Source organism: Stegastes partitus, unplaced genomic scaffold (genome assembly GCF_000690725.1).
Source record: "Stegastes partitus isolate 25-593 unplaced genomic scaffold, Stegastes_partitus-1.0.2 Scaffold555, whole genome shotgun sequence".
In the NCBI taxonomy this organism is placed as follows: domain Eukaryota; kingdom Metazoa; phylum Chordata; class Actinopteri; family Pomacentridae; genus Stegastes; species Stegastes partitus.
Window position 1 is genome coordinate 91,896 of NW_007578286.1, and position 141,639 is coordinate 233,534.

Consider the following 141,639-nt stretch of genomic DNA (forward strand, 5'->3'; position numbering starts at 1 on the left):
GATGATCCACCACATGAAGGTTGGATCCTCATGGCTGCTAATTGAAGCAGAATATGAGGTTTGCTCTTTGTTTCAGTTTGAGGTCCACGGGGACATCACAAATAAGCACCAGCACTTGGTAGCATACATGTTGCATTAGTAAACATGGTGGACGTTGAGCACCACGAACAGTCTCAGAACTTCTTGATCGCAGCACGATTTCCTGCTCATGCATCACAAGAAAAGCATTTTTTTAAAGACAGATGTAGTGATAAGACGACAGAAGCAAGATGTTTCCTCCAGATTTCAGGGTAGCAGTTCATCCAGTCGTCTCTTATTAAGCTCTTATCTTAGTTTTTTCCTACCATAGGCTAATTAGAAAACAACAATTTAGCAATTCCTCCAGAAATACACTGCTGTTATTTATTTGTTGTTATTTATCCCTAAACTGGCAGGATTTGAAAGTAAAAAAGCCTTGGAAAGTTTTGGCAGAGCTGCTGCCATAATGCAGGTGTTGGGGGGGATAAGAGGCTTTATGCCTTTGTGACTAAACACTCTTTTTGTCGGGCTCCAAAGAAAGTGTCCAATTACTCCCTCGGCTTGTTACTTGAGGATGCTTCAGTTTACAACGCCACCTATGCAATCTTAATCAGTTACACAAGTCCAATATTGTCTTGGGCTGCTGTAAAATCAGCAGCCGGATGATAAAACGTCTGCAAAGGCTGGCGGTGTCATGAATAAACAACAGCAAAGGAAAGTAGCCTGAGGGATTATTAAGATTAGATAAAGACAGGGTGTAGAGATGAGTCCGTTCTCTTTGAAATGTGAAGTTATTATCGCAGAAGTCAGAAGGCAGCATATGCTTGCGATCCCTGGCTGTGCTCCAACATGTGGAGAGCATGGTGGGAAACTACCAGATTTCCTGGACCACTTCACTGAGTCATGACTCTGCAGAAAGAGGCAGAAAAATGTAATTTCCCTGGTAACAAAGAGAAGCAGTGAACGGCACAGAAGAAGAAAAAAAAAAAAACAGCGATCAGGAAAAATTTCCCGTCGTTATTAGCTCTATTTACCAAATGAGCCAGGGATTTTCAGGGTGAATAGAAATGCTCAGTAAATGACAACAAAGGTGAGGTGCCTGCTCAAGCAGTGCAGTAACATCATTTTAGAGGGAAAGAGAAAGCAAGGCCTTGGAAATGAAGGATATTCTGGCTCTGCGGTGAAAGGGAGATTATCCCCAATTGTTCCTCTCAGCTCGCCTAAGCTGTCCTGATTTACCTTCAAATCAAATCATTCATTTTGCAGCCTCATCAGCGCACACCTATAGCAAGAGAAATGTTAGGGCAAGAGTGTGGATTTCTCAAGTTGCAGCATTAAAGGGCAGATAGAGTATTGTATGTGGCAGGCTGACTCAAGCCCTGCCTTTTAGCCTGGAGTATTCAGTAATAGAAGGCACAAAGCTCTGCCAGGCTCATTTATTACAGCTGTACTTCTAGTGGAATTATTGTAAATGAAATAGGTCATCAGTTTTCATGCTTGGTGAAGTCTTTTCATCTTTCGGGAGGGGGGGAAACAATAATAAAGGCTGTACAGTGCAGCAGAGGTGGCTGCCACTGGGCACCTTTATTAATAACTAAGGAAAAAATAAAATGCAGCCTTAATGAGTTTGAATGATGGACGGGAGCCTGGACTGAGTCAAATCTCAGGGCTCAGAGGGACAAACTGACCTAATCAATCTCCGGCAACCAATCCACACAGATTAGAGCAGCAACAGCCTGTTTTTTTTTACTCATTTTCGCCAGCTGAAAGCCTTTGCCTGATAGAAAAATCCCCCTTGGCGATGGTCTCTTTACACTTTTCAACATTCGATTTTTTTACGACTTATATATCCAACAGTTCAGCCTTGATTTATTTACTATATTTATGTAAATTAAGGATTTAAAAATGTGCAAGAAAAATACCAATCAATGTACAGTATGTGGCTAAGCAACAGGAAAAACATTCCTCTCCTTTGGAAGTCCATGAAAACAATCATGATTAAATATGTGTTTTAACACACAAATAATTCATTTTTCTACCCCTGAACAATACCACAAGAATCCTATTCTGGTTCTAGACACTTGGATTGCTGCCCAGATCGCTGAAGGTATTTAGAGAAGTCAGGTGTTGTGTTCATTGAAGGCCGGAAAAAACAATCATCCCATCAGAGCTGTGTGAGAGGGATTAAAGATCACTGTGTCACTGTGTTGTGCCAAGAAAAAAAGCTGCATCCGTGAAAACTGGCAACCAAACAGCTGTCATTCCAGGTTGGTTTACAGGATATTGTTAGTCAATGTACAGAGATGACTATTCAATTAATGTATTTCTTCAACATAAAGGGCATCGCATGTAGGTACAGCTTTCTAATCAACTTTGCAAAATAACATTCCCTCATGACGTCATAGAACGGTCGGCAAAGTGACCCAGAATGGCACTTCAGCTGGATGAAGTACCTCGTAGGGCACATTTAAGAACACTCTGACATTTGGGAAATATGCTGATTCACTTTTTCGCCGATTAGTCAGATACCGCTCTCGTTTCTGTGGAATAATGTGCAGATAGTGAAGCCGTTATCGTAGCACAGAGACAGGTGGAAATGGCTAACCTCGCTCCGTCCGAAGGTCACTAAAATAGTTTGGACCATAATCCCCCTTAACACTGGAACACACTAAGCGGATTTTATAACCTTTGGACAAAGTCAGACTTACTTTTCCCCTCTGCTCCCGCTATACTGGGATGTGCTAAGCTAATCACTTGCTAGAGCTGACCTCATGTGTAGCGAAAAGACGCTAATATTCAACTTGTAAAACAGGAAAATAGTGATTTACAGTATGCATGACCTTATCCTGTACATGTTTTTTAGATTTGTTAATTAAACAACTCTGCATAGATAATTGTGTGTTTTCTTTTTGACTCTCAGTGCACTTCTTAGCCTTGATGCTATATGTGCACGTCTTCTACAAAACATTAAATGACTTTCAAACCATTTGTGACAGCGTTAGGCTTTGAATTGCATCAGAACTGTGAAATTCTAAACTTTCCGAAGCAACTTAAATGTTGCATAACAACAATTAGGTCCAATATACAGTGTGTGTAATCCTGTAATGTGGCAACAGATCTGCTGGTTCATGGAGTTGGCTAAATATCATACTGTGCAATGAAAACACAGTATTTTGTTCACGATCCATGTGTGCAGCAATGCTGTTTGGATAAGATGCTGTGGAATATTGGTATTGATTATTGATTAGTTTGGTGCACGAGACAGAGGAAGAGAAAACGTGGCCTGACTGTATGTGAGCTAGCAGATGTTGTGTAATAATTTACTTTAAGTGCAACATCCTGATCCTTGTCTTGCATATTCTTTACATTTATCAACTAAACAAACTGGACAAACTGTTTTGTTTTTTCTTTTTGTCTCTCGGTGCACTTTGTAATGACTTTCCTGACAAACAAACTTACCTGAGCATCATTAGGAGAAGAATAACAGTGCAAGTGACAGTTGTTGCTTTTGCTGTACCTGCTTCTGCCGAAAAAAATAAATATTAATAGTGCTCATTACTTTCAAATTTAGTGATTGAGTGTGGTCATTATTTTCAAATCTTGACACACTGGGGCAAGCTGGATGATTAATGGGAATGCATTGTCGATCATGGCCATGAAAAACGTGTCTAATACGTATTAGAGAAGACAAGACATATTATTATGAGAGCTAAGTCTACCCTCTCATATATATGCTAATCAGACCAGGTAATGCAGCAGGCGTTACAGTCTTCTCGCTTTATTTGAAAAGAGCCATGAAATCAATCTCTGGTCACGGAGCCTGGCTACATGTGAAGTCATGTTCAAAACAATCGAAAGCCATTTGATGTTGATAGAGCCAACAGAGACACGGGGGAGACGCGCTTGCCTGTGAACATTATCACGGCGAGGGGTTCTGTTTAAACATGAGCGATCCTCCGACAGCGGGGAAGATAATACGGAACGCCTAATAATCACAGCAGAATACAGTAACCACGTTGTGGGATTGAAATGTCCCTCCAGAGGTGTCGTATTGGATCCACTAAAATGCTGCGTATATTGTTTACCGGGGCTGTTAATAATAGCAATTCCATTCAGCGCAGTGTTTCTTAAATTGGTTGCCTGTGTGGATTACCCGCAGAGATTCTGAATGGGCCTGGGTCATTCAGTTAAATACACGTCAGATAATAACAGCTAACTTCCTGCACCCGGCTGATGAAACTGCACATTTCACTCCTCGGACTTTTATGAGATTCTTTTCCTCATTGCGTTTTGTGTAAAGTCGAGCACTGCACGCATTAGAGCTGTCCTTATGCCAGATTAGTGACTTAGATACCACGTGAAAAACCTAAAACATCAGGAAAAGTAGTAGAATAATAGGCGACAGTACATGGAACTTCAGATGTGCTACAGTGTCAGTGCCAGAACAGGACAAACTGTCCACCTTCACGTCACACTGCCGCCTATAAAAGGTTAAATGCTTGCAGAGATCAGTGCAGCAGAACTTCAGTGCACTTTTTATTCACTCGCTCTCCCTGTTTCTGCAGGAATTCAAACGCCTATTTAGAGCTGTAAACGCTTGCAGAGTCAACATTACCAGAGTGAATGCTACGTTTGTGTATACAGATGTCTGCCAGAGTAGAAAGTTAGTGAAAAAGCGTTTGACTTATAATTGAGGGCATCATGTAATTATGTTATCTGTCGTGTTCGTTAACCTGTCGCTCTTTGGATCCTTTGTATGAGTCGGCTCGTCCATCCATCCTTCCATCATCTATACACCACTTAATCATCACCAGGGTCATGGGGGGCTGGAGTCTATCCCAGCTGACTCAGGGTGAAGGCAGGAGACACCCTGGACAGGTCACCAGTCTATCACAGGGCTACACTTAGAGACAGACAACCAAGCACACTCACATTCACACCTACAGACAATTTAGAATGACTAATTAACCTCAACATGTTTCTGGACTGTGTGGGAGGAAGCCGGAGAACCCGGAGAGAACCCACGCTGCACGGGGAGAACATGCAAACTCCACGCAGAAAGATCCCGGATGTCCTCACTGGGACACGAACCGGCGACCTTCTAGCTGTGAGGCAATGGTGCTAACCAAAATGAACTATAAAAATGGATATATGAGAAGTTTTTTTGGCAGTGAAGCGGCGGTTTTGCACTTAAAAAGAGGAACAAAACAAACATTTGTAGGTGAAACTGGTTGGGGGTTTAAGTCAGTGCACCTTCAGCCAATCAAATCTTGTCTTGAACAATTATATTATTATTTGACTTTATTTTCCTTTGACATTGATTTTCACTCACTGTTTGTCACTTCCATTTCCAGTCGGTATTTAGTTAAGGTTAGACACCAAAACTACTTGTATAGGTTTGGAAAAGGGTCATGGTTTGGGTTAAAATACACCCTGTTACTCCATTTAGCACATTACAAAACTTTATGTTGGCGATTTCTGGGGTGACGATTCCACCTGAGATTTCACACACACTTGTTCACACCATCGCCAGAGGTCACCTATGTTATTGGGATTACTTCCTGTTTAACACTGATTAGAATAGATGATGACGCACACTCTGGTCTACAAGAAGATGGAGGTCCCAACTGGCCTACACCTTTTAGAATGATATGAGATGATACCAGCCATTCAATGAGCTGATCAAGTCTGAATTGAGGGGGTGGAAACATGTACTTACCTATCATTTGGCTGAGATTTGGGGATTTGCTTAAGAATGATTTTGACGTAAACATAACTTGGGACTTAATTGACTTTAGTGGTACCATATGATGATAATATGATAATTTTATGTTGCTGTTTTTAAAATCCTGTTGCTTAGATTTAAAGATAAAGTCAGTGATTCTAGTCCAGTCTCATCCTAGTCCACTGTGTTGAGAACGTCCACTGAAAAATAATCTGTAAGTTCTGTAAATGCAAAACAAAGAACAACATGAGGAGACGTGGGGGAAAGGGTGCAGTTGGATACAGTGGGACAGTAAATATACCACATTCTGTTTGGTTAAATATCAACAGTCTTTCTTCATAATCACAGATTCCTCCTTTAATAAATCCAAGTGTGTTTTTGGTGTATAAAACTCATTAAACCGATTTCAGTCGTCTTCATGTGAGACTGTGTGTGTTTTCCCATCATCAAGGCTCCTGTTTGCGTTTTTATCTCCGGCTAGAAGAAAACAACTTGACACACTTCCTCTCTCCCTCGTGGTAACACAGTAGGTGTGGGTAGTGAAGTGGTCCTCACGTTGGCCCATAATGCTTCACTGCACTTCTGCAGAGCCAGGTAACTAGGCAACAGCCCTGCCGGTTGACGGAGGTGGGTTTGCAGAGGATGCTGCGGGGAGACTGTGACTTTTGAGATCCTCCTCTTACGTCACGCTTATAGTGTTCGCTGCTCACTGAGTGGGAGACTCGATGGAGGGGCTTTTTGGGTCAAAAAGCCGGGGATATTTTTAAGAATGTTTTTTGTGTGTGTGTGAAGAAGGAATCTCCTCTCTCCACAGTTGCATGTGAAATCTGCTGACAGGCTGAGGCTTGTTGTTTTCTCGGCTGTCCCAAACTCCCACTACACTCCCACGGAGTCGGGCTGCCTGCCATATGGTGTGGGACATGGTTGAAAAGAAGTGTACTGAGGGAGTTTCTGCTGAGAACTGGGTCACTAAGATTGCTGGCTTATGACTAGGGATGATAAACCCACCTGAACTTGCCTTCCACTTGTTTATACGTGTAAGTCCATCAGATTAAGAAGTATTAAACACGTGTTGTTTAATATGCAGATAGGGTTCTCTGAAGAAGCAGATCAATTCTTTTCTGAATAAATAATTGATTTTTATTCCCACTGGGGACGATTTAGCATATGATGATTGCAGAGTGGGCGTAGTTCATTCACCTTTATATCTACCTCTGCTGTGACATGCAGCTTGTGTTCTTTTCCCTCAGTGATGGGGACATCCATTTGTTTTGATTATGTGTTTGCTAGTTTTAATGAAACTTAAGGGAATGATTCATAACACTACTATGTTGTTTACTGATTAGCTCAAGGTCTGCGTCACAGCTACAGGTCAGAGTTATGAATTTTAATAAGCGCCCCCTCCCCCCACGCATTGCAATAACTTGATGCTGCACATTTGCCTTCTGGATCATCGATGTACTCCACGTCGTATCGAGTTTCTCACTGTTTCACTGAAGGCACTCCAAGCTTTTTTAGATCTTGCTCTGGTGGAGCCACGGGGGGGCTGCATCATCCGTGGCTGTGGTGGCAAGTTCGCTTTTTATATTTTTACTCCACAGTGACCTCTGTGCGGCTCAGTTTGTGTTGTTTGTGTTTCAGGAGGTGTGCGCTCAGAGTTCCTGGGATTGTCTCCATGTTTAATTCATGCAGCGGTTCATGTATAAACCAGACTGTCTTTGTCAGGTTGAGTCTTCCTCTTCCTCTTCCTCCGACTGCCCGGAGCTGAAGGCATGCCAGGAAATGCGGCCAGGCAGGTCATTTTGATCTCTGACTTGCCTCCAACCAAACAGTTTGAGAGGATGTAGGCCGGCCTACCTGCCAGTCACAGTCATGAAGCTTGACCTGATCTCTCCTCTGACTGGAAAACAGACAGCTCTTGACATATTTGTGCGGCTTCAGAAATGGAGTTTTACCTCAAAGTTGCTCTAACAACCAAACTTTGCACTTTAGTGGCCTTCAGGGATCACAAGGGAGCTGCTGCTTCAGGTTTTGCAGCAGTGATTGTACCAGGCACTAGAAATAGATCAGTGCAAATTCATGGCATCTGAAGTGGAGCCAATTATAATTTAGTCTGATTGGATGGGTGTGTGTCTGATTGAAAAAAATCACAACAGAGCGACTTTGTTTTGGCCCTTTGACCATTTCAGTCCTTTTTTAACTTAACTCTTGTATTTTGGTTTATATCATTTTGCCTTTTGATCTCTCTTATTAGCTCAAATAACTATATATTGCACTTTTTCAAACTGACATGAAAAAACAAATTCTAGATCCTTTCAATGCGTTTTTGTGGAACGTATGCAGGGTGAAATAAATTCTTATTTGAAATCTAAACACTTCAAAAGAAGTGCATGCGGTGAGGATGTTTTACACTTTAATGGTAACACATTTACACTTTAAGGTGCATTTCAATATGCTTTAGCTATTTCTCAGCCTTAGGCACTGGAAGATAGATTTTTTGTTGATTTATTTAAGATATTTTGTTTATTTTAATATGTTTTATTTATATGGTGGTTTCATTAGTATGCAGTGCTGAATGTTGTCCTGTTTGTCCAAATGTAAAACAACCATTCCAAGACAACTTCTGAGCAACTTTTTGCTAATTGTGCTACAGCTATTTTGATGTGTAAAAAACCAAATGTAGGATGTGAATTCTTAATGTGCCTTATACCAAAGCTCATTACAGAACCATCCAGCTTATCAGTGAAATTTGTTTAGTGCAAAAACAAACATTGACTCGACATTAAACTGAGGTCGCTTTGCTCAGCTTGACATCTTCAATGGAAAAAGTTTCTCAAACTCTCTCTATATTTAGTCCGTTCATATACAGGAGTACTAGCGGCTTTTTTTTTTTTTTTTTTTTTACAGTTAGCCCTTTAGGAGGGTGGGACTCGGGCTGCACAACTAATCAAATATTAATCAAGATCATGATTTTGACCTCCCACATTTACATGAACGTGACTGACAATTGTAATATTTACCTGAAAATGCTGCACTCATAGAAAGCACTGTTTATACCACGTGCATATACAATCACTTGATTTCAGCTTCAGTAATCTTACACCAGTATGGATTTTTTTCAATGTTTAGAAAGTCATTTTTGGTCACACACCTGTCTGAGTTACTGTGGTGCAATAACAAAGTGGAGACTAGAGGCTTCTCTGTGCACAGCTGCCTAGCTAGCTGTAGCTTGTATGTGAGGTGTTTAGGGAGCGACGATAAATTGTCGTATCTCCTGGAGACCAGTTGGCTTACGTTTGTACTCACCACTAAGAGATACAATGGTTCACATTTTGCATGCATCTGTGCATTACATGATAATCAGACTTTCAGCTGTTGAGGTGTTTTGGGCACAATCCTGTTATTTGTTGCCTCTAGAAGGTGCTCTGAAAGTTGATTTTGATGATGATTTGTACATTAGCACAAATGTCGTATAACATTCAGGTAAAAGCAGTGCTCTGTTCATTTAAAAATGAAAGCACAAAAGAAATATTTTGTCCCTAAAATTAATGAATAAACACGAAGAATAATAATAATCCCACGAGTGACTAAAATAAATCAGGATTTACATATTTGCGATAATTGTGTAGCCCTAGGTGGGACACAATCAAAACTAATAAACCGTTATTTTCTCCATTACTGGAGTTCTCATTTGGTTTGTAAAATGCCTGGTAAATATTGCATAAAGTCAACAAATGCTCACTGTTTAGGAACTGTGTGAAACGTTTGGCTTGAAAAATAACCTAACCGATTAAATGAGTCATTATATGGCTGCCAATGTATACGCTCTCCATTACCGACTCAACAATCGTTTCATTGCTCCGGCTTTACTCACATGTTGTTTCGATGGCCAGAACAACATACAGCCAAGCATGACTGATGAGTTTGTTCATAAGGAGCTACGTTATTAATGTGCTGATTAGCAGGGAGATCCGTCAGGTTTACATACAGACTCCACACATAGGGGTGCTGCTCTGTATCTCTTTAAATGACTGAATCAATGCATGCAAATATTACACTGAAACCACAATAGCACCTGTTTTGTCCATCTGTTTTTGCTTGTGTCCGCCGCAGCGAAGCTCCGTCGTCAGAAATCAACAGAAACAGAATCTAAATCTAGAGACAGATGAAGACAAATGAAGTCACGGTGCCCTTTTCTGATTGTTTTCTCTTTGTCAATTTAGAGATTCCACGGTTGACAGCCGACGCACCTGCTACTGTGCAGTCACGATCTGCCATTTTGGCACTGTAATTGTCTCATTTCGTAGTAATCCTGGCGAGCTAATCTGGGCTGAAAGCAACAGGACACTGACACGGAAAAAGCTTGTGCCGGTGGGTGAGTGGTGGCGGGGACGAGGGTGTGGATGATTTGAGTCTGTTGTCCCGTGGACACGTGCAACCGTCTCTTTATCTGGTAAACCTGTCACATCATTTGGTAAGATCATGTCAGATGTGGGTTGCAGAGGCAGCGAGGCCTCTTCCGTACCTGACACCTTCATTAAAAGGTGACAGCAGAGGTCAAAGGTGACAAGTCCGCTTTACTTCAGGCTGCAAAGACGCAGCTGACAGCGCGCCCTCTCACCCACAATCCTCTGGGCCTCACAGCGGTGACAGTAAGTGGCAGACGGAGATGGTGCCCTGATGTGACACCCGCTGGAGCTCTGACCCAGGTTCTTGGGTGGCCCCTGGCCTCTCTACGAGTCAGCAACACCCGTCAGCATCTGCTGTCAGCAGAGCGCCTGACAGGCCAATTGGCTGGTTGTTGCTCTCAGGCTCCTTGTGCCTTCAGAGTTACAGTAGGATGCTGCCATGTGGACAGCGGCTAGAAGAGCGTCCTCATGAAGGTGATGGAGCAGCGCTCACCAAACTCCTACATTTACGTGTGAAACCTGCTGCTCATTAAACAAAACTGGGGCTAGATAGTACAAATATAGCTGTCTACAGTATTACAGACTACAAATATGTAAAATCTGAAGTTTATTGGTGCAACCTTTCTTTTTATAATGAATAACATATCCTGTGAAGCCCCGTTTTATTTTTATCACAGCTGAGTGTGCTGTGTGTGTACATCTAAACCTCAGTATTTTAAAATGTTTAACTCCTCTGATAGCCAACAACAAGAAGGATGGAGCCATGAAAAATACATTAAAAGAGTTCTAAAATGAATATTTTAAAAGGTACGCAGTATAACAAACAATAAGAAAAAATTAAGAAAATGTACATTTAGATAATACATTTACATGGAGATAAATGTATGAAGTAATATCTGCTTCACATTTAATGGTACAAGTGTCTTCTTCAACTTAGGCATTTGATTAAGCTTTGTAAAGCTGGCATTGAAATGAACCCCCTCCACAGGAAAAAGCCAATATATGTAATGAATGGATGTACAGGTTTATAAAACCAGGCTGAAATAGGCCCAAGACATCAACTGCAGAAAGTTGCTCAAGGTTGTCTTTATTGTCTCCCATGTAGAAATTTGTTCTGCAGCACGAGTTCACATGTTGGAATAAATTATAAAGGACAACAATAGCGATAAATAGCAAACTAATTCAGGAAATGGAAATCCATACTAAATAGAAGTGCACACGTGTGCCAAGGTAAAGCAAAGCTGCAGCCAGAGTGTGAATTTTCATTAAGCATAACAATAGCATGAGGGATGAAAGACATATGGAGTATTTTTTCCTCAAAACAGCTGCCCTAGAACAGCATCGCAAAGACAATAGCGTAAACTCCTGATGCAGCTGATGGTCGTGGCTGTAAGCTACATGGACCAACCCACTGTTGTAAAGGACCACTATCTTTGCTGAGCTCTTCTAACAAGGGGTTCATTATTTTGTGATTCCTGGCATTTATTTTGCTGCTCTAGGCTGAGAACCAGTGTTTTAAAGGTATCTTTTGTCATTGAAAGGTATGTAATTATGTTAATTATTTGTTTTGTTTCAGAAAATAGAACATGATGTATGCTTAGATCATCCACTAAAGGCTTTTTATATATATGTGACTCATTAGAGGTACAAACAAGCTGTAAACACAACAGTAAGTGATTATGATGCTGTGTCTGTAGCTGCTGGATGCTCTACTATAGCAGGTTTACCAGCTAATCACTGACTTTGGCTACATCCACATTAAACATTTCCCTTTTAAACGGCATTTTAAAGGGAAAATATTCAGACAAGTGTTTTAGCTCCATCACCAAAATGATCTCTGTTCGTACTAACACATCTGAAAATGGACTTTATATACACTGGGCATGTAGGTGTCGATGTAAACATGTGATTGGTTGCTTAGTTGTAGAAAATGCTATGAAGAACAGCAATGGCAAAAAGTAAGACCAAAGATTTCCTTAACTGCACAACAGCTGCTAGCAGAGACAACAAGGTCAGCAAGGCCTGTAATTCATTATCCATGCTGAGTTAACCGCTGATAGCCAGGACTGATGTCTTTGTTTTTGATCCAGAAAACGGTCATGTAATGGGAGCATGATGAATCAGGGAACGATCGTAGTGACAGTTGGAGTCCAGTCACAAGACCACCTGGATGTCTGCATCGTTGTTTTCAAGTCTCAATTTCTGCTCATTCAGACTAAAACACAAAACTCAGCAGCGATTCCAAAGGTCCCCGTTTTATGGGTCCTAAAACTCCAGAAGAGTGTGGGAGTAAGACCTGAACATAGCAGAAGTTCTCCGGTTCAGATGGAAACACAATCGTGTGGATGTAGCCTATGTCTGTCCACGGTTTGCAGGAAACAACTGCTCCATGCTTCCTAGGACAGAGATGGTGAAATCACAATTTGAAAACCAAAACAATGAACTAAAACCTGCTAAAAATCTCCCTTTAGAGCTAGAACAAACTACAGAGTCTCTGGTAATTCCTATTCAGTTAATTGCTACTATCTAATTGCTACTACGATCTTTAAACGTAAAAGCATGTTGATTCGTAACCTAGAAAGTGAAATAAATAAATAACTACTATGAAACCCTTGAACTTAATGTAGTGAACTAATAATCTACTTTCCAAGAATGTAAGGTGAGAAGTTCTTTGTTGTTTTCCAGTACAGAAACCTGATAATGTTTCTGACAACACATCTGCTGAGAATCAGGCATCCAGGAGTCTTATTAGCCTTCAGGTGGGAGCAGACAGGCAGCCATTCGGTGACCATGTAACTCCACTCCTCCCGTCATGTTCATGAAGAGCCGATCCCCGGCTTCAAGGCTCCGTCAGAGCCCGACACTAAGCTCCTCATCTCTCCTTCCTCTGCCACCCATCAAGGATTTATCTCCTTTCAAACAGACCGCGAGCGGCGAGTCAGCACTGCAAAGTCACGCAAGGGCAGCTGTCAGAGGAGAAACAGGGAGCTGGTGCAGTCTGATTTCAGATTTCAAAGCACAATATTCATGCCAAATAATCTACCTCTCCGCCTCCTATGCTAATCTGACATGTGATACATGCAGGAGGCTTTTCTGTTTTTTTTCTTACTAAATTCCCAAATCTTCCTGGATGCCCTCCTTCCTTACCTCGCCAGGAAGAGCAAGCTCAGCTAGTTTACCTCCAAGGAGAGGTCGTAAGGAGCTGGACCCGCCACACTCCAGCCTTCCTGAGGTAAATTAACATCACCAGAACTCACCCTCCCTGACGGCTGGCTGTTCGGTGTGTCCAGTCTCACTTTCTCTTAGTTGGTTCCTGTTAAAGAGTTTGAAAACGGACCTGTGGTCGGGGGCAAGGATTACTACCTGATTCCTGCAACTGAAGAGCGATAAGCCAAAGTCACAGTGAAAACCAGATACACCAACTTATTGCTCTGCTTGACTTTAGCCTGCAGACATTCAACTATACAGCAAGAGTGTGGCTTCATATCTATAATAAACAGATCAATAAATAAGCAGCTCACAGTTGCTTTTGAAAATCAAGAGTCAATCTTGACCTCATCCAAGTGTTGAAGTAACCTAAACAACAACCTTGAACAGAAAGTGCGCACCATGACCTCGCTGAACTTTGTGTCTACCACAACCTCCTCTATGCAGCTTCTGTAAGGTAACAATACCTCTGCTTCCATGATGTATTTTTAGTTGCAATTCGATATACTGCATTCAAAAAAGTTCATTGAAATGGCAAAATTTGATATTTGCTCGCTCAAGGTTGTTTTTCACTCTTTCAAAAAGACTTTTGGCACATCGTGGGAGGTGGAAATAAGTTTTCCGAATCTATGTAGTGGATATGTAACTCACATGACTGATCAGTGGTTTCCACATCTGTCGTTATGTTTGTCTCTAGACAGCATGAAGCATGGCCAAGACCGGCTGACATGAAAAAATAATTACAATTTGACTGATTGAAAACATTTCCTGCAGACTTCTCTTCATTTTCTTGTTTTGTCATCTCTTCTTCTTCAAACTCTTTTAGTTATTGGCAAACAACTGGGCTGTGTACGACATTGCCCACTCACTCCCTACTTCCTCCTCACTATCTGGGGACCACTTTATAGTAAACTATGTAGGGAGCGCCTCGGCAAAAGTAACATTTCGGGCACTACTCTAGTCGGCGCTATCAGTTGGTGTAGTGCAAACACATGATATTCACAGTTTGTTACATGGCTAAGAAACAGGTAAAATCAGATTTAACAATTCTACCTAAATGGGAAATTACTTGCATTTGTATGACAAGTTGAGGCGCTCTTGTTTGGTGCAATATGGTGTGTATTGCTCGGTTAGTGACTATCAGCTGTACACTACTTTTCACGGTGCATTAGTTGTACCTTTTCATCTGGACAACACTACTACCCAATATAGTGCCCTGGTTTTGTTTCTGGCTTCTTCTACTCTTGTTATTCCAGCTTTGGTTGGCCTGTACTGCCACCATCTATGCAGCTTAGTAAAGGGAAACAAGCCTCATTTGCGTTTTCTTTAAAACCTTTTTTTTGGGTAACATTTTGTTTGGAAACACGGCTAATGTCATATAGCTGGAATTTAAAACTCCATCTATAGGAAATCATAAAAAAAGTTTTTGACTGTTTTGTTGAAATGTGAAATACCTTACTGATATTCCAATGAGGACAATGAGTATGTAGCGACAACAATCCCAACAAACCCATTATTCGATCAACAAATGCACAGGACTGTAATGGCAAATCATTGTACCCAGCAGAATTTCTCATTCTCACATACATTGTAACAGGTTTTGTCGTGCGTAGAGGAATTTTTGTTGATCCTCTCAAAGACGTTTTAGCCAACACCAAAGTGACAAAAACTAAGAACAAAGATAGCAATTTAGTTTTTGTTTCACAAATCAAACCAGCCCTCCAAAGCACCAAAACAAACCCCAACTGCCGCAGCATCTGGGGGCTCCAGTTGAGAATAATTGAACATAATTGAACCAGGAAAATGGAGCGCAGCGACTGTCTAAAACTTTTAGTAATATCGCTGTGTTCCTCACTGAGGGAAGTGAGGCGTAATAATGCGACCACACCTGAGTCCCTGAAGACGCATGAGCCGTAACGGTATAATGGGGAAGGAGGGTGCTGCTGTGGTTTTCATGATTTGTTACTGGAGACTCGCATGAAACCCACAGACAAGGGCGTTTCCCCTTTTAGCAGAACTTTGCAAACTTTCCAGTCAAACAAGTTATTTTGGCAAGAACCGAATCATAAAGTCAAGTCACATAACAGAGCGGCTGAAATCATTTTAATCTCTTTTGGGGAAAATGAAATTGTCTTTTTTTTTTTTTTTTTTATCAGACCTCATTATCTTGATCCAAGTTTTTAGATCTTTCGTACTGATGACAATGAAATCATTGTTCTTCATGACAGATTCTTTATTTTAAGGCCAACTGATCACCAAAAGATAAGCAGTTGTTAAAATCTGACACTCGATTTGGAACCAATTAATTATGAGGGGGCACATTTTTTTGCAATTCATAGCAGCATTACTGATGAGTTTCATATGCACCGATATGTAAAAGTCTGTCGGCATGATGCTATCACACATGTTGACTGATCATCTTTTTCCAACAGTCTTTGATACTGAATGGATTGAAATGGCAAAACGAACCATGCAAGACAGACTTGGCATTTTAGTCCTGGTTTCTTACTGAGCAGACACAGCCAGGTTTGTGTTATTAATCTAAATGATCATAGAAATTAATTACACTGCTGTGACAAAGGCTTTTTTTTTTTAAATTTAAATGAAAGCGCAAATGTACTGTCTTTGAACTTGATCTGATGGTTTATTTAATCTTTAACACAAAATTAAATTTCAAATGCAAAAAGTGCGACTGAGACGTTAATGCACTTGCTTTCGCTGCATGACTAATGATTGGGCCCACTGTGACGCTGATTGGTTTGCTTGCAGCGTGCATAACCAGTAACCAAGATGTAATTAATGAAGGCTAAATTATTTGTCAGATAGAGCAGCTGATTGTCTCTCAGATTAAAAGCGTTCCATCAGTCCACGCATTAGTATACCGTGCGTCACTCACTGCAGCGACTACCATAATAGCACCACTTACTACAACCCGTTCTAACGGATATTATTGATCCGTGTGCGACAACGAGTCCACGTTAGCATCCGTGTGCGTGTGACGGACATGATCAGACCTGCTGCCAGCCGCGAATCTTCCCTCCAAGGTGTCGGTGCCTCTTTGTGGTCTAAAGCAGTTCGAGTCACTGATACAGTAATTGCAGTAACTGCAGCCTGCTCATATTAATGTGCTCCGACATGCTTTGTCACGTTGCTCTGACATCCCCCCAAAAAATGCAGACTCCTCTCTGTGCCCCCTTTCTTTCTATCCAAACTCATTTTCCTGCGCCTGATGTCCATATTGCACATTTGAGCTGCTTGTTTTGCACTCAGCTGTTTGAGACAAATCTGTTTACCTCTTCTTTGTAATTCGTCCCTTTGTGCAGCATGTAGACTGCTGTGTTGGACCTCTGCCCACCTGTGATGACTTAATGTAATGACTGCTAAAGGGCTCTAACATTTATTACAGATGCAAAACAGTTACTGGAAGGAGGCAGCATTTCCCATATATTTTGGGGTGTGTTTATGCGGTTGAGCAAGCGTGAGTGCATTTGTGTGCACCGTCAAATTGATTACTTGGTTAATTATTTTTTCAGTGAGACATTTTGACATGTCACCGAGGGAAAAGCAATAAAATTATTAAAATTAACACAGCTGCTCTATTGAGCTGCTGCAATTTGAAGGTGTTGGTTCACATGACTGACTGAGACACCAGAGCAGCACTTGTCACTTGGAACATCAGTGCTTCTCCAACTAGAACATTTTAAAATGTCAGCTGTGAAAAAGGCCCATTTTTTAGTTTGTAAGATGTCAGAAAATGCCATATCATGAGTTCCAAAACTGTAAGATGTATGTTTTGTCCAGTAAACAAGCCTAAACGCACAAGTTAGAGTTGCAGCCACACAGAGAGACAGCAAAGGAGGACATTTTTTACACCAGAGTCAGAAAATATCTAATATTTTTGTTCACTAAAAAGCTCACTAAATTAACAAAAGTGTGATGTTAGGTGCTATTAATTTTCTGTCAATTATATAATCGGTTAATCTGCTAATTATTTCATCTCAGCTGCCTCTTAGTCAGAGCCTCAGTTACTAATTACCGAGTGCTTTGATCAAGCACTTAGCAACAAGTGTAAATAGAAATCTGCCTTTTAGCAGAAAGAAACCTCCGACAGAACCGGGTTCAGTCAGGGTGGCCGTCTGCCTCGACTGGTTTGAGTGAGGGGAAAGGTTAGAGAGAGCAGCATAGGAAACAGAAGAGAACAAAAAACATTCTGAAAGTCGGTGACGTCAGTAACTGCAGATCAGAACAATGCAGGTCTGGATCCACAGAAACCGACAGTCAGGAGTTGACTTTGTGATTATGTGGTATTTGTCTTAACTTCTAGGTTCCTGTGGAGCCCAGTACAGCATATTTTATCCAAATTTGTAGAAAAATGTTCCTGTCGGCCGCTTTTAAATCAAAACCGTATGGGTGGAAATATTACATTTGGATTATGCGTTCTCATCACTCCACGCAGAGCCGACATTTCCTCTCTGCCACAAATTTTCCTTTCTTCAGTGATGAATGAGTCACTTTCTTCTCCTACGTCATCTACATTTTTAACATATTTTTTCCACCGTTGTTATTTCAGCCTTTTTCTCACTCATTTAGGTTGTAGAGAAGCTCATGTTCTGCCTCCAGCAGCTGGTGTCAGTTCGCTTTCATCCGTATTTACATGCTGCATTATATTAACCGTCTGCCATTTTATTTTCTCCAACGATTCCACAATAAATAGAAGAAACATGTCCATAACATACACAACACTTTCCCTTAACAATCACACAACGCGACGAGCCGCACGTCGATGACTCATCATTTATCAGCTCTACAGCAGATGGTGTAGATTCAGTGATGATGACTAGTAAGCGTAAGAACTCCCAATTTACGGCTCACTGCTGAGTGAAGTATTGTTCTAAGGGTCTTTGAATTGGTTAGCCTGAACTGTGAAATGCTGTCTTAACCGAGAAGTGTTTATCCCGCTGCACAGCTGTACACTTAAATACAAAATGAGGGTCTAAGTTTTAGCATTTTTGGAAAAGAAGTTAAAGGAAGATGTTGTTTCTGATCCCAAATCTCATGTGTAAAAGTTTCAGAGACTTTCTGGAGCAGGTCGCCAGTCCATCACAGATCTACACAGAGAGACAGACGACCTTCCACACTTACACCTACAGCTAATGTAGAATCACTGACTGACCTTTTTCAGTGCAAATGCAGTTTCTGGTTGGACCGAGTTAAACACTTGTTGTATGTGTGTGTGCATTCAGACCGACTTTGCAAAATACGTTTTTTATAGATTTGTTTTCAGTGTGAAACTGATGACCAAAAGGAATAATTGCTTTAAAATATGAGAAGATGACCTCAGCAATAAAGTCCTTCAATAGGCAATAGAGTGATTTTCTCATTTACGTGTAACATCAACAAAGAAACCACTTTACCTTCATTTGGCAAAAGGATAACGAAACCATTGTTTTTAACAGTATTTCTCACTCATCTTTGTCAGCTCTCTGGGTTTCAAATGGGTGATTTTTTTTTTTTAATTGCTGAAATTGCACCATTTATCAGAGCTAGCAGGTGTAAAGACAGTAAGAATATTAGATTTACAGCTTCCCGACAGGCCATGAGCTACTTGTTTGGTTCGGTCAGAAAACTGAACCAACTCTAAGTTTAAAACTTGATATTTCATCAAAATTGCTACATGTCTCATTTAAAAATATGTCAAAAATAAACTCAGTGGGGCGCCCTGGTAACTCAATCAGATGAAACCCACAAACAAGGCCTATAGTCCCCGATGCTGCAGTCGTGGGATCGAGTCCCGACCACGGCCATTTGCTGCAGGTCTTTCCCCATTCTTTTTCCCTCTTTCCTGTCTCTCTCCACTGCTCTGATAAATAAAAGCAAAATAATTAAAGAAAATAAATTTGGTCACCGCTATAGCTCACCTGGTTGAGCTGGCGTCCCATGTACAGGAGCTGTAGTCCCTGACGTGGAGGTCATGAGTTTGAATCCTGCTCATGGCCCTTTCCTGCCGTTCCTCCTCCCATTCTTTTCCCGTCTCTCTCTCAACTGCACTATCAAATAAAGCCAAAAAGGCCAAAAATAAAATAGAAAAAACAAAATAAACTCAGTGCACTAACCAGATTCTGTAAAAAGCAGAAAATCCTGCACTCCTCTGCTCAACCAAGAAGACATTCGTGACTCAAATGTGACCAACAGTGACATAACAAAAATTCTGGGACTTTTTTTGGCTGAACTGTGCTGAACTGCAGGCTGTGTTTACACGGAGCAAACAGGAGACAAACAGAGAACCAAATGAAATATATCAGTAGTCTAACCCGTATAGTGTGTTGGGGTGAGGCCAGTGAGGAACTTATCGCTGCTTTCGTCACGGTTTTGGTTATTTACATGTTATTTGCACATAGTATCCGATGTTGTTGCTACAGATGCTCCGTCAGACAGACACATAACAAACACCAGAGGGGAACGAGAGCAAACAAACCCTTGCTTTCAGAAAGTGTGCACTTCTCGCCCCTGTCTGCTCTCGTGTTCCCAGCTCGCTGTATGTGGTGAGTGGACATATGGTGACCATCTGGGCAGACCCAGGGATGTCAGAACATTGCGACTGGGTGATATTCGGAGGGCCTGCAGGTTGCGTTAAACCCCTCAGCGGCGAACAGGGGAAGAGAGGACAGACGGCTGACTGTTAATATGAGCGAACGCCGGAGCAGCCGTCCTGGGAATGACAACGTGAAAAGAGCCGCAGTGTGGCTCGACACGCACAAACCCCGGCCGTCCTTCAGCTCCCTCGCAAACACCACACCATTAAACTTTGCACTTTCATTTCCAGGAATCATCCAGGTTTTATCAGAGAGCTGTCGGCAGCTTAGCATTATTGAAAGAATAAAAGTTCAGGAGCTTGACATTTCCGTGATGATAATTCGCGCTTGTTTATGAGAGCAGCATCTCACCGCAGGAGAGGGACATCATTGTCTCTCTGCTGTTGAATCAGTTAAGCTGGGAAAGCCTCTCATATCCTTGTTTTTTGACTTTGGGGGCGCTGGTTTAGCGTGCCCTCTGAAATGAACCCTTCACAATAAAACCTGCATTCTGCGTTATTTTTTTCTGCAATTTTGTGGAGGCGATGCAGGTCATCACCTTGTGGCTGATAGTAGCAGTTATCAAGCAGTTGCCTACACATAGAGCAGCATTAGCATTCATTTGCACTTGTGTTTCCAGCTAACTTCACAACCTCTGCTTTTGGTTTATTGAGGGGAATATCTGCCTCATTAGCTGCTAAATGCTCCATGATCTTTGTGTATTTATCAACACTTTTTTTGTGTGTCAAGCTGGAAACAGGGCTGATGAGTTGGAGTTGTGGCCAATAAAACCAAAACAATGAGCAGAAAGATGTTAGAAAATGAGAGGAGCTAGAGTCAGGTGATCATTCTCTGTGGGGTTTTTACACAGGGTGAAACTACTTCATAGTTAAAAGTGAGTTACATGAGATGTTGAGCATAAATATAGCATTAATTAAGCAGCAAACAACTATCTGCTTTGTAAAGATATAGTAGAGTAATGACACCCTGGACAGGTCACCAGTCTATCACAGGGCTACACTTAGAGACAGACAACCAAGCACACTCACATTCACACCTATGGACAATTTAGAATCAGCATATTTTTGAACTGGGCTGCACAGTAGCTCGGTGGTTAGCAATGTCACCTCGCAGCTAAAAGATTCCTGGTTCCCATCTCGGTTAGGACGCTTAGGATCTTTCTGTGTTTGCATGTTTTCCCTGTGCAGCGTGGGTTCTCGCTGCACTTCCGGCTTCCACAGTCCAAAAACATGCTGAGGTTAATTGGTGATTGTAAAACGCTTGAAGTGGGAACTGATGCAGGTACAAGGAGACCATGCAAGCTCCACAAAGAAAGACTCCAGACTGGGATTCACACCCAGGACTTTCTAGCTGTGAGGCGACAGTTCTAACCACTTCATCACCCCATCCGTCATGTGGACATTACTGGCATTAATTAATCACCAAATAAACTAAAAAAAAGACAGAAGTCTTACCAGGTGTTCAGACTGAAAACTGAAAATAGCATTTAATCAAGTGTTTTGCTTTAGGTACTTGTGTAACAGGGAAATACGGCTGCTTGGAGATGTAGAGCCGCAAGTTTGAAGGTTTATCAGATATGATTTTAAATAAAAAAACAACATCTTGACATTGCGTTTCTGTCAAAGTTGTGTGCTATTCAAACATTTTTGTCACGCAAGTCTTTGTTTTTTTGCTGTTGCCGGTCACTTTCCTTCAGGGCCAAGAATAAAGGATGAGTCCTCAGCAGGGCGATCACTGTGAAACTGAAAGATAAAAACATGACTTCCTGGCCCGCTGTCTCTTTCCTGTGCTCACATCTCCTCCTCTTCAATCTCCAAACATCAATCACTTGTACATTTCCCATTTTTTTCCCCCTCTCTTGCTGTACATGTCTGCCTCTCTGTGCATCCTTCAGCTTCATTGTAGTTCACAGTCTCTTGATCATCCGTGTCGCGCTCTTGCTCTTTCATGGTGGGATCAGAGCTCTTCAGCACTGCTGGGATGTGTGAAATCATTGGAGGCTGGCCCCTGGGCTTCAGCCAGTCACAGCTGTGTAACCTCAGCCACTTCTCAACCTTCCACGACTGGCCGCGATGCCCCGCAGCCCAGTGACCTGTGAGCATGCTGCGTGGTCACATCAGCCATGTCGCCAACTTTAACATCAAGACCAAGTCATATTGCCCCCAAATATAGAGCTGCCAGTCCAAATCTGCATGGATGTTTTGACTTGCGTCACAGCTATTGTCTCTGCTCAAAGTGGATTTTCATGCCTTGCCTTTTAAAAATGTAACCAGCAGAGAAGGAGCTGCTGTTGTTAATAGAAAATTATATGTTTTTACCGGCCAGTAGCACAAAATGACCATCTGTGGCAGAGATAAGGTTGTTCATCACGAGTTCATTATTACAAACTTTATTATCTAGAACTGCTTTCATAATTTTGCTGCTTCTCTATTTTATTCATGTCTTTGGAGTATAAAGGCAAAAAAATAAATGCATTCTGGATCCCATTTACCAACAGCTCTGTTCATTAAATGATGACTTGATTATAGTGGGAATTATATTTGACACCGTTACCAATTGTGTTAGCCGGTAAGGCTGATGTTTTATCACTTTCTTTCACAAAGCCACAAAATAATGAAACTCTCAGCTTATTGTGGCTGCGATTTTTACGACTGATTCCATCAAAACCAATGAAAAACTCTAAATATTGTGCAGGCTTCTTGTTTGAATTTTGTGTTGCAGAGAAAACCCTATTTTTGCAAGTTTAAGTTCATTATGTTTCTGTACATGTATCACTAGAGTGATGCCTTTAGAGGGAAATTACCCACCCACGCATGTTTTCAGTACTTGTTGGGTTGAAGTCACTGTAGGAGGAGCAATGCTGGGAGCTTACATAATGTCAACAAGCTCTGTGAGCAAAAAACAATGAATAATGGTGTAAATTCTCCCGCCTTATGGAGTGCAGCAGAACTAACAGGAGAGTGAGGGAGCTGTCTGTCAAGCACAGTGTGTAGATGCAAAAACTGCCCTGAGAGGAGGTCTAATGAGCCATCATAGCCATTTTCTGACTTGCAAGTAGTATTGATGTCAGCCTGTGAGTTATCGAGGGATGTGAGGTAGAGTGGGTTCATCCAGGAATCCCAGGCTTGGTGGTTTGTGTCCTGGCTCCTCCTGTCCTTGGGCTGAACTGTACATCACTGCTGATTGTCAGGACGGCACCTCACATCTCTCACAATGTCTCACTGCCAAGGAAGCGAAGGCTGTAAAGCACGTCAGAATGCCGTAAAATGCAGGCATTTACTATGTAATGTCATTTCTATGCCAAGTACATGATGTTTTTAATCTTATACCAGCAACTAAGTGAATTCTCCAGTAAATTTTGGCTTTATTTTCCAGCAGCATGGCTTCACTAAATGTACAAGGTGGGAGTGGAGTGGGCATCATCATGGCTCATCACAGCTCAGTGTGCATTTCAATTGATTTGGGTAGAATGTACATGAAACATCTTTTTGGCATAGGTGCCATGTGTACATAGGACGATGCAGGCGAATTCAGAAAGCTTATATTTAGACTAAATGTAAGACATAAAAATGAATAAATAAGGCATTAGTCTTGCATGAGATAATTTGTACACTTCAGTCAGATGTAGTCGTTGCAGGTACAGGACTCACAAATCGATCAAAGATATCAGATAACGTAGCTTCAAATCTTGATGAAGTCAACATTAAGTGTTCTTTAGGGATTATAGGGAAACTTTTTTTGTCCACTTCAATGGAACAGTTTTTTGTGGTCCTCTGTACCACTGCAGCTTTCTTGCATTGTTTTCGTGCAGCGACGGCTAAGGCTGGAGGAATTCTGTTTTCATGTTACATGTATGTCCCAGCGCAATTGGTTAGCACTGTTGCCTCGCTGCAAGAAGGTTGCTGGTTCGCGTCCCGGTGGGAGCACCAGAATCTTTCTGCGTGGAGTTTGCATGTTCTCCCTGTGCAGTGTGGGTTCTCTCTGGGTTCTCCGGCTTCCTCCCACACAGTCCAAAAACATGTTGAGGTTAATTGGTGATTATAAATTGTCTGTAGGTGTGAATATGAGTGTGCTTGGTTGTCTGTCTCTAAGTGTAGCCCTGTGATAGACTGGTGACCTGTCCAGGGTGTCTCCTGCCTTCGCCCTGAGTCAACTGGGATAGACTCCAGCCCCCCATGACCCTGGTGAGGATTAAGCGGTGTATAGACAATGGATGGATGGATGTCCCACTCTCATGGATGTTTTATCTCTTTAACGAGACTTTCTTCAAATTTGGCACAAACCTTCACTTGGCGAAGAACTGACTAGATTTTGGTGGTCAAAGGTCACTGTGGCCTCACAAGACACATTTTTAACCAATAAATCATCATAATATATGACAAAAGGAATAAACAAGAACATGGTGACTATTTATATCCAAAAGGTCACTGTGACATCATAGAAACATTTTTCTGTCCATTATGCAACACTGTAACAGAGCTGAAATTGTGGAGATTGTACAACTGGTGACACTGATCTTGTGTTCCCACCTTGAAGTTGTGTTCATTATGTAGATATTCTGTGCTGCCTGGTTGAAGATGTGTGTGATGCTTTTTTAGCTTTTTGCAACAACGTCCATATTCAAAGCTCTTCCTACTATTTCTACAACTTTGTGTTCTATTAGAATCAGCTTTATTGGACAGAGAAATCCACTTGATGCCGTATTAAGATCCTTCAAAGTCTTAACTGCACATGTAGTTCTGGACAGACGTAGATGTAAACTGCAACTCTACTGCTTCCTTTGTTTTACTTTCTTTAAGGCTGACAGTTCAATGGTTTGTTCTTCTACAGTGCTACAGACAGACTACAGACAACAGCAACATTACAAAAACATCTTCAATCAAGGTCCACTTAGTTGCTTTTATTCCTTTCAGCTGCACCGACTGTTGTGTCGACGTCCGCAGTCTGTTTACATGTGAGAACAAGCTGCTCAGAAGCTCTGCATCATACAAGTGCATCTGTCAAAGTATGAGTAACTTCTAAGCTGCAAATGTGCGAAATCAGACTTCTTACAGGTGCTACGGTTATTTTGTAATTAATCAAAGTATCTTCCAAATCCTCCCGTCTATTTTTATTACGACTGTGTGTGTCTTTCACTGCCAAAAATTATTAACTATCATCGTAGGGAGCGAGCATATTTCACGCTGAACACGTGCCAGTAAAATGTTTTTATTATTTTCAAATAAATTCTGTTTTATATATGTAAACAGATTAATAAACTAAGTCATTTGTATTTATTGGTAAGCTTCAGCTTCTTCAGTTTAAACCCATAAGGATGATTGTGAGATTTACATGAGGACTTATTAAGCTGTAAATAGAGGTTTGTATAATCAGGCCTGAACAGTTGCTGCAGAAAGATGTTCAATTTCATCTTGCAGTCTTTTAAATAATCTCCATCTGCTGAGGAAGACCTTGTGATGTAGCTGAAATTGTAGAAAAACATCCAGCTTGACTTTTTTTTTTTTTTTTTTAGTTTTCAGAAGAATTAACTTTTTTTTACAATTTGTTTACGTGATAAAAATCATCCAAGTTGTCGTGAATTTGTCAGTTTGTGTCATTGCAAGGTTTCTGCAGCTCCAAGGAAAGTGAAAGGTGAAACACTGCGTCATCCCGGAGGAATTTGTGGGAGGAGACACAAAAGATGCTTTCTTTATTCAACAAAACTCATTGATTATCTGCTGTAATGTTGCCTGAATGCCTCCCTTCCTTTGTTGTGTTGCAGAGAAGGGAGAGGTGTAGGATCTTGCTGCAGGGTAAGGCGATACGGGCCGCAGGGGAGGATCAAGCCCAAGCCTTCTGTTTGGTAGCGACCTCAGTAGCCAGAGGCCGATCCAACTCTTTCCACCGCTTCACAGTGCTCTCAATGGAATGGCATTTTGGAAGAATTATGCGATCAATAATGCACCGATTTGGAGGGATTTTTGTTTGACTTCCGCCGACTGATGCAGTGTGAGAACGTCCTGCTGAATGCAGAGAGCCGATCAGGTGTTGTGCGCTCGCAGCATCCCAATGCGAAGGCGTTAGCCTTCCCACAGGGCACGGGATCCAAATGTCAACACGGCCCCTGCCAAATTAGAGACGTGTTCTATTTGGGTACACTTGGCGGCAGGAGGGGCCGGATGTATCAGTCCAACTCTTCACACCTGGCACACTGTGAAATATCCAGACTAGGCAAAAAACAGCGCCCGAGGTGGATTCCTCACGACTAAACCCAGCGGAGTGAGAATCCTCCACACTATTTAGTAGGTGTAAATGTATGATCACTGGCTAACTTGAAGCTGACCAATAAATCAGTTTATGTGCTACAGTATACAGCTGTAATGTAATATAGCTCTTCAGGGAACAGCAGCAGGTGAGATGCTGAACATACGACTTCATTAAATTTACAGTGAAACAGTGTTATGTTTTTATTACAGCATCCTGCACCCTGTGGGGGCCTTAAATCAGGATGCAGTTACCTTAAAACACCTGATCTGCTCTCTGTATTCAGCAGGACGTTCTCACACCGCATCAGTCTGCATTAAAGCAAATAGAAATCCAGTCAAAAGCAATGACGGAAAGAAAAAATATATAATGATAAAATAATTTAAATGGTTTTATTTATCCAGTGATTTTGCTGAATTTTCAAGGCAGCGGTGAGCTGAGCCTCACCTTGGATTGCACAATCCCTCGCTAACTGGCTGCCTGCAGTGACAGCGTGCTGCTGTCTGCATGTCGCCAATAACACGGTTCAAACACATTTAATTTGTGATCTGATTTTCCATAGTTCAGCTGATGTATATAATAATGTTCAGTGTTTTTTTGTTACCAACTGTGTATGTGTAACGTGTTCCGTGTGCTGAGCGATCATAACCGGCTGAAAAGGGGTTCTCGGTGAGGCAGGCAGTTCTCTGGCCTCATGGCAGGGGGCGCTCTGATCCAAGACAGGCTTCTTGTGACTCCATGGCTACAGAGTGACAGCAAGCTAGACTAGGTACTATGTACAGTTAGCAAGTCAAGTGCAGCGAAGGAAGATAAGGAGACTTTTAGAAAAAAATGACAAATATTTTGTCCAGAAAGGGCGGAGCATGGACTTCATTTAAAGGTAAAGGTCAGACCGCAATAACTTTAAAAAAAAAAAAAAGAAAGAAACATGCGTTTTGTGGGCTACAGCTTGTATGTTTAAAGAATGCAGATCTGAAACATAACCCATAAACTGCTGCCAATCAAATGGCAAATATGCTACTGTGTAGAGTGCATATATTTGTAAATCTGATTCTGATGAAGTCAGTGCCTCACCAGCCATGAACCTCACCACACGTCACTGTCACTGGTCCAAACAGAATCATTGATTTGATCATTTTTCTAAAATGCTGCCTGATTGATAACGGAAGTGCCTCGAGGACGCCGTGATGTAGCGAGGCAGCAGAATGAGATTAATATAAACCCTTCAACACATAGAGCTTCTATTTTTTAAAGTCGTTTCTGAAACAAAAATCCAGGTATATTTTGACTGTGTGACTCAGGGGTTGAGGGAAACCTCCACGAACCTCCTACAGCTTCCCAAATTAACATCATTTTTTTTTCTTTTTTTTGCATGAGTCATTTCAAACTTGACAGCTTGTCTCAGAGCCTGACCAAAGGGAAACACAGCAACCTCAAATAGCCGTTGTGGCTAACTGCAGGTTGCCGCATGGTTTAACTGTCCTGCTATATTCATCTGCTCATGCACGTTGGCTCGGATGTGTGGGGCTGATCTTAAAATGCTTTTTAAAGAAGCTCAGAAAGCTTCCTGCCTGACATGTGTTGGTGGTAGCTGTTTAGCTGTTAGTGACAGGTGATATTTTACTCTGTATGTACTGAAACGTAGTGAATTCTGTGTCTGTCCAAGTCGTGGTCAACACAGTCAATTAACTTGTCATGTTGATTTGTTGCAGTTTTTCTTTCTTTACTGTTTCATGGCTTTGGCACCCGTTCATTATTTGTTTTCCAAAACTCTGATAGGCTTGGCTGCTTTTTTAACGAGGGATGCAAATGATGAATTGCTGTTAAAAATATAATCAAGGGAGATTTTATTAAGTGAAAAAGCAGATGACTATACCTGGTTGCACCACCAAGCGGAGCCTCTTGCTGTTTAATGAGGTGGAGTTAAAGGCGTGTTTGCTGACCACCCGTGAGGGTTTTAAAACGACTGCACCTCTCCGCTGCCTCAACTGCAAACTGTTATATTCGTGTTGATGAACTCTGTAGAATAAAGTTGTGAAAAAGGTGACTGTCGCTAAACTAGGATTTTTTTAAACCCTAACGCAGGCCAGGATTCAAAAGTCTGTCACCACAAAGCAGCTGTTCTGGATTAGCAGGACTCTGATTATATGCTTCCAACAACATTCAGTGTATCAGTGACTGAGTATAAACACATTTTAGAGGTGGCAGTAAATACTGACAGATTTCCTGGCCTGATAAAGTTGCTGCGACAGTATTGGTAGACATCTGTTCCGTCTGAGCAGCTGTTTCAAGCAGCTGGACTAATACAGTAAACAAGTCACTTCATTATGTAGATCACCTGTGAGGATTATTTTGATAAAACCTTTGAAGAGATGATTATCGCTACAGGTTGTTTGCTGATGACGACTGCAGCTCATTTGCTGTGTAGCCTTGTGTTTACTTTATCTTTTCTTTAAGTTCCGACTTAAACGAGGCGGCCGACATTCAGAGTCAGTGATTAACTGTTTTATCAGCATGTGGAAACACAGGATTGATTGTCAAGGAATGAATGAATGAAGCTGGTTTACATATGAGGCAGTAAACAGCACAACAAAATCCACATTTGGTGATTGACATCAATCATAGGACTCTCACCCTGGAGAAGTGGCTTCCTGTCACATGTGGAAACATTATTTCTGGAGGATATTGTTAGTTTTTTTAAAATAGTTTTTATTGTTTTAAGTTTTCAGATTAGGTTTACAGAAGATCATGGTTTAGATCAGGGGTCGGCAACCAGCAGCTCCGGAGCCGCATGCAGCTCTTTCATCCCTCTGCTGCGGCTCCTTGTGGCTTTGGAAAATAAATAATGAGTATTTTAATTTAAATTTATTTTATTGTAGTTCATTATTTTTTAAAATGTAATTCTATGTTTGAAAAGTATGGTGATCTTGTAACATTAAAAAAAAACATGTTTAGTTTTTTGTTGCTCTAAATATGCGTCACAACCGCCGATGTGCGACACAGGCGGCAGCGTTGCAAACTTGGTGACTTTTTTGCTAAATCTGGCAACTTTTCAAATCCCCTTGGCGACTTTTTTTTGTCAAAAGCAACTAGCGACAAATCGAGTGACTCTTTTTGATGTTTTGGAGACTCTGAAATCGTTCTGCCATTACTGGCCTTTAGTGAGCAGCTCCTCCCGTCCCAAAGCGCTCACAGGCGGTCAGCAGTCTGGTCAGCAGTCCCAGCTGCAGTCAGCAGGACAACCACATGGCATTTTTACTTTGCTGCAGGTGGATAATTTAAGATTGGCCTTTTATTTCATATATACAAGGAGGACTCAAATAGACATTGAGTATTTCATTTGAAAGTAACCTTCAGCCCAGCGTCTTTTTTTTTGGAGTTCAAAATGTTTTTGTTGCAGATATAAAATTTGGTTTCCTCTGTAGCAGTTCATTGATTTCATAAATTCAACACACTATAGTTTTTTATACATAGCATTAACGTAAAAATGATATATGCTATCTGTGTTATCTTCATTTTAGATGTCCAAAGGGTTTTGTGGCTCCAGGTGTTTTCTTTTCCTTGGGAAACGGGTCCAAATGGCTCTTTGAATGTTTAAGGTTGCCGACCCATGAGTTAGGCTAAAACCAACACTTCGAGGTGACCTAGTGCCTGACTGGTTAAGGCAGTAGGTTCCTGGTATGGTTTCTGGCCAGCTGAGAGCAAAACAATAGCCCCTTGTACATTTTCAAATATCACTGAGACACAGACTCCTCCTCCTGACAAAGATGACGTGGAAGAAACACTGAACCCTCCATTTGCCACTGATGGGAGACGAGCACTTTGCATAGCAGCCCTGCCATTATTGGTGTGTGAGTGTGTGTGAATTGTTGTGTGAGAAACACTTTGTCGAACCTAGCTGAGGTTAAACGACGCTGTAGAAGTGTGGACCATTTACCATCATTCTTTCCCCTTGTAGCTGAGAGTTTTTGGTAGCTGATGGACTAACTTTTTCATGCTCTCTTGCCTGCGGTCTTTTTATCTGTCGCACTCTGCAGTAGAATATTGTGCTGAAGGCCATAAAGTAGATTAACTGTAGGATATTAAACTTTTATTCAAACAGTATGCCGGGGTAAATCTGCTCCTTGAACATCAACAGTGTATTTCACAGTAATGAAGGACAGAAATTTCAAGTTGAAATACGTATTAAGAAGATTTATTTGTTGACAGAAGCCCTTTCGCTTTCTTTCTGTCTTTTTTTTTTTTTTTTGCTCGAATCTGTGAGTAATACAGCTACATGAGCGCGAGTGTTTGCGTATTTGCTTGATCGTTTTCAGACCACTTAATGCTGACCTTCTTTGACACCACTGTTTTTCTTGTTGTCGTCCTCGCTTGTTACACACAGGCTGATATTTGTGTTGCGTCTGATTGCATTACACTGCCTCCTCGTCTTTTCGCCTCCGGTGATTGGGATGAGTCAGGCGGCTCCATTGAGAACACAGACTGAACCTCGCGTGGCATCCTAACCGGGGAATGCGGGCCGCTCATTTTGAATATATGATATGTGCATGATCCAAACGGCGGACTGACTGACAGACACTGGTGTGAGTCGAGGCAAAGAGAACGTTGTGTGCCAGTTTATGTCGAGCCACGATGTGGCCCCGTGCTCTCGATGGAGATTGTAAATATAGTAAGGCATCTGGCGTGGCACCTGCAATCCATCTGGCTTGGCATGATAAAGGTGTCCAAACGAAGAAGGATTAGACTCCTCATCACGCTGATGACTGTGCAGCTAGATTAAAGACCGACGTAGCACACTCACGTTGTCTTTGCAGAGGTGTAAATTATGATACGGAACATATGGATTTAAACCAAGGCTTGTGTTTGCTCCAGTTCACTCCAATTAAAGCTGCTTTTTGACGCTCTGCTTACTTGCTGTGGATTCGGCACAGAACCAGAAAGTAGTTTGGAAGACCATCTGGTGCAGCACCTTTCGCCCTGAGAAAATATGTCTCTTGTGATTGGTAATTGCTGTACCCATTTATGTAGCGCTACAAGTGAGACAAATTAATATTCTAGTCTGAAAGTTTAGAGATCATAGTTGTCAAGGGAAACTCAGCACTCAACGCCATATGTTTGTCAGTTTGTCAGTTTTCGGCAGTTAATCATTTCTGCAGCAGATTTCATGTTACTTGTACAAGTGGCGGTGGAGATGAGCTGAAATCCAACATGCTGTTATCATCATGATTCACGACCTTTCTGACATGTGACAGAGCATTTAGGAGCCTTATGTCACATGTCCATGACACCAGTGCAACATTTCCCTTCTAAACTTTACAGATTGTTTAATTTCAACAATCAAAGACAAGATAAAAGATAAAAACAGCACATTTTCATATAAATAATTCTGACCTAATAACCCCCCCATGACCTCTCACATTTGTATCGTGACCCTTTGGAGGAATCTAAACCCCTAAGGCTGACACTAGATATAAATTCTGAAAACAACATGTTAAAATAAACAAATGCAGTATTTTATATTCAATGATATTCTTATTTGCAGTAATGTTCAGAATTTTTGTTTAATTTTGTAGACACATACGAGTCAAAGGGGAGGGGGTTATTATCACTTCATAAAGCAAACAAATACTGCCAACAGCAAGGAAACATCTATTTTTGAACTGTTTTTATGAATAAAATGTTGTATAAATCAAGCTGTGAGTGATATATGAACAAACCCCCTCTGTTGAAACCTTCAGAATATAAATAGACGTGGGACTGGAAGTCAGGGTTTGAAGATTTCTGGTTAAGAGTAACCTCCTTAGGGGCGCCGCTATAGCTCACCTGGTAGAGCTGGCGTCCCATGTACAGGGCTACAGTCCCGATGCGGAGGTCATGGGTTCGAGTCCCGCTCATGACCCTTTCCCGCACATGTCCTCCCCCTACTCTTCTCCCCACTTTCCTGTCTCTCTCCCACTGTCCTATCAAATAAAGGCACAAAAGGCCAAAAAAATAACTTAAAAAAAATAAAAAAGAGTAACCTCCTTAAAATGATAAAATTAAAATTCAGTTTTTTAATTGGAAACTACTGCTCAAATACTTTCTGATTTAAGTACATTTGCTGGTAATACCTCTAGTTTTTTAAGTTAAGAAAACAGGACTTGGAGTATTTTTACCCTGTTGTACTGCATTCAGTAACAGATCACAGTTTATGTTTATATTTTCCACCTGGTCACAATTATTTACAAATAATAAACACAGAATGACGCATTTTGCAATTTTTATCAAAACCATAAGCATTATCAGCCCACTGGAGGCTAAAAATAGGCTGAGAGCGCTCCACATGTGCAGGCACAATCTTTAGATACTTGCATTTTCTACTATGTTAGACTTCTACTATAGCATATTTTAGAAGGAAACAATAAACATTTCTCTCTGCTTTTTACTCTGCATTTATCTGACACCATGATTACTAGTTACTATTTAGATTAAGATTTTATACACATATAATCAGCCAATAAAATATGATCATTTTATAGATTAAACCTATTACTGGGTAGAAAATAAGTTTATTATTAATGGTGATTGATCAGTGCATGGAGGTGTTTCAAATTAGTGTCATCTTGACAAGCTGTAAAATTAAAATGCAGCTCAGTTGTTAAGGTGCAAGTAATAATAATAGAATAATACACAAATATACATGATAAAGTTACATGTCAGAAAGGCAATTCTGCATAAAAAGTAGCCATTCTGTTTAAGTTAAATGTTCAACGCCACATCCAAGTTTCCTTTTATTGTCGGCTCGACCGAGTGTTAAGTACACAGTGGGATTAAACTGCATGTCTTCAGGAACATGGTGTGACATTTAAACAAACAACAAGTAGAGCAAGAAGCAGTATTAAGTGCAAACAACATGGAGGGAAACCAGACAGGCAGTATAACAGATAACACGGATGATTGTACAAAACAGACGCGTACGTAGCTATTTATACAGATATACATTTGTTGGCTGTGCAACAGCGGCGTATCTGCAAGTATGAAAAGTAGGATGTGAGGTTTTATTTATAGGGCTCTGACAGAGTAAAGTGCATATTGTGCATCCTGAGCAGCAACAGGGATGTACAGAGTGCATGTGAGTGTGAACTCGACTCATTTATGTAATGATTAAGGCAAATGGCAGTGTTTTAAAGTTCAAGAGTTCCAGTTTTAGATACAGGTGTGGGTCCTGCCAGCAGGAGGGAGGAAGCTGTTGCACAGTCTGACTGAGGAGGATGATGTGAGGACAGAGTGCTGGTGGGAGAGGTCCTCCTGAAGGCTGGACGCTAAGACCGAATACCATGCACAAAAAAATCATAGTATATGTTCCTATGATGAAAGATGTTGCCATATAACATTTTTTGTCATATATATATATATTAGGCTGAAAAGAAATGATGATGTTATTTTGCTGCAATCTGAACCAAACAAGCGTGATCCCTTACTTCTGGAGAGTGTGATTTGTAGGCCGGGGCATCTCCGTAGCACCCCGATGCTTCATTTATAATGTTGTTGTGACACGTTTTACCTTTATCAACACACTGTAGCTCCTGCAATTTAGATATTGTACTTGGCTACACTGCAATTCTAATAATACATTCTTCATCCCTACTGGACGCCTGGTGGAGGCTGCGTGTGCTGAAAAATGTCTTTGAGAGGGAAAGATGCGCTCGGCTGTATTGACAACTCTCTGTAGCGTCTTGCGGTCTGCAGTGCTGCAGTTACCATCCCACACTGTGATTGAGTTTGTTAGCAAGCACCCTCAAGTAGAGCTGTTGTTGTGCTTCTCTGTTCAAGGGTACTTCAGAAAGTTTTCTGCTTCACCAGAAAACATCACAGGAGAAAAACAGTTCTTGTATGATTTTTCAACATAATCTCCTTTAATTTCAATGCACTCGGTCCACCGATGTTCAAGCTTCACTGGCCCTTCGTGGAACAAGGTCACATGTCGAGGTCGAGAACTTCACCTCCGTATGTATGACTTCGTGCTTGCACTGTAATTAAGCAATGACTGTCCTCATTCTTGATTAATCTGCCCATTAATTACTCAGATAATTGTCCAGTATGTTACATTTGAATGACACATTTACTTGGAGAGTGTCTTCATAATTGCTGCAGATTTAATTTTAATAATTAGTTTGATCAAATAATGATTAATTGACCAATTTCGGCAGCTCCAGTCAGAGAATGTGTTTACAAGTGCACTAGTATCCCAGATGTCAGACTTATTCTGACTTCAATCATATTTGGGACGTAATGTACGGTGGCCGACGAGGGCAGATGATGTGCATATACACAAATGAGCTGCATGTACATGAATGTATTGCATAAACAGAAACGCCCTGCAAAAAGAAAACGCTGTACACAGACACACAACAGAAGTGTGACAGGCCTCTAGGGTCCTTAGCTTTTCAGTCACTGTGATTATATGGGTGCTGAGGTGGTGTTTTACTGCCGTCTCCATATTCTCTGTTATTTATGTTTATCCATGGAGATGAGAGAACACATACCTTTCATACAGCTTTTCCCTCAACTAACATTACTTGTCTCGCTCACCGTTGTTACCTCTCAGGTGAAAAGCTCACTGCTGCCCCTAGAGGCATGTGGCACTTCCGTTGTGTAACTGGATATGCAGCGTTTCTTTTTGCCTTTGTTTTCATATATGCAGCGTGTCTGTATGTGCAGTGTTTTCCTTTTGCACCGCATTTCTGTTTATGTAGCACATTCATGTATATGCACGTAATTTTTCCCCGTCAGCCACTGTAGTAATGTTCATATAGATGAGAAATTATACTAGTTCAATTATACTGGTTCAATTGGGGGCTGCAAGGTGGAGCAGTGGTTAGCACTGTTGCCTCGCTAACTGGTGATTCTAAATTGTCTGTGGGTAGGTGTGAATGTGAGTGTGCTTGGTTGTCTGTCTCTAAGTGTAGCCCTGTGATAGACTGGTGACCTGTCCAGGGTGTCCCCTGCCTTCACCCTAAGTCAGCTGGGATAGACTCCAGCCCCCCATGACCCTAGTGAGGATTAGGCGGTGTATAGATAATGGATGGATGGATGGTTCAACCGGGCTCACATTGCAGAGGTTTTTGACAGATTCACCACTGTTTCACCCCTTCTGACAATTGAAGGAGAACTCTGGCCTTTGGTCTTGGTCAGAACTGATGTTTGGCCCAGATTGTTTGTTTCAAACCCACTGAGTTGCTTACAGTCCCATCAGGGCCACCCCGATAAAATCAAACATCTTTTATATTTCCAAGTTAAAATCTGGATAATTACAGTTATCACGCTGGCACCCAGAGCCACGGGCGCTGTTACACAGTAATGCTGAACTTTCTAGCTGTTGAGGCTAACATTAGCTACAGATATGAAAACTGATAGTTAAAAACTCACCTCCAGTCCTCACTGAAGAATAAACAACATGTGCTGACAGCATCTTCCCAACCTTTTTCTCACTGACGTGGTTTGTGTTCCTGCTCCTCATTATGTCTTGTGCAGGTAATCAGCAGCTTTCAGAAACCAGGAGAAGATGCATACATATAGTATTATCCCGTTTTCTTTGGGAGTACTGCAGCCAGTATGATCAGGTTCCTGAAACCGGTATATGATGTTTACATGCACCAACACAAAAGCCAAACACTTCAAAAACCCGAACATAACCTGGATACCCTCAGTTTCAATGTAATTTTACGCAGTAGTTCTATGAGAAATGTGACTGCAACTTAGAGGAAATGATTTTGCTTTAGACACACAAACTGAGAAAAGGACTGCAGTGATGCATCTCAAAATATGCAAATATGCTGGGAAGAGAAAATCAGTAAAACATGCAGAGGGTCAGGGGAAGTAAAGTTTTTCATGTTGGTGAAAAGCAGACAGTTTGTAGCAGATGAGCGTACGCTGCAAAACCATTCCGAGGGAAGACATCTGTATGTGTTTTCTTGCACGATATGCTTGTTTGTTGTGATTTATTTATGAGGACGTGAGGGCCCATCTTGTTGGCAGAAATCACACTGGAGGAGGGGAAATCTTCGCTGGAAACAAGTGTGATGGAAAACAGTCGATCATTTGAATGCTAATGAACAGATGAAACAATGATCCGGTCAGTGAGCAGCTGCTCAAGACACTGAAGTGCTCGATGCACATGTAAAAACTTATTTAGATTGGAAAAATGCGGTAATTTTAGAATGTCACGCCCACTTCATATGTTTCATGTATTACAAAAAGTCCCAGTTTCACAATAAAATCTCTGGAAGAGGTTAGATGCTTTGGGACTGTTTCCATTCTTCATGCATCTTGGATAGAGGTGCCACAAATCCTGACTTTGCTTGAATTAAAGTCTAAATCAATCAAGTCTTTCGGGATGAAGGTGCAAGTTCACCAACTACTGCAAAACTTCACCACGCCCTACCGCAGAATAAAATGCTCCGTCAGAGGGAGTGACATTACTTCAGTCCTTCCCTTAAATCTGAGACTCAAGTTAAGTCTTTTGCTGCCTAAATGTTTTCAGTGTGAGGCAGTAGATTTATATTCAGCTTTGATCTTCAATGAGCTCTGCTTTATAATAACTGTAGGACCTCCGAATCACCCCTTTTAGGTGCAGGGGTTTCCATTAAGTGCTGCGAGGGAGATAATATTCTCTCATAGCCTTTGTGTGTCGTCTATCTCCAGAGCGAACAGGCAGCCACTTGGGGCTGAAAGCCACTCAAATAAACATTTATAAGGGCAACGCTAGAATATGACCTCCACACCAAACCGAGCCATTACCTATGGAGTAGTAGAAGCTGATCGGTGATTACTGCAGGGCTGGGACCGAGTGTGGACTCCACACTCGTAACATCAGACAGGAATAGACCTGGGTGATGAAACCATAACAGTACGTACCGCTGAAAGACACTTTATCAATAGCAATGAAAAAAATACTGTTTAACGTATTGTTGGATAGTTTCTCTGAAATACAAACTGCCATTAAAGTACACAATGAAAACACAAAGTTCAGTTCCATGAGCAAGCCCCAAGCATGCATGAATCCTAACAGCCATTGATAACATAAACCCTTCATCCTTCATTGCTTTCTGTGCAGGTCTCCCAAGGTTGGCTAGTCCACGGTCACCTTGGCCTCTCCTCACCCCCGTCCTCACCCACAGGCCTCCCCTGATGGAGGCTGTATCTATTGAAGAGACTCAGTGTGCCTCCAGGCTTTGCTTTCATTTATTCCTAAATTTCAGTCAATTTTTTTTTGTTGTTGTTGTCGTTTTTATTAAAAATAGGTCATTAAAAGTTATCAGTAATTAGCAACATTTTTTTAGCAATATTTCTCAGCTCCTTTCAGTAATTTAGGGAAATTAACTTGTGTTTCATATTAAACAATAGTTTAAATTGTATAATCTCAAATCAAAAGTAACTTCAGCCTGTTCTATTTCTCCTTAACGTGGAAATTGTGCCTCATGCTGACTTTATCCTCTCCACCTCTGTTGCACAAACATTTTGGAAACGAGTTTCACCAAACAGCTTGTGACCAGCAGTAATCAGGACAGTTTAACATGAGCTCCCTCCAGCTTTCCAAAGAAGGATGAATTTTTTTACATAAATCATTTTAAACATTTGTTTTCAATCTCATCAAAGTCAAACACAGAAACTAGCCGCCAGGGTCACACATTTTACTAATAGCATTAAGGGTTTCCATCTGGGCGTACCTGTCAGCTGACCTCATCAACTAATTCATCTGCACATGCTGGTTTGTTTACATGTGTGAGTCTGACTTTCTCTGTGGGCGTAGAGGTAGAAACATAGCAGGATGTCCTGAAAGACACCAAACTGTTGGTGTTTCTACGCTCACTGCTCTGATGCAGGGACGAGGGGCTTCCAGACTTGTCTTCTCTGTGTCCATGGATGAGAGGAATCCCAGCTTCAGCTACGATAACTAATGAGTCTGCAGCTTTGATAAACATCCTGGAGATGGAGTTTCACCTTTCCTAAATTAGCTAGAGGAGACAAGGCCTAGTGTTCACCTCTCCATATGGTGTGTAAACGTAATACAATTATGAAAATGTCTGTTCCAGGTGGCTAACTTTTATGTTCCCTTTCTGTTTAAAATAATTCATGTAACAATCAGCTTTCTTTGGCGAGCAGCAGGGAGCTCAGGAACCGGTTTCTCTGAGTCTCTACAATAAAAGCAAGGACTGCAAAGTTCGCTTGATACTTGAAGCCACCATAGTGGGAAGTACGCAGGTTGAAATAAAGAATTCAACTCTTTAAATACATTTTTTGTCAAAGAAACGAAACAAGCACATCAGCAGACATCCTAACATATTTTGCTTGATGATGAAATTCCCCATGATGGCAACTTTCTTTGTGTCACGATCGTCAGAATAAAAACAACGCCAACCAAGTTAAAAGTTACTGAGTTCAGTCCTTTCTTGTGCCCGCTGTACTTCCTCTAACTCGTCTAACTCTTTAAAGCTGAGATTACATTTAAAATGTATTACTTGAACTTATTAAACCCATACACCATTGCCATGAATACACAGTGGGACCACATAGAATGTAGTTTCGTCCACTTTCCTTGCTCTTTGCTTCACCGCTGTGGGCTACCACCAACAGCTGGGTCATGGATCTATGCCTGACATTTGCAGTTAGCCAGTTGGGTCAACCATTTAATCATTTTGGCCATTTCACTGCTAATGTGGTCTGAGTCCCAAGTACATTCATTCATTATTGATGAGAGAATAAATGTCTCTGTGGTATAGTAGATCCAGCAATTACCCCACTGAATCATCTCCCTCTGATGAGATGCTTTTTGTTATGTGTCTGGCCGTTCATGTGTATGTGGCTCTGGGGCTTAAAACTCACTGAGCTGCGGACTTTTTCTTGTGTATGTGCTTTCCTTACAGTAAAAGAAAGAAAGAAAGAAAAAAAAAAAGGAACACAGTTTATTCCCGGCTCAGCCAATCACTGCACTGTTAGGCCGCAGTCGCCTGTTGCCATGGCAACTACCTGTTAATATTCCAGCAGAGTTTTCTCACTGACAAGCGGAGAGCGCCACTTTCTCTCCACAGAAAATCGATTGGACATTCCTGCAGAAAATAAGGCGGCTCAGCCATGTGGTGGGCACGACAAAGGCGCTGCCCCACCTGCACATGTGGACGCCTCACATCCTCAGAGTGACCTCATTGACCTTGACTTGTAATTTAGAGTCGCGGAGGCTCAGGACATGTGGATCAAAATGTCATCATTGTGATACAAGCTTGAGATCTTATTGGGTAATCATTTTTTTTCAAAGTGTTGTTTCTTTACCAGAGATTTCTCTCGAGGAGACTGTTCAAAGGTCGGGCATTTTGGAATTGTGCTTTCTTTGCTCTTGAGTGGTAAACCCATTCAGACGGGATTGGCTGTCTGTCATATAAAGGGATTGCATTGATCATGAATCCCATTATGCCCTTGGCTCGATCTCAAACAGTCTAGACAATCCCGTCTCCCATTCCTCTTCTGAAAAGACCTTTTTTAAACGGTGCTTTTCTCATGCAAGAGGCAGGAAAGTCTGTATAATGAGCTATTAATTACACACAGGCATGCATTTGATTACGTCGATAAGACTCGTGTTGAGTTCAGGGATTTTTCCTCCGTGGAGGAATTCTCGGCGCCTCCAAAGAGATTTTAGAACTAAGAGGGAAATCGGCGGCGCCAAAATAATAGGATCTGAGGCTAAAAATGGCAATTTAAATCTTTTACTGTTTCTGTAAAGACTTCCCCTCTATTGTTAACAGACCCCAACTACTAATTTTACAGAAAAACAATATTAATATACATGCTAAATTTGAAAAAAAAGAAAAAGAAAAGAAAAGGCAAAACTGTGCATAATGTCCATGTTGGATGTCATTTTTACAGATGGTAAATTATCCTCTTACAACGGTAACCTCACACTGTTTTGCTGTATTTAGATAAGCCAAAAATTGCCATCATTTGAAAAATAATGTGTATATTAAGGATGGAAAAATGCTCCATATGTTTTTATCTGTTTGAACCTCCAGCCCCGTTTTTACAAATATTTTAAAAATAAATTTAAAAAAAAATTCTTTACATTTGACCCTAAAATTAGTTTTTATGGAATTTAAATCCACTAAAATTTTATTTTGTTGTTGCCATTATTTTCACTGTTTTGTTTTTGTTTGTTTGTTTTTTTAAACATTTTTTTAGCATATGTTTTGCACCCCTGCTGCCAGATTTGTACTGTTTTGGCTGGATTTTTTTTTTTTTACAGTGTAGTAAAAAGCGTATCCGTAGATATGGTTCATTTTCACCTTTTCTTTTCTTTTCCAACATGAAGAAGACCAAACAAATAATAGAAAATAAATAGAACAATAAACAGATTTATAAAAGGTAATACATGATAATAACAATCATTAGATGCAGCCCTTCCCATACACATATGTTGTATCAATATGTCATTTATGAACCTTCTTTTAGAAAACACAAGTTACATAATACGTGTAACTTTTTTTTTTACATGTTATGTAATTTCATTTTTGCCCAAACTGAGACGTCAGCAGCAGAAGTGCAGGGAGGCATGAGGCATTGCCTCTGGCTCATGAGGATAACAAGACTTTTTTTTGAGTAATGCACAAATATAGAAATGTTTTTCCCTCACATTTTTCAGGGAACAAGTGTCTGGTGCAGAAAAATAGCTCCAATTCAAAATGTCAAGGTATGCCATTAAAGCGGCAACATTTTTCCCAAAGCCCTGCGACAAACACATTTTTAGTGTCACCTGTAGAGGTGGTGAGCTGTGCTGCTGAACTTGGTATAAAGTCTGTGGGGTGCCAGTTGGGCTTCAGATCCATCCCCTTCTGTGGATGGAGTCGGTCTGGAAAATGCATGAGACTTGTGTCGGTCTATTAGGGCCTGTGAATCAGATTGTCATGTGTCTCCTCCAGCTGAAGGCTCACTCGACTCTTTTCACAACCCTCTGAAAAGTGTTGGAATTTTCCCATCATGAAGCTCGTATGAGGCTTTTTCCTTTGGTTCTGACAAGGAACAAAGGAGGTTTTTCAGCTCGTATGTTGACAGGACCGACAAACGTATCAGGTCATGCTTACATTCACCTCCATCACGGTTCAGTAAACACTGTTTGATGATTTGTTGGGAGCTTTTCGACTGAAATCATTCTCACACAACATTTCTGGGTGGAACTTCTGAATTTTCAAGCGGGTAGATTTGAGATTTGGAGGTTTGCCTGGTAGAAAGCTCAGTGCTTATTCTGGTGTTCAGCAGTTTTACTGTATTGTGTTTGTATTCTTGTATATAGATGTATTAACACTGAATGCTACTCTGTATATTAGCTCTATACTCTGCTCGTTGGTCAGTTGTGTGTCAAATACAACACAATTGTTTGCCAGCTGCTAAAAAAAACCTCAAGAAAAAAGAAGCAACAAACTAAACGTAGACCAGCTGGTATTTGACGTGTTTCATGTTGTTTGGAGATGAAAGAAGTGAAAACAGCTGAACGGTTCCATCCATCCATTATCTATACACCGCTTAATCCCCATTAGGGTAGCTGAACAGTTATGTGAGTTAAATGTTTGCAACATCTGAAAAAATCCATCTCCTGTTATGTGCAATAACTCTTTATTAAAAACAAAACAAAACAACAAACAAACAAACAAAAACAAGTCACCTCAAGCAAGCGTAAAAATGTTTTTGCAATATCTGGGACATTTTTTGATTTTCTTTTCAAATCGTGCCGTTTCCATTCACTCCTACTAATGTGTTATTTCAAAATGTGAATAGTCAAGCATCATGGAAACATGTTTAATGTCTTCACACATTTTTTAGGCTCTGGAAGCCGTTCTCACGATTCACAGGGCTGCTTTAGCTGCCTAGCTAATTGCTAACAAGCTAGCCATGCTCGTGGTGTTTCTATTTTCCCTGCAGCAGAGCTTCTACTACACTCTGACGTTTCATTCTGGACTTTACACAGTTCAGTCAGAGGAAGTAGGGGTGACCCGGTGCTTGAGTGGTTATGATTCACACCACATGGGCTCAGGTCTGGACTGGCTGGAGCTTTACTACATGTCATCCCCACATCGCCCTCCCATCTCTACTGCGCTATCAAACCAAAAAAAACTATACAGAATTACCAAAGAAGAGAAACAAAGCTGACACTTTTTCAAGAGTCAGACAGCAGCAATTTATTCGAATGACATTTGTTTGTGTGACTCCTGTCTGGTAACTTTCAGTGACCTGCTCTTCTTTGTGGGGCTCCAACACACAACGTTAAATCAAGACAGATGGTGCAACACAGCTTTCTGGACGTGATGTCTCCTTCCATTTCGGCTCTGTGTTTTCAGCACAAACAACAACATCACAACCTCAGGTCAAAGTTCACCGAAGTTAAACACAATGTGGAAAAGCAAACCATACGGCCTCTTTAGTTTTCTTCTCAAACTCCATCCCACACGTCTAGATATTGTACCAAGTGAACATTTGGCTTTGTCTGACCGCTGGAGTTGTGTTGTTCTTTTCTTCTTAGTCTGTTGTCAGTTCACCAGCCTCATGTCGACGATCTGACTGCGACGTCATTAACACTGCTGTGTATTTTAAAGCAACATGTTCTCAGCCACTAGTAATTTAGTTTTAACTGCTTTGTTCTAAGCCATGTGATTTTTCTTTATGCTTATTCCTCCACTTCCCTGCAAAAAAAACCCTTTTCCCCTCCAGAATGATTTATTCCCATACAGACAGCTGCTGTGTGTATATGCTTGTACAGCTCAATATTCTCTACATTATTTATGACGGCTTGCCTGAGCAGCAGCATTTCTGCGGCGATGACTCAGGGGGTTTCGGTACACCGCTCGGAGCTTTAAAGTGGTCTTGTCCCCATGACCCAGTCTCCGTCTTCATCTGCCCGACAGGAATAGAGATGAAGGGAGCCCCGGAATAGAAAACGCGGGTCATATCTGTTTATCTGGGATTAGACAGTTTTTTTTTTTTTCAAGTATCTATACAGTATTCCACCGAGCTCATCCGATTGCCTCGGAGGTCACAGAAATATGAGACTCCAACGACCAGAGTCTCGTGTTGCATGTCATTTTTTAATCAGACTTTTGCGTCCCCCCTCTCCTTCTTCGTCTTCCCTTTTCTCTCGTCTCCAAGGGGCCAGGCTGGCTTCTTTCTCACCTCTGATGTTTATTACACAAACATCACCTAGGATCAAATATTCATACTTTTTTTTTTTTTTTTTTCCTATTCGGAGAAGCCAAGTGTTAGTGAGAGATAACATGTAGAGGGAGTGGGAGGTGGGGAAAGAGGGGAGCTGCAGACTTGTTTATATGTCTTGATCTGACAGGATGAATAATTCAGCAAAGGGCTCCCTGGCACCCCAGGATGATATTAAAAGAATAGTTTAGGCAATAGGGTGGGGGGGGATAGGAGGAGGTGAAGTTAGGGCAACAATAAAGATGGGAGGCCTTGATTACGGAGAGCACTGTGAATTATTCAAACCTGTTTTCAAGCCCGCAAAAATAACACAGAAGTGTAAATTCTCCAGCAGGGGAAGCCGTGAATGCCAATATGGTTTTGGTGATTAGAGATTTGTCTGGCTCACTCTGGGATGGGAGATAGAGACAGACTGACAGCTTCCTTTTCCCCAGAAGCCTGAGAGGAATTCCTGCTTTTCTATTTGCCATCAGGCGGTTTCAAGTCTTCTTTCACAACTTTAACTTTTTTATTAATTCATTTTTTTGGGAGGCTTTCCCCAGACACTTGCAGTGAACAAATTGCATCGGGGGCAAAACTGATGTGTTGTTTACTCTGCAGTCTCACAGAGGTTTAATAAATTGACTCAGTCCCTCTTGGTCTCTGCCCTTTTGTTTCGAAAAAACATGCATCAGTCCCAATTTAGCAATAGAAATTCCCACAATGATGTGTTTAGCTGTCTGTAGGGAACAGATTTATTGTGCATCATCACTAGAGGTGTTATTAGACATATAAACTTTAAGTGAGCGTGTCGACTGGTGTGTTTTTTTCCCGATCCTATACCAATACTCTTGATTAATAGGCTAAACAAGGAGACCTGATGTTTGGAGCTGATGGACATTTGCAAGTAAAATGAAAATATCAAAAATTTAGATTTTACAAAAACTCTAAAATTCCAGTTTATGTTTTACATAAGTGTAATTAAAAGTTAAATTCTCAACATTTATCCTCGACTGTGGGCCGACTATTACTCATTATGTGTGTCATATATTGCCGTCAGCGGAATATTGCTTGAGACCACAGTGTCGAGAAAAAGAGGCTCATCTTGAATCAGTTAAAAGCAATAACTATGATAATAATCTAAAACATGCTGACTATCAGGTCTGATAATCAGCCAGGCGCAAATTCTGTCCACCCCTGCTTTAAGGCGCTTTAATCAATACTTTTACATAACCAGCGTGTGCTTTTATGTAGAAATAAAACCTCTCTTAGTGGCAGATCCACAGGATTGTCCGCCAACTCTGCAGCTCCTCTCTTTTAGTCGCTTTCAACTTGTTGTTTAGATTAGAAACTAGCCTGTGAACATAAGGAAGCTTTAGCAGCCAGATGTTTCCCTCAGAAGTAGGCGGATGGCAGCTCATATTCATCAGGTGTCAAGAAACTTTAAATCAATGCCAACGTTGCTTCATATCTACTCGCTGTGTAATAAGCATCTGTTCACTAACTTAAAGTGGAAAAAAAAAGTCAGTGCTTGTTTTCATGCCCAAAATTCTTCCAACTTTGGTGATTTTTCTCCCTGATTCTTCACTCTGGACACTTTTATTTTGAAGGCTTTCACAGTTGTACACGACAAATATATCGCTATAGCGACTGTACTAACTAAACTACAACTACACCCACTTTAAAAAGTGAAATCTGGTCAAATGGCCTCCATCCAGTGCGCTGTCATGGCCTTGGTGTTCAAGCTCTGGCTCACCATGTCTCTACTTAAAGGCATAGAAAAATCTCTCCAGAACACTTAAAGCTAATCAAATATGAAAAACTCCATGGGCACTGACTTAAGGATTTACAGGTCAAAATGTGTCAAGAATAGCTAAGTAATGACACTGAATGTGATGTGATGGGCTCGACCTAAAACCACATGAAACCACTTGAACAGCGTTACAATGACTGTACTTCCGTGTGAAGCAGCCTCTAACTACACTTTAAAATACAGTCATTAAATGCTTTTAAAATTCCCATTACGTAAAGTTCCCATGTCACCTTTGGTTTTCACCTTTCAGCAACTCTTGACTCTCTGGGGAGTCTGTCGACTCTTTAGAATATAGAACTGCTGCATGACTGCATCACCCGTTTTTGTTTCAACATCGCATATTTCACTTGAGGAATTCCATGTGAGACACACCCTAATACTCAACTCAGCTAAGCGGTTAAACAGCAATGGAAAGAGCCGTTATAATCATTTTTGGAGGCTCTAAAAAAACCATCAACCTCCCCGGAAAAGACTGTGGGAAGAAGAGGGAGCGGGACTCCGACTGGGGAATACTGGAATTCTTGGGCTGGACACTGTGGGAAGAGGACGTGGTGGGAGGAAGCTGGAGAACTCCCTGCCCTCTTTCCACTGGAGGGAAAACTCCTACAAAACGAGACCCACGAGTCCTGCTGCTGCTCCGTGTCCACTGCATGAGGCTTTTGTCTTCCCAACTGGCATCAGACACAGACGAACTGACTGAGTTCCTCCATGTTGTAATTACTGTTTGTTGAGAAACGATGTATCCCACGGTGCTGTGTCATTAGGATTAGCACTCGGCGTGGTGTTGCTCTCCACTCTCCAGTAGAAAAACACTCAATATCCAAGCTGTCACAAGCCGTTCTCTGCAGCTAAACAAAGGCTGGCTGCAGTAACTGCACCTAAATGGATTAATTCTTGCCAGCCAGCATAATCTGCTGCGCCGTGTTTGCATAGGGCGAAAAAACAAACACACAACACACCTGTGATCATACCAAGATGTGATGAAAAAGGCAAATACGCACAGTCGCAGTTTGAATTCATGATTTTGGAAATAAAAAAATGTGGCTCGCTGCCTAATTGGCTCAATTAGAGCTGGAGTTATGAAGTAAAAAGCCAGGCGCAAAGCCAGGAGGAGGCTGAACTACAAGAGGGCTCAAATTTCACCACAGAGGCGATTAATTTTAAAGGTGATCTGGCTTTCTGTGCACTCTGGGTCACACACCTTCAGGTTGGAAAAGGAACCTTCACGTGACAGGACAAAATAAATCATCATCCCATTCATTAAAACATTTAGTATGATTTAATACTCTCGATACGCAGCTGGGATGTTTTTGCAAAATAAAAAAAAAACAAGTAAAATTAAGATGTATTTTGTGTTGTTAACCTGTAACTTTGTGTCTGTGTTTAATCATTGAGATAAATGTTTGCTCGCTGCTCGTGTAATGGATGTGGGTTTTTATCATCCAGCTTACCAACTCTGCTTTCAAAATGTAGCTGAAAGTGCTGATTTGCATTTCGCTGCTCCCTCCTGTAGAGTTTTTTTTTTAATACAATTTTTACCCTCCTGTTATTTCACCACAGTGTTGGAGATTAATTTGACATCAGCAAAAATAAAAAAATTAAAGGGCTGAAATCTACTGTAGATGGAAATGACTAATTGTTGCTCTCCTCCTGTTGACCTCTTGCCTCTCTCCAGGTGTGCTGAGCCTGCCGGAGAGTTTGAACCTGCACCGGGACCAGCAGCGCTCGGGGCGGGGCAGCGAGGGTCACGGATACACCCAGGCCGAGCTCCGCACGCTGGAGCAGTCGCTGCTCGCAACCCGGGTGGGCAGCATCGCAGAGCTGAGTGAGTGTTTGCTCATCCGTTCACAGAACACACACTGAGAACAGACTTAGCAGCGGTTGGAAACAAAAGAAACTGATGCAGCCTGTTACTTCTAATTCTATAAACCTTGTTTTCAGCTATGTGGAAGCTGATCAGGTGTCATCATGCTACATAAGTATGAAATGTCCAATAAACGTCCAATTAGCAATCCCCAGAGAGCTTAGAGCTGATGAAAGAATCTCATATCGTTCCCTCAAGTGTCTCAGTCCAGCTCTTATAAATGCATAAGTAGTTTTCCAGGAAAATTGCCAACTTCAGAAGCCAGAAGATCTCCCAAATGTTGGCATTCAGCCGCTGTGGCCACGGCGGGAGAAACAGGAATGTGAACCCAGACTTTCTAAAGCTGAGTGATGCTCCGAAAGTCTTTGTTTGAACACAGTCAAATGAAAAACTCCCACAAAAATGCTGCTACTGTCCATCCGCGCTGGACTGAAAACAGCAGAGCGGCGTGCACTTCATGCAGGTTGCAACGATGACGTGGATGTGATCGGTGATGACTGTGCTGACTGATTTGGGTTTAGTAGGTGTCACCCTGTTAGAAGTTACAGCTGGCTGTGTGCGAGATAAGAGAGAACAAACAGGAAGTCAGGCTAATTGTTCATTTGTTTTTGTTTTTTAAGCACACTGTTCTGACAAGAGCTACGAGTTGTTAAATATTAAATTAGTAGTTATCTAAACTCTCTGATTCCAGCTCTTTAAACTAGAATGTTTTCTGACATTTTATAGATCAGCTAATAGGAGGGAGAAACAACAAAAAAGGTTTGTTGCAGCCCTAGCTCTGAATAAATTACAATTACTAGTGAGATGAGGTATGCTATAGCGTTAGAAAAAAGTCATTCATTTAAAGACTGAAGCTGTTTTACACTTCTGATGATAGAATTCAGTAAATTGAATCCTTGTATTGGATTTTAAATGCCATTAAAATACTTCAGTTTAAAGTTGCAAATTAAATACTGACATAAAATATTAGGATCTCAGGTTAGTGGCCCAGAATTTAGTGCTTGCTGAAGAGACGACTGCATAAAAGCTCTACGTTAAGTATACAGCGTATTATAAATGCAGCAGTAATTGTTATGCACATTAAAACCCATCGCTCAAGGACTTATTTCCATTCCTATTTGCCAAATAGCCCCATTAATGTGAAGGAATGCACACTCCCTGTCCCTGCTGGCTGTCACGGTGGTCTGAGGCCGACCCAGCATTATTCTGCTGTCCCCTCACCGCTCACCTCATCCATCTCTCCCCCCCTCCCTCACCCCCTGACACGCCGAAGCCAGCAACTGTTCTATTACAGCTGTTCTAACACCTGTTTATGAGTCCCGCCCGGGGACCTTTAAATCCAAGGTCACCGCCTCAGAGGCTTTTAACCTCAACTTGAAAGCATGAGCTCCACCTTTAGCTCTCCCACCTCCACCCCCCGTCCTCGTCCTTTTCACAGCCTCATATTGGATCATCCTCTCCCCCGCAGACATTTGCACAATGTGTGGCTGTGTGTTTGCGTCCATTTGTCCTGGATGAGTGTTTGCTTCGACCCCACAGGACATTATAAACCGGTAAATCAGTGCGCATCATTGATTGAAGCAGGAATTCAAGGTCTTGTCTTGAGGCTGGAGGCAGTTTGTGTAACATGCTGTCCCCCATCAACATCCATACTGGGAGAAAATTGACATCTACAGCTCATGATGACATTAATAACACAAGAGTCATCTGCTCTAGCGCCGCCGCAGTGTTAGACCAGTTTTTCTGACCTGTCCAACCTGTTCCAAATATCGTGGAAACCCTCCACTCTCCCACCCACCCAGTATCTTCTGACTCATTCATTCATTCATTCATCACGTTACTAGTTTACGTTCTTTCTACTCCTTTGTCCTCAGCTGTTGCCAGGCAACACTTGCCATTAACATATCCAAACTGATATTGTTCAATAGTCAGTTAATGGACTGTTAAATATAGCTCTTAAAAGCAGCATAGACTAATTCTATTCAAACTATACATAATAAAAGTATTTTTAGCGGTTTATAGCTACATTGCGACTCCAGCTAATTATAATAATCCATTACACTCTCTTTTTAGAGGGAAAAATACCATATTGACTGTAATACAGTACGACATTTAGAATCCTGCACATCAATAGCATATAGGTGAAGAGATTTTAGTTTGAATGTACTACGTCACAGGCTCTTTACTGTGGTTTTTTAAAGTGAATCTTTTTCCGCTTGCAGTATTTGGCAAAGAGCCATGTGGGAAATCTGTCCTGGGAAATGATGGAACTCACACAGAATTAATAAGGCAAAAAAAAAAAAAAGTTTAAACTTTTTAATGGGCGGCTCTTTTTAATTTCTGACAGACTTGACTGTATGATAAGAGAGAAAACAAATGTGAACACTGTAAACATAAACAGAGCAACATGAGACATGCTGTATGTAGGATTTTTCCTTTCATGGTAAACCAATTATCCCCAGCAGGAAACGCACTGCCAATACATACATTTAGCATAAAAGTAAATAAGTGAGCGCTAATTGCCAGTGGAAATGCAAATGTGCATTATAAAGCAGCTTCCCTGCGTTTACTCCCGCTAATGTGAACATGGATCAGAAGGCAGAAAAAAGCAGAGACGGCTGCTGTTTGATTCCTGCTTAATGCACCGTGGATCTGACTTCCTCAGTCGCGCTGCCTCAGCTGGGCTTCCTCACCTCCGGGGTCGGCCAGTCGAACGCTGCCAGAGGTTGACATGTGGCTCGTAATACAGTTCCTGCCAAATGCTCGCAGTCATTTAGTGGATTTCAGTGGATTCTGTGGCATGATTTCCTCCTCATGTAGCGTTATGTGAACAGATTGATCTGCCGGTCACGAATCACTGAATAACACGAGTGTGAATCTGATTATCGGGTGCATGATGATTGCATTAAGGGCGCTACTTTAAGCATGTTCTACCATCTGCTTATGAAAAAAAAAAAACTTGCTGGAACATCTCATTTCAGAAACATCTCTGTACTCACAGAAGTTTGTTTGTCACAACAGGTGGAACAACCTGCAAGAGCAGGTTTCCTGTCATCTACAGTGTGTGCAATCATCCTCTGATTTATGCATATTTAAGCGTATGTCTGGTGAAATTCTGTGTTTTTCTTACAGTCCACAAATCCCATTAAAAGAAGAAACCCAGCAACAAATTAATCCTATCAACAAGTAAAGTTGGTGTATATCCAAAGCCTGATTTATCTTCAATGAGCCACACCAGATTACTTTTTATAGTAACATAATCTTGTTGTTAATTAAACTCTGCCAAGTTCCAAAAACACTGATACTGAACATATCAGTGAAACAGTCGCTGCAACAGTCTTCTTTTTTATTCGTATTAATTCATATTAAAATATTTAGTCTTGCAGTTTCTAGTTGTAGTTCTAATACTTGGTGAAGGTGGAGGGGAGATGTCGGTGTGGTGGAAGGAAGTCAGACACAGTGTGTTAATTATAATTTCACCGCTTAAAGTTCTGTTTAAAAAAAGAATCCTCAGCTTTATTTAAGGGTTTTACAGCTGTGAGGCAAAAATGAACAACCTTGGGCTCTGTGGATATTAGAAACTTGAGAGAATTATGAAGTACCCCTGGTATAAAAAAGTGCCAGTGCTGCTTGTGGTGTTATGCTGTTAGCTTCAGATTGCTCCTGTGAGCTCATATTAGCTAATGAAAACTCCCAGTAGTTCTATATATGTCTGTTTAGCTCCAGATAGCTTCAGGTAGCTCCTGATCTCTCCTGTTAACTCTTTAAATCTTCTGTTCTCCTGTTGACTCCAGTCGTCTCTGGTTAGTCCCAGTTAGCGTCTTTTAATAACCAACTAGCACCTTTTAGCTTCTGCAGCCGTCTGTTAGCTCGTATTAGCGACAGTTGGTGTCTTTGAACTCCAGATAGCTTCTGTTAGCTCACCAGGGCTCTTGTTGGCTCTTCACATTGCTTGAATAAAAGTGAGATTAGGAAACGTTAGAAATGTAAATTACAGAGTAGATTACAACATCATAACAATTAGTCAGTGAAAGAGAAATAATTAAACCTCAAATACAACCAGCACCATGATGCTGTGCCATTTGAGCTGTAATAGTCCTAGGAAGTCTCTTCATTGAATGTGCAAAGCTCTGCAACCTTCTAAAAATGGCGACGACTGTCTGTGTCAAGCCACTGGTGCTCAAGCTGTGGTTGGGTGTCTTCAGCTCATCCTCCACAGTCTGAAGTCTTGGGCTAGCAGTTCTCCGTTAGATATGATCCCTGGCTACAAGAAGCCTGGGATTTTCCTGAGGCTTTTGTGTAGTTTGGCGAGGCGGCTCTCTGTGATCCTCCAGCATACTGAATCACACAGTAGGGGGGACGCAGCACAGCTCCGGTATCGCCTCAGCTCAGTGTGGCTGCTCTGCTGTGTTGACCTCCAGATGCTGCTCATGCTGCAGAAGGCAGTTGTTGCTTTGTTGAGCCTGCTTTTCGTGAACCAGGGCCATTATCTCATCTGACTGCAGAGCCCACATATGTACAACTGTCAGTCACTGGTAATTTAAAGATCTTGACCTCAGTTTTAAGCAAAACACCAGCTAGTGTTGTAGAGAGACTTCATCTGATGCCTCTCGACTCATTTTGTTGTACAGTATTTCCCCAAAAGACTTTTTGTTGCCTAACCTTAACCACAGACAGGAGTCAAGATGCAGCCTAGTGCTTTGCAAACCCTCCATCCACCCCGACCACCTCCCTGCAAGTCGATGCGGTTCATAAATGTAGCGCTTCATTGAGTCAGGAATGATTACTTCTGCCCATAATCCAGGTAGCGATAGTGTTTTCTGTCACAACGTAATGGGAAAATAATTTAGTACCTTATAAATGTCTTTTCAAGGACAGTGAGTCGTAATCCCACATAAAGTGTCCTGCTGCCAGAAGTAGAGCACCGAATGTGTGCTGAAAATAGTGCCCAGCAAATCAATGTGTTCCTGTTTGACTAACGTTTCCTAAAGACTACAGTGCCCAGCTGTTTTAGGAAATTAAAAAAGCTGTATTGTCGACCTGTTTCTAAAAATGCACATCTTTAGAATCAATGGGCTCGGGGCTGATGAGGATAGAGGAATAATTAGGTATTGACAGACAGACAGACTTTTATATCATTGGTTCTGGTGTGGACTGAGATGTGTCCACATTATTAAATATAGAGAATAATCTTATGCTTTATAGAAGATTGCATAAAAAATAAGAGAGACAAGAGACTGTACATCTAAAAATACTTATAGCGGGTAGGCTGGCTGAGCGTACATGTTCTTTTATAAAACAGCTGAACAACAAAAATAAAATCACAAGAATAGTCATTGATAGAACAGAAAAAACAACAATGAACAAGGTAGAGGCTAAATTAAAGCCGTCGCAGGAAGGTTTCAGGTTTAGTCTGCTGCAATAAACAGTAGTATTTCCTAATTCAGCTCTGGCGCTGGCTTCCTGAAACATCAGCCTGCCACTGGGGCGGGTGAAGTATGGGCCAAGATGAGATATAAGATGGCAATTTTCCACCCAGAGCACTGTAGATAAATAAATACCAGTGGTTATTACATCTCTAAGACGGGCACAGTGTGGTTGTCTGTTTTATGTGTAAATGTGTCCTCATCTTAGCACACATAATGAAAAAAACATGGTTGTCTGCCAGAAAAATATGTTTTCAAGATAAAATTCAATGACACCCAACAAAGTCTGCCAGGAAGAAGCATCAAGGGAGAACTACAGTGAATTACTTCAATACAAAAAAACAACAGCAGTATGGAGAAGATGTGTACGGCATCTATAAATAATACACAATAAAGCCATTTTCAAACACCCAACAAAGGGGGACCTTTGAGTGATCTGTTAATGCACCGCAGTGATTTCAGGCTTTTGAGAAGACGTTTAAAAGTGTGCATTAGGCTGCAATTACTGTGGGGAATTGCAGGGTGGGCAGCAGACTCATCAGTGCCACATATAACATGCACATTTTCCACCAGACCTCCAGAAGCACTTTGTTTTGTTTCAATTTATTACCCAGAAAACACAACTTGTCTGGGTCAATCGAACTAAATGCATTGCAATGCTACTGACACGGATGATAATGTCACTTTGTGAAATTGTTTGGTCAAGCGCTGTCAACATGACTTCAACAACTGTTGGATGGATTGTCATTAAATCCTGCATAGATTTTTGTGGTCTCCTGTAATGGATTGGTTGGTTTTAAGCATAGGCTGTATTTAAAAGATGGACATAACCTCCGGGTCTAGAAAGTGAAACCAATGCTCAGGTGACTTAGACTTGTAGTCTTTCTAACAGCAAGCAGGGGGCGACTCCCCTGGTTACAACAAGATCCCTGCTTGAAGTCTATAAATAAATGTTTCTGCTTCTTGCTTGATCTGTTACCTAGTAAACATTTTCCTGATTAATTTGTGGTCTCGATCGCTAGTTAAAAGTCTCTTTTGATACAGCATGAGGTTCAATTTAACCCTCCTATTATCTTTGGGGTCAATTTGACCCTATGTCAACGTTTCTAAACAAGTGGTTGACATATTTTTTTTCTGTTTTATTTAAAGGACTATTTCACATAAACTTGGGTAACACTTTTAATTATGATAATTTTCCAGAGGTTTAAATTGCTGGGGTAAAATTGACCCCAAGGAAAGATGTCAGTAAATTTGAAGATATTAGGAGGATTAAAAATGAAGGTCCCAGTTAGAGTAAAATATACGATAAAGCAGTATATGTTTTCATATGTGGCTCCTTGCGATTGACAACTTGCTGGTGTGTGCAGTGTCCTTATTCTCAGGAAGATGGTGAGAGCCAACATTCGTAACTCCACGCTTCAAAATGGTAGTCCACAAACCAAAGGGGGGCTGCATCCATCTTTTGTAAGCAGTCTATGGCACAGACTATCTCTGTAGCAAACTCCTTTTATAATAAATTAATGTTTTGTTTTTGTTTTTTTACTTGGAATAATAGATTGGTTTATAACACGACACAGAACAGTGAAATCAGTTTTTCTGAAATCAAAGCTATATTGCTTGTTTTGTTTCAGAAAACACCAAAAAATGACTTGGTTTTCTGTTGCATAACGCAAAGAAAGGCAGTAATCCTCATAACGGAGACACTGCAACTGGAGATTTCTGGCAATGTTGATTATCAGTAGAATCTGTTGATGAACTAATCAATGTATTGCCTAACTCTTAGTGTATACACCAGAGTATTTGTGTCCTTGAGATGTAAGCATTTCAACACCATGGATAACTGAGACTAGAGGACAAAACAATATCAGAAACTTTTTTAGTCGATTATAAAAACATCCAGTATTTTACAGTGAATAAAAAAGAGAGAGTAGACAGAACTAATCCTAATACTGATGTCAGATTTCAAAAGACCAACATGGCGACAGCCAAAACTGTAAACTCAACACTTCAAAATAATGAACCACAAACCAATGGATGATGTTCCGGTGGCTTTATCACTCCTATATATACAGTTTGTGGTTTTAATTGACGTTTTGCAGCAACTATCAGGTAGATTTATTAAGTGTATATGAATGCAGCACCTGTTGTATTCAATTCTGCATAGTGGCTAATCAATTGGGTCCTGGCTAATTTCCGGTAATCACACCACAATATATTTTATTTTATTTATTACTGTTATGTTCATAATAGGAAAATAATGAAGGAAATAATGTGATAACGATGTGAAAATGCTCCACACACCACTCCACAGTATCGCAGCATAGACCTGGAACAAATCGATGACACGAAGCAGGTGTTTCGTGGTCAGACGCTGTGTCGCCACATGAGGCATTTAAAATCTGCTTGATATCAACGCATTCAAATAGTTTAAACCGAAATCAATTTTAACCCATTAGCTCAATATCTGAACAATAAACAGGATCGGTTGAAAGTAAAGCGACCACACAGAGCCGGTTGTCAGGGCAATTTCACACTCGACTTGTTCGGTAATTAACGGATAATAGAAGAGGCTGTTAAGGAGAAACATTCATCACTATACCCATAATTTCATTCTCTCCAAGTCGAAAAATAACTCTTTTATTTCTGAGGTCATCATTATCTCCCTGCTCTTCTTATGCGCTCGTATTTATTTCACGCCTTTGTCTGAGAGAGGAGAGCAGATCACCTATGGCAGATTTGGCCGGTGGACGCTCCGGGGGTTTTTGGCATATCTCGCGACGCTCGGCCATGAAGAACTTGGTTTCTCCATTCATGTGTTGCGTAGTGTGTGGCATATAGGATCCATAGGCGCTAAGCTGACATATTGTGACCAGGTGTGACAGAGAAAGAACGTTCATCTGTCAGCACGGCGGCTGCCCTGTGGGTCAGAGAGCAGCCACTAGGCAAATAAACGGCGTAATGTAATACAGTGCAGGCCTCCAACAATGGGGCCCTCCATTCCTGAGGCTGGGTGTGCCTCCGCTACAGAGCACGGCAAAAATTCACAGTATGAACATTTTTCAAGTTTATCCTCCGCAAGATTTTCATTAAATAAACCCCTGCTTTGATACAAAGATATAAAGTAGCTTTCGTTGTTAGAGGCGGTAGATTTAAAAAGCCTGATGTGCACAAGGGATTCACAGGAAAAGATGCTGCAATGTGCTGCTGTCCTATCTTACTGTTTTTATTTTTATCTCGTAAATTTACCTGTTGTCAGACAGAAATGTCAATTTATTGCAATTCGTTTGCATCTTCAGTGTGACATTGCCTTCGCTCCGACTGATTTCCGTCGGGGAGGAGACTCGATTTTCCCTCAACCAGTAACTAGAGAATGTATCACATGAGTCATTTTAAGTCAACACTGATGAGTAACCATGCCAATGTAGCCCACTGGCTTTACTGGAGCTTTAAGAGTGGAGCAAAGTAAAAAAAAAAAAAAATCTATGATGTCCTGAGAGTACGTACAGTACCATCCCTGTAAAATACATTTTCTCACTTAAAGTTGAGGTCATATCAAATTTTCCTCCTTGGTTCTGGTGCTCTGGTCTGGTCACAATGCAACGATAAATCAATTAACTGATGAGGTGGTTATCTATTGCATTAATCAGCAACTGTTTCGGTAATCGATTAACTGGTCAGAGTTCCTTTTTAAAAAAAAAAAAAAAAGTCTATCTTTGGGATGTGGATAAAACAAGTCGTCTGAGGATGTGCTCTTGGGCTTTGGGAAACACTGATCAACATTTTTCATCAGTTTCTGACATTTTACTGACCAAACAATTGATTAATCAAGAAAACAGTCTACAGATTAACTGACAATGAAATAATCATTACTTGCAGTGCTAATCACTTTGATTGGATATACATTAGTCCTCTTGTAGCGCTCAGTGCACCAGGTCCTAGACGAATCAATCAACTCAGTGGAGTGGATGGATGAAGGCTAAGACAATGTTGTTTCCCTTTTAAGTGTTCATTCCCAGGCAGCTGTTTCAGAGCTGCAAACTCCTGAAACAACAAGGAAACTGAGGTTAGCACTAGTGGCTATTATTTATCAATTTATGACTACATGCCATTTTTAACCTTTAGTAAAGACAGATCAGTTCTAAATACTGCAGGGAGCACTGTGTACATACACCAGCTGCACTTCTGCTATAGTTCTGATAAAGTAGCTGCTTAAGGAGTATTTACTACACCATCAAACCACAACTTTAGTTACTATGGTAACCACAAGTGTCTTCTTAATCCCAAGGATTACAACTTTATGCTCCGTCATCAGTTTGTGTAATCTGTCTCTTTTCGTTTGACGGCTAAATTCCTAATGATATGTTGATATCTATCACCAGAGGTGTAAGCTTTAAACATTGAGGCATCGCTTGCTGACTATTTTCTCGGACTGACAACAGCCGGCTTGAAAAATGAGTCATTCTACTGTGCACAGGCAGAGAAGAAAAGTGCTTATTCTTCAGGGCTGAGTAGGTTTTACAAATAGAGGAATCCCTCTCCCCCTGCAAAGCTGCAGGAGTTGTGCACTGGTTTGAAAGGGCACAGCAAATTGCACAGCGATGGGATGTTATTTCTCCTTTTTCAGGAAGTGATTACTGTGCTGAATACCTGACTAACTATGATTTTGGCTGAGGTGCACAATGAGGTTTGCTTTTTTTTTGCCTGTGACCACATGCTTCAAATTACTATCCATAAACAGGCATCAGTCTTGTGATAAATGATCATTGAAAAGCATCCTCTTCCTTTTCTTTTCAACAACCTACATTTCAGCAGGATTTCATCAACATCACTGCCTTTTAAAGCTGTTACTCAGACTGGCTTCCCATCCTCTCTGCCCCATTATCCCACACTCACTATGTGAATATGGCATAATGGGATTTCTTCACACACTGGGAGGTGTTACATTTCATCTTGAGTCCATCCGTGCTATTCTCATTTTTCATTATATTGGAGTTACTTCGCCATGCATCATCATTCCTAATCTCTTACAGTCTGACCCATTTCTCAGCACAGGTGATGGTCAAAGGAAAAAAAGACAAATGAGTCCGTCAGACTTCTCCTAAGTTGATAAAAGCTCATAAAAAAAAAAACATTATCCAGTTGGATAAATAGGGTGATTTACTGTGAGATGAGGTTGCATTTCTCCATTTTGGGGGGTTTAAAGTCCATTTTCGACCCATTTGATGGACATCTCAATGTTCTGTGAATGGTTGACAGGTTTGTCCACTTCACTCTCAGCTGCCCTGTCTGTCCTCTCAGAGGTCTGCAGTGCCGTTCACTCACTCATGTCTGTCTATCTTAGAGTCACTGTGGTTCAAAGAATTAAAGAAAATGTTCAGTGGGCTTTAAAGATGGGGCTGCCTCATTCAGTCACTGGTCCAGGGTGTGGCCATTTTCCTTATCTGTCTCCTCACACCTTTCGGAAGACAGCGAGAGCATGCTGACGCAAACGGCCCTCCTCACAATCCCCCCAGACAGACAACACACTCACCTCTTCATCTCGCACAAAGGACACATGCTGGAAAATCTTGTCGACTGTTGCCGCATCCTGCAGTAATTACGTGAGGCTGGATTCATTATTGTGTAATGGTTTAATGTCCCTCGATACCTACCACAGGATCCTGCTTGCTCATCGCAGCTCAGCTCTGCAAAGATTAAATGGAGATTAAGGAGCTGCTTGTAAAATAATTCCAGTATTTTTAAGACTGTTTTCTTGATATAAGCACTCAGAAAGGTGGGGTCTTTGTCCATTAGGATTCTTGATGTTTTTAACAAGCTTTTGGTCATTTCAAGGTCAAAAACAAAAGCAAAAAACTATTTCCACTGGGGATGTTCAAAATTAGTTGTCAATCAGTTAATTGTCGTTAAGCATTTAATCAGTTTAAGTATATTAACAGATGAAACACAGCATGTGCTGTAGATTTGCTGAAGTACCTAGTTGTGCCACCAGGTGGAGTCTTTTGCTGTTTAATGAGATGGGTTTAAGGGTGTGTTTGCTGGGTCCAAAAATGGAGCGCACCTCCCTGCTGCCTAACTATTAACTGTGACAGTTGTGTTGATGAACTCTGCAGCATCACGTTTAGCTAACTACGTGAGGCACGTGTTAATGCTAAATTACAATTTTTAAACGCTATCACAGACTGGGAGCTGAGTGTCTCACAGCAGAAAGCAGCTGTAGCTTTATGGAAAAACAGCCACTGTATTTCATGTACTTTTGATTGATTATTGATTATTAATGTTACATTTAGCTTTAGTCATTTAAAAACAGCAGTTGTCTTATCTTTTATTTATCTTTAATTTAACCAGTTGAAACTCTGTTATTCCAAATTTTCAAAGACTATTACAGTTAATGAACACTGAAAATCAGCAAAATGTGACACAACAGCATTACAAACTGTATATATTCACCCCAAAGCCAGTGTACCAGCTGAAAACTGATTTGTGTGAGTGACAGCTAATGTGCACCATAATTCACTCTAGTACCATCACTTAGATGTTATTAAACTCCTTTGTCTCTCCTTCTCTTCGTGACGTAGAGTCTCAAGACTTTTCTTTCCTTCAAGTTGAAAATTTCTCCTCCTTACACTGACACTTCTGTACCTCAATTTGCATCTTTCTGGCAAACCTAAACTATTCATGTTCCATCCATCCGTCTGTCCGTCCGTCCATCCATCCATCCATCCATCCATCCATCCATCCATCCATCCCTTATCTTCACCTTATTCACACTCAGATTGGCGGCAGGTAAAGCCAGTCATTCCAGACAACCCTCTCCCCAGCAGTATTTTTGAGCTCTTCCTGGGGGATCCTGAGGTGTTCCAAGGCCAGAGTAGAAATGTATTCCCTCCAGCAAGTCCTGCCCTAGGATTTCCTCCCAGCTTGATGTGCCATGAAAACCTCCAAAGGAAGACACCTAGGAGGCATCTTTATCAGATTCCTAAACCACGTTAACTGACCTCTGACCTTCTCACCCTATCACTAATCTGAGCCCAGCCATCCTTTGAACTAAACTCATTTCAGCTGCTTGCATCCACAATCTCACGTTTACAGTCACTACCCATAGGTCAAGACCATAGGTGAAGGTTGGACTGCCTGGTACATCAATAGCTTTGCCTCCCGGCTCTTTACCACAACAGTCTGGTACAACATCCACAGTCCTGCCAACATTGCACCAATCTACCTGTCAATCTCACACTTCATTTTACTGTCACTCGTGATCAAGATCCTGGGTTACTTTAACGCAACTGCCACCTCCACCCCATGTCCACGTCCACTTTGATTTCTCTTTCCACATTTCATGAATCTCTACAAGAAAATAAACTAATTTCCCAGCAGCAGTATCTGTGTGTGGTCTACAGGCAACGGTGAGCACATTTAGCAGTCCAAGCTGCTCCTCTCTCTGCTTGGAAAAAAAAAGGTTTCCTTCAAGGACACGAGTATTGGCCAGAGTTGGATTTTCACCTTGGGCTTCGCTTCAGATATTACTAGCTGCTCTTTTGTCCTCTATAATCCATTGACAAAACTTTCAAAGACTGATGCACAATTCCAATATCCGGAAGAAAAAACAAGGACAGTCGGCGGATAAAGATCTCGGTGGTTTACTTGCCAAATGAGAATGCATCACATGGTGATTTGGCCGGCAGCAGTGAATGGGCAAAAAGAAAGAGAGCCAAAGATTCACTTAAAGAATGACCCATCTCACCCAAACAGTGTGTGCTCTGTTTATACAGCCCAGAAACAGGTAGGAAATTGAACGCTATTGAGCTAATTATACAACAGGGCCAATGTGAAATTGTAATGATGCCTTTTCATTTAATGTTCTTGAGATATTCATTTCACAAGGACACAAACACTGACTAAGGACTCTTGAGTTTAATAACCGTCAAACTGCTGGTCCTACAGATTAAGCTGGGATTTATCTTGTTTCCTGTCCATGTATAAGGTCAGCGACCTATGTTACAATCTCTTGTTGATGTGGACATTTGATGATATGCTGCAGCACAACCCAAGTGTGGGCTTCTAATTAAACTCCATTGAATGTATTGCATTTCAAATGAGGTGGAAGCATGCGCGCCGGTGCACCGGCATGTGCCAGCGTTCAGGTGCGCGACACCTCTCTGGAGAAGGACAACACCCACAGGCAGATGTTCTTCATTAATAATTATTACCCATCAGCCTGACATGTGAAACCTGAGGATGCTCAACACTGCGTCCCACAGCTCTTTGACTACCACTGACTTCTGTGGCTGAGGGACAGGAGGAAGTTATCTGTGTTTAACTTTACACTGAAGTCCTGCTGCAGAACATTACACCATCGAGTCTTCCTTCACAGCGGTGCTGCTGAGAGATAATGCAGACTTACTAATTGAGTGTTTTCGAGGGAGCCAGAGGGCTAATAGAAGTTTTGGGGTAATAAGGCGGTGAATTGAACAGGCTGCTCTTCGTTCTCACCTCACTGTTTCCATAAAAAAAGAAAAGAATAGAGCAGGCAGCTGTTGGGAGGCAAATCATGGCAGCTGTTTGCAGCAATGCGTTGACGAAAGGACACTTCACAATAGGGCCTAATAGCTGTTGGTGTTTTGACTAGACTTTTTTTCAGCAGGCACTGTTTCGTACACAGCCAGGTGATCAATGACTCATCTTTAATTTATTTAGCTATAGTCACTGAAGCGTTATCACAGGTTATATAAAGGCTTACAGGAGGCGCAGTAAAGGTCTGTTGAGTTTTTTAAGTGACTGAGCACCTCTGTAGGCCAAATATTGAAGGCTTTATTTATTATCACAAATAAAATTTGCTCCTCAAATCTTATTTAAAAAGACCTTGACATCCCCACAGGATATCATTTTGAGTGTTTTGATCAGCTATAATCCGTTACCTTTCTTTAATTTAGAAAAATGTAGAATATTGTGACCAAGACCTCCGGTGGGTAAAGGACTTTAGTTATGTGGGTGCTTTTCAATTGCTGACAATAATACATTTACCTGTAAAATATCCAAGTTGAGCCTTAAATTATTTTTTTTCTCTCCTTTCATCAGCAGATCTCTCTCCTATCTTAATCTTCAGCTTGACACATTTTTACCATTTAGTGTTATTTTGCGCTCAAACATGTCAGACAAAGATGTACATGGAGGCAGTGTGTCAGTCAGCCCATTAGTTTTGTTCAAACGGAAATATTTTGAACAAATTCATTACAGATTGCTATGAAATTTGTTGTAAATGTCAGTGGTGCCCAGAGGATAAATGATAATGAATCTGATGATCTGCAGACTTTTCCTGGTGTGCCACCATGAGTTTGACATTCAGGAGTTTAGTCCACACATTCCTGAACCCGTAATATGAATTGTTGTCACTCTGATTATCCTTTTTTTTAAATCTAGCGCCATCATCAGTTCAAAATCTCTTTCTGTTCAGTACATTGCTAATTAGCAAATGTTAGCATGCTAGGCTAACCACAATAACGTCATGTCACCTAAAAATCTGCATGCTAGCATTGTCACTGTGAGCATTTTAGCATGTTTCAAAGTGTCACTTTGTCCAAGTCCAACCTCACAGTGCGACTGTGCACTCTTAAATATACACATATTCTACTGTAAAGCTGTGTTTTGTTGTCATCAGTGCCTGCACAATCTTCTCTATATTAACATTATTAACTGTCGCTGCCATGCCGTGTACACAGACACAAATGTGTTTTTGATTTGATTTCTTGCTGTGTTTCAGTGAGCAGCTGGACAAGTCATTTCTAACCGTACTGTAATTGTGAAGTGCATTTTAAAAAGGGAACAAAAAATGAGGCCTAAACTGAAACATGAATGGTGCAGAACTATTTAAGCTCATTTGACACAGTGGATAATAAAGACCACATAAGAGCACACATAAGAAAGTTATTTATTATACAGTGCCACAATCTGCAGTAGTGCTTCTGCAGATCTTCACAAAAGAGCCATTAAAGTCCCTAAAAGAGCTATTAAGAATAAAGTGGCATCCATTTAGAGGGCTCCTCCTGTGAGTTGCAGGAAAGATGATGACAATAGGACAAGAGAGATAGTATATGTAATCTCCTGCTCCATTTGCACAGACTGGAAATATCAGCGAAAGACTAAGATAAGATGATGAGACAAAATGATGCTACGGTTCAGGAGCCTCTTTAGAATGAAAGAAGTCATTATCAAGAACGGTCTCGGAGTATTTTCCTCAGCTTTTGTAATAGTTGTTAATGAATACACTTATTCCAGGGATCCCTTGGACTTTTATAACTGAGGCATCACATCTTTTTTTCCCCCCTTCTGTACAGGGCTTTTCTGGTATTTCTTCTTTGCTTTTGTTCACAGTCATCATTCTTGAAATAGACAGCTGCAGCACACAGGGGATTCTGTTCATGCCTTAATGATCAGAAAGAAGTAATCATGATTGTCTCTGCAGCAGCAGCACTATCAAATGTGATGCAGAAACAGAGCAGATACAAGCACTTTACTTTCCTAAATAGAGATTTCGTCATATTTTGCAGCATCTTGCATCATGGAATCCTCATTTTTAGTCAAAATCACCTCCAGAGCGGATCGGGGGGAAAAGAACAACTCTGGACATTTGACCCTTGATGACTCTGCTGCTCTACAAATGGACATATATCTGTATCTATATATATGTGTGTGTATAAATAAAACAGAGATCTACCTCCCTTTTGGGGGGATTATTTGTTGTTCAGAACTGAATATTTTAATATTTCATTGATTCTGCACCCCGTCGTCAGTGGATCAGCAGTCAGACAGATGGTGCCATGCTGCTGCTGCCTTCAAGTGTTCCTTTTATGGTAGTTGCCTCCAGATATGCTGTATGTTTTTTTGGTGCAGTGGCAAGATAGAATCTGCTCATTAGGTCTGTTTCAATTTGCTTATCAATAAAGTTATGGCATCTGCAAGAAATCTAAACATCTGAGGATGGGTGAATTGATTTTTGCCATGTGGGGGGCAGAAGAACTTCAATGTGTATGTACGGCAATTTGCCCCTTCAGGGCAACAAAGATTGATAATTAATGGAGCTTCAACATTCTTACAATGAAAGTTTCATTGAATAGAGTTGGCCAGTTACCTTTTTTTTTGAACCTGTGTCCTGAAAGATTTTCTATTTTTGAAAGAGACCAGTGTCTTATGTGTCATTGTGCCACTTTTAACATTCTTTGGTCAGTATATTTTCAGTTCAAGGCAGCACAATATCTTGAATAACAAGTGCTGTACTGCTTGCTGGTGCTTCAAAATGAATGAATCACTGTGTAGCTTCTGTAGCAAGGCACTTTATTTGTTCTCTCTTGCTCTATTTTTTTCAGTCCTGCCTTTGCAGTTTTTACCCTGCTGCTTTTCATGTTGTGCTTTTTTCATCAACACCACCAGTGTGTCATATCAGGCCTACTATGAGCTCAGTGTATGAGATGACTGATTAGACAATGGATGAGTAGTCATCTCCTGACTAACCATCCACGTTTTCCCTCTGTGACTAAAGAAACAACACATATGAATACATTTTTACCCTTTTGTTTCATTAGCCTTTGTTTCATCACAGGGTCACAGGTCCAATGGCCCAGCAGGGAAACTCCTATTACTCCAGATGGCCATTCAGCCTCTGATTGCATCCCAGCCAGGTTACAGTGAAAGTGTGATTTTTGAATATAAAAAAAAAAAAAAAAAAACCCCACAGAGCGCAATAATATGTGTAAAAAGCAGCCATTGTACCGCACATGTAAACGGAGCCGCTGTCTATTCAAATACAGACGGTTATCGGTGACCTTCCTCCATGTGTCCCATATTAAATGTGTCTACTGATGATTAATTTCCACTTGAGCACTGCTGGTAAAAGTATCTGCTAGTTCTGTGTTGATGATGACATGTCCTGTAATTGACTGTGATTAATAGTTGCCACGGAATTGCTAATGTGCCCCAAAGGCAGAGCTCTGAGCTGGTCGTATTACCAAGTGATGATTAAATGTCCTCGGTGTGGCCCCCAGGGAGCTGTGGGCCATGACAGTGTGTCAGAGGACAGCGAGGGAATCTTCCATCTCAGTCCTCCATTAGGGAGCACAACAGCCGTCTCGCCGTCATAATCTTGGGTCAGATTCGATAAGAAGTTGACTCATGTCACTTAGTCTGCTTGAATTAGAACTTGCTTACTGATAAATTATTTAATTAGGGGGACTGAGTTCAAACACTTAACTCACATTAGGTCACATGTCTGTTCTAATTTACTTTACTGTTTTGGTTCTGTCTGACTGCTTTCATAGTTCCTGCTATCAAACTTCTGATAAAACCAAACAACTAGAGATCCCTTAGTAGAGGGTCATAGTTGTCCCATGTATGCATGTTGAGCTGATTCTGTGTTTTTCTGTGCGCCTACTTGAGGATGAACTTGCCTTGATTTTGCCTTAAAATGATCCATAATGTAACAAGAGCTTAGTCTGTCATGTAACACAGAGATTTTGCACAGAGAGGAAGTGTTTTGCTGTAATTTACACCTACAGCTAAGCACCTAAGATTTATGACCTTGGGTTTGACCTTACCCTTTCTTCCAAGGTCAAATATCTCCAATATGGGTTCCCATCTGATTTTGATAAGAAATTATGTGTTTATCTTACACATTTTCCAAGTTGTAATGGATTTAACATTTGTAATGATTTCTGACCTTCAGTGTGACCTTGACCTTTGTCTCAAGGTCATATGTTCCATCACCAGTTTATAGGCCGAGAATGACTTCCTCAGTTATTAAACTAAACTTACGTCTTTTTGTGCATTTTCAGTCATACAGAGCTGTTTTTGGGAAATGCCACCTTTGATGATTACTCTATAGTTGCCCATCGATGGGATATACTCTACAATTCCTGTGTAGCACCAAACAGCAGACTGACAAACTAAGCTATTAGCTGGTGAACTCACAGCGCCTTGACCAGCTAAAAAGCCAGATATTCCCTAAGAGAGTTGGTGGAGACCAAAACTGGAGCTAAAATTAGGCACCACTCCGATTACATAACAATGTAAGTTGAACAAATGAATTCAAAAAGTGAATATGTTGTTTCCACTGCCCCCAAATGCCCCCAAACATCCATCACTGCAGCTTTTAATTGACTTCTACCTTGTAACTAACTTTATTTAACCTGTAACCACTGCTTATTAATGACCCTAGCACCTCGTGTGATGTGGAAACTAAAACCTCACGCCCCCGGTTTCATGCGGCGTATTGAAATCGGATAAAAGCAGTGTTTCATTCAAGTTAGAAGACCTCACTCAAAGGATTTTATCCAGATGTAGCAAAAAAACATGATGTAACACTTCAGTATGCTGTTCCCAACTTGTTTTTTGAGCCTGTTGAAAGATAAAATGACACCAAAGGCAGCCATGCATCTCATCCATCTCATTATCATTAAATATTTTTGCTCTTTTGATGGATTTAAGCTTGTTCCCTCCCAGAAGGGCCACCATGCCGAGTAGCTGAAAGAGATGAGTCTCCTGAATTTTAGCTCAAAATACTATCAGAAGTCCCATTAATAATTTCCACTGCGTCCTCCCCAATTCTGCACCAAGAGGAGGAAGAAAAACCAGCAGGTCTACTAAATTTGCACCGAAATAAAACTCACATGAATAATTTCCGCGACACCCCCACGAATTAATTCCAGCAAAAGCACTAAAAGGCAGGTAAAAACTAATGAATACCTGCTACAGCACCAAGTATATGCTGTGCGAGATGCAATTTCTGGACATATTCACATATATAAATTGTAACAAATAGTCAAAAACAATTAGCGTTTTCTTGCAAACGAGGCTCTTTACATTGAGTTTGCACTCTGTTCTGAAAAATGTAAACAGTAGAATACATGTACTGAGTTCAGGATGCGTAATTTCCCTCAATGTGGCAACTTTATGTCAAACTCATAGAGAATTCAAACTTTGTGAAGTGAATGCAGCTTGTTGGTGGCAGTAGAAGAAGCTCAAGCACATTTACATTGTTAACAGGGAGTGTGCCATCTTACTTTTTGTTAGAAACCAGCCAGAACATTTAACCTTCACTCACAAAGACATCTTTAAAATATGCTGATGTGCTCTTACTGATCATTTTGTTTGCCTTAAACAGGCAAAACATGATCACAGGTAATTACTTCAGAAAGAATGTTATTGACTGAAATTGGTTTTAAAATCCTTTTGGGTTTTGTGCTCATAGCGTATATTGCATAAGAAAAACTTGCCAAAGTTAAATCACATCAGAGTAAACTGTTCTGAGTACATGAAGTCAAACCTCTACCCCTGTGGCTTCCTGTTGTTAGGAACATTATTATATTGTGCTTCATTGTGCCTGATGAAAAAAAAAACTATGAAGGGAAATATTTTGGAAAAGCTATCTGAACCCTGACAGTGAAAAATAATCTGGCCATTAAAGTTGACTTTACAGAGCTTCAGTTGTTGAGTTGTCAGCTCACAGAAGGTGCAGTTCAGGTGAAACACTTTCACTTTGTGAGTCTGTATATTTCGATGACTGGAGGTCTTCATTAGTTTGTAATAAAGAAGCTTTGCTGAAGAGCCTGATATGTTTGAACTTTGAGTTATCTTTTGATGGAGTCAGAGGAGAATAGATTTTTATCTCTAATGACTTGTTAGGTGGGAATTATTAGCTCTGTAAAAACATCAAACCCAAAACTTGCATTTTTCTGGTAGTGTTAGAAGAAGACAAGGTACCAGCAGTTTTTGGCATCATTTTTTAGCCGTGGGGGCTGCCGCATGCGAACGAGGCATTTCAGGCAGGTGGATGCTGTTGGAGAGAAGAACTCCCTTTGGCGTGGACTTTGGGCTTTACAAGTTTGCAGATTTTTTACATTCTTAAAAAAGTTTTAAAACACCAAAAGAAATAGAAAACTTCAGAAAACACAATGTGAGCTCCTTATACAAGACTCTACAGGTATTCTACTGGCTCCATGTGTCAGCTTTGCTTTGGGCTAAATGCTAATCTAGCATGCTAACATATACTAATTATCTTAACATGCTAATGTTTAGCACATATAATGTTTACCATCTCTGTTTAGCGAGGTAGCAGCCAGCCATTTACCAATAAACTGTAGTTTTACTTTAATCAAAATATATGATGAATTGAAATTTTGACAGATGATAATTCTATTTATTGCTCTGTTTATATTGCTTGTCTCCATTTGCTTTTTTTTTTGGTTCCTTTCCACCGTTGCAGACCACTTGCTCAGATGGAGTCCAAAGGCAACTTTGGACTGTTGGGTTCTCTGTTTAAATTGGTTTCACCTTACTATGTCAAGCGCTATGAGATGACATATGTTGTGAATTGCACTGTATAAATAAAACTGAATTGAAAAATTGAATTGATGTGGTAGATAAAATACGTCAGGGGGTTGCAAAAGTTATTGTAGTTCATCCTAAAGACATGAACGTTTCTACAAAATTTCATGGCAGTCCATCCAATCGTAGCTGAGACATTTCAGTCTGAACCGAGCCACGTCATTAGGACTATAGAGCAAAACTTTTCCACTATAAGGAAATGTCAGTAGTTTAAGATCTATCACACAGAAATCACAAAGCATGAAATTACTCGAATCGCCACTAGAGGCTGGCTCAAGCCCAGTAGACCTCAGTGTTAAACAGTTTACAGTAGAAACAGACAAGTCTACAGCCTGATACAAAGCAGTTTTTGGTCTTTATAGCTCATTTTACTTTTCATGGCAGCTGTACAGAGGATGAATTTTTGTATAATTCACCTGTTTAAATTATATCAAGGCTTAAAAAATTAAAAGAGGGTTTGTGCATCTTTATATGAATTCTATGCTTGTTAGAAGTCCATGGTTTTTCTCTTATATCTAAAAGTGCTGCAGTAATGTGATTTTTGACCATTAAAGCATCTAAACACATTCTCGTAGACCCTAAAAATGGAACTGTGAGCATGTAAACACCATAATATAAGCTGTTTAAGTTATATTTTGTGCAGTCAAAGGTAAAAGGAGTTATTTATTTGTAATGACTTGTTACATGAACGTTATTAGCCATGCAGAAGCACTCAGACTCAATTACACTAACTGAATGTAATGTACCACTAAACGAGGACAAGGAAATTCTTTTTTTTTGTAGCTTTTTATATGACAGAATTTATTGTGTTTGTGACAGTCTGTTACAGCAGGAAGTTTTTGCGCCATGCTGTTTCCCCCTGTTTTTTTTTTTTCACAAGCAAAAAGGAACAAAGTTTAGCTCTGTAATGAGTCCTTCCAAGAGGCAAACACTTGGCTAGGAGAAAGGAAGACACGGAGCTGTATCCTATGATTAATTCAAATGAGATGAAGCATGAACCCCATAGGAGTGTTGCATAGATAATTACAGCAAAGGAGATATGAACAAATGTTGTCCTGCTGACAAAACCAAAGTCACAGGAATAATTAATGGAGGCAAATAAGGTTTGATTATCAGCTCCGACGCTGGCTTCAGCACAGAGGGACAGCGGCGGTTTAACTGTTTGTACGGTGCCTGTCTCTCATGTTAGATGTGGTAAAAAAAACTACATGTGGGCTGTTATTTATAGATGTGGTGTGGTTTTTATAGTTGTGTTTCTCCTCAGCAAGCTCTGCAAACCCCAGGGGAACGTTGTCAGTTCTTGGAGTTAGTGGTTCTCTGCCGTCGGTTTTATGGGTTGCTCATATTGTATCCCATTGAGCAGGGTATTTTGTAATATAAATGCATGTTTCAGTCGTCTTTGTTTTGTCTCTTTAATGTTTATTAGTGTCTCATTTCTCCTCTTAATATTCAGGCCAATAGCACACTGCGTAAACACACACTGAGTCGCGTGGGGACCTCCCGAGCACCTGGAGTGGAAAGGTTCTTTATGCTCAGTTCATTCCGCCTGCTTGAGGTTCTGGCTAAATGCTACTGAGCGCCAAACATGCGTAGCAAATATAGTCTGCACAACGGAGTGGAACGCATTCAGGGAACCCATTTCTGTATCATATTTATACCTGAAGCTCCCGTAGAGCTACCACTAATGACTGTTTTCTGTTATTATTTATAGACTATGCATATTTATTTTTTTTTGCCTTCCTCATTTCAGATTGCTTGTCTGGTCAGAAGTTCAAACTAAAAAAAAAAAGTTTAAATTCTCACATTTGAGAAGCTGGAACAACAGAATGTGTGGCATGCTAGTCTTCTCAATAGATAAATTGATTTATCAACTAAACACTTCAACATTCTTGCAACTGTGGTTGCAGAAAGCTCTCCAAGTTAGAGGACAAGATAAACAGTTTTCCTTTTCAGAATGACACAAACACTTTTATCGTTCGCTAGCGCCTTCCAAACCAAGTACAAATCATTTATGATGGTTGGGTTTGGTTTGCTTAAGGCTCGAACTTGAGTTAAGATTGCGGTTGTGGTATTGGAATAAAGCAACCACTGCTGATATGAGTGTGACGTTTTATTGGCCCATCCAGCCACCCCACCTTATCCATATGAGAGCAGTCCCAACTTTGACTTTTTGATTTGCACTCAACACATTCAGAAGCTGCTCCTGCTGCACACGACATAACCGGTATGTCATATCTGAAGATGGCAGCTTTCCATGTTTTATTTGTTTTTAACTATTTATTGATATATTTAATTCTTTCTCAAACGTCTATGAGGTTCCCTAGAGCCTCAGTGCAAACTTTGCTGTGAGCAGCGAGCTCTGTTTTCGTCTGACTGCCTGTGAACTCTGTCAGGGGCCGTTAGTTTGACAGATGAAGAACCTTAGGCTCAGACTCACCGTGTCACTCTGTCTAAGAAATGAGGTTTCAAGACAGGCCAACTTTCCTCTGACTGGGTATTTTTGGAATAAACAATCAAACTAGATCAGAAAATGAGTGTGTGTGTGTGTGTGTGTGTGTGTGTGTGTGTGTGTGTGTGGTGCACCGATGTGTTTACTGTTGCACTGCAGCTCACACCCTGAAATTTTCACATATATTGGTATATTTGCATCTCACTTGAATGAGACTGTTGTCTGTCTTAGCTCAGTGTCCATATTCCTCCATTCCCGCTGGAACCTCCAGTGTTCCAGTAAACTGAGTAAATAATTAGATCAATGGGGGTGCACATTTTTCTGAGAAATCAACCCTGCAGGCCCACACTGCGATATTTTCCCTCTCAGAGCAACATCGTTATTCTTAAATGCATCACTAATGACCTCATCGATAAACTGCTGAGAAGCAGTCTAAATCAGAGAATTATGACTCTCTAAACATCAGTGTCGAATGTCTGCCACTGTAGTAAAGATGTATTGACGAGAATTTGGTGTTCAAAACTATTAAAACTGAAACAATTCTGACTTACCTCTCGTTCTTTGCCTTCTCCTGCTGCACAGAGACAGTATGAAATGAATGAAGACATCACCTGTCAACGCTGTACCCTGGATGGATAAAAAATAGAAAGGACACCCTGAATCACTGTAATACTTACAACAGACTCGTAGTTTTGCACGCTACACGTAAGAATAGGTCCTTCTTGTTTAGTTGCTTATTGTGAATTCTCCTTTTGAAGATGCATCTCTTTGTCAGTCTACAGTCACGTTTCTTGTGGTAGAAAGTCCTCGGGGTTTTAAAATTCACACACACTCACTGACACAGATATTGTAGATTCCCTGTGGCTCTCTAGACGGTCACATAACCAAACAGTGGGAATAGAGGACAAGAACAGTAGCTCCTGATAAAATTAGGTGGGAATAAGAGCTCACACGCCTGAGTGCTTTGTTGAAAGAGGTATGATGTGCTCAAGATTCATTTCAAGGCAGCAGTTTCCCACTCAAGATTGTGTGGGCATATGTGTATGACTGTGTTTGCTGAATCAGAGGGTGTGTGAATGAATGAGTGCGTCTCTACTTCATCACAGAAGTGCTGTGAGTACTCGTATGTCAGAGGAGTGTTGCAGGAAAAAGGGTTTGTGCTGTGAGAGTCATGCGTAGGACTTTGTTGTCAGCGTAGTACACATTGTTGTTGTTTCATCTTTAATGAATTTCTATTTGTGTCATTTGGTTTGTGCTGCATCACATCATGCTGTCAAAGTACACGCACCGTTCTCATATATTAAAAATGCCTTCCAGGTGATTTGGTGTCCCGGGCCATGCACCACCTCCAGCCGCTGCACATCAAGAACCCCAGCAACGGGACTCCAGTCCACCAGAAGACCAACACCACGGTGCACTGGGAGCCCGAGGCCCTCTATACCCTGTGTTACTTCATGCACTGCCCGCAGATGGAATGGGAGAACCCCAACGTTGAGCCCTCCAAAGTCACCTTACAGACTGAGAGGTGAGTCCAGCAGTAGAAATGTTTGGTCCTGTGATCTCTTTCTGAACTCAGGTGAGGACCAACAGATCATAAACTGGGACTGAGAATGTTGGAATTATGTGGTCCTAGTGGAAAATTGCTGGCATTTTAAAACTGCCAGAAAGAAAAGAGGAGTGATAATACACACGACATGTTTTCATTGTGTTAGTACACGACCTTCACTACCTTCAGTTGTGCTTATAGGCAGCTGTCCACTGCAGGAACTTGGGTTCAGGTGCAAGGTAACACAAGTATTTACAGAAACGGTCCCATAATATGGCCTTTCAGTCTGTCTGTTTCCATTACAGTGTAGAATCCCACAGCATCAACCCAACCATACTGTTCTTATACTAAATATTTTGTTCTTTTACATCCGCTCTTTGCACTGTAAAAGACTAACCGCCCAAATCCTTTGTACTTGTCCAATGACAGCAAAACCATGCACCAAAAGAGCAGCAAATGAGGTACTGGATGTAACTCCAATTTCTACGTCATAGACAGAACAGTGGAGTGTTTGTTATGTTTGCTCAAATGGGGAATTTTTCCACTGTTGATGGCGGTATTAGAGAGGAGAAGACTGCTACTCAACAAGGACATAAAGAGTGCAGAAAATAAATGGTGCTTGTTGTGCTCTACAAGTTTGACAAATCAGCATTTGTCCTTTCCAAGAATAAGGAGTCTCTGTTGAGTACCACCCATTAGTTTTCAGAGATGCTCAGAAGTACCTATCTTGGAGTAGTTGCTTTTTCTATTCTGAAAATGGCCCTAAAAGAGGTTCTGTAACGGGGTTCTTGTGGTCAGAACATGCACAAAGCTTCCTGCAGAGGAAATTGGCCTTATGTTCCTCCTCCTACTCACCCTGTTTCTCTTTGCATAGCAACTCTCAAAGTCTGCTTGTGTATTTGAGAGGGCAGGACCTTTTTTATTCCATTGTAGGGGGCAGATAGCTCAAGCAGGGTTAAGAAAAGATGGCACTGGGAAGATTTTGGACTCAAAAAACCAACCCAGCGTGGAAAGAGGATAGAATTTACCAGTTTGAATCACCAGTTTGAGCACTGCAATGCAGATATTACTCACAGAGCAGCTCAGAAATAATCAAATTATTTGGTTTAAACCTCAGAAGCTGTAACACAGTTTAATGCTTGGACCCTTCCTGAGGGAAGTGATCTACCCTGACCAAGATCAAAACTACACAAACCAATACAAGTGCAGGTGCTTTACAACAACTCAAAGTTAAGTCGTTAAAAGTTACCTCTAAAAGTTGCTTTCAAATAGCTAGCAAGGGGTAAATGTGAGTGGTAATTGGAACTTTTTTGAATAATTTCTGAGATTTGAGTAAAACTGATGACAGTTAATGGAAAAATGTCCCAAAGTTGATGATAAATACATCTTTGAAACTTGTATTTTTCCTGTACTTTCTAACATTTTTACATTTTTAGTGCCCTGTGATTACCTTGTCTACGCTACCAACAAAGTTAAACTGTGCTTTTTATTTCTGCTCCCTAATATTATCGCCAATACCAATAATGTCTACGCAGACACACATGTAGCGCTGTAAGTGTCGCTGCATTTCCTGGACTGCACACTGTGAAGAAGTGGTTTTCATTCAATGAGACTAATGGCTGTCTAAAGGCAAAAGAAAGCATAACTACTCAGAGCTTTTTTTTAAATGGAACAGGTCTTGGTGAGCACTTTTCAATTTGTGGCACAGTAGAAAGACCAAAAATGGCCCATTTGACCATAATTCCTTTGTTACCATTTACGTCATTCAGTTAACTACATTGTACAGGCTTAATATGTGGTCCTTTGTCTCCACGTAAAAACTACAAATGTTCTCCCTCTTGATACGTAGGTGCGTTTATCCTCTCCCGAGCAGTGACATTCCTACTTTCTTGCACAAGTTTTTCGCCCCACAAGCGTTCTCGTAAGAAGCTGCGTGGGCCGGTCAGCGCTGACACTTCCCTAGACGTAGAACAGATTGATGGGAACCAGGGGGACTTCACTTGGATGGACGGATGGACAGATATTCCAACATCTTTCCTCCACTGTAAAGAGATAAAACTCCATCTCGACGACCCAGGGGAGCACGAGGAATGTCAGGCGGAGTGACATGTCAGCAGGCTCTCGGTTCCCTGGAGAGAAAATTCTCTGTTTAGCATTCTGCTGAAAGGTTGAAGACAAGTAGAAAGGGGCCGAATAACACAGCGGGATGGGATGGAGACAGAATACGATTAAACAGGATAAAATCATCTTTTCGGGTTTCGTGAAACTTCACGCAGGTCTCTGTGAGGTCTAAATCACTGAGATAATTTTCACACCTGAGCTATGAATATCTACCTGGCTTGAATTTAGCTTGAGAAGAAGAGAAGTGGTTCAGCGCTTTTACAGGTTTATAGGAAAGACAGAGGATCCAGGAGAAGGTACAGTAGTAAAAGATCTGCTCCTTCACAGTGACGGTTGTGCTGCTGCAGGCCTGCTGTCTGTATCAATGGATAACACTACCCTCTGTGTTTTCATTCCTGACTGGGCCCTCCTTCTTTTTCAAAGCCTGAACTGTAAATATGTCTTTAGGGAAGCAGCCATCAGTTGAAGCGCGAGCTCTCAGGACAGGGAGGAGGTCCCAATTGTCACATTGATCAGCCAACTGCTAAACAGAAGGGAAAGCCTCGCCTTTTTGCAAACCCTTGCCAGAGTTCAAATTCCTGGCAGAATGTAGGTGTAAAGACAAGGATAGCTGTGGTTGTGGAATGAGAAACTGATACACACAAAATCTAGACTAGGCAAACACAGTGTGTCAATATCTAAGAGCTGCTATCTTGATTAAACATGTGCTTACAGCAAATTTACAGAAAGACCAGGCAGCTGCACAAACAGTAAACACCACAGTCCCAAATGGTTTCTCTCAGTTGGGTACGGGGTTCTGTTTGAAATCATTTTTTAGGAAATTACGGTAGCCAGAGGGCCACGAGGGAGTAAAGCTCTAAAAGACCTTTACTGATGGGTTTGTAATGTGATTAAAGTGACTATAACATGAAATCAACTTGTTTCATTTAATGTTTAAAGGTTTTCTAATGCACATCTGAGACTAGTTCATGGCTTTAAAAGCCTCAGAGGAAAATAGTCTGTTTCATTATCATCTGAACTGGGACCTGGTGAGTCAGAATTACCCCTGAAAATCTACATTTGTTGTTAAAAGTATCCTGAATAGTTGAGTTCATACAAAGGGCACAGTCATGATGGGTGACTGAAAATTAGTGTCGGCCGTAATGAGAATCTTGCAAAATAAATTTGTCAAGTGTGTTTTATCTGTCAATTTCATGCTTTAAGGATAAGGACACTGCAAAAAGCACACACAAGTCATTTCCCAAGGTTGTTCTGTTTGTCATTAGTTCACTAATGTAGAGTAGAGGACCATTTTATGAGCCTGAGAGAATAATTATCACAAATGAGTAGGATTTACTTTGGGCTCTCTGCCAGCAGATGGACTCATGAAAATCATTTAGATCTATTAAGTCCACAATAACAGTGGACTTTGATCTTAAATCAGAATATCTTTGATGATGAGTTATGGCAAATAAAACCAGGATCTGGTGAGATGGTTTGTCAGTTAGATCTAACCATAAGTGAGAGATGAAAATGTTCACTTTTTTAACAATGTAGGGAACTCTCAGATGTCTTTTTGGTGTCAGCTGTCCAGAAATTTAGCGCTCGTGCTTAGGTCACACTTCAGACGTTTTAAAATCGTAACAGATTTTAAATATAGGTTGTATCAGACACATGAGGAGATACTTCACAGATATTCTTCTCTAATCTCAGTCATGCACACCCTACAAAATGTAAAAATAATGGTGCATCACACACTAAGATCATCATGCCAGAGGGAGCAACCAGAGAGCAGAGTGGGTGGAAACTGTAACCGTCCAGATTTTAACTCATTAATATCAAACATGCTTGATGTTAATCAGGGAGGCTCTGATGAGTCTGTCAATATTCCTGAATAATCTGGGATGTACGTCGATTGAGACCAAGATCCCAGACCAGATTTCTCTGCTGATTGCTGGGAGGGATGAAACAGTTGTAAGGCCAACAAAAAGTCCATCCATCCATTATCTATACACCGCTTAATCCTCACCAGGGTCACGGGGGGCTGGAGTCTATCCCAGCTGACTCAGGGTGAAGGCAGGGGACACCCTGGACAGGTCACCAGTCTATCACAGGGCTACACTTAGAGACAGACAACCAAGCACACTCACATTCACACCTACAGACAATTTAGAATCAATAATTAACCTCAACATGTTTTTGGACTGTGTGGGAGGAAGCTGGAGAACCCGGAGAGAACCCACACTGCACAGAGAGAACATGCACTCCACACAGAAAGATCCCGAGTGTCCTCACCGGGACACGAACTGGCGACCTTCTTGCTGCGAGGCAACAGTGCTAACCACCGAGGCACCCTGCAGCCCCCCAACAAAAGTGGTACAGTGATATGAATCCACATTTTTTAGCAAAAAAAACCAAAGGTTCTTAATACAGCAAAAGTTACATACCCAATAGCTTTATGTGGTACATTTTATTTTTATTATCAAATCTGTTAACAGCAGCATGTGATCACTGCGTCGTGTTCATCTGCTTGTATTCGCTGCATTAAAACACTCTGTGTCATCTACAATGTGTTTTGAACTACTGTAAAACATAACTTGTCAAAGATATCTTTGTTCAGTCCCGTCTTCATGCAGAAAAGGCCAAATAAAATATGCATTAGCTTCAGCTCTGCACTTCTGAAAAGGCTTTTCTTTTATTTTTAAAGGAATCAAACCCTATTGGACATGAAGAAGTGGTTTTGCGTTTCCTCTGAGTGGTATTATCCTCGTTAAGTGGCAGCTGAATAGGATAAGAGCATTTTTACCAGTTTTTCAGTCTGGGTTTTCTTCTAGGATTTCCTCTCTGGGTTCAGCGAGTGTCCACACTGTGGTGTGAAATTAATGTGACTGAATGGATATCCGAGAGCACCACCAACTTGCAAAGCACTTCACTTTTAGAGATTCCTTTGAAATGTCATTTTCTGATATAATTCACACCTTGGACTTATCATAAATAACTGACTTAATTTTCCCCGGAGTTTTTGGCAGTTAGAACTGTCAGTCAGTCGTAGTGGAGCGTGGTGCTGATTTCTGGGAAGATGCGCTGCTTTGTAATCCTATCCTCTGAGGATGGAATAAGCCACTGCACTGCACAGCACAGCACAGCGGGAATGAAGCATTGAATCATAATATGGTTTCAGGGTGGTGTGCTGTGTCGTCCCTGGGCGCCTACTGTAGCTACTGTACATGTAGAGTGGAACGTTTACCAAACACATCAGTCAGGATTCATCCGAAAAGCCATTTCTGTTGCAACTTTTAAACTCTTTGATACCACATAAGACAGCCAAACAAGGTTATGTCAGAATAAATAGTGTGATCTTACATTTTCTTTATTATTATAACACCAGGATTCTTCCAGTCCACCTTGCAAAAGAACAGCAGTGCACTTCTTTATTTCCATGTAGCCATCAAATGCATGTTTAAAGACCCCTTCTAGTAAAAAAAGTTAACATCTCTGGTACTGTTAATATGCTGGATAATATGGCACCATGAGTGAAACAAGCAGTCAACTTCATGGCTGAGCATTACCACCTTTAAACTGCAGTGTACAGATGACAGTCTCAAAACATAAATTCAGACTTCTGGGAGTTTCATACATAACAAAAGTAAGGAAACAACCCTGTCATCCATCAGAATGGAGCTTCCTGTATCATTATTCTACTTCAGAATCTCCAGCTGCAGCAAAATGCCGAAGGGTGGTTGAAGAAAGACTTCATCCATCTGCATCTTCTTGAGGAAACACTGGTGTAGAGTTACATCTAAGCCATGTTAAGGGAGGAAGGAAACATTTTCATGCGAAAAGTTCTAACTTTGATACACAGATTGAGTTTGTAGAGGTTAAATCGATGACCAGAGAGGGACTTCAAGGCCTCCTACATTGTTGTTAAGCTACGATCATTAAAAAGTGTTCAGCCAACTCATGTAGCTAATCTTACCATACCTACCTAGCTTCCAGTTACAGTTCTCAGACTGTGTGCTCAGACTTTGGGCAGTTCTATGATGTCAAACACAAGGAATCATGGGACTGTCATTAAATGAGTAGTTTTGTGATTATTTTTTAGGTTGTGTTCTACTTGAATTTTGATTGTTATGGATGAGGTGGTTGTTGGGCTTTAGCCAGCAGCGAGCTCACTTTTATGGAAAGAAAACAAGTTTACCAGGGCAGCATTCCTCTGGCTAAGTGGCTTAGGAAGGCTAGCTGATCTTGCGGTACTTCATTTGTTTTAACGATTAATCAGTTATTGCTGATAATATGACTGACTAGTGGTTAAAAATAATAGGTTAAAGTTTATATCCCTACTACGTGTGGTTGTGCGTTTTGGACACTGCCAGGTCAGCTGTTCCCACTTCTGCAAAGCCAAGCTAACTGCGGCGTAGCATGTAATGGGAGCAGCACTGATTTACTCACTTAAATCCCAGCAAGAAAGCAAATGACAGTATTTTTTTTACTGCAGATGGCTGACACATGAAAGGAAAAGCCTGAACCCATGACCTGTACAGTGAGAAGGTCTGCTGCCTCTGTTATGCTGTGGGGGGAGTTTTGCTGTTATGGTTCACTTGTCTGCTTAGAGGGAGGGTCACAGCAAATCAATACCAAGCTGATCTGAGTGATCACCTTTGTCCTGTAATGAAACCTTTCTACCCTGACGGCAGTGGTCGCTCACTGGATGACAGCGCCTCAATCCAGAAGGCATGAGGGGTAACTGAGTGTTGTGAAGGATAAGAACAGGATGTAAATCATATGCTGTGGCCTTCACGGTCACCAGATCTCAACCTAGTTTAACACTTATTTGAGATTTTTAAACCAATGTGTTAAACAGCGCTCTATTTCATCATCATGAAAACATCAGATGAGGGACTATCTTGTAGATTAATAGTGTTCATGCCTTCAGTAGAGTCCTGAGACGTAGAGAATCAATGAACTTGTTCTGTAAGCATGTGCTGCTGAGACACTTTGTTATGCTACTTGTAACGTTAACTGTTCCTTTCATTTATTTACTCAATCGTCTGTGAGTTTTCCTTTTATCTTCCTATTTTTTTTTTAAGAAAACAAGGTTATGAGGCAACACAAAGTCACAACTGTTACATATTTAAATTTGGACAGATTATTCATATCTACGCTGGTGTGACTCAGTAAAAATGACGAAACGAGGAAAATCAGTTTTACACAACACAACAACTCATTCTGATGGTAAGGCTGATGTAAAGAGGTTAAATATCTGATGAATGACTGACCTGAATCTGGCTGCCGTTGCACTGCGGGGGAAGAGATAAATAGCGGACAAAACACCACATGAGTGTACGTGTGTACGCCAAAGAGAAATAAACACACACACGAGCATGCACACGCTTGTCGAGGAAATAAATGATGAAATATGAACACGTCAGCCAGGCAAGCCCCATTACTGGTTTTGATTAAAGAAGGTAATAACAGCATCTAAATCTCTTTCTGTTCGGGACTATCTGAGTTGTAAATTATCAAAATTGATTTGGTGGAGCTGCCTTTTCAGATATCTGTGAGGTCATCTTTAATTAGAAAGTTTGTGACTATCAGTGTTGAACCAGAGTCTTTATTAAGTGATTCTCTTCTATTCAAAAGGGGAATAAAGTGTTATAAAACCTGGCCATGAGATGACTTTATCAGTTTGAAAAATTCGTGTTGACATCCAAAGGTCGTTTCCAACATTTAATTGTCTATTTATATGATCCATGAGGTGCAGTTGGTACATTTGTGTGTACAAAGGGTGCACTTGTTTTTCCTCCATCTGTAAAGTTGCATTTTCTCTTTAATGTGTTCTAATATTGTTACCATGACATTTATTTATTGTGCACAGCATCACACATGCTGTCATCATTTTTCACACATATTTTATACATTAGTACTCATGTTTAACCTCTTAAGACCCGTGCTCTTGTTTGATATGCATTTTTTATTTCTCTTTGCTATTTGGTCTGAAAAGCAAAGACAAGAAAAAAAATAGAAAATAAAAGTATGTTTTAAAAAATATTTAAAAGATTTTATATAATAAATTTAAAAAATAATAAATACCAATAATAAAATAATAATAATACTAAAATAAAAAATAAAATAATAAGCCAAAATGTGATGTCAACACTTGTGGACGCCAGGTCTTAAGAGGTTAAATATGTTTTTTACCTGTGTAGAGTCCAACTGAAACTACAAGCGTTTCCCGTCTGTTTTTCCAATGATATCTGTGGTATTTGTCACCTTATTTGTCTAAAACAATGCATATTAGTCAAAATGCCCAAAATTTTAAAAAGCATGAAAATCATTGAAGGCTTTGTTGTAATTGCCACCTGATGGCAACGTTGCCTCACTGTTACAATGCCTCAAAACAGACATGATATTGCAATATCCACCCCACTATAGCATGTAGTATGCCTTAAAAAAAGATTTAATATGTCTCAATACATATCATGTCCAATGCAGTAAGTCAAAAATACCAGGATGTCCTGCTGCATACGGCTGCATTTTGCAGTGTGTTAGCAGGCATGCTATTCTGACCAGTCTGACCCACAATTCGTCACGGAGGATGTGTCACAGTGTCTTGCAAAAGTACAAACAAGTTTAAGCTGCTGAGAGCGCACAGACAGATGACAGCTCATTTAGCAACAGACTGTGACGGATATTTGAGGGAAATGGTCAAAACTTAATGCCCAGTGTTATGACAGATTAGTGTGTTACAGTTTTGTGCATACTACATGCAACAGTGTGTACTTTGTAAGATAATCTGCACTATTTATAGAAATGAAGAAGTATTTGATTTGGAATGCAGGGAAGGATACAGAAGTGTGTATATTTGAATTATTGCCACAGTTTCACGATGGAGCTGCACCTGGTTACAGTTTTAGTCAAAATACCTCCTACAAGTGTCCCAGGAAAAACTAGAATCAACAAGGGAATCCTGTATTGTTCCCTCAACTGCCTCCGTCTTCCTGCTATAATTGTAGTTTTCCAGGACAATTTTCCAGCGTGGGAAGCCAAAAAAGTCTCACCGGCACGTACTCCCCTGGAAAACATTTTCATTCAGCTGGTGTGGCCACAGATGGAGAAAATGAAATATGTACTTGAAACAGCTGGTGGAGGCTTTAAAAGTCGTGTCAAGAGTCAGAAAAACTTCAGCTGAAAAGATGATGGAGATGCCTCGACCATAAAACACTCCATGCTTTTTAATGTGAGGCCAGATCTGCTTTATGTAAGCGTCAGATCACAAGTGACAGTGAAAAACGACACTCGCGCATAAATGTAGCTGCAAATGTCACTTGTGATGGATGTTGGGTTGTTCTGTACTTCTCTGTCCAATAACAAAACACAGTCTAGCCATCACATGTAGCTGCAGCACAAGTTAGTTTATATTTGCCTTCATTCTGTCAGTCAAACACAGAGATGCCTCTACAGCCAGCTTAGCCAAGAAAGGAGCTTTTCTGAAGTTTGCCCACAGGCCTGTTTTCTTCTTTTAAACACAAAACATTGACAGCATATTAAAAATGATCTTATTTTAGACACCAAATAGGATGATTAAATGTGACTTTAGTTTCGTCTAATCTAATCTAAGGTTAAACATAAGCTCACAAATCTGTTTTCCCCTGCAGGCCGTTCCTGGTGCTGCCTCCGCTGATGGAGTGGATCCGGGTGGCGGTCGCCCACACCGAACATCGACGAAGCTTCTCTGTGGACAGCGACGATGTGAGGCAGGCTGCCAGGCTGCTGCTGCCGGGTGTGGACTGTGAACCGCGACAAATAAAGTAAGAGTGTAGCCTGTGTCACACACCTTTCTCTGAATCTAATGGTATCTGAACGTATTGGCTTCATGTCTGAATGAGCACCCCGCTCGCTTTTCCATTAAGTCGCAATGCTACTCTTACTCGGTCAGACCTAGTAACATTTACATATCACTTTTAACACAGCACAGGTAATGTTTGCTGCTTTGAGTTGTATAAAACGATTTGGGGAAAGTGTTTCCATGTTGCAGCACCAGTATTGGTCAACAAAAGCCCCGAGCAAAAGTCAGTTTGAGTGTCAAGTTCACGAAACACTTCAGTCGTTCACTTTGCTTTACAATTTCACATCTATGTTCATAAAAATCAAACAATGCTCTGATGAAGGCAGACTTCAACAGCTTGAGTCTCACCAGTCATAAAAGTCATCTGGATTTTGACAAAACGTTACCAGGTACAAGGTTGTTACTTCCAGCTGTTTGTAGCCGTTTTTCTTCTGACTTTATTAAATACCTTCAGCATCAGACAGCAGCAGGATCTATAGCCACATCTCCAAAGTAAGAGAGTTTACACAGTTAGACGCGAAACAACTACAGAAACTTCAATTAATTAGTTAAAGATTATCCCTGACATGGACATAGGATCGATCAGGATCTAATAGCAGTTCACAGTGTGTCATTTTTCATACGTCAGACTGGTGAGTTAACACAGACGAAGTGACACTTTATAAGCTACCGTTAAATGATTTGTTACACCGAGATTTAGATACAATCTTTTGTTTATTAGAACATTATAATGTATCCCAGATCACTCGATTTACTGTCCAGTTTTTCATATATGACAAAAATTGCATCTGTGCCGTGGCTCTCTGTGCCACTACTGTAGGTACATCTGAGTGGTAGGAACATGAACGTATGAGTGGCCAGTGTTTGAATGACTAGATGCCATCACTTTAACAGATTAATCAAGCCAGCAATGTTAGATATCCCATGTTAGAAAAGGGCTGCACTGGGATCAGAAGTAATCTCACTGTGTCACTCTGGGAGGTAGTTTTATCTGTTACGACACTTGAAATACAGAGAATCAGCCAAAAGGTGAGAGTCCTGCTTCCTTCTGCAAGTGCTGTGTGACCATAAAGTACAACATCATAAAATCTATGAGTCATTGAGATGTTCAGTAGAGTCTCACATGAACATTAAGAAATAGCGTTTAACCTGTAAATCTAACACAAACATGGATGCTACAAACAACAGATATCCCCTCTGTCATTATAATAACAGGGCAGATGAGACTGAATCAAGTCAGTAAAAAAATAAATAAAGCTTTATAAATAAACTGTTCTTTTTTGTGGGTCGTGGTCGGTCTGGGTCTTTGATGTACTCGTGTGTAATCAGCCTGAGATCAGTCCCTCCATCAGTTTGGTAGCAGGCCTCGTTGTAATAGGTCTGCCTCGATCTGACACGGCAAACACAAGAGTGACTAACAGCAATTCGTCATACCATATTTCAAGAGCGTAATCAGTGTGAGATCTCATCTGCTTTTGGCAGATGAGATTGCGGATAGAAGTGGCCGAAATTAGTTTCCTCCGTAGGGTGGCCGGGCTCAGCCTGCAGGATAGAGCGAGGAGCCCGGAATAGAGTCGCTTCCCCTTCACATCGAAAGGAACCAGCTGAGGCGGTTTGCACATCTGATTAGGATGCCTCCTGAGCGCCTTCCTTTAGAGGTTTTCTGGGCACGTCCAACTGGGAGGAGACCCCGGGGTCGACCCAGAACTCGCTAGGGAAGGATTACATATCTTATCTGGTCTGGGAACGCCACAGATCTCCCAGGTGGAACTGGAAAATGGAGAGATGGACATCTGGAATGCCATGCTCAGCCTCCAGCCATCATGACCCAAACCCAGATAAGGAGCAGAATATGGATGGAAGGAGTCGATGTTATTAGATTCACCTGGGCTTGCTCTGCTGTGATGAATTGAGACTAGATTACTAGTAGCATGACAGATGGGATATAGGTGGGTTGTTTGGACATTTGTGGTCATTTGTGGAGGAACCCTCCTGACTGTTGTCGCACCAACAGCTATTTGATAAATTGTCATGATGACTGCTACATCCATCCACACATGTATTGGCTTTTCTTCTAGTGGTAGATCAGGTTAATTTATCAAAACTACTTATTTAAAACCTACAAAACTAACAACATTCCTGTCAGTCTAAGCTGTATATTGTGTTTAGTCCATATTAGCAAATGGTAGCGTACAAACACCCTAAAATAAAATGATAATATCTGCTAGTCATGCATCTTAGTGTTGTTTTTGAGAGTGTGTTAGCAGACTGACATTGGCATTTAGCTCAGTATAGCCTCATTGAGCTGCTAAAGAGAATGTAGACTCACATTGTCTAATTTAAACACTCCTTCATGAGTCTTGGCAGTGACTAAATGAAGTGTGTTAGTCCCTCTTTTATGGACAGCAGTAACCAATAAATCTTCTCTCTGTGTTTTTGTCTCACTTACAGTATCACCTGTTCTCTCTCTCGTCTCATTTCTTTTCTCTTATTCACAAACAGTTGTACAGCCGTGTGCTGTGTTTGTCTTATGGCAGCTCACACACTCATTCACACAGTCATTTTGCTTTGTTTGTTATGATGTCAGTGGGTGAATGGTCTATTCACATTACAAATATTTGCAGGGAAGTAATAAATGGAATACTGAGATGTGTGTGTTACCAATTAGCATCTCCTTACATTTGTCAGGTATAATTGTTAAAATGAGACAAACATCATGAAAAGGATTCTCTGTGACACAGTGGAAGCTTCAGCTGTGACAGCTGCTCACAGCTCGGATTAAGACGCTTTACGGGAAATATGAGTCATAATGAGTCACAGCTGAAGCCTCACCTGAAGAAAAGCTACTTTCAGATATAAGGAAAGTAGGGACTCAGAAGCAAGCACAGAAAAGTGAGTGTTGACAAATTCAGATATTAGTGAACTGACTTTGAATGCAAACAGCTCAATACTTATGAAGTTGCTGCTCAATTTAAAATACCAAGAGTTTGCGTTGTGAAAGCTGAGCAGCAATCATTTTCTGTTTCTTTCAGCATGCAGCAGAGATGTATATCCACTGATCTCAAAATCCATTTCAGAGATAAGCTCCCTCTTAATCACAGTAATGGATCTGCTGTTTCCATCTGCAGAGCAGAGGATTGTTTCTGTGCCACCAGAAAGCTTGATGCAGCCTCCACAGAGGCCAAGTTCCTGCAGGATCTGGGCTTCAGGATGCTCAACTGCGGCCGGACGGACCTGGTCAAGCAGGCCGTGAACCTCCTGGGCCCTGATGGCATCAACAGCATGAGCGAACAGGTCTGGCACTGAACACACACTCCTACACACACATGCAGCATTAACATCCCACACCTACACAGCAAAGTAGAGAGTGATCCACAATGAATTGTGAATTTCTAACAAGTCTTACCTGGCATCCCATCGCAATTCACACACATGCTGGGCACAGACGGCTCCCTATGAGTAATGCAGTGTGCTGAATTTTTTAAGCCATGATACAATTTTTTATTTGTCTGTTTTGGTAGAGAAAGCAGAAAAAAAAAGACATTATTTTCAAGACAGTGTTGGTTTCTTTGTGCCTGGCTGCGTCTGTGCTGCACAGATATCAGCAGCATCAGAGTATTTGTTCCCCTGGCCAAACGACACATCCCTTCTGCTTAGTGCTAGAACTCACACTCCATGCACACCTTGCAACAATCAGCCCACTCTGTCCATGAAGGGAAGCTTTACATCTTCTCTCATTATGAGGTTACAGCTGATGATGTTTGTCATTATTGGTTATTGTGTAGAATAGCTATAAATCTATTGTCTCAATCTTTGTCTCTTTGTCTGACCAACACTCCAAAACACAGTCCATTTATTATCACAAAATGATTAAGCATTGTGTGGTAACGATGCTTAAAAAATTATTGTTTCTTAAAATTAAAGCAACAGAAATTTCTGAAAACAAATATAATTCAAAGGTGTTTTTTTTCTGTCAACCAGCTCGTTAATTATTTTACCTTTGCCACATAATTATCATTTGATACTGAAGGACTTTTTCTTTGATATTGAACCTAATCCACTGATTGGATCCAGTGTGAACAGGAGCCGGTTCTGGTGATCCTGAATAACTTTTCATAATGCAAAATGGTAATTGAATAGCCAAAAAACACAGAGGTTCAATATTATCAATTATTCAACAAAGAGCTTCGCCTGATTAGCTGTGCAGTGCAGCAAACAAGCTTGACTGATGTGAGGTTTTGTTTTTTATTGAATCTTGGCGCCAGGCGTGACTTAAAAACACAAACACAAAAAAACACTAGTTTTCCGATTTCTAATCTTGTGTCCTTGTGTTTCAGTTCCAGTCTCTCTCTTTTATTTCTTTCTGTGGAACCAAATATTTCTGAGGACTGTATATGATATATGTGGTATGGGACAGTTAGCTTATCAGGTCAGACCACACTTGTCCAGGTCATGCTAGCGAACAGAGTAAAATATCAATAAAACCTCACTTGGCAAAAACTTTACATTCCCAGAAGAGCGTGGCTGAGCTCTAATTGAATTTATTCATTTCTCCCTCATCCTCCTCCAGATCTAACAAATTAGGTGTGGGAGGCGTGGATGGAGGCCAACAGCCTTCTGGAGCTGGTGCTGCACTTCCTCTGCCCCCTTTAAATATATTTTAAATCAAACGCAGATTCAGTCGCAGTCCCATTTTCGTCAACAACTTCTGCTTTGTTGTGACTTTACCTGCAGAAATGAAGGACCATCTCAGAAGATCATTTCAGATTTTTTGTCAATACCTTTTGTTAATCGTTGAATATGGCTAAAAGCAAGTCTGACCCTTTTAACTCTACACCTACCGCGACATGTTAGGACTCTCAGAACACCTTACCATTTAGTTACATGGTTTAAACACCACAGTATTGATGCTCTTTTGTACATTTTGTGAGCAATATGAATCAACTTTGTCTGGATCCAAGTATTGAGAGGAGTACAGATGTTTTTGTCAAAGAGAAGCACAGTTGCTTAGCTACCTGCTGTTTATCTAAAATATGGGGAAGACAGGACTCATCTGTTGTTACTAATGCTGCAACACTTTTCCTGGACTGAGCGCTGACAGGTTGGGTCGATACCTCAGTCTTACTGCATCCAAGTGCTAATGTCATTTGGGAATCCCCGTCTTCCCCCATCAGTGGAAATATTGGTTATTCCTTGTGCTGCTAAGTGGAAGCTTAAAGGCCAATCTGATTTTCCGTGGTCAGAAAGCTGCAGATAGTTAAGTCCGTTAACGATATCTGTGGCAGTTCTCCATTCAGATACTCTGAAACCCTCCTAAATACAATTCATGCTGTCCCTGGATTCATACCATAGGCATTAACAGAGTTTGACTGTTACAGGTCCTTCACAATATGATAAAATTATATTGATTGACACTTTTCCTTTTCCCACCGCACATAAATAACAGGCCGTGGTGACATGCAGGCTTTTATCTCCTTGTAAAACTGACTAAATGGATCAGGGGACCAGACAGCGTTACAGGAGCAATAAAGTAAAAGCTGCAGTCTGTCATCACGGCTGAGAGGCATTTGAACTCATCACGATGATCATCAGGGTCCGTCGTCTCTCGGCCTTTAGCTGTCTGCTGATTAAGTAGATCGGTGTCCAGGAAATGTTTAAGAATGAATCACCACAAAGGGATATCAGTCTTTAGAATAAAGTGCTGTGGTGCGTTATGAGTGAGTCGTAAAAGGCCTCTGTTGAACATAATGGCCCAGATCAGACATATGATTGAAGTCTGTTTTATGGAAGCTCATCCAAAACACTTTAGAAAGTCTGATGATAAGAAGAACTCACTGCCTCGTTACAATAAAGTTCTTAAGTTTTTGTTTTGCTCTTAGACACAATAGCGCCCAGAGCTTCGCCCTACGGTTCGGAGTATAATGTCTGTGTGTGGGCTTGTCAGGCTCAAGGCTTATGCAGAGATATAAGATGTAATGTTCGGAGTTTAACAGCCCACCTATGCTGTCGCTCATGTTGCAAAGACACAGCCGTTTTGAAAAAGTTATGATTATGTTTGGGAAATTAGAAGCTGCAAAGCGACTGCTGGAAGAATCTTATTGCAGAGGATGAATATGCCTCCAAGCTGGAAGCTATTCATGAGGAGTATATTTCACTGCAGCCTTTAGGAATGGGGTTGATTAGTAACCAGCGGTGAACATGCACATATGGAAATCACAAACCCAGTGTTATAAAGAACATTACAGAAAGACTTTTTTGTTGCACTGCAGCTGTTGAGTTCCTTACAGAAGTGTAAAAAGATATTTTCCGTTTGTTTCCGCTCGATGCACTTCCCATTAATGTGGCTATTGTGGCACAATGAGTGTCGCTAACTTTGCGCTCTCAACCTCTGTTGTAGATATTCACGTCTGACTCGAAGTAAACAAAGAAATTAGCTGCCTGGAGCAGACATTTTGTTAACTGCACACCAAGCCACAATGAAAGCTGTTGTGATATGAAGACATTACTCCTGCCACCCCTCAAGCCCTCTAGATAGATACAAGCCAGTAACAGTTTTACTGAGCTGCTACATTCCAGCTGAAGAACCGATAGTCGCCTCGCTTTGTATTATCCTGCTCTCTCACTGCCTCGTGCTTCCAGGTGGGCCATTCAGAATGAGCAGCTGCCTCTTAGTCCACCAGGTTTATTTACTTTCTAGAGCTGCTTCTGTTAACTGTGTCGGCCATGAGCAGATCTCACCAATTGCTCTGCTGTTTGCTGCAAGAGTGACCATGAGAGTCTTCATGCATTAACTAAGACTGGCTACAAACTGTGATTTTAACAATCGTTTAAGTTCACAGCTACACTGTACAACGTGAATCTAATAAACTTTGGGCACAACATGAAGTTTGCTGTGTGCAGATTGCACGATGAAAACGTAAGCTGAATCACAGCCTACAATGTACGGGAGTCGACGTGACTGAAACGTCACAAGCGTGCTCCATCTATCCATGAGAAAGGAATTAGTGAAGCATGAACAGCGCCCTCACCCTTGTGGTATTTATGTGTTTGGAGAGAAATCCCATAAAAAGGAGAAGGAGGATAATATGGGTGCAGTTGTGGCTCAGAAAAAGAGAAAGACATCCCACATATTTTTTTGATGCGTTTTGCCATTGTAGTCGCAAAGCATCTATTTGGGTTTAGCGCCAGTGTCGCGCTGATCAGTACGTCATTGCATACCGCTATTAGTCAGTTAGCTGACGTAGGTCGCAGCAGTCACTGTGAGATGATCACCCCAAATTTCTGACACTGTCAGGTTGCCTTTGGTTGCAAGACCATGACAATGGCTGTCTTTGAACCTGTCTCAGTGCAACGTAGGACCACCGATTTATAGAGCAAAGATATTGCCACAATTCTCTTACGATTTATATCTTTCGTCTTTCGACATACAAAAATCACACAGTGTGTAGTGGGCTTACAACTAAAGACTCAGTAGATTTTAAAACTTTTTTTTTATTTTTATGTTTTTTAAGTAATGTCACCACAAAATCCCCAATGTTAGTGCGGCATTACACAGCTAATGTGGCTAAAGTTGCGACTCGCTTTGATCGTATGTCCACAGGTCAAAGCTCTGTGGAAACTGTCATGCTGAGGGACATTCAGGGATGATGGAAGCTTTAAGACTGATTTAAAAATAAATTAACATGATCTGGTCAGATTTGTGTGTTTTCAGATTGTCTTTTGTGTTTCAGTGGAACCTAAACTCAGCTGGTGTGTTTACACCTGTTTGTTTCTCTCCTGCTCTCTGTGCTCACATATACTGTTTTAAAACAGTTGGTTTCCCAAAAAATCTGTGTTCATTTATAGATATTTCTTTTTCCCTAGAGACTGAAATGCAGGCCAATAGGATTTAACAGTCACTTCAGAGCCGATTCCAAGCTGCTGCTCTGCACTGCTAAACTACTGATGTTATAACCGCAGTGTTGTCTGACAAACCCCCCGTATACAGCTGTGCTGTGAATTCAGCGATTTTTCTACGTGAAATGATCGCTTAGAGAGAAAGTTGGAAGTGATAGAAAGTCCTGGTCTCACACAATCATTCATGTCAGCTGCCTCTCCGCTCTGTCAATCACAGATTAGAGAAAGTCTTCTTTGGGAAGACAGCAGCTGCTCAGCTGCATTTTAAGCTACAAACGCTGTAGCAGCCCGCTTAGAGCAGGACTAAAACCACGAGCTATACTGTCATGGCAAATCATGTATGGCACGGTATTGTGAGCTGACGCATTCAGGGTTCGTGTGAGCCTTTCATTAACTAAGCAGCACATTATGGGAGCTTTACATCAGCATGACGCACATAGCCACAAGTAGTCACACTAGTGTGAACAGCAGCAGGTTGAAATAACCTGGAATTATCCTGTAAGGGCTTTGTTGATAGCTGTGAAATACACATTTTTCATGGTATGGTAACGAGATGGCACAAAAGAGTCTCTCTTCACACTTTCATGTATGTTTGTTGGAAGCGCTGACCTCTGACAGGCAAGTAGACTGACTGAATGGCGAGAACCAAATCACTAAAGTGCACTCCAATCAAGTAATTTGTTCATGACCATGGAAAAAGCCTGTTAGAGCACCCTTGATAATCAAAGCCATGCCTTGTATGTAATGTAAGATAAATATCATATTTCTTTGATCATTTCAGTGTTTGTTCGGTTTATAATTAATAATTCTCAACACTTATTTTCATGTCATGGTCTGTGGTCTATGATGTATTACAGCAAACTGACCGGGTAATGAATGATCCAATCAGTCCCTGATTACATTATATATGACTGCCACTGTTGTCATTCATGTCATTTCATTTGGTTTTATTTGCTGCCTGTACCCAGTCTGATTACAAGATCAGAAGGTAGCTTACAAAAAGCAATGGTATGGAGATAACTTGGTACTTGCAAGTTCTTGATATGGATTAAAATATAATGAAAATAAGATAGATAAAATATTTTTACATTCACATAAGAAATTGCTGGCTTATTTAGGCAATAGCAAGTTGCACAGTTGGAACAAAACTATTCTACCATTGTTTAGTGAGTCCGTTTTTTATAGTCCATACATAAATGGTTGACCTAAATGCTTTAAAAAGTCGTTAGAATCAGATGAAAACACAGAAATGATGATGAATTAACCACCTAAGAGCCAGGGGGTCACTGGTGAAATGTTTAAGCAAATTAAAAGTGTCTTCATGTTGCATATAAAGGTATAAATGTTTAGCTCTGTTTTTAAATTTTTTAAATCATAAACATGCTATACACATTAGCATGTAAGCTTGATTTAATTCTCCTCAGTTCCTAAACAAGTACTTAAAAAAACCCCCAAAAAACTAGAAGATGTTACCTTTTAAGGAAAGTCTCATACATGTATTTTGGCCTCACAGTTCTTCTGTTAGAAGTTTTTCCATGTGAATTTGCCAAACTGATGAAAACTCCTTGATGAGTGGTGGCTGTAAGAGTTTAATCCCTGTAGCGACTCACACAGTGAACTTATGCAACTACAGTAAATGCTAATGAACTTCAGTTAATTCTCTGAACCCCTGGTAATTTCTGGCCGTTTTGTGTTACGTTTATACTCACTGTGGACTCATTTTTATTACTGCAATATAAAGTCCTTCCGCTCTACACAACCCAACCATGGCTAGAAGCAGTGAGAACTCAAAGATGTCTCATGTGTAGTATTACAAAGTTATAATGCCATAATTCATAGAAGAAACAGAAAAAACTTCTTTATCTACTGCACCAAAATTGGAAAAACTTCAAATAAGTATGTATGTAAAATGGTGGCTCCACATACTACAGATATATTTACACTTTTATAACCTCTCATACTACTTTGCACATCAGCTCTAACATGATATTTCACCATGCAGAATGTATCTTCCAACAACTTGCTCCTCCATTTTTGAACCATGTTGCATTTATTCTATTGATCAGGGTTTTTTTTGTTTTGCTCTTAATCGCTCTAATTTGTGTCAGTACTTATTTACAACACAACCTGCCAAATGCTCCGTGAAGTTTTTTTAGTCACAGGTGTGTCAATCACAGCTTCTCAGTCGCACAGTAAAGCTCAGTCTTTTACAGAATCTGGTGCTAATGGTTTATTTTTTGTGAATTTTGAATAGGACGTGTTGAATAAAGTGGTCTCAATGAAATATCACAATTTGAAGCTCAGACTCTCCCTGACAGAACTACACATGTAGGTCATGCACGGTCGCGTCGCTGAAAATCCAACTATTCTTTCTGTTTTTACAGTTTCTGTAAATGGTTTCATTTTGGCGATTTTTTTTTAAAAACAGACCTTACGAACCTGTCAGCAGATTTTGGAGTTCACAGGGTTCCAACAGCAGCTAAATATACTGTGCAATTTTCTTCTTTTGGTGTGTTTCCAGAATGAAAGCAGTTTTCTTACCACCTTACCTCCCAATTTAAGTGCTACATAGAAACACTTCTTCCCTCCTTCCTCCCTCTCTGCTGCAGGGAATGACCCCCCTCATGTACGCCTGTGTCCGCGGCGACGAGGCCATGGTGCAGATGCTGCTGGACGCCGGAGCCGACATCAACAGCGAGGTCAGTGTTGACCGTCAGCTTGTCAAACGCACAATGAATTCCACATTTTTGTTCTGGTTTAATATGCTCATTCACATTTGTTTGCTGTGTACCAGTGAAAACGATGAACCCACTTTGTGTTGCTCTTTCCCCTCCCCTCTCTATCGTCATTGTCTCACCTGCTCTCGGCATGCTCTCTGTTCCCCCGGCAGCTCATTACACAAAGTGCACTGATAAGCAATAAATGAATATCATTTGCACGGGAACAATGACGGTTTGTCTTTACACTGATACAGAATAATAATCCACTGATAGTCCCTGAGCGCAGGCACTCACTTCATTACATTTTACACTGCAGACATCCAGCAGCGGTTTGCTTTACACCGCATCAATAATTCATTACCGTTGTACAAGTATGTGCACTTAGTGTAACTTGCTACCGCAGACTGTACATGAAGCATGAACCTCATTGCATTTATTTGTCGTGTTGAAATAAGAACACTTAAAGTAGCAGTGAGGCTGTGCTATTATGAATCCTGCTTTTTGTCTCTGCACTGTGTTCTCTGTGCTTTAATCTTAGTTTTCAGTTACAAAAAAGGAAAAGTTAAAGGACTTTCCTCCTTCATAGTGACCTCATGGTTTATTGTTGTGATTGCTTCATTGGTTAAGTGCCTGTGTTTAGCGCGGTGCTGACTCAATAGCAGAGCATTACCTGTAGGAGTTTGTGGTATAATAAATGCTTAAAGGCTTCATTAACCCAAATTTAAATAAGAATAAATCTCATGCGCTTCTACTGGAGCCTCGCCATGCAGATAGTTTTATGTGCAGACATTTTAAGATGCTTCATCTGTCTGTGACTGCAGCTGTCGCACCAAAACACTGCTGCTGAGTAGAATATTGTATGTTTCCGGCAAAGGAATGACTTTTTCTAAAAACAATATAAACCTCAACAAGATGAATACTAGTAATAAGAAAGATTAAAAAAGTATTTCTGTCAAAAAGTTTCTTTTTTTTTTTAGATTTTCTCTTATTTTTTCGAGTGAAGTGTGGATTGCTTTTACCTTTTCAGGCCACTAAAAGTCATTCAAAGCAAAGCTGCTCTTCTTTTAGGTTCGTGAATGTGAACCCTTTCTAAGAATTCCAGTTGCGTCCTACTGGAGTACATGAGATTACCATGAATATCATCTACAAAGACGTTCAAAACAAACAGCTGGAGTAGAAAAATTATATATTTTTTGTTTGTTTGTTTATCTCCTCAAAACCCACATCTACTTGATTTATGTTTGGTGTTAACAACAGTGCATTCACTGAGACGTATGTGTAAGTTGTGACTTATAGCTCATTATCATATTTCTGTCACAGTCCTACGACAGCAGCACTAATTAGACAGTATGGTTCTTTGATTTTATTCCTCACACTAATTGGGTTTAAATTCCTTCATTTAACATCGCTGACAGCTTAGCATAGTTTGCCTTGTTTCGTTACTGATTTCAACATTCCTGCCGTTTCTACATTCTTTCACTGACTGTGGCGGCTCGTGGTCACGGCAGTGGAGACGTCTTCACTGGTTGTGTGTCGGAGAAAGCAGCTTGATCTGACCAGACCAAGTTGTTGGAGTCTGAAAGTGCTTTCTCTATAGCCGCCGGTTACATTTTGGAGGAGACATGCATGCTCTCTTGACAGCATTTATAGCAGATTTTAGCCATAACCTTTGATGAAAAGTCATGACATTTAAAAGTGTCATGAGCTAGAAAAGTTGGAAAACACTGACCTGGATAATCCTCTGACTGCACAGGTCTATATGGGGAAGTTTTTTTGGAAACAGTTCAGGTTAAAAACCCCTTTAAGTGTTTTCATGTTATTCCTGTTTTTCTATATTGAAGCTGCAACTCCGTCTTAAACCTTATAGGACCAAATCTATCTGCATGGTTAAATACACCAAAGACAAAGTACAAAATGTGTCTTTTATTTGTAAACTGGGTGAACTAAGCCTTTAACTGAAGTGTAATGTTGTACTATATAAAACATGATGATCCATATTGCAGTCAGTGATTTTCTGTGTTTGCTGAAACGTTCTGTTTTTATGAAACAATTAATAATTCAACCTTGTAAACACAAAAACACTGTTGTTTAGCATCAGAGCTCAAATACAATGTGACATTGTATAAAACATCGGTTCGTCCTCCAGGCGACATTCTGAAAACCATTTCTATAATTTGCTGGGTAATAAAGCCGCTTTAGAAATCACACAACAACATCGGGCTTTTTAATTTTATTCCGCCACTGCTTTGTTGATGAGTCAGCACCACTCATCTTGTCAGTGTTTGTAGTCGTTGCCAATGTTGCGTTTTCTCTCTGGTTTCATTCCCCTTTTGAAATGAAACACGACTAAAAGGTGGAGCTAGGCAGACACAACACTGTGTGGTCAGACAGCCTCGTCCAGGCAGATGCACACTAACTGGCCTCACGTTTAGAGTGACGATTGAGAGGTTGGATTGAAGCTGCTAAAGATTTTCTGTGAAACTCAAGAGGAAAATCTCCCTCTGCCATCTTACCCTCTTTTGCTTATACTTCTCCTGCATACTGCTTCTCACTCCTCCTCCCTCCCCCCATCTCCTGCCCTGAGCTGTGAATGTTAATGGCTGTATATATATCTCTCTCCCTGAACTTCACCTATGACTTCCCAGGTGCCAAGCACAGTAAACAAGCACCCCTCAGTTTATCCTGAAACGCGCCAGGGGACGCCACTCACTTTCGCCGTGTTACACGGACACGTCCCTGTCGTGCAGGTAGTGACGTTTATGACCTGTAACCATTAACCTGTGGCCCTTGCCCTGTCCTTTGTGCCAAAATGAGGATAATAATGATGATGATGATTATTATTATGGTGCATCATGAGAACAATGATGCCAGATGTCCTATTTATTTCTCCTCCTTGGTCCTATCTGTGCAGTAGTTATCTGTTATGGGCTTGGTCGAGGCAAACTCTCCAGTTTGTTTTTAATGATGTATGCTCATAGGATGTGTAGATGTGTGACCCAGCCCCCTGGTCTTTACCCCAAATGAATGTAAAGATTTGTCCTACAGCAGTAGTGAGGAACTGCCAGAGGAGGGCTAAAGAGAGCAGAGCTCAGCCAGCCTGATATGGAGCCGCAGGGTGCCAGATTCCAGTGTTTTGTTCAGTTCTATTCATTTTTAAAACGTAATACATTGTATTGCAGTAGCTACTGTATGAGCTGACACTGGATGGAAGTCTGATGAGTACCGTCGCCTTCAGGATTTATTTCAATTATTAATTTGTATCACCGCAATCAGAGTTTTGGACATAGGAGGAGAGATTCCTTCTCCTCAGCTCAGCACCAACAATAAGACCCCCAGACAGAAGCTAATGAGGAAGCGTAGCTAGCAGTGTGGTTAGTGTCCAGAGCTCGGACAGCCTCCAAATGAGGTCGTTTAGGCTTCCAGCAGTTGAGGCTTTTCCTCTTGCCAAGCCTGACTGTAACACCCCATCTCCCCCTCGCCTGTTTTCTTCCTCCGTACTCTCCCTTCTGGTTTGTTTCCCCCTCCCTACCTCCCTACCTCCCTCCCTCCCCCTCCGCCTCCCATCTCTGCCACAGTTGTTGCTGGATAATAGAGCGAATGTGGAGGGCGCCCTGCAGGATGGGGCGGAGAACTACACAGAGACCCCGCTTCAGCTGGCCGCTGCTGCAGGTAACCACAACGGAGCAGCGAGGACGTGGGTTCACCTTTCCTTTTGTGTTTCGGATGTGAATATGTGACCCCGCTTTATCCTGGTACAGCGTATGAGGGATTAGTCGTGACATCTTGACTCTAAGCGCACCACAAGGCGTTCTCACTCTGCTATAATCATCTCATTACTTTATCACTTTCAATTACTATCTGGGTTTTGAAAATGCAGTGAATTTTAAATGCTGCTTCTCATGACTGTGTTGCTGCATAGAAGAACCTGCAGCAGGTATTTTTATTCAATCAACATGAGCTTTAAACTGACCGGGAACATGGATCAAAGCAGGACCGACATGTGCATTAAATGAATCGTTTGGACTTCTTGAACAGCTGTTAGCTTAGCATAAACACTGTAAACAGCTACACTGGCTCCGTGTAAAGGTAAGAAAATCTGCCAACCAGCACCTCAAACCATGTTATATATAATTTGTTTAATTTCTGTAAAAATTAGCAGAGTTTTGATGTGATTAATCTCATGTAGCCGGACTTTTCTCCACAATGCTGAATGGTTTTATGAAGTACACAAGAGGTGTGACACACAGAAAAGTACAATACAAATAAGTAGTTAAATATATTACTATGACTGAGTGATATACATTATATACACTCTTTCATGAGTCCTGCTCTTGACATGTTTTGTATATTTCAGCTGTGTGTTATGCCTCTTTTACATGTGGTGAGGATACAGTGAGGATGCACCTGTACATCCACACTCATAGCTTTTATTGCAAACTGCTCTCCTCGAGATCCATCATTACGGTGGCCAACAGGGCAAATGAGGTGCATAAACAGAAACGCGCTGCAAAAGGAAAACATAGTGCATATAGTGACACGCTGCATAAATGAAACCAAATGCACAAAGAAAACGCTGCATATCCAGTCACACAACAAAGTACCACAGGCCTCTAGGGGCAGTTTTTAAGTCTTTAGCCTTTCACTCACTGTGATCACATGGGTGCTGAGGTGGTGTTGTACTACCATCTTCGTGTTATTTATGTTTATCCATGGAGACGAGAGAACACATACCTTTTCATACAGCTTTTGCTTCAACTGACGTTACTTGTCTCGCTCACCCTTGTCTGCCTCTCAGGTGAAAAGCTCACACGCTTTCCTTTTTACGGTGCGTTTTCATATTTGCAGCATTTTCTTTTTGCAGCACATTTCTGTTTATGCAACGCGTTCATGTATATGCAGCTCATTTGTGTAAATGCACGCCATAAAATAATCAAGATGCAATCAGTGAACTTTAAAGCTCACTAATATCTTAAACACTCTATGCTTCATAATGGCAAGTTGTAACACTGAACTGCTTCAACCAATAATATATTCCAACTTTAAACTGATTGTGATAAAGAATAATGATACAGAAAATCCCACCGAGCACGCTGACAGGATTGGTTTCTTTTGGTTTGTGACATGTGAAACCCCAGTCATTGGTACACTGTACGCTGTTTTAAGATGGATCTGCTGTTAAATGGCTGCTTATGTGGTTCATGAAGTCTCGTCTGTCATATAAAAGACACGACATGGGCAAAGGTAATAAAGGTAAAAAAACAACTTGATTTTCACCAGAGGTGGTCTTTAAAGGCTTGTTACCTTTGGTCTGCACCAAGCTTGCACCTCTTTCCAATGTTATGCTGAGCCTGGCTGCTATCTCGAGACACATTAAACTGAGAAATAGATATCTCTCATTATCATTAAAACAAATGATTAGATTTTTTAAAAAATCAAACAGTTCCTTTCAGTACATAAATATATATTTGCCCAGTGGTTGACTTTCTATGTACAATAACAACGGTACGTGACAACCCTCTAATTAACCCTAGTGTGAGTTGATAAGTTGAAATATGGAGGGCTTCAGTGAGCTACCTGGCAGCCATGCTACCATGGCAACCAGTGAATAAAACACACAGCCACAGATGATGAACATTATTAACATCCTACTCATTAAAAAATAAATAATGCAGATGAAATAAAGAGCACAGTCCCGAAGCTGTTATTGTTAATGAATAGCAACGAGCAAGAGACTTTTTTTTAAAGATTCATTTAGTGCTACGTTGAGACTCCTGCCTGTTTCACTTTGCTGTCACATTAACTTTTACTGGGACATAAAAGCTCAGATAAGAAATGCGAGCGTGCAGGAATACAGGTTACGTCCCGATTCAATTTAACCGGAGCACCGTGTTGATTGTATCGCCAAAGAGCTCGTCGTATTCAGCGAACTGTCGATAATGACGTGTTTACAGTGGTGGTTTCTGTTCGAGTGACGGCTCCTCGTTTTATCTACGACAGAGCAGATTTCACTGCTGCAGACACTTGATTTCATTCACAGCTACTATTTATGTTTGTTGTTGAATGCTTGAACTCCACTTAAAAATGACACCTAAAGAGCCTCCGTTTGCCTCAAAAGCTTTAGAGCCAGCATAGATAGTGGTGAAACATGAACATATTAAAGAAGACGTGACATACTTGCTTGTAAAAATGACCTGAATGACGAAGCAATCATCACAACAGATGCAAACTGGTTGCTTTGCTTATGTGCAGTGTGGTTTTGACACTGATGTTGTCATGTATTGCTGAGTTTTTTTTTTTTTTAGGGTTATTAGTGATTTTGCTGTGAAAAAAGAAATAACAGTGCAGATGTGTATTTAACAATTTAGACTTAGTATAGCTTAAAAAAGTACTCTTTATGCACAATCACCACTTTCCAAGTTGCTGCATATATAACAAGTTTCTTATTATCGATGCATTAACGTATAATCAGCATTAATGTTGCAGCTGGTCGAGATAATTTGAGTTATTCTGCCATGTAAAGCGGTTTACTTCATCTTAGTGCATCTAAAATCTCAACCTGGCAAATGAACAAAGAATTTCCCTGTGAAATGCAGCAGAGCTTCGGTACAGAGCGGCACGAAAGGGTGCTACGTTTGAGTGTGCTCACCCTTTATTCTTCCGTTGCATCTGTGCTCCTCATTAGGTAACTTTGAGCTGGTGAGTTTGCTTTTGGAAAGAGGGGCCGACCCCATGATCGGGACCATGTGTCGAAACGGCATCTCCTCCGCCCCGCTGGGAGACATGAACTCGTACAGCCTGGCAGCAGCACACGGCCACAGGTGATACAAGCAATCACACACACACACACACACACACACACACACACACACAAGTGCCAGCCAGCAAAGATATATCCATTACCACAGTATTGATCCATTTACACACTCTGTCCTGGTCCATCTGCCTCTCACAAAATCCCACGGCACATAAGAGGCAGATATCTCAGTTTCCCTGTCGGACAGCGGGCCACGATAAGCGCCGCAGTCTATTCAGCCGCACTTACGGCTTCAGTTTGACATAATTTCCCTGCAGCTGAGTAAGATAAAGCCCATTAACATTCAGGGCAGTGGAGAGCTGTCAGGAAATGGAGTGGAGTGAAAAAGCCAACAACACAATGCAGCATTATTAGGACAATCAATTATAGTGTGATGGTCATGCTGCAGTGTGTCGTGAGCACGTTCAAACTGAATTAGAATTGGTTGTGAGATGTGGGGGAGTCGGAGTTCTCATTTACCAGCACAGAAAGTTTGCATATAAATCAGGAGACATGCAGACCTCCTTAAATCTTTGTACGGTACTGGGTAACTGTTGGCATTATGTACTGTGTCCGCTTTATATAAGAGACACATCTAGACACCTACATCCCTGAAGTAAGGAAATGAAGACCAAATTCTGAAAAATATCGCTGTTGTCTCACCAAGAGCGGCACAAAAATAATATGATATAGTTCCGTTTCAGTAACAGCTTCTCACAATGACCAGAATTGGAGGGAAATAGCTATCTCAGCTCCAAATTGAAAAAAATACATCTTCCGGCAGCCCCTGTCTTATTTTTAGTGCGTGTTGTGTCTGGTTAGCTTCCTGGCTGGTCACAAAAATATCTGAGAATCACCTAAGTTTTGATGAGAATTTGTAGGTCAAGCAAAACTTCAAAGATGCTACGATTGGTCTTGTACAAGCTTCACATCAAGAGAAGTTATTTTTATAGCACATTTACAACAGAAAGACACTGAAGCAGAGATAGAGATATAAAGAGAACATTAAAGCCGCAAGCGGCATTTGATGGGTCCTCGCCCTACGCTTGTCGGCATTGCGCACATCGGGGTGTGGCGCAAACGGGCTCCAGGTGGGACTCTGATCCAGCGTGTCGACTTTGAGGCAGATCTGAGCACTTGTGGCACAAGGATACAGGGTTACAGGGCCTAATCGAACCGCCAACCTTCCGATCATTGACCGACCCGCCTGAGCCACAGCCGCCTCGTTTCTGGAAACTTCTCCTGTACGTCTCTACATGTGCACTGCTGAGCTCTGTGTTCAGTCCAGGAACAGAACGTTTCTCAAGTTTACTCAAGTGTACTTAGTTTTATAACTCTTTAAGGAAAAATGACTACATACTCACAGTCCATGAGGTAGATGAACAGGACAATGAGAAATCAGTAAAGTACACAAATGTGATTCAAGTAAGAATAGGTATTGCCTTTTAGAGTGTGCACAAAAGGATCTTTGCTTCTCTTTTCACGGGATTCTTGGCCTTCAATATGTTATTTCTGGAAATGTTTCAACTGATTGCTTCTGATTGAACATTCACATGCTGCAATTTAGCAAATGACTTGTGATTTGAAAACCACCAAAAACTAAGGCGTGCTGCGTTGTATGGCCACCGCGGCTCTTAACGCCAGTGGAAGGTGGATACCTTCCTGCTGCTTCATTCGGTCCGGCAGCATGAACACAGAGTAAGTTGGAGGCCCGGCGCATGTCAGAGGGATGGAAATAAATATGTGTGGGGTTGAGGGTGTTTGTCCAGGACAGTGCCGGATGATTCATTACATTTCCAGGGAAAAAAATGTCAATTGACAATTCAGAGGACCACCACGGCCACACCCTCAGACTTTTGCGGAGCGTTTTGATAACTTTTGATCACCAAACCCTGTTGTATGTGCTGACCAAATTTGAGGTGTATAGGAGGTAACCCCTTGGAGGAGATAGATTTTGAAAATGGCAAAAATCACAAAAAAATTGCGCACTTGTTTCAAAATACTACTTCCTGGTTGACATCTTGGATTTTTGGAGTCAGTAACGCAAAAATCGTCGGAGGGGGGCGGAGCCATAGGAGCAGCGATTGGTCAGACGGATTGAGAGGNAGAGAAGTTATTTTTATAGCACATTTACAACAGAAAGACACTGAAGCACTTTCCAATAAAGAATAAAGAAAAGATTAAAGCCACAAGCGGCATTTGATGGGTCCTCGCCCTACGCTTGTCGGCATCGCGCACATCGGGGTGTGGAGCAAACGGGCTCCAGGTGGGACTCTGATCCAGCGTGTCGACTTTGAGGCAGATCGGAGCACTTGTGGCCCAAGTATACAACCACCATGACACAGGTTACAGGGCGGAATCGAACCGCCAACCTTCCGATCATTGACTGACCCGCCTGAGCCACAGCCGCCACGTAAAGTTTCTGGAAACTTCTCCTGTACGTCTCTACATGTGCACTGCTGAGCTCTGTGTTCAGTCCAGGAACAGAACGTTTCAAGTCCAGTTTACTCAAGTGTACTTAGTTTTATAACTCTTGAAGGAAAAATGACGACATACTCACAGTCCATGAGGTAAATGAAAAGGACAATGAGAAATCAGTAAAGTACACTAATGTGATTCAAGTAAGCATAGGTATTACCTTCTGGAGTGTGCACAAAAGGATCTTTGCTTCTCTTTTCACGTAATTCTTGGACTTTAATATGTTATTTGTGGAAATGTTTCAACTGATTGCTTCTGATTGAACATTCACATGCTGCAATTTAGCAAATGACTTGTGATGTGAAAACCACCATAAAATAAGGCGTGCTGCGTTGAATGGCCACTGCAGCTCTTAACGCCAGTGGAAGGTGGATACCTTCCTGCTGCTTCATTCGGTCCGGCAGCATGAACACAGAGTAAGTTGGAGGCCCAGCGCAGGTCAGAGGGATGGAAATAAATGTGTGTGGGGTTGAGGGTGTTTGTCCAGGACAGTGCCGGATGATTCATTAAATTTCCAGGGAAAAAAATGTCAATTGACAATTCAGAGGGCCGCCACGGCCACGCCCTCAGACTTTTGCGGAGCGTTTTGATAACTTTTGATCACCAAGCCCTGTTGTATGCGCTGACCAAATTTGAGGTGTATAGGAGTTAACCCCTTGGAGGAGATAGATTTTGAAAATGGCAAAAATCACAAAAAATTGCACGCTTGTTTCAAAATGGCGGACTTTCTGTTGAGTTTACGGTATGGGTCCAAGAGGCTTTTTTGTGCATCCTGATGTGTTACATATGCCTAACAAATTTTGGAAACATCGGTTAAATGTCCTGCGGAGGCTAATAGATAAATTGCTGCAGGGGGCGCTGTAGAGTCATTTTGGCAAACAGGCACACATTATCTGTGGTTGAGCCGATAGTGACTCGTATGTCGATTTTGGTGAGTTTATGAGCATTCTAAAGCTGTCAAAAAGTCATTTCCGTGTATTAGCAACTCTGGGACTCTGTTGAAATTTTCTAGGTGGCGCTGTGGAGCCATTTTTCAATTGAGGTGTGTATTTCCCCCTAACTATAAAATTTTTCACTCGGTCTGATGTGTGTGCCAAATTTTGTGAGTTTTTGAGTACGTTTAGCACCTGAAAAACGCGTTTTTTTGTGACGAAGAAATAATGACCTAGCAGTTCCAATAGGGTCGTACGCACTGTAGTGCTCAGACCCTAATTAGAACTGTACCAGACATATTTAAATATTAGGATTAACACCCAACAATATCAAAGAGAGAAACCCAATGAATCTAGTGATTCCCTTTGAGCAAGACCTCCAGCAGAACCAGGTTCTGGGAGGACGACAAGCTGCACGTTGAACCCATAAACTGTATAAAAGATGGACGTAGCTACCATGACGTCACCCGTTGGTTTCTGCACTGAGAAAATGAAGCCAGGGTTTTGCTACTTCCTGGTTGACATCTTGGATTTTTGGAGTCAGTAACGCAAAAATCGTCGGAGGGGGGCGGAGCCATAGGAGCAGCGATTGGTCAGACGGATTGAGAGGCGGGCCCTCTCTGCCCGCCCACATTTACCGCCTTCTGCTCGCTTCCTCTGCATCGTTGCTGCCGACTGTCAATCAAGCCAGCCACGCCATTTTGACGACTTTTTAAAAATTCAGTATTGATTTATTTTCAGATTGGCCACCTGATCTCTGGATGTGACTATGAAAACTAATAAGAAACAAATCCTGAGCTGTAGGGATGCGGTATTTCTTGATCTGTGATCACTTCTTTTCCAATTCAAGTCTATGGGAGCCAGGGCTTTTTGGAGCCAGCAGCTAGTGGACGTAGTGATATTGCAGGTTTTTGACACTTCCGGGTTGGCTTCATTTTTCAGGGCCGGTTGCTACGTCCATCTTTTATACAGTCTATGGTTGAACCACAATGTGTTCTTTTTCATTTGCACATTTTTAGATGCAGTTACACCATGTAGAGGTGTGATAGTTTGGATTTGTTGAGCGTTGTGCTGGACTGTTTGTTTCTTCTGTCCTTAACTAGGCTCAGTATGTCCCGGAGCAGATAGGTACATTTCCTTGAACTATTCGTGTATGTGGACACCTACAGGTTTACTTTAGTTTCACCTGAAGGAAATGTTCAAGTTAAGATGGTGAACTCTGTGGCGGTGGTTTGAGGTAAACCCTCTCCTTCAGCAACACGACAGTCCTCCTGTGCACGAAGTCACGTCCCCAAAAAAGTGGTTTTCGCAAATTGATGCGGAAGAACTTTACTTGCCTGCACAGAGCCCTGACCTCCACCCCATCCAACACCTCTGGAATGAATTGAAGTGCCAGCTGCGAGCCAGACCTTATCCCCCAGCATCAGTTACAGACTACTAATGCTGAACGGGAGCAAATCCCTGCAGCCCGGCTCCAAAATCATACAAAAAACCTGAAACCAGAGGGCTGGAGGCCGTTACTGCGGGGGGGTTGTTGCTTATGTTTTAAAAATGAGATAATGTACAACAATAAGTTCAGGTGTCCACGTACTTTTAACCACCACAAGAACATAGTGTGAGATTCTGCTCACGCACAGATGTACACCGAAGCCCAAGTAGACTGTTAGTGGTTCAATCAAACAACATTTTCTGAACAGCTTCAAAGTGACGGCTGCGAGCCTCCCACCGACGTGTCATCAGTGATCAAACAATCTCCCCGACAGGATATGATGTTTGGTTGCACTCGGACTTTAAATGAGCCCGTCCACACTGAAGCAGATGGTGCAGTGATGCTTTATCAGGGCTGTGATCACACTCTATATGTTATGTGCTGAGGTCCATTCTCCTCAAAGGACGGCGTCTGTTACCGCTGCATCACTGTGTTGCCGAAACAGTGTGTTGCGGTGTTGATGCGGTGCTAATGAATTTGGAGATTTTGCGACATCTTTTTTCGGCGTAATCGCCTCGCTTCAGTCGCTTCATTCATCATGACTGTGCACACCAGCGATACAGGTCCGGAGCACGCCGTGTCATTTGTGCTTAATTAGGTACATTAGAATATTTTGAGTGTCATCAGAGCCAGAGAGCTGAATGTGTTTAATGTGGATTTAATGCAGTTTGTGTGGGCTCGATTTAGAATCACTTTCTGGTGTGTGATCATCCACTTCAAAGCTTTCCTTCCTACTATTTGACCCCAGGCCGTGCTAGGTGTTTTACAATTTGGTCCTACAGCTTTCCTCCCTTTTAACCTCTTGCCTTGACTTTAAACAATCTGTCACTCTTATCTTATCACTCTGCTTTTGTTTCAACCTCTGAGCCCAGAATAGTTAATGGGCGTTTTTTTTTTTTGCTCCTGTCACATTTTTACTCATTGCGGCCTCATTTCTCACTGCAATGTAAAGTCCTGCACCTCTGTGGAACCAGCACAACCATGACTAGAAGGAGAACGAGCTCAAGGATGTCTTTTGTGCCGTATGATACAGTTATGATGCGATGAATTATAAAAAAAGGAAGAACTTGAACTGTTTGGATTACTTATTTTACAAAAGAAAAAACCTGGAATTTGCACAGAAAGTGGCCAGAAATGTTGTCATTATTGAAAACAGGTAATGGCTGCTACTTAGAATAGGTATTTTACTATTTACTTTTTTATACCCTCTACAATCTCTGTGTTTTCCCATTACTCTGCACATCAGCTCTAGAAAGATGTTTCACCATGCTGAATGTATCTTCCAACAACTTACTGACAACTCGCTCCACTGTTTTTGAGCCATGCTGCTTTTATTTTGTAGCATAAGTACATTTTATTTCCTTCTCAGTCATTCAAACTTGTTTCCATTCTTTTCTCCTCTCGCTCTGTGTAAACAAAGCCTGCAGTCCCAAAATTTTTGTCAACTTACTGTCGGTCGTAGCTGAGTAACAGCTTCTCGAGTGCAGAATTTCTTTTGTGTTTTTTTTTGCAGACTCTAGTGCAAACCATTCAGAACGTGCAGAATATGGTGATTTTAATTAAATATCATAATTTAAAGATGAGAATTAGCTAGAAAGTTGACAATGGTGTCATACTGGTGAGTTTTGTGGTTCAGAGGGTAACTCTCGTCTACCTGTCTCCCCTCTAGGAATGTATTTCGGAAGCTCCTGTCCCAGTCGGACAAAGAAAAGGGGGATGTTCTGTCCCTGGAGGAAATCCTGGCTGAGGGTTCGGAACCAGGGGAGAAGAGGTTGGCTCCTCATCCCAACGGCGGAGGGACGCTGCGAACAGGAAAGGCCAAACTGAGGGCCCTGAGAGAGGCCATGTACCATAGCGCAGAGCACGGCCATGTGGACATCACCATAGACATCCGCAGCTTAGGTCAGATTTACTAATACATGCTTCACTGGCGCACATGCCTGGCTCTCTGGTGCCTCCAGCTGTCCTGGAGATGTGCTCATGCTGTGCCTGTCCTGTCCCGTCCTGTCCAGTCCTGTGCTGTCCTGTACGCAATCACAGCTACTCATCAAACAATCCCACAAGTAGGACTTTTTATATCAGAGGCGATAATAGCTTGGGCCAAAAAGGTGTGAACATGATGATGAAACTGTGTCCTCAGGCAGTGCTCATTTTGTAAGTGTGGCAGTCATCAGCTTTCACCTCCACACAGTCCAGCTCATTGAGCACGAGGCCTAATGTGGCTGTTGATTAGGATTTTATGAGCATTCATTGATTTTAGCTGGCAAAACAATCTCACCATCAGGCCCATTTAGCAACTGTTCTGGAGCTGTTAGAGAGAAAGCAATAGTTTGACATTGTAGCAAATATTTTTATGTGCTTCCTTGTTCAGTGTTGGATCATAACACTTTTATATCTGAACAGTAAATATGAAGCGACCATCACAAAGACTGGAAGCAGCCGCTCTGGCTCCGTCCAAAGGTTTAAAAACAGTCCAACTACCAGCACATCTAAAGCTCACTAATTAACACATTTAATCTCATTTGTTTAATCAGTGCTAAAAGTGTTAAACTACACGCTGTGGTTTCCACATGAGTTATGACCTGTTAATTAGTGAGCTTCAGAGATGCTGGTGGACAGTTTGTACTGCTGTGGACAAACTGTTTACTCCTGCTTCTAGTCTTTATTCTGAGCTACAAGTGAGTGCGCCTATTTCTTGAATTCTTGTCCGACTCATTCTCGACACTGGAAACCACATTTGACAAAACAACTGCAACTTCACACAAAAAACACACTCTGATAGCTTGTCTCTTTCAATCAGACGTTCCTCCTCCACTGACATAAAAAATCTCAAGATGTACATGTTTTCAGTGTCGTCTGGTTGCTCTTAGTGGTCTTGCTGTTTTAGAATTTGCGCTTACAAGTTGTCATCCTGTTTTGTCTTGTTAGCATTTAGAGGTTCTCTGTGTTGCGTATTTCTGCACGTACTTTTGCTGTTTCCTGTCTCATAACGTGTCCAGCCCTCAGGTTGTTTCCAAACATGCTGTATGTTCAAACTGAAGTTGATTTGATATGACCGACAGATCCAGACCAGCTACCAAACTGATCTTGTGGTGAGATTATTTGGTCAGCGACTGTTTTCAAGCTCAAGAATCACAGTTTTTTTGCTGCATTTTTAATCAGCGAAATGACAGAAAATTGGGAGAAATTCCCATCAAAGTGTCAAATGTGCTGATTTTGTCCAATCAACAGTATAAAAAACAAAGATAAACACTTAGCAGTGACATAAAACCTACAAAAGCTGCAAATCCTTAAATCTAAGAAGCTCAATCAAGTGAATATTTGGAGGGTGAATCGTTTTAGTGATTAACAGTGAATGATACACACAGCCTCCCCTGTCATGCTGTGATTTCTGCTTATTTCATGTCCATCATGTCACTGCAAAACATTTTTTAACGGGACATTCTTTAACTACATTCAGGTGCTGCTTTTCTATTCCCTCTGACTTTCCACTAATCCGACACTCGCCACGCAGTCGCCCTTCAAACTCGCTTAACGCCATGAAGTGATGGAAACATGGTCGGTTCTGTTGCCCTTGAAGCTGCCCGCGCTCCGACCGGCTTGTTTCTGCTCAAGTGTGTATTCACGGTGGATGTGTTGGTGTTCCCAGGCGTTCCCTGGACGCTGCACACCTGGCTCGAGTCCCTGCGTACCTGCTTCATCCAGCACCGCCGCCCGCTGATCCAGGGCCTGCTCAAAGACTTCAGCTGCATCCAGGAGGACGAGTACACAGAGGAGCTGATCACGCACGGACTGCCACTCATGTTCCAGATCCTCCGATCCAGCAAGGTCACCAGGGCTTTCTTTCATGCGCATGTAAACAAAATGCTTGTTAGTGAAACATCAGACAAAGTAAGGCTGCTTTTCTGGGAATACAAATTGTCCTGTGCTCTTGTGCTAGGGTGACATTAACACTCATATTTGCATATATTTAGCTGCACTCCAAACCGTATTATCATACATTTGCATAAGATTTTGTCCCAGATTGCCGAAAACAGAGGCCACAAAACTCCACTGTGTATAAAGTTTCTGTCCTCACTGCTGTTGGCGTCTGTTTGCAGAATGAGGTGATAAGCCAGCACCTGTCAGTCATTTTCACGCAGTGCTACGGGCCCTTCCCCATCCCTAAGCTGACGGAGATCAAGAAGAAACAGACCTCACGCTTGGGTAAGAAGGCGGTTAAAAATAGTGACTGCTTAACATTTTCTTTCTGCATGAAGCCGAGTGACAGCGCTGAAGTAGAAACCTGGAGATCTTTGTTTTTTTTTCTGAGGAAGAGGTTGTCATGAGGTCAGAGATCACTTGTCAGCCAGTCTTGTTCTTTTCTTTGTGACATTTGAGGGTTTTCTGAATGGATTGTAGGTTAAATTCTTTTTAGCAATTGCTACCTTTTGTGCTTCAAACTGACTGAAAGGCAAATATATGAAGATCAAATGTCAGATTGTTGCTTCAAGCTCATAATGAAAAAAAGATTACAGCAATATTACTGCAGTTGATTTGCCAAGATGATTTGTTCATGACATTTGAGAAATATTAAAGACCCACTCTGGTGAAAACCAAGTTTACCTTGTTAACAGGACCTTAGGTGGGGTTTTTTTTAATGTGCTATAAGAGATATCATGAGCGAAATAAGCAGTCAGCACCATTGCTGGCCATTTCCACCGTGAAAATGCAGTGTAGTGTATTATAACACCATCTCAAGAACATGGATTCAGACTTCTGGATTTTCATAACATCAGCAACCAACCTGCCAACTTGCAGGGTGGAGCTGTTTGTATCTTCAGAATCAGTATCCGGCTTCACCATCTGTGGCCGTGAGAACAGCAAAGAGTATTTTCACAGTGTTTGAGCAGAGTTGTAGGTGAGCCGGTGTGCTTGGGCTGCACCGAGTTGGAAGAGAGAGGCAGAGACTTTGTAGATCTGCACATTCTAGACGTGTAGATTTATATTTTAGTCATTTTAAAAGGAGGTTGCTTTCAAGGAAAAAACTTTAAAATGTGTAACTTAGAGGTTAGGTTTTAGAGGTTAGGTTGAGGACTGCAGAGGAGTTTTGACTGTTAAGTTTTAGTTGGAAGAGCAACACTTTTTGGAGGAACTATCCTGAAGAGCATCAAATCAAGCCACTAGGAGACTGTATGGAAACTACAAAGGCATGGGAGAGTGTTTTTTTCTCTTTCAGGGTATCTGCAGACTATCTCAAAACGTCTTTACATTCCATTCAGTTGCCATTTTTTAGAATTCTTAAATTTCACTGACAAAAATCTTTTATTCTTTTTTCTATTTTCTCTTACCAGCTGTTGGCAGTATATATATATATATATTTTTTAAAAAGTTCTGGTAGCAGGCTGTCGAGATGCTATGTGCTATACTAAAGGTCTTAAAAAGTCTGAAATTCAACTCGGTGACCTCTGGAGAAAGCCTGGTTTTGCATAACGGGAGAGTAGTCTGAATATTTTGTGAGTGAATGTTTTATTTAAGCCTTTTCTTTCAGATTACATAATTAAAATAAGATAAGAAGACAGCAAATTATTGTGCTATTAAAATGTAAGAATTTAGTGTGGCACTGAAGAGTCAAGGGTCCAAATAAAACAATAAATATGCTGCACTTGTTAATTATAATATGCTAACTTATTCTGCACATTGTTTCCTTTAGTTTTATCAGTTAGTTTGAACTGAGGACACTTCAGAAGTCCGGCACAGAAAGTTCCATATTGTTTCTGTATCAGGGTTTTTTTTTTCCCTAATGAACATTTCTTTGTCTGTAAATGACTTTATGTCAAACAGAAGGAACACATGTTGGTTCCACATAATGTAGAAAACATAAATAATTTACTTACTTAGTGGATTAACAACAGACATTTAAGTATTTTGTCCATTCTGTCAAATGTTTAAGTGAAGTTTGTGGCAGTGGGAAGAGTTATCAGTTAAACCCTTTCCTCCAATCTAGAGTTTATTCATATTAAAGGAGTTATTATTGTTGTTTATACACAACCCTGCAAACTATGAGGATTTATGGCCACTTTCAACAGAACACATGCAGTTGAATGAAATGTCAAAACTGTATCTACCATTTTACCCTCAGAGTTGGTAACACATATTGGATAAATATGATGCTGGCATATTTCCAGGCACATGCATGTATCCATGTATTTGCAGACGTTTCCTTTATTGAAGCATAAGGCAGCCGTGAAGCCTTCAGTGACTGTACTGCAGCACCACCTACTGTTTCTTCAGGGTTCCAAGAAAATCACAAACGCTTGTTATCGTGTGTATGTGCTTTAAAAAACTAATTAATTTATCAGGATGCACTTTAAGAGAGGGCTTAAAGTAGCGGATATCAAATTCAAATCAGCTGCTCTTCAGAACAGTAATGAAAGCCGAGCTGCTGTGTTTTGATAATTCAGCGCTGATAGCTGAGTGATGAATTGGCTGCAGAGTAATTAATGACCACATTACCTTAATCTTCTGCTGTTTGCTGTTCTGCGTGCCGAGTTTAGGAGAGTAGAGTATGATGCGTCTTTTTAATTGTTTTTTTTCCAGACCCCCATTTTCTGAACAACAAGGAGATGTCTGACGTTACCTTCCTGGTGGAGGGGAAACCGTTTTATGCACACAAAGTTTTGCTGTTTACAGCTTCTCCCAGGTAAAGGAAAAAAGTTTGCTCTCATAATGGCATTTATTTTATGCTATTTAATAAAAGAGCAGCGTACAATACAGCGGTATTATTTTAAATTTTAATTGATATGATTTCTTGTGTTCCATCCAGGTTCAAGTCGCTGCTCCAAAACCGACCAGCAGCAGAAAACACCTGCATTGAGATCAGCCATGTCAAATACAATATTTTTCACGTAAGAACTTCACTGGACTATGTTTTACTTTCCACTGACGTTTAATTTTCAACAAAACCGACTGACTTTGCATTTTTTTTAATGGATTATTGATACAGTGACAGATAAACACATCAGCCAATATCAGGTTCATAAACAATAAACATAACAAAAGTTTGATAATCATTCCTTGAATTCGTGTCATGAAGAATTGTTGTGAGCAGACCCGAAACCAAAGACTAATGTATTCTACTAACAAGTCACAGCCTGACATACTGGGTCCGATTCCTCGGTGCCATAGAGCTCTATTGTTGTCTGAACACTCTTAAAGACACAACAGTGAGCCACACTGTTGCCCTCACTGACATGTTCTTCATTAGCATGACAACACACACTGGCTAATTTCAGTCCAGCATAGACTGTCCAGCAGTGTGATATACTCAGATGTGCAATAGTCAAAAAATATTTCCCAACAAGCACAAGAATCCAGCTGTTTTGATTTTTCCAAACTAATGAAAAAACACATTTGAGACCCAGTTTTTATACGAGATGTGTCAGAAAAGTTCCAGGACTGGTGTTGCAGAAGATATATTTCAAACCCAAACTACCAGTTTTCAGATGATCAACCAGCATGTCTATAAAGAGATCCTGCAGCGTTTGCTTCGTTCAGGAAGAGGTGAGAGTTGTGGCAGGACAAGTTGTGGCTGCTTCACCATGACAACGTGCCTGCTCACAATGCCCTGAGCATCCCACAGTTCCTGGCTGAGAAGAACATCTCCGTGCTGGAGCAACCTCCCTACTCACCCCACCTGGCTCTGTGGGATTGTTTCCTCTTCCCCAAGCTCAAGGGGGTCATCAAGGGGACCTGTTTTGAAGACATGGATGACATCAAGATGGCTGTGACGATGGAGCTGCAGAGGATCCCTGAAGAATCCTTCCAGGAGTGCATGGCGGTGTGGCAGAGAAGGCTGAGGAAGTGTGTTAGACTCCAGGGGGACTACTTTGAAGGAGAAAGCTTGTAGTTTGTAGTTTGGATTTGAAATATGTATTTTGTGAGACCAGTCATGGAACTTTTCTGGCACACCTCGTACTTTACATCTTCTTTTGGAACAAATATTCTCAGTGCTGAGCACCACAGACAGTGTAGGGAAGTTGGAAGGTACTCAGTGGGATTTGTTGATTATTAAAAAATTAAATTAAAACTATGTACAAATATACAGGGAGACCACCTGACAACACTGATACAGATCAGATATACCTTTATATTGGTCAGACTTGTTCTTTGGTTTGTATTTTTTAAGATAGATGTTCTTTACTTAAACTTGTACTTTAAGTCTCAGCTGTAATTGTCAAGTGAAGTCAGATATTTGATTCTGTTAAGGGAAAACTCCATGCGCACTTTAAGAAACAGCGTTATTAGGAGCAACCGGCGACAGGGTTCCTCCTCTGTTGTCCTTTAACTGTGCTGTTGTGTGTTACAGCTGGTCATGCAGTATCTGTACTGTGGAGGCACCGAGTCCCTGCACATACGCAACACCGAAGTAATGGAGGTAAGTGCGACTTAACCAAAGCCTGCTGAGCGACAGCGCCAGTATTAGCATTTCTAATCCCAAGTCCTGTGCCTCATTCTGTGGGGCTGTACTGTTCCCTGCAGCTCCTGTCTGCAGCCAAATTCTTCCAACTAGAGGCCCTTCAGAGACACTGTGAGATCATCTGCTCCAAGAACATCACCACCGAGACCTGCGTGGACCTCTACAAACACGCCAAGGTGAGACTCCTGCAGCTGGGAACGATGCTAGTTATTTGTAGAAGTTGTAAACGGGTCAGATATATACCCAAAAAAATGCTTATGTAATGAATTCTTACATAAGGTACAAACACAGCATTAATTAGCTGCTGCAGACAAGCAATAAAAGAAGCAAGCTGTCTGTTTTCACCTTAAGCTGCTGTGATCAGTATTTTATAAGAACAAGTGGTGGTGGTTGTCACCCAGCTCTGCACAACGTTTTAGCGTCTTTTAGCTTGTTGTTTTTGGTTCTACGGCCAAATTCATTGTTCGGATTCACTCTCATTGACTTTAATTTTCAGTGAATAGTAGGTCTTCTGAAATCCTGATGTTCTCTACTGACCCAGGAACAAACAACAAGCATCTTGGAGACATTGTGAGGCATTTAGCTTCTAAAGAGACAGACATTTGCATCTGACGTTTATATAGACCCAAACAGGAAAACAAAACTTAAGTTCATCTTATGCTAATGTTGCTCTCAGTCTGTCGGATGTGTAAACAAGCCTCTGTTTACCGACATGTTCAGTTTATTAAAGTACATTACAGAGAGGTGACCAGTGAGAAATTAAATTGGATTTATACAGCATCAGTTCACAGCACAAGTCATCTCAAGACACTCCACAGAGTAAGATAAAGACCCTACATACAGTGTGGTACAGAGAGACACCCAACAAGTTCAAGGATTTCATTTGAGCAGCTCTTTGACCACAGCGGGAAGAAATAAAAGGAGCTAAAGGGGAGAGAGAAAAGGATAGCAGTGAGAAACAAACAACGCATGAGGAGGCTGGTGAGGCCAGAACCTGCAGGTCAGAAACATGCAGCTCCAGAGATACCTGCAGAGAGGACAAAAGACAAACTAAAGACACAAAGTTAGTGGCACGCGATAGTCGTACATAAATGTATGGAGAGTGAAGGAGAGGTGCTCAGTGCATCATGGGAAGTCTCCCAGCAGTGTAGGCCTGTAGCAGCATAACTAAGGGCTGATTTACTGCCAGCTGAGCCAATCCCAACTGTAAGATTCATGGAAAAAGAAAAGTTTTAAGCCAAATCTTCAGTTTGAAAATCTTGAGTTAAGTACTTTAGCTTGATCTGAGGTATTTTTGGAAAAACACCAAAAGAACATTACCACAAATAAGCCAGACCTCTGACAGCAAAGTGCTCCATTGGGATAATGCAGAACTATGAAGTCTTTAAGACACGATGGGCTTTTTAGACCGATATTAAATTCTACTCTGATTTTACAGTGAGCCAAGTTATACTGCAGGCGACCCAAGGAAATGCAGAAGTTGTTTAGATGAGAGGTGGCCACTAAAACATGATTTCTGTTATGCTTTCACAACAGCACGCTCAGGAGGCCTCTGGCTGCTTGTAGTCACATAAGTCCTGGAGCCTTGCACATTTTTGGCCACGCCAGCATCGCTGAAGTCTGGCATCGATAGAAAAAAGTTAAAGTTTGATTTCCAATGGGAGTTGTCAAAGGACAGAGACCAAAATGGCTGCACATGAAATTGGACAGACCTGCAACCAAACACGTAGCGCAGCGCTGAAAAGAGCCTCAGTGGTGTTCCTTTGTACAGTCATCGTATTAAACTCACCCCATTTTAGATAAACGCTGTGATTTGCCCAGCTGGGTTGTCGCTGTGTGGGAACGTGTTTGAATGGGAGACACATTGTGCCTGAGGCCACATGAGCTCTCACATTCATCTGGTTTTCAGGTTTATAGGAATGAAAATGCGACACTGTTGGTTGGTCTAGACTGAGATGACTCATAAGCTGCTGGATTGATGAATCATTTAGCATCATCATGACATCAAAATGTATCCAGTACTTTGGTTTATGACCGATTGTACGTTGTGTTTAGTGCTAATGTTAGCATGCTAACTACAGTGATCATTATGTCTGCTTAATCTCAGTGTGTTAGCATGTTGAGATTAGCATTTAGCTAACGCAAACCTATGCCTTAAAACAGGGGTCTCAAACTCCAGTCCTCGAGGGCCGCAATCCTGCAAGTTTTAGATGTTTCCTTCCGATCCTGATCATTTGAATCAGGTGTGTTGGAAGAGGGAAACATCTAAAACATGCAGGATTGCGGCCCTCGAGGACCGGAGTTCGAGACCCCTGCCTTAAAACATCCTCACAGAGCTGCTAGCATGGCTGTACAGTCTAAGAAATGGTCAAATCTTGATGTTGATCTAAGTTTTTATCAACAGCTCAACCCTGCATCAGTTTTGACCTACATGTCGTCATAAACATACACTGAATCTCTGAATCTCTGCCTTCGTCTTTGCATCTTGTATTTCCCGCGCAGTTCCTTGGTGCCGCAGAGCTGACGGCTTTCATCGAGGGCTATTTCCTGAAGAACATGGTGCTGCTGATCGAATTCGACACCTTCAAGCAGCTTCTGTACGAACCTCCCCCCGCCGAGAGCCCCGCGTCCAGCCCCGGCATCTGCACCGACATCCTCCACGACCTGGAGAAGACCCTGGCCACCCGCATCCACTCCATCCACCTGTCCACCTCCAAGGGCTCCGTGGTGTGACGTCGTCGTCTCCGGAGCCCTCCGATTCCAGCCACAGCGTCCATGTAACACCACCTTTAGCATCCAGTGTCCCGCCCGTGTAGACAATGTGCTCCACCTGTCCCGGCCCCGCTGCTGAAGAGGAGCTGCCGGACGTTTCTGTGTCAGGAATTCCCTTTAATTCTGCTTGTTGCGACTCGCTGAGGGTTAATGTTGACAAAGTCAGAGAGGGAACTTTCTCGTCTTGTCAGAGGCTTGAACTCTTGTCCTCATGGCTCCCATCGGTCACCTCACCACCCCTCATACAGTAAGAAAAACTAAATAAAAAAAAACAGAACTGCCTCAACCCAACAGTATCACTTTAGATCTAACCGTGATTATGAAACTTTCTATTGTATTTCATATAGGATACATGCATGGAATACATACGTTTTTCACTCTGAGAGGTAGAGTAGAATCAATAAATGCAGCTCCGTCATCATCTCTGAAACGAGACGTTGGTTTACAAATAACACTTTATGGAAATGGACGCCATTGCAGCATAAAGTCTGACACATGCCAAAATATGAATATAATCCTATATCCTATACAACCAATAAAAGTCATTAGTAGCAATGCCAGCAGGCGGACTTTTAGGTGGACTTATTTGAACTTATCTACATCTCATCCTGTCACTTCTATGTTGGATACGTTTCACTGTGTTTTATCGACTGTGTGCAGAGGCCAAACCGATCACAGGAACTTCCAACGTGGCCGACGCTGCAGCCAGCGCTGATTCAACGAAAGACGGCCCACTCAGTGAGATCAATGCTGACTTATGCTTGAAATGTGGATGTCCAACTGGGAAATTAACTTGTGATAAGTCCACGGATACTATTTTTTGCATGACACCTCCTCAACTGAGCTGCCCTCATATTGCTTTTTATGCAGAGCTTACTTCATGGACCACTTTCGCAGGGGGAAGTTAGGGGGGAAAAAACGCTGCTTATTAAACTTTCTATCCACTGTAAAACGGATCGAGCGGGACATGGAGACGGGCTTCACTTGGCAGGGACTTTCTCTTTAAAGATATCTAAAGTAAAGTTGTAAATACGTTCTGAAAGTCATCGTGCTGGTCGTTCCTTTTTGTAAACTGATGTACAGTATTCTCCCACACTCGCTTGGCTGACGACACCAGTCTCATTGAATGTTGCTCCCTGCTGTATGTCTTGTTTATGCAAAGTTGCATGTTTGATCTGTCCGTATGACTCCTCTGTTTTGCTTTAGGCGTGCTTCTCTGTGTAGATCTGTAGGGCTGATTGGGGTGTCCATTGTTCCAGTCTGATCAAAGTGGTTTTCCCTCTAAATGATTTTGTTCTTTCTGACACATTCCGTGCTATCAGGGTAGATCACTAAATGACTAAAAAGTCACTTTTGTGTTTTAGGGTTCATCTCCACATGAATTCTGTGAAAGCAAAGTTAAATTCCTGCACAGTGTCGGCACTGAGTTTACTCGAGACACAATGACCACATTTACACCTGCCATCTGTATCTGGATACATCATCTGATTCATGGGTTTTACACCTGGGGTTAAAATGTGTATCTAATTTCTGATTTGATCCAGTCTCAGTGTGGAGTTTAAACTGACTTGTCAACAAACATCCCAGCTCAGGAGAAGCGATGCTGCTTTATGGCCTCAATTAACTCTACTGCTAAGCTAAGCTAAGCTAACCGATACTGGATTTTTGAGACTGCTGCAGATACTGATTTTTAGAGAGTAAATATTCTGACATTGGTATATTTACTGATTTTCTTTGGATGCTTTTGTTATTATTAGAGTATCGATGGAGTTATTGTTTATTAACTTCAGAAATGTATTTCACAAACTAGTTGGTAACTTGCTGTGAAAGCAAACTAGACTCCTCACCACCATCTGCTCAGCTGTGCTATGTGCTCTGCTGCATGTGCTGCAGACAGAATTATCAACATGGACTTGTTTCCATTAACTGCTGTCGAGTAAATAAACTCTGCTGCATAGTGTCTCCAGAAGGTGGCGATAGAGGCGACACTAGACATAACACACAGAGTAGAAGAAGTCAGAAATAAAACCAGTTTTCTAGTCGCACAGGAAAAAGAAACAAACAAAACTTTGTTATCTTCAGAAGTCCTCTGCAGTTGTTTTCAGTTTAAGGAAGTTATTCTTTCATGTTATCTGGTTTTGGATTTGTTTCATGTCTTGTGATGTCCAGAGGTGAAGGCAATGAAAGAAGTGGGAAACAGCTGTTAAGTCATGTGAGTTAAATGTTCACTGTGTCAGAACTTCTACGAAAACGGGTTTTCCATCCCCTCTTTTATGTGCATTAATGCTTTCAAAAAAAAAAACAACTCACAAATGTTAAACTTTTTTTTTGGTGAAAACAGGAACGTTTCTTTGAATTTTGTTGTTCCTAATAACTTATTCTAAGGAGATTCTTCTGAACCACATACAAATTAGTGATGGAATCCAGGCTAATGTTTGACTGACTCACGTCATAGCAGTTAATGTTACGTTTTAAGTGAATGTTCAATCTGTGCATGAAAATAAAAACTTTTTTTTTTTTTAATTCAGAAAATATAAAGCTAAATATAAAGTTTTTACAGTTGGCTGAGGTGGAAAAGTAGGTTAATAATATAGTATATATCCAGTAAATATCAAATTTGACAAAAAATAACTGAAAAAGAATGAACACATTCATAGTGAAGTACATAAAACAGTGAGAAGGGCGTTAGGCTCCTTAAATGAATTCCTAATCATCATTCATCGTTTTCCATCATGTAAAGTTTGACTGGCAGCTTTAATTACAGGATCAAGTTGCTTCCTCGTCTTCTGCTTCTTTTTAGTGACGTAGGAGTAGAAAGGTAACAAATGCTAATATCTGTATTTAGGTTAAATGCATATTAATTTGCGAAATTTTAAGAAGAAATTTGATGTAAACTTGGCAGCAGATGTACAGTTTGGAAAAGCCTGAAACTGTCCTGGTTGAACGTCATCAGTTCATAGAAAGTCAGATAACAAACCTGTGCAGATAAAACTCTGAGGAAGATGATAACTACGACTCCCAGGGTGCATTTCAGTCAGCGTCGTCGAATTGTAATGCTTTAATTTAAGTTAATTCACTTTAGGATTCTGGTTCAATTTTGTGTTTATTTTTTTCGTCCCAAATTCTTTGAATCTTTTCAAATCCATCTCATTCTGCTGTTTGTTCAGAGCGACGGCAGCTGAAAACTCCTGCAGCAGCTTTTTACACGTCACAACTTCATTCAAACTGAGCATCTAAAGTCGCACATTGTCATACTAAAGCAAAAATACAAGGAACCAAATCTCACACCTGAGACAGTGAGTCAGTAAAACATCCCTGAAAGGAAACAAATAATGTGTGTTCAGAAATGTTAAGTAGAAGAAAATAAAATGACAATAAGCTTTTATGAGTAACAACAAAAGGCGCAGAACGTGTGGCGCTGTATGAGCTGGTATTGTCTCAGGTGTTTGGATTGAAGGATTTGATTCGTCTTTTTCTGTTATTTTGTTGTGAGTTTGTTGCCTGACAATAGCAGATGTGAACTCAGTGCTGACGGTGTGAAGTGATTTAACTGTTGTTGCACATGATTGCTGTGCATTAAACGGCCGCCTCTCGATTCTACGAGGACCTAAATGCTAAACCAGACACCTGACATTCAGCAGCAGCCCTCAGCTGTCGGTCCTGCTGTTTAAATGATGCACGCTCGCTCACAAAGAGTGAAAACCTCACTCAGTTCAAGAGTATTTTATTAAAACCCCGCTGACTGTCTGATGACCCTTCTCCTCTGGAGGAAATCACACCAACGCGGTATATTTCATGAATGTAACGATGCAACAACAGCTGACTATTTACAAAATGTGCAAAGAAACCAAAAGAAGAAGCTTCCTACTGAACAATGCAAACGTCTCCTCATACATCGTGATTGTTGTTTCTTCATTCATCCAAACTGTCCTTCAGAGAAAAGACAAATATTATGACTTTAAATATTGTAGCACACTCGAAATTATTTAAATACTAGTTTTGGGCCCAACAAGTCATTTGAAGAGAAACATATAGGCATATACGAACTGGTTTTAAGTTCTGTAAATAGTTACAGAAAATGGAATATAGATATTATCCTACAACTTTATTTTCTTACCTACATACATAGCACTATATATTTTATTTTACATTCCGCAGCTATTTTGTTTTACAAAAGTGAAAAAGATTATATAAAAAGATGCTTTAAAAGGATGAAATTAAGCAATATTTCCATTAGATTGTATTATTCTGAGTGGTGCAAAGAGTAATACGCCTCAGAGCTACAGTATAAATGTGACACAGACAAAAGAATGACTGAAAAAAAAAAAGGCTGAATATATTATTTTTTCGGTTTTTGTGACCCATGGTGTGTTTTCTTTGACATGTGTTTCACTAAAAGCATATTTCTTACGCCTGCCACGCCGTCGATTTCACCCTGAACGCTCTACAGGAGCTGATTCCTTCTGTTGTTAACACACATTTGCATATTTGGCTTCACTCTGACTCATCACATTTGACTGGAAACTTGCTTCCTAAATGTGAACCGTAACTTCAAGATTTTGTCTCCGCAGAGGTGAAAAGGTTCATGATGATGTCAAGCACTTTGTGTGCCGGTGTTACTGTAGCCTCCCACACGTTCACCGTCGTTGTGATCCAACTGCAGCTCAGTATGGTTTTAACATTCAAACATGAGCATCAGCCAAAAGACTTCAAGCTGATCTGTTTTTATTAGTCATTAGCGAAAAAGACTAACTTTACCCCTGTACTGGCGCTTTGGACTCCAAACTGGGTCAAAGCCGTAGAGTAAGCGTCGGTTCCGCATGGCTCTTCTTGTTTAATGTTGTTGAGAATGTGCCCTGTGCACCAGCTTCGTTGCTAACAAGTGTCTCCCTTTATTTGTCTGAGCATTTATTTGCCTGCGTACGTGTTCCTGGTAATAAACAACATTTCTCCTAGACGCAGTGGAAACATGCATGGGATGTTCACTAGATTTACAATCCACGGGGGGATGAACTTTTTTGCTATTCTTTCTTTTTTTTTTGTTTTTTTTCCTTTGATGAGAACATGTATATTGTACAAAATATATATATATGAAATATAAATTATACATGGTGTGAGGAGCAGGGATGTGGTGGAGTATAACAACAACAAGGAATGTTACACTCGTGCTACAGGTTCTGTTGTTCCATGACATGCTTTTGTGGACAGCTAATAAAAGACCACAGTTTAAACCATACCACAGACGCTTTATTGGCTTTATTCGTCTTTGTTTGCTGTCATGTTGGTCAATATCCTGACGCCCAGAGGAGGAGGAATGCCGACTTTTCTCTGATCCTCAGGTGATAAACTTGTTCATTTTTCCAGTCCAATACCTGCAGACAAGGACTCACATAAAGATTCATGTTCTTCAGAGGAAGCATGTTCCCACTGCACTGACACTGGATTGAATAGAAGTTTGTTTTTCATGTGATGTCAAGAATTAAGTCATGAAGAGGATTCATTGTTAATGCAAAGGACTGTAGTGTGAGGTTTATAAAGGGAGCCGTATATGTTGAAGAGTAAAAGCACATCAGTCTGGATGTCACTGGATAATCTGTAATATGAAATCTAAAAACTGAAAAAACATGTTTTTGGGTTTTTTTTGTTTCAAAACCAAAAATGGAGAAAACAATTTAGGCAAGAGATTTAAAAAAAGAAAGAAAAGAAAAAGAAAGCTATCAAAATGGTCCATTTTCAGTTTTGGCAATTCTTCTGTTTGTTTTTTGTTTGCAGACCAAAAACAGAAGTTGCTTTTTTTGTTTTTTGTTTTTTTTTAAATTTCAAACCATTAACAACATAATGCAGTCTGTTCGTTTTTGTTTCCAAATGATGATTGAGAAAACCAAACTCAAAAGATGCTCCAATGGTTTTGGTTTGGTTTTTGCAAACTCATTTCTTAATTTCTCAACATGAATGATGCCCAGACCAACGCGGCCCAAACAGTTTTAATTAACAGCAAATAATTTGCAAATTATTTTTGTGAGACCTTTGTGATGTTCTGACACACTTGTTGTTACAGATTTTGCTGCTCTTTCTGAATCTCAGCTTCCTTCACTGACGTGAGCACTACGAGCTCAGAGCACGTTTTAACTGCCCCACATGGGCAAGATCACAAAACCAGCAGCTTGAGGTGCAGGTTACCAGCGTTGATCAAATCTCATACTTCTCTCCAGGTTGTATTTTTTATGGTGTCAGAGGCTTTTTATTCAAACCTAAATCTCCTGGATTTGGGTGTGAATAAAATTCCCGCTCTGCACCTTGAGGACACACTTAGAGCACAACTGGATCAGCCGGTTTTATCGTCTAATCCTCACATCCTATTGATTAAACCTGACCAAATGAAGCAAAGTTATTCAAATCGACACACTGGAAGCTCGTATATTGGCTCAACCTGCCAGTGGAAGACTTCTTACTTATACATTCTGCCTTTCAAAGTCTGTTTCTCTCGTCTGTTCGCTGACTTCTTCTTCATGGACCATAAAGGAAGCACATGAGAAGCATATATATGAACACAGCAGCCATCTGTTGTTTCATATCTTGCAATAAAATCCTCGGAGGGATGGAGGAAAAAGGGATGGGGGCTGCAGCAGGGAGAAGGCCTTTTAGTGTCCTCTGGGGTTTGAATTGAAAGTCTGAGTCGTTGAATGAAGGAAAGCAGTTTGAGGTCGAAGAGAAAAGACGCACAGGAAGCTGAGAAGAGCTTCGGACTGAGCCTGAGCAGCCGAGCAGAAGAGGAAAAGACACGTCTCGTAGTCAGTAGCGAGCCAGACAGATGGTCCACAGGAGTGGAGGTTGATTCAGGGCACAAGGAGGAAGAAGAGTGGAGGCTGCAGTGTGTAGCAGCCATCGTGTGCTTGTGGGTTCAAATTCTTTCCTCCCAGCAGAGACGCTCAGGTAGAAATCAGCAGCCCTGCATCTGTGATTGCTGGATGATTCTTCCAGCTTTGTACCGGTGCTCCCAAACAACCTGAAGAAACACACAAGGGCGACTCTCTGTGGGACGGAAGTGGGTTTGTGTTAAACCGAGGCTCCAGCAAACCAGCTGGAAGCCCACAGGTCTGTTCTGATCATGAGACGGGGGGAGATGAACCACCAGGGGCCTTCTGCTCCACCAGCTCTGATTGGCTAAACACATGTTCATCATAAACTATGGATATTTAAAATGGCTTCTGTGTAATTTTAGATTTATTTATCAAATACTTTACTAGATATTTTCTTGATATATATAAATTTGAGGCCATATTTGAATTTGAGATCTATTGAAGATAAAGACCTGAAATTTTTTACTGTTTTTTCCCCACATACCGTTTAGAATCTGCCATATTAGACAAGTACATCTAATAATCTTTAATTACAGATGGGTTGAAATATGAACAAAACTGGAAGCAGTCATAAAAAGTCCCATCTTTGAAAACACATAAACACCAAAATGATACTACAGAAGACAACTAGTGATGTGTTCTGAACCACATGTAGCTGCATGTCACATTAAAACAACACAGATTCAAAACAATATCTGAAAGCGTGATTCAACCTGCCGTGTTTCTCATTAATGTGTCTGCTGTGGCTCCGCTGAGGAGTTGTACAGAACAGAGTATGTTGCAGCTAAAAACACAATGTACCCGCAGCTTAGCAAAAAAAAAGAAGATATATTTAAACACAGAGATGTGCTGCCTGGAACGGCCTCAATGCAAACTGCATTAAAGAGGACCAGCCGTGGAGACTATCGATGGAAGAGCAGACGACATGTTAACTGGAAACACAGCAGGATGAAACAAAGTGGGATTTTTTCTTTGATTGTATCATGTTATAAGAAAATGTATTAACACTTAAATTGTGAGGAAAAAATGAAATGAAATCAGGACTAAGGTACCTGAGACAGAAATGTTTGACAGATACATGACACTGTCAGGGTGGACGAAATGAACTGCATTTATATATGTGAACGGGAAATTAATTCTTTAATAGTTTGATTGTAATTTATTCTTTACAATAATTGCACCAGAGGTGCATCACCGGGCTTCTCACAGAAAGATTGACTCCTTAAAAAGATCTGGATGACTCTTAAAGGAAAATAGAAACCGCAGGAGAACATAAATGAACTACAGGAGCATGTGAAAGAGATAAAAGAGGAGAGTGAGAAGCTCAAAGATAAAAAGGGATCTGAGGAGGACAGAAAGAAGCTGAATGAAAACCTGACAAAGGAGGAAAAAGAAACCAAAAATGAATAGAAGGAGCTAAAGACTGAAAACTCAAGGACAAAGGTAGCAAAACATCAATGTGTGTAATGAAGGCTCTACTGAAGCCAAACTGTTTCATACTTGCTCAGCAATGTGCAACATCCAGATGTGCATAAATGCAGCCACACTACTGTTTTTATAATTCCCATTATACCAAATATGCTATCTTTAAAAGAATAAGCGTCCCCACTGTTTTCATAGATACATGTTATATTTTATATTTGCACATTCCTTAATTTAACGTATTGTTTGCCAGTAACTGTAACACCAACGTATTGAAATGTGTCAAAGTAATGTCATCATATATGAGATTTTTAACTGTTATCCCTACTTGACTTCTTAATGCCTACTTTACTCAAGTGAACTATGTAAATTTAAAGCGATCACTATGTCGATGGCAGTCCAGTCAGATGTGTAAACTTTTTACAAGCTGTTGCCTGAAAGCAACAACTGTCCATGGAGCTCATAATCAGAGAGTATTTGTGTTATGAAACATTATCTCCAAAAGGTATTCCATATATATCAAGCTAAAAGTTCACATCTATCTTTTCAAATATTCACATTTTTTTGCTATAAAAAGTTCAGGCTAATCAGAGATGGTTGAGCACAAAATATTAAAAAAACAAAAAACAACAACAAACAAACAAAAAAACAATTCAAAATTTGGCCTAATAACTTTTCCTTTAGGACCAAAATCACAATCTGTACTTTTCTACACCTCGGCCCAAGGTCACAGTTTTATGGTTGATTTCTTATAAACCCTGATCATTTGTACTGAGCTCCATCATATATCATATTTTTTTTTTCTTATTTTTTTTTCTTTTTTCTGCTGCTAGTAAAAGTCTGATTGAAGTCGATAATGTTTTTCCTGTTGGTGAAAATGATTTTTATGTTTCCTAAAATTAAAATTAGTATTTTAAAACGCCCATACTACATCATTGCAGTGCATCAAGTGCGCACGTTTACCGTAATTACACAGGACTCTTCCTCTTTGATCATTAAAGTATCTAACAAACCATGGCGACAGGTATCATAAAGAACAGCAGCTGAGGATGAGCTCTGAGCCGGTGCTCGCTGTAAGCACGCTCTGCTGTGATTGGTGGGTCACGGTAGCTTCCGCTTTCCTTATAAGGAAACAGTAAACACTACAACCAGGAAGTCCGGTGACACTTCAAACACCTGCCGCCAACAGCAGCGGTGAAATGTCAGACTGCCGACCTCTTTTTTTTATTTTTATATCTTTTATCTCCACTGAGGTGAGTGCAGTTTCTTCTCTCTCCTGCTAAATAATTAATGAACTGTTGCTCTAAAGTCACATTACTTTACTTTTAAACGCAGGTTTCTTCTCCTCTTGCTGCACCAGCCCTCCAGCAGGTAGGTGTCTGTTTAATTAATCTCTTCTGTCGTCCATTTTAAATTACATTTTCTTTTGGACTTTTGCTGTAAATGAGGTTGGACTTAAAACTTTATTCGCCTCAACTATACGCTTTAAGTGACATTTTATTTTTCCATTAAGTGTTAGCCTGCTAGTGTTTTTAATAGTTTTTGGTCATTTTATTTTTATTTTATTCACTGACTCCAGGCAAAGTTCATATTAGTGAGTCCCATTACTCGGCAGCCATTTTGTTAACGCCCCAAGCAGTTATTAATTAAATGCTAAGTGCAGCTACCTTTCTACATTCTGTGGGAGAGCAACAATACTGCAATTCTAAGGTCACTGAGAGTAAAAACTGCAAGTATGGACTCACCAGACCAATCTGTTTAAAAAAACAAAGAAAAGAAAAGAAAAAACGGGTGTAAGTTTGGTGACTTTGCCCCAAAATAAGGTTAAAATGATGGGGTTTTTTTTACTTACAGTATGACAAGCATTGCACACTTTTTCACAATACCACAGTTGTGTAAAGTGCCACAACACAATTTGGTTGTTGTAAAGCAGATAATTAGCTGTTTTTGGGGAGGGTTATGTGTAATTACAGTATAAACTTCTATTTTTTCTGCCATAAATTTCTGTTTGAGTGCTGATTGAGTGTTGTTTTAATCCTACTAACCTGTTCACTCCTCTAGACTTGTAGTAAAGCTGATGTAAGACAAACCACCTGTCATTTCTTTTATTAGAGGCTGTCTTTGTGTCATCTGTGGGACTTTTTTTTAAAGATAAGTTTATTCTGGACTGGACTGTTGAGGAAGCTGGCCTCTTGGTTTGTGTGTACAGCTAGTGCTGTCAGAGATATTTAGAGTTTAAGGACATTTTGGTCAGTCCTTGCTTTTTCACACTCCTTTAAACGGCTGTTTGAGGGTTAAGACTTGTTTTGAGGCTTTGTGTTTCTGGTTTACTATCCAGTGAGCTGGATGTTTTTTGTGTAACTGCTGATTTAGTGACGAGTGACACACAAAAAACAGCACCCTCTCGAAATTCAGTTATCTACTCAGCTGGTAAGGGTCGACTTTGAGGTCTTTTGAGCAACCTCTCTACTTGGTGCTGAAGTATGATCTGTATTGACTTTGACAAACAAATGGAACACAGCAGGGAAATATCATGCTTTTTGTTTTTCCATTTTAACTCAAAATGTAAGTAAGTGAGGGAATAAATAGGCATTTTACAAGTGAAGTGGTTACCCATATCTATTTTACACTTCACTGGACTTCTGCAGACATGTTGTCAGATGTATATCCACAAACATTTATGGTGCCATCTGTAACTGACATCTTCCCAACGCTTTTTGTACTCATGCAGGCCCATATCATCACACTTCCTCCTCTGTTCTTCACTGTCAGGACTATACTTTCACTGTGGTGGTTCTTGACCACGTTCATGACAAAAAAAAACAAAACTGGACCCCATCTCAGCTGAACAATTTAATTGTTGTCTCATTTGACCAGAGAATATTCTCAGACCCTTTTTAAAGTTTCAGCTTTAGCTTTTTGTGAATCAGAAAGCAAGGCTGTGTTTTTGTTTGGATTCAGTCTATGCAGGTTCATGTTATGCACAATCCTCACGCTGTCTGAGCTGTCACCGAGTCTCTTATTTTCATTGATGACTACTGTGCTAAGTGTGAAGCATTTGCCTGTCTGTTTTTCAGAGCTAGATTGTACAAATAGCACACTTGCCAACATTTCAGGAGGATGACAGCTGCTTCCTTGATTAGTAGCAATACGTATCATTCTGTACCTTCTGATTACTGCTGCCACTGTGTTTTGACTGATTTTTAATTGTTCACTAATCTTCCTGTGTCTGNTCTACTCAGCTGGTAAGGGTCGACTTTGAGGTCTTTTGAGCAACCTCTCTACTTGGTGCTGAAGTATGATCTGTATTGACTTTGAAAATTAAATGGAACACATTAGGGAAAAATCATGCTTTTTCTTTTTCCGTTTTAAGCCAAAATGTAGGTAAGTGAGTGAATAAATAGGCATTTTACAAGTGAAGTGGTTACCCATATCTATTTTACACTTCACTGGACTTCTGCAGACATGTTGTCAGATGTATATCCACAAGCATTTATGGTGCCATCTATAACTGACATCTTCCCAACGCTTTTTGTACTCATGCAGGCTCATATCATCACACTTCCTCCTCTGTTCTTCACTGTCAGGACTATACTTTCACTGTGGTGGTTCTTGACCACGTTCATGACAACAAAACTGGACCCCATCTGAGCTGAACAGTTTAATTGTTGTCTTATTTGACCAAAGAATATTCTCAGACCCTTTTCTTGCATTATAGAAAAGTTTCAACTTTAGCTTTTTGTGAATCAGAAAGCCAGGCTGTGTTTTTGTTTGGATTCAGTCTATGCAGGTTCATGTTTTGCACAATCCTCACGCTGTCTGAGCTGTCACCGAGTCTCTTATTTTCATTGATGACTACTGTGCTAAGTGTGAAACATTTGCCTGTCTGTTTTTCAGAGCTAGATTATACAAATAGCACACTTGCCAACATTTCAGGAGGATGACAGCTGCTTCCTTGATTAGTAGCAATACGTATCATTCTGTACCTTCTGATTACTGCTGCCACTGTGTTTTGACTGATTTTTAATTGTTCACTAATCTTCCTGTGTCTGTTTCCATCTTTGTGAAGTTCTTTTTAGAGTGGAGCCAAGTTGCAGACATACAAACAGACACAGCTCGTAGGTCCAAAACTGAGAAAGTTCTGGTCTTCACAGGTCAGTTTATAAACATGTCATTTTTGCTGTATGAAAATCACAAGTGTACTTAGTTTTGTTTCAGTATTGTCTTTGTAAAGTATGCTCTTTTGCTTGTTTGTGAGTGGAAACACTCTGCTTAACACAGACGTAATGCAATTATTGAGACATGATACAGTTTTGAATCACTTGACATTTAAGTGATATTGAACAGGCTTGTTCTCACTCCTGCTGTATACCAGCAGGAGAGGAACAGCCGGTTCCTTCGGGGGCTGGTACTTTTCCATCATTTGACCTTTCACTTCTCCCTGCCATGCCTGACTCGCCTCAACTTTACTGGACTGAATTTTACATAAATCCTGTCATTTCACCATCGGCACCCGGTGGCAACGAACTTCACTTTTTTTTCTCTGGTTTAGGTGGCAGTGAGTCACTGCTGCATACAAACAGGGATAAAACTTTAAGATTCAGCAGTCTGAATAACATAACTCTTTTCTTATTTTATAATAACATAGATAAATACACATAAATATTATGCGTGCCCCATTTAATCAAATGCATCATTTTTGAAGTTATAGTTTTTAAATTTCTGTTTTGTATTGTGTAGAGAAAATCTTGAGCCATTAACATCCAGAAAAGATGCTGCCAGCTGGTTATCCATGACCGCCAAGATATATTGCTGAAACGATTAACTGAGAATTTGATTTGATTCTCATGAAATATTAAACAACTTGTTTCAGGCTTGTTTTCAACTTTGCATTTTGGAGCTGCAGAAACCAATAACTCAGTGAGTCTACCTGCTCCTGTGTGCTGCCTGGAATGAATAAATTATGTATTTTAGTTGGAAGGGCAAATACTGTATAAAGTAGCATAAATGTCTAAATCTCTGAGAATCCTGTTCTTTATGACACAGTCAGTGGCTCAAAGAATTGTAGTTACCCTACTGTACAGTTTGTTGGATCTTCATTCAAAAACCACTTCACAAACGCTTTTATACTAAAGGTGGAACTCTTTGTAATTCACCTGTGCCCTCACTGTGACTTTTCTTTTTAAGGGTGCTCATGTGTACCGTATTTATAGCCAATAGGATATACTGGTCTCACTCCAGCTACAACTGGCAACCCTGGTCTATCACAGTGGTTCCCTCTAGCTGTGTAAATCACTTATTTATATAGAACCAATCCACAACATAAGCCATCTCAGAGCACCTTACAATATTATATGACAGAGAGAAACCCAAAAAATCCAAACAACAGTGGCAAGAAAACTCTCCTTTAACAGGTTCAGGGAGGGCAGCTGTCTGCCTCAATCAGTTAGAGTGAGGATGAAGGGGAGAGAGAACCGGATAGCAGAGAGAAACAAACAAAGCAAAAGTGAGCAATAAACACTGGGGAAGCTGGTGAGGAAAGTAACTGCACATCAGAAACATGCAGCTCAGGAGCCAGAGATGCCTGCAGAGAGGACAAAACCAAGTATGGAGGAGAGAAGACACAATTACTGACATGAAATAATAGTATATAAAGAGGAGAGTAAAGGTGTTCAGTGCATCATGGATGTTCCCCCAGCAGTCCATGCCTATAGCAGCTTAACTAAAGGATGGTTCTGGGTTATGTGAGCCCGCCCGTAACTATAGGCTTTATCAAAAAGGAAAGTTTTAAGCCTAATAATAAAAGTAGAGCAGGTGTCTGCCTCCTGAACATAAACTGGGAGGTGTTTCTACAGCAGAGGAGCCAAATAGCCGAAGGCTTTGCTTCAAGAAACTCTAGGAACCACCAGTAAGCCTGCAGTCTGAGAGCAAAGTGCTGATCAGGTTAAGACTTTGGGCTAGAAGGTCGGGGGTTTAAGCCCCGTCGCTGCCAAGCTTGAGCAAGGCCCTTAACCTCGTCTGCTCCTGGGGCGCCGTACGGTGGCAGACCCTGTACTCTGACCCTAGATTCCTAACAAGCTGGGACATTTGACTGTGTTTTGTTGTACCCTATGCAAAGACTGCACAGTTGATTCTTATCATGTGGTTCAGGAAGGCCTTTAACATACAATAGAGTTTGGTTACTAAGGACTCTAGAAGTGAGGAGAAGGATCTTACATTCCATTCTTGATTTTACAGGAAGCCAATGAAAAGAAGCTTACACGGGGGAAATATGATCTGTCTTCCTGGTTCCTGTCTGAACTCTGGCTGCAGTATTTTAGATTACGTTGAGGTTTTTAAGGGAGATATCGGGACATCCTGATTGTAAGGAATGATAGTAATGCAGCCTCAAAGTAACAGATGCATGGAGTAGTTTGTCAGCATCACTCTGAGACAAGATGTTCCTGATTTTGACAGTGTTGTGCAGGTGAAAGAAGGCTTCCCTGGAGACTTATTTCATGTTTGAGTTAAGGGACTCACTGTAGTGCTGGAACCCACAGCGTTGCCATTCAGACTGACTATATGGTTAGTGCTTCTAAAGGTGTTGTGGGCCAAATACAATAACTTAAGTTTTTCTAAATTTAGAAGAATAAAGTTACAAGTCACCCAGGCTTTTATGCTTTTAAGACATGTTTGAAGTTTGAGTAACTGATTTGTCATCACAAGACTAATTCCAACACACAGTTTAAGAACCACTGGTCCAGATAACCGACCCTCACTATGATTAATGTGGAACACAGCAAGAAAGACAGCGGAATTACCACAGCACATTTTATACTCACTTCACTCTGGACTAACTTGGAACTGGTGCAGTTATCAGTTCTAACGATTGGTCGTCTGGTTTAAGCTCCCAGTGTGTCAAGATCCTAACAACCCATGTGCCTCGGGCCATGTTTAACATGATGTTATTACCTTGATAATTAATTATTCTGAAATCATAGGGTAGCTGTAATTTTTTAAAAGTTAACTTAGACAATAGAATATTAGCTTCTTTTCAGGGCAAACATAGTGAAGTACCATGATGAAATGAAAAAAAAAAAAGTTCTTATGATCCATGTCTGTGTAGGCAGCAGTGCCCTCACAGATTCCAAATAAGTCTAATTGCTGTTTGGATTTTTAATATTACATTGGCATATAGAACAGTTCACAAGAAGTCATCTGTTGGAGCAAAAACTAAGTTAATGTTTTAAACAATGTGCCACTTTGACATATTCTGTCAAAAAGGAATTGACTAAATTTCAACTTAAACATGTCTGCACCTTCATTTGTTTATTTTATACTGTAGCTTTAAATCTTTTATTTCTTTCTATTTTATTTTGAATTTAAATGTTGTAAACATTTTAATGGGCTATGTGAAGCAGTTTTAATTCTCTGTTTGATATCTGTGTCTTGCCTTCCTAGTTAACCACCATTGTTGACAAATCACAAGGTGTAGTGCCCACACAGTTAATGAATTATTGTAGCTCAACTTTTGAACGCAATGTTCTTCTTTGGTTCTTGCACTCAGGCTTGGAAAAAGAGGAAGCATGGAGCTGCTCAGGATATATCTGCAAATCCACACACGACTTCTGCAGTCAGATTTTAGGCCAAATGTGTCATGATGGGTGAGTAAACATGGATCATTTTTATTTTTAGTGTAAACAGAAGTAGATGCCCTCAGGGTGTCCTCCCTTTTATGCTGAATACAAATTTTACACGCAATGTCAATCAAAAATCTTTAAATATATTTATGCAAACAAACAACATTTGGCGTGCTGTAATTTATAAATTTATTGCCTTAACTGCAGGGACAATTGCTGCTCACATTCTCTTAATGTTTGTTGTAAAGAGGCCTTTCCAGTTCAGCAGAGACAGTTAACTGTACTGCACACTGTTGTCCACACGAGGTCACTGTGAATCCAGGCTCTGCTGCTTCATTCATTGAACTGCACAAACTTTTTCTGTCTGAGCCTGACTCACTGACTCAAACTGGTGTGACCATAAACCAGCTACATTAAACATACAGCAGTTTCACTAAATCCCTCGACCTGCTCATCTATGCTAAACAGCACAGGGTGTGGCTATTTATAACCCTCGTCATTTGCTGCCTCTCCACTGATGGACACAGTTGTCCCTCGCCACCAGCAACCAAGACTGCCATGATTATACTGGACCCACCTGCTGTCTTCATGTTGCACACAGACGTGTTTTAGCAGAGCTCAGTCCACACTGGGATGAGACAGGCGACATTCTCATAGGCATTAAGATTTGTTTTGTGGTCCTCTGAGGCCACAATTAGCCCAACTTCACTCAGTCTGAGCTCTGCAAGATTGATAGTAAGACTGAAATTTAACCCCCTGGAGATAATAACGTGTCATCTAGCACATACGTGTGCAGTGATAACGTCAGCAGCTTTATCCTAAGGAGACGCATGTAACAAGTTAATTGGGATTCTCTGACGCTGCAGAGCACCTGTCTCTCTCTGTCAGCTGCCTCATCCTCTAAAAACTGCATTTGTCCTTTTCCACTGATAACTCAAGACTCGGGAACACGAATCCTTGACACCCGTATTTAAATGATGCCGCATGGGAGCAATTATGCTTTAATCCACTCAGCGCTGAAAGCAGAAGGCCTCCAATAGCAAGAATGTTTTAATCACATTCCAAAGTGGAGACAAGGCGGAGCAGTAAAGCTCATCTTGCATGTCATTGTTCCCATTGAGGCGGCTGTCTTTCTTCAAGTGTCGCTTTTCTTTGCAGAAATAACTGCTGGTGTACAAATGTGAATATTTAAAAAGCAACTACTTACTGCTACAGACATAAAACACATCAAGACATTTAAGTAATACAGACGAACAGTTAAAATGACCAATAAGCTGCCAGCTTTGCACACAGTTATCTTTATTTTTTCTAACTTAAAAATAACATTTCATTTGTTCATGTTCGGAGGCAGGGGATTTTAAAGGTAGTGGCTTATTTTGGAGAATGCGACAGCTGTAGCTTCCTGTCATTACAGTCCCCACCGGCTCTGACGTACTTAAGAGATTGCGGTGTACTTTGTTAATGGAAGTTCTTAAGCACCACATAGTTTGACGCCGCGGCTTTTAGAGTATAGTGATGGATTAGCAAGTTTCCGATGTCTTGTTTACTGTGAAATATCCATAGATCACCCATCGAGTCAGTGGGACGGTCCGTATTGACAGGAAGTTGTGGTACATTCCTCTCTTGCCATCATTTATTTGCTTCCTCTAATTAGTGACAGCGGCTCTGTAAGTCGAAAGCATGAGTGTTATTTGTTCTGGAATATGCTACGTGTTGCTTTGCGGAGCTGGAAAGCACAAGTGTGTGTTCGCATCTGTTGTGCATCTGAAATAGTCTCTCATCTTGTCCTTACAAAGGAATGAGGAGCCCAGCGGGGTCACAGTAGACCGCAGGGGGGGTCTGTAGGGGATGACTGTGTGTGTGGGGCTGACAAGACCTGGTGAAGGAGAAAATAGACTATTGCATCTGTCTCACAGTCCGCCCTGCTGCTGACCCACACCCTGGAGGCTGTGGTCAGCGCTCGGTCACATGGTGAAGGCAAACCCGTATAAAACCCCCCCCAGCCTTCACCCAACACTCCAGTCTGCTCTTGTGTGCGAGACACCAGCCGGTCTTGGTGTTCATCACGCTTTCTTCCTCTCCCTTGGAAAGCCTCCGAGGTACCAACATGTCTGACACTGAGGAAATTGTGGAGGAGTATGAGGAGTATGAGGAGGACGAAGAGGAGGTGAAAGAGGAGGAGGAGGAGGAGGAGGAAGATGCTGAGGAGGAAAGGAGTGATGACAAAGAAGAAAAGAAAGACGAGCATGTGGAGGAGAGCGAGCATGAAGAAGAGTCCAAACGCTGGTTTAAGACGACTTATGTGCCAAACATTGCTCCCCCAAAGCTCCCTGATGGTGAGAAGGTGGATTTTGACGACCTCCATCGCAAGAGGCTAGAAAAGGACTTCAACGACCTCCAGACCCTGATCGAGGTGCACTTTTCCAGCCGTCAGAAGGAGGAGGAAGAGCTAATCGCGCTGCGCAACCGCATCGAGCGCCGCCGCTCCGACAGGGCCGAACAGCAGCGCGTCCGAGCAGAGCAGGAGCGCGAGCGGCAGGCAAGGGTGACGGAGGAGAGGGTGAGGCGAGAGGAGGAGGCAGCCAAGCTTCGAGCCGAGGAGGACGCCAAGAAGAAGAAGATCTTCTCCAACAAGTCATTTGGTGGCTACCTGCAGAAGGTGGACCAGAAGAAGGGCAAGAAGCTGACAGCTCGAGAGGAGAAGAAGAAGGCCCTGATGGAGCGCAGGAAGCCGCTCAACATCGACCACCTGAACCAGGAGAAGCTGGCGGAGAAGGCGCAGGATCTGTGGCAGTGGCTCTACCAGCTGCATGCGGAGAAGTTTGAGTTGGCGGAAAAGCTCAAGAGGCAGAAGTACGACATCTATGTGCTGCGAAACAGAGTCAGCGACCACCAGAGGGGCTCCAAAGCATCCAAGACCTCCCGAGGCGCCAAGGGCAAGTCTGGCTCCTGGAAGTGAGGGCCAGAGCCTGTGACAACCGGACCACCAAGTTGTTTCTGGACTGTCTGGTGTCTGTTTCCAGCTTGTGTTATGAAAGCTATCCCAGGGACTGTGTGCAAATTGACGGGCCGGGTTCCCCTTTGAGGGACTGAATGCATTAAATCAAGCCAAATAACACTGAATTAGATCTGGGATTGTTCTACTGAGATTTAATGATCAACTTTATTCATCATGTAGTGTGTTCACAGGCTGTGGTTATCATGTTTGTTAAATTTATATGTATGCTGGTGATATTTTACTTCGTGTTTTATTTAGCTTCTTCCTACTAATTACTAGTTTCACATTCTCACCAACTATTTTCCTTAAAACTGTTTTGAATGATATGAACATTTACTTATTTCCAATAAATCAACACTGTAGCCGTGTGGATTATTTCAAAATGTCTCAGGTTACTGAAATAACTCTGTTGTTGGTGCTTCAACTTAAAAAACCTCTTGAAACGTGACCCTGCTTGTTTTTTTTTTAGTTGTTGCTGTAGTTCACTGGTTAAGAGTGGTGCATTCAGGGCTGGACCTGAAAAGCCAAACAGGTGCTGCACAGCTGACTTGTGACGTTGCTAATTTAGCCTCTGCTGCTCAGGGCTGCAGTGTTTTTAGCAAAAAGATGTGGATGTTGACTGAGAGGTCGAACCCAGCATTCTTAGACTGTTCAGTGGAAGCAGCTTCACAGAGAGGGTGAAACACAGTCGGAAAGAATTAAACGAGCTTCTTTATAGCTTATAACATACATCAATTAATGATCACACTCATTTATTCAGTATTAATGTTAAATAACTGTTTGACACAGGAAGACAGTGATAAGGAACTCGGCACCAGTTGGATCAATTCTTGTGCAAGTTAAAGTTTCATATGAACCAGAGGAGGTGGTGTTATCGACTACATGTCAGTTTATGAGCAAAAAGACAACGAACAAGAATAATATATATTATATTAAAGAGAAACTTCCCATTTCCCTTTTATCACTGTTTTATTTAATCAAAAGCTAAATGTTACATGAAAAGAAAAGCCTGTACAAGAATTTAGATTTTTATTTATTAAATAAAAAAGAAAGAAAAAGAAAATAATAAATGAAATTAATATTGCAAGTTTGTTTAAGTGCACCATACAGTGTGTTTATAATATATTATTAATGATATGCATCTGCAACATTCTCCCACTTCTCACCAGTTTGGTTGGAATTTTGTTTATTTTCAGGTTTTTTTGCTGAGCTTTTATTTTATTACATGCTTTATGAATCCATCCTTCTTTATAGTCACAAGTCTCAGCTTAGATTGGTCAGTTAAAACATGGAATAATTCAAATAATAAAGAATATATACAGGAGTGACAAGCAGCATAATGAAAACAAAATGTATGCCTTTTTCTCCTTAAGCTGTCAGTCTTTGCTGTCAACTCTTAATTAAAGCCAGAAATTAGCCCCAAAGTATAACATCTATTTAAAACTATTAGGCTTAGACCAAGATAAACTTTATTGATCCACAAGGAAAATTGTTTTTATCACACTAGCACAAAATAAACAATTACATAAGAATATACAAAAAATGAAATCAATAAAAAAAAGAGGTAAAAACGCAAGCAGGAAAGAAGAATGCTGTACAACGATTTTCAATTTCACTTTTCTTTTGATTGTTTGTTTTTTCCAAGTAAAGAAAGACAATAAAAGAAATCATAATAATAAAGTAAATTAAAATAAAATAAAAATAAAGATGAAACAAAAAAATAAATACGACTAACACGTGCAAAACTATGAGTGGAGGAGTTATCTGATGCAGAGGGATGAGGAGTTAAAACTATTTAAATTACTAATTAACTTCATCAGTATTGTCATCCAGCTACTTTAAACCATGTTTCAGATTGTTGACCTGCATGGGCACAGATGGTATGATCAGTTCAGTTTGTGTCCACAGTATTTCCAGTTCTAGGTCAAATGAATGTCAAAGTGTTGAGCAATGAAATGTTATTTCCACTAGATGGCAGTAGAAAACCAGTTTGTAGCAGACGTGTTTTAAAAGATTCTGGAAAATGCTTTCAGAAGGCGTTACACAACCAAGTGTTTACATCTTCATTTTAAATTTTACAGGAACAAAGTTACAATACAATGATGGCAGACAGACAGGTTTCTACACCTTAGATATGTTTCTATTTCATTTTAAAGTAATCAAAAAGTTTTTATTTCCATCCATCCATTATCTATACACCGCTTAATCCTCACTAGGGTCGTGGGGGGCTGGAGTCTATCCCAGCCGACTTAGGGTGAAGGCAGGAGACACCCTGGACAGGTCACCAGTCTATCACAGGGCTACACTTAGAGACAGACAACCAAGCACACTCACATTCACACCTACGGACAATTTAGAATCACCAATTAACCTCAGCATGTTTTTGGACTTTGTGGGAGGAAGCTGGAGAACCCGGAGAAAACCCACACTGCACGGGGAGAACATGCAAACTCCACGCAGAAAGATCCCGGGTGTCCTCACCGGGACGCAAACAGGGGATCTTCTTGCTGTGAGGCGACGGTGCTAACCACTGCGTCACCTTGCCGCCCAGTTTTTGTTTCATGAAAGTAAAATTTATTAGTCAAATATTTGCGGGTCGAGGCTTCGTGTCTGTGTCCATGCATAACATTTATCTCTTTAGGGGTGATCAGACAGACAGAAAACTCCCCCCGTACCAGCAGTAACTGCTGAGAAACATATGTCAGACCAAAGTACGGGCAAATTTTGGTCCCCTGCGGTTTTTGATTGTCACTCGGGTCTGGACTGTCGATGCCTTGCTCCTGTGTCGCTCTCATGGCCGTGACAAGCTATTACAGCCCTCCCGGCGCGGCAGTAGGCCCATAGGTTTCCTTGGAGACAGGGGGAGAGGCTGTATATACAAACAGGTCTCTGCAACCCCCTCCAGCCTCAATACAACCGGCACCACCTGAACTCCGCTAAAGGGTGTTTGTATTGATGATGTTCTGACAAATGGCTGCATCGGAGAACATACCAGAGCACCAGTCAGCTGCCTTGGTCTCATCAGGGACAACATGTTCCCAGAAGTCTGCTGCTGGAGTTGATAACAAGCAGCTGATGGATGATGATAGAGCCTCTCTGTTTAAGGTTGAGAGAAGGCTGCACTTTATGGTGGCACACATGTAGCTGAAGCATGTACTAGTTATATCAGAAGTGTGTGCCTCCGTTATTGTGTGTCTCATTAGTATCCAGCAGAGACCAGCAGATAATGAAAGCGATGCATGACTGACAGTTCCTGGGCCACACTTTCAACTCTGATCAGAAACTTACGATCTGGTTCAGTTCAGATTTATGTCTTAATTGAAGTGAAGAGGAGCTATAAACACTTCACTTAGTGATTGCTTTGCTTTCTGGGGATGTTTTTTTTTGGCAGAAATTTATTAGTGTTAGTGCTCAGAGCCCTGCAAAAAATATCCCCTAATGTCAAGTTAAAGGTTTCCCTGTTTAGGTAAGTCATATCTTTTAGATAATAGACCACAATTGTGTTGTTTATGATGTAATTTGAAAAAGTTAAGATCACAAAGCTCCCTGCTTGTCTCAGTCACTGACAGATGATGGACATTTTTAGGAAGCAAACTGCTTGAGGAGAGATTTAAGAGTCCTGTCAGCAGACACTTTATTTTTGGTGTGATGTGATGCTTCCAGCAGACACCATCGTCATTTTTCTATTTGTCCATAAATCATTTATTTTTCATGACAGCCAGGCAGCAGAGGATGTAAACACACTGATAGCATGTCTACCTTTCTCTGTTGCAGTATAACTCTGTTCTGGTCCACCAGTATTACTGCTACAAAACACAGCATTTAAGCATGTGCTTATTTTTCTTAACATCTGAAGTAATTTCAACAACTTGTTTCCTTCAACAGTAGCTACAGTATAATGATTTGAAGCTCCATGTATCAGTTGAAGCTAACGATGTAGTAAATGTGAAGGGGTTTATAATTTCACTGACAATAATCACCAAAATCTGCAGCTCAACTGAAGCCTGTTTTAGCCTGTTGTTTCAGTTTTATGGCTCACAAATTCCATCTGCAGCAACAGCTGTCAGGTCTAAACCACCAATAAAGTCACTTCAGTAGAAAGTAGTTCCAGTTAAAACTGTACATGTTTTGTAGATGTGGATTGTTCTGGGTAACGATGGTTCGGTTTCTTGAAAGTCGCGTTGCAGCTGAATTTTCAGAATACCAGTTTTAATGTTGTACACAAACTACATGTCAGTCATCTTTGCTGCATTCAAGTCAGACGTCTTTAATTAAACTTAACTGTCTATATAGCCACTGTTGCCTCGCAGCAAGAAGGTCGCCGGTTCGCGTCCCGGTGGGGGCACCGGAATCTTTCTGCGTGGAGTTTCATGTTCTCCCTTTGCAATGTGGGTTCTCTCCGGGTTCTCCGGCTTCCTCCCACAAGGTCCAAAAACATGTTGAGGTTAATTGGTGATTCTAAATTGTCCGTAGGTGTGAATGTGAGTGTGCTTGGTTGTCTGTCTCTAAGTGTAGCCCTGTGATAGACTGGTGACCTGTCCAGGGTGTCCCCTGCCTTCACCCTAAGTCGGCTGGGATAGACTCCAGCCCCCCACGACCCTTGTGAGGATTAAGCGGTGTATAGATAATGGATGGATGGATGTCTAAATAGCCAGATTCCACCTGAGAGAAGTCAGAGCATTTCATTTTTTATTACATTATTTTTTACATTTCTATGCTTTCTGTAGCTGTTGGTAGTTTGGATGAAACAACATACTAATTGAATATGAAGAAATAAAGATCACACAACACCCCAGTGATGTCGGCCTACACCCAAATACATTGCAGTGCTGACCGTTTGCTTTGGGAAACACTGACATTCCTGCCGCACTTAAAAATAGACATCTAAACTATCTACGACAACTTGAGCCTGACTGTCTGTAGCCTTATTTTAAGTTATTGAAGTGGTGAGTTAAGGTCATGCTTGCAGTAATGTGACTAGTGAAGGAGACAGAGCTCTGGCAGGATGTGATTTGGAGATCAGGAGGTGGAGTTCATCTCCGGAGGACTCCAGCCTAATTTAACCCCGGGCTGAAAGATAAAGAAACCAGGATTTACATTCATCAGGTGTCCAGTGACAGAAGGATATAAAGACAGGCTCATGCTGGAGTCTGTGATTGCTGAGGTTTTTATGGTTTTCTGCACTTAAGTTTGAAAAACAGTTTATTAATACTTACTAAATATAGTTTTTTTTTTGCAGTTTGTTGTTTTTTATCAATTGCTGGATGGCGTGATGAAGATCCTGGAGGGCTAGTTAGGAGGTCTAGCTAATGCTACTATTCAACAAGTTTCTAAGTCATCATGTTTTTGAATTGCAGAGATTGTGGAGGAGGAAAAGGGTAACTTGTGATTGAACCCTTGTTGGTTACTTTTAGTTTTCATCTGGGGTCTGATTAGTTGATTCTCCCCCAATGGTGACATTATTACAAACCCTCTTAGAGATCTTCACACATGTGGGACTCTAACCAGAATAGAAACAACAGCTGGTTGAGGAACACAACAATACAAGTAATGGCTTCCCTAGCTGCAGCCATAATGTCTGTGTGCCTCTGAGTATTTAACTCAGCAGTGTGTGTAGTAATGGCAGACATAAGTCTGTGCAATGTAGCGGCTCATCGTTNCACCTTGCCGCCCAGTTTTTGTTTCATGAAAGTAAAATTTATTAGTCAAATATTTGCGGGTCGAGGCTTCGTGTCTGTGTCCATGCATAACATTTATCTCTTTAGGGGTGATCAGACAGACAGAAAACTCCCCCCGTACCAGCAGTAACTGCTGAGAAACATATGTCAGACCAAAGTACGGGCAAATTTTGGTCCCCTGCGGTTTTTGATTGTCACTCGGGTCTGGACTGTCGATGCCTTGCTGCTGTGTCGCTCTCATGGCCGTGACAAGCTATTACAGCCCTCCCGGCGCGGCAGTAGGCCCATAGGTTTCCTTGGAGACAGGGGGAGAGGCTGTATATACAAACAGGTCTCTGCAACCCCCTCCAGCCTCAATACAACCTGCACCACCTGAACTCCGCTAAAAGGTGTTTGTATTGATGATGTTCTGACAAATGGCTGCATCGGAGAACATACCAGAGCACCAGTCAGCTGCCTTGGTCTCATCAGGGACAACATGTTCCCAGAAGTCTGCTGCTGGAGTTGATAACAAGCAGCTGATGGATGATGATAGAGCCTCTCTGTTTAAGGTTGAGAGAAGGCTGCACTTTATGGTGGCACACATGTAGCTGAAGCATGTACTAGTTATATCAGAAGTGTGTGCCTCCGTTATTGTGTGTCTCATTAGTATCCAGCAGAGACCAGCAGATAATGAAAGCGATGCATGACTGACAGTTCCTGGGCCACACTTTCAACTCTGATCAGAAACTTACGATCTGGTTCAGTTCAGATTTATGTCTTAATTGAAGTGAAGAGGAGCTATAAACACTTCACTTAGTGATTGCTTTGCTTTCTGGGGATGTTTTTTTTTTGGTGGAAATTTATTAGTGTTAGTGCTCAGAGCCCTGCAAAAAATATCCCCTCATGTCAAGTTAAAGGTTTCCCTGCTTAGGTAAGTCATATCTTTTAGATAATAGACCACAATTGTGTTGTTTATGATGTAATTTGAAAAAGTTAAGATCACAAAGCTCCCTGCTTGTCTCAGTCACTGACAGATGATGGACATTTTTAGGAAGCAAACTGCTTGAGGAGAGATTTAAGAGTCCTGTCAGCAGACACTTTATTTTTGGTGTGATGTGATGCTTCCAGCAGACACCATCGTCATTTTTCTATTTGTCCATAAATCATTTATTTTTCATGACAGCCAGGCAGCAGAGGATGTAAACACACTGATAGCATGTCTACCTTTGTCTGTTGCAGTATAACTCTGTTCTGGTCCACCAGTATTACTGCTACAAAACACAGCATTTAAGCATGTGCTTATTTTTCTTAACATCTGAAGTAATTTCAACAACTTGTTTCCTTCAACAGTAGCTACAGTATAATGATTTGAAGCTCCACGTATCAGTTGAAGCTAACGATGTAGTAAATGTGAAGGGGTTTAAAATTCACTGATAATAATCACCAAAATCTGCAGCTCAACTGAAGCCTGTTTTAGCCTGTTGTTTTGGTTTTATGGCTCACAAGTTCCATCTGCAGCAACAGCTGTCAGGTCTAAACCACCAATAAAGTCGCTTCAGTAGAAAGTAGTTCCAGTTAAAACTGTACATGTTTTGTAGATGTGGATTGTTCTGGGTAACGATGGTTCGGTTTCTTGAAAGACACGTTGCAGCTGAATTTTCAGAATACCAGTTTTAATGTTGTACACAAACTACATGTCAGTCATCTTTGCTGCATTCAAGTCAGA

General features: G+C 41.1%; 2 protein-coding genes across 2 annotated transcripts; both read left to right on the top strand.

Annotated features, from left to right (window-relative positions):
- Positions 1-46,888: 46,888 nt before the first annotated feature.
- LOC103362095 (ankyrin repeat and BTB/POZ domain-containing protein BTBD11-A) lies at positions 46,889-120,590 on the top strand (the record flags this gene model as incomplete). The annotated part of the gene is made up of 16 exons (XM_008288360.1): positions 46,889-47,038; positions 71,642-71,849; positions 81,626-81,778; positions 84,945-85,110; positions 92,322-92,411; positions 95,078-95,179; positions 96,008-96,101; positions 99,115-99,250; positions 105,794-106,026; positions 107,774-107,952; positions 108,225-108,330; positions 110,704-110,806; positions 110,930-111,011; positions 112,472-112,540; positions 112,645-112,758; positions 115,085-120,590. Coding segments are annotated over 16 exons (2,216 nt in total), but the record flags the coding sequence as incomplete, so codon positions are not given.
- A 12,682-nt stretch (positions 120,591-133,272) lies between these two features.
- LOC103362091 (troponin T, cardiac muscle isoforms) lies at positions 133,273-134,701 on the top strand. Its single transcript, XM_074465728.1, has one exon. It carries the CDS (start codon positions 133,363-133,365, stop codon positions 134,212-134,214), a length of 852 nt encoding a protein of 283 aa, XP_074321829.1. The 5' UTR covers positions 133,273-133,362; the 3' UTR covers positions 134,215-134,701.
- Positions 134,702-141,639: the final 6,938 nt, after the last annotated feature.

Bases quoted from the DNA above. Each gene is read 5' to 3' on its own strand.
- LOC103362091 (XM_074465728.1), top strand. From the start codon at position 133,363: ATGTCTGACACTGAGGAAATTGTGGAGGAGTATGAGGAGTATGAGGAG.